Raw genomic sequence first — 125,110 nt, forward strand, 5'->3', positions numbered from 1 at the left:
AAATTAGTAAATAATGTATTCTGTGAATGCTGGACACCTTGTGACTCAGTAGTGTAGTTTTTATTGCACAAGTGCTGAACGTCTCTGGCCTGGGTCCTATCAAACAACTGTGGTGTTATACCGGAGGTCTTGTGTTACAGCAAGATTTTCAATAATTGAATGCTCTAATAGCAGTAGAGCAGTTGACTCCTTAAACCAGCAATCCTTGCCACCCACCACCCTTAGCACTAGATGGTATTGAAGTGCAGTAAGTTTTCCCTGTACAGTCATCTGGGATTATAAAGGTTAAGGAATTTAAGAAAAGCACGCAATACAATTGAGACTTAGTAGCTAGCTATGCAAGATAAGGTTCTTGACTAGACTAGTTTTTATGTGCCTACTCCAATATCACTCTTTAACTGCGAGTCCTGAATTGAATTACCTTTGGCACCAAGCCTACACTGGTGTGCCTATGATGTACACAAATCATATATCAGGTATAGGATAACATATGCATCACAGACTGCACTACAATCAGTGACTTTACATCATCATCATCACACAAGGTGGAGTTACTTACTATCTGGCCTCAGGAATCGTTATAAATAACTTGAGTCTGAATGGTATTATGAAGATTTATGACTATATCCAATGCATCCATTGCTGCTAATCAACACTTACAGAATTAATTGAGAACATCTACTATTCAGTTTCACTGCATGACATTAAGCACACCTCACATTAGAATAGCATTGAAACTTTGAGTATAATATACCACTGTGTTATAGCGATGGCACTTAAGTATAAGGAACACTCAGAACAGTTATCATTATAGACAAATACTATGAATATTAGAGTGTGTACTTTGTATAGTTCAGTCCTTGTATGTCCTTCATATACTGTTTAATTACATTAATGGTAAATTCAATGTATACATTCATAACATGCTGCAATATACATCCCATAATGTAATTACAAAATGATGTGTTATATAGTCATAAAGGTGCAGGTATACTACAATACAAAGTGTGTTATTCTAAGTAGCTCTGTAGTTTTGCATGAAATCCACAAGAACGAGATACACAAACTTGTACAATTCCTGTGCAAAAATTAAACCACATAATTACATACTAATACATTACAACGGCATACCTTTGAGTATAATATGTATGGTCGTTGTTCTCTTAGACTACGTACAGTCTGAAATACATCTACGTAGTTCTCATAGTTGAGTGAATCCAAACACATTGATAGGGCACAGTATGCGCCACTGCTTTCTACTGGCAAGCTAAAACAACAACACAACACAGTTGGTAATGATGCTGAAAATGAACATAGCTGACATAATCACCATAAAATTTAATTAGCTAATAAACAATTATTAATTCACTGCATGGCTAAATTTGGTAGCTTCTTGGTTTTGTGGTTTCCTCACCTTTTATGGTTATTCTTGTAAATGGTAGGCCGAGCACAGATGAGCTTATAGAGTTATTAGTGTATAATTATGCAGAATTTGGTTGTTATTTGAATGAGCACATATAATATTTTTACATTTCTTGTCGTTGATGATGGCAAGATAGATTCTGGGTGCATAAAACCTAAAGGATCTGGACAGACTACAAGCGGGAGAAAAATTTGCTAACAATTATATAGCTCTTCTATCTGTCTGTCACCATAAAGGGGTATCTGTTGTCCACGGAAAGAGAGTTGCTCATTTTCCAATGCAAAGAAGTATTCTCACAGGAGGTATGACAAAAGGAGTTCACGTGTTATGCATGTGGACTAATTCAATGAGGAGTACATAAACTCATAACTGATTTTTGTATGCTTACAAATGCATGCACTCAGCAATGATAACATACCGATATAGGACTGTTACTTATCTCATATCCTTACTGGTAAAGCAGCAACTTTCCCCTACTTAACTGGCCTCCCTTGTTTGGACCACTGAGTGTGGCACTTGGCAGATGTACGGGTGGCTTGTGGATCAGTCATGGGTTTTTTTCAAACCGGTATTTGTCCCGTTTCACTTTAGTCAACGATTTTTGCTTAGACTCTGTGGCTCATGATAAACACCACGTACAGGCCTTACCTCCAGTGCCGAACTGGTAAAGCAAATATAACAAAAAAAAAACATTCCCTTAACACCAGACTCCATGGTAGCTCATTTCAGTGGGCCAATGTGTGTAAGCAAAACACATTGGAAAACATGTAGAGTTTGTATTGTACTTAAAAAGTTTGTAGCAACATTATTTCGATCTACAAAAAAAACAATGGGTCAGAATTAAGATGAAATCTGAGACAGATGAGACATTGTGAGTTTCACCAGCTATTATGGCAATTCTGCTACATGTATGCATACACAATACAACTTACCTGCAAGACGTATGCACAATAATAGGACATCCTGGTTCATTGGCAGATTGAACGTCTTTCAAAAGTGATATAATAGATTTTCTGGTTGGTGTAATTCTTTCAGAGCTCCAAGCTTTAAACAGATAGTGAATCACAGTATGTTCCTACAGTAAAATGGTATAGCTGCTAACAACAGTGGTAGTAACGTTAGAATAGCAATGATGCATCATAGCAGTGGAGGTCAATTTGTTGAACTATTGTATAAGTATTTGTGAGGAAGTGCAAGTGGGATACCATACAGTGTAAAATTTTGATGGGGAGAATTCTGACAAATTCGGTCACTGTTAAATACTGACATATTCTTGACTTCTAAGTATACTTGGTCGCATAGCTATGACAAGGATATTTTTGACAAATGGTCACATTTCATCAAAAGTTTCAAATTCTATGTTGAACAATACTGGGTCCTTGCAAGGGAGTGATAATGGGGGAAATGTACATGGATTGTTATTGATAACAAACAACTTCTGTTAGAAGGACTACTCACCACAGGTTTCTCAACTTTTATATGTGTAACTGTGTAATGGTCCTTGTTCTCTTCCTTTATAATAGTGACCGGGTGTCTTTTTGTTTTCCAATATGAATCCTATAGGAAATTATATATAATGTAATATTCATAATGCACCACCTTCAGTTGCATACTTTCATGTTTTTCAATTCACCAAGCATTACAATGACTTTGGCATTTTGTTCGCAGACCATTGTCCAGAAATCCTTGATTGTATTAATCAATGGGTGCTGGGTAGCTATAAAATCTATTTCTTCACCATACCCCTATAAAGGTAAAGTGTATCAATACAGACATGTACATTACATGACCAACCTGTACAGCCACAGCATTGATATATTCTTCACTCTCACCCACAACTATTCTATTGAAATCAACTAAAAAAGTAAATAGATTTATAAACAATTCAGTGGTGAAAACGACATTGTAGCTTACAGGGTATATACGTCTTGTCTCTGTTTTTCCTGAGGTTTTGTTGAGACAATGCAGTAGTAAAGAGTTCCTCAGAGTACTCACAAGGTGGAAGGTGCTACACAGTGTGTTCATGAATCAATTGCAAACCTCTACATTTAATAAACATACATTAAATTCTTCTTCCATTCCAGTGATGCCAGTTTGCTGGTTTTCTTGTGTAAGAAGCCACACTTGACGTTTGAGACCTTTTCCTTGGACTGCTGTGTTTCCATACAGATAAGCCTCCAGTAAGGAATCGTACAGAAATATATATTGACGCTAAATGAATAACAATTAATACCACGAGTAAGTATATCCAATACCTGGTACAATGTCTAATAATATAGGTGTCAAATAGCCTTGGTGTGTCAATATATTGTAGTGTACTGGCTTTAAACTTTTGTAAGTTTGTGCAAGGTGCTTACGAAAACTAATGACACATGTACTAAACAATCTTAGCGAAGACAAATTTGAAGACAGTAAATAAAGTAACTATATACAATGCACATCCAATATTCTGTTTACATGGTGAACTTTAAGTTTCTAGTCATCATATTCATTTTAAAATGCACCCAATATGTTATGCATGTCATGTACAACTTACTGACCTCAGTCTGTACCATGTTTGTCCGCTGATATCTCATCCCCAACACAAATTCGTGAATATTAAGTGCTTGTTGGTTGGCTAACTTCTGAAGCATTACATCCATGGTAATGAATGTACCAGTTCTGCCCACACCAGCACTAGATCAGTAGACACAGCAGGGTAAAAACTGCACTGTATACTACGTACATATGGAGACAACTTTGTCTTTTTGGTGATTTTGGTTGATAGGTAACCAAAAAAGTTTTCTTTCAAAAATTTTGTACCCAATTTTAGTATTCGTAAATTTTGCATACCACATGTACGCAGTTCCTTTATGTCATCCTGTATTGTACACAGCTTTCATTTAGGTCGACAAAATTAATAAAGACTTTAATGCTAGTCTTGTAATAGTAAGACCCTCATGGAGCACAAAAAACACCATATGGTACTTTATAACTTGATAGACGGAACTTCTCTGTAGTGTGAGAAACTATATATATATATACATATATCAGATGAGTTGTAGTTTAGGCAAGAGTTCATAATATTTGTATGGGGGAGAGTGTCTAACTCTCAGTATGGCCTGTACAAACATCCTGCGTAAAGTTCACCAAAGTTCACCTTACAAATAAAGTGAGTTGCAATAATTATAACATCTTGGTAGCATATATTACCATTTACTTAAAATGTTTAACATCTTAAAATTTAATTATGTTGACTTCAATGGAAGGATGGACTGATGGATGGGTATGGAGTGGCCAAGTGAGTTTGTTGTGTTGTTGGTTTATATGTTCATCAAAGCTTAAATCCTAGGTTCACTATAGAACTAGAATATTCCTAATAATTCAGTTAACCGGATAACCAGCAGTTATAATCTACTCAGTAACCGATCATGATATTAATATTATGAACTCTTGGTTTAGGACCATAACCAAGTGTGTGAAAAGTTGTTCTCATTTCGAGTTTCCCCCAAAGTTCTCAAGCTAACAGGATCCATATTACGTATACTCAGTCTGACATACATGGCACAATTCTATTACCTGCAGTGAACAAGGACGGGAGCGGTGCTTGATGGTAACCTATCTCTCACCATACGTACAAATCTCAACATGGACTGTGGATTTGATGGAACTCCAAAGTCAGGCCACTGAGTAAAGGCATACTGCATTACTTGACGCTTTCTACTGCTCATAGTTGCATTGTCATTAGAAATTCTCTGTTAAACACAAATAATATAGCAATACTAACAATACTTAGATATCGTACTTGTGATATTTGGAATTTTCTTAGAACGTAGAATGGAAATCCTGTCTCTTCTATAAGTTGCACTTCGACATTTCCATAGGTCAGTTTTCCGTCTTGTGGTTCTGGCCAGTACTGTGTACACTTGCGCTACACAATCAACACTAACAGCGACAATACCACAGTATCACAAAATTACCTTTCCACCCTCAACTAGTGCTGTTAGCATTACTATGACTTCAATCTTCTGTTCCCATGCCATCTGCCAGAAGTGTGTCACTGTGTTAGGTAGTGGCCCTATGTGAAGAATAACAATTGGTATTAATTGTTATTATAGTTGTAGTATCATCATATACCTTGAGCAGCTATGTAAGTTCGTTTTCCAGAATATCCCTAAAGAAAAAGCAGTGGTAGTAGTATTAGTACAAACTGATCACAAAACTTACATCAATATAGTCAGCATTAATGTAGTTAAAAGTATTGTTCTTTCCACCAGATCTTAGTAACACCCTAGTGTCATTAACTGCACATAAAATAATGCATAAACATGGATTAAAACTTGCATCTGCAATGCAGTTGTGTTACAAACTCACATGGTAAAATATTTCTGTACCGATTCTTCTCCATATTTGACTCTAAGTATGCATGTGACTGAGACAATGCTGGACTGTCTCGTTGAATTGTCTGAAAGATAATAATGATAATGTGTTAAATACATTTCAATAAACATGACACTCACTGCATATTCTGCGGTGAAGCCAGCATTATTGTTTTCGTGCATGTCACTGACAACACCTGGAAGGCTTGCGAGAGCAATGCCTTCAACTTTTGGACGATTAAACACTGCATTGTACAATAACAAATAAAACAACTAACTAGCAGGGTGTGAGGTACTGACCAGTTTCTCTCACTATGTCTTCTTTAACAATATCCTCCTTTACTATATCTCCATTTGCCTCAGTGTTTTCTAATAATTCTTCACTGTGTCCTCTTTTTATACGTTTTCTGCAAATATATATATAACCAGTAAATTATGCAATGGATACCGATACATACACGTTCAGATGAGCCTTCAAAAACATTTTAATAATTCAAGAATGGAAATGAGTTCTTGAAATGTGGCTCATTTGTAGTACCGAATGACCCTCTAAAAATTTTCATCCAAATTCACCATACATTTCTTAAGCGGAAGCCATGAAAGTGTGTGATATGTAGCCTAGTGATATCAAGAGTATATATTGGGGAGGGATATGTTATACGTTTTTTAAACTTGTAATGGAGCCAAACTGCACATGTCTGCTCTTGACACCTTTACTGTTACCACTATCATCTGAACACTGTTTCTCTTACGAAAAATCCACTTTGCTTTTTCTGTTTTCTTAGGGCTTAGCTCAATATGTACATATAGCTATAAGCATTCAAACAATGTCACGATTAGTAAATGTGAATATTCACTGTGTGTTATTATCTATTATCAATACTAAACGTAATCAGCTAAGAGTTCCTCCCCATGCTATACCGCCAAGGAGATGTGACACGACATTGTTGCTTTTGTGGAAAACAGCTTGTCCTGCTATTGCTGCACTCAACTTCAGTGGGCAGCATCAAGAGGTCAAGGAGGAGGGGGGGGGGGGGGGGGTTGGTTTTAGTGGTTTTATAGGATTGTAAGAGAGGATCACTAAAATGCAAAGCATGTGTTATATAGGGGGGCATGCTCATCCCCAAGGAATAATTAGTTGAAGATAGTCGATTTTGGTGAAGATGCCACACCATTGATTACACAACTTTAGGAAAGATCATCATTTATTATAAACCTTTATGTACCTGGGGGAGGGGGGGCAACAGCTAACCCAGTGGAGGCCATTGCCACTCCCCTAAATAATCACTATATACATGCATGCATAGTGCACATTTAGCTAAATGGGGTCACAATTTTACCTTCCTGGTTTGGTTTTGTACAGTTTGTAGTACACAATGACAGCAATGACAATCAGAATTACTATCGGTATACCAAGACCAAAAACGACACCAACAGCCACACCAGCAGCACTGCTGCCTCCACCGCCACCACCACCACCGGGTGTTGGAGTAGTACTAGTAGCAGTAGTATTAGTAGTGGTGGTAGCAGCAGTAGTGATGGTAGCAGCAGTAGTAGTGGTAGCAGCAGTAGTGGTGGTAGCAGCAGTAGTGGTGGTAGCAGCAGTAGTGGTGGTAGCAGCAGTAGTAGTTGTAACAGTAGTAGTGGCAATAGTGGGAGTAATTACTGAGCTAGTGACAGCAGATGAGCTTGTCATTGCAATGATGGTCGTCGGATTTACAGTTATCATAATAACAGTAGCTGTTGTCATGTTAGTGATGGTTGCTGAAACAGTAGTAGTAGTATTGCTAGAAACAGTAGTAGTAGTAGTAGTAGTACTGCTAAAAAAAACTGAAATAATGTCCATATCTCCAGACCCAATACCGGAGCCAGATCCACTAGAACCAGAACCACTAGAACCAGAACCACTAGAACCAGAACCACTAGAACCAGAACCACTAGAACCAGAACCACTTCCAGCTGCAGCTGCAGTCCTAACTATCGTCAAAGTTGATAGCAGCAGCACTGCCAGTGTATAGGGCGTCATGAAGGTGAACATCACAAAATGGGTGTGGTGTATCTCAAGTCTGTTACCGGATTGGCTAAAGGGAATTCTTCTGCAGTTTATTGTAGTAATCGGCGAATCATTCAGCGCCCAGCACCGCTTACATCACTCAGATTAACTAAGGAAGGTTTTCAGGCAACGCCGCTTACACCCTTTGGAAAAGTATACGACATAAACGAACACGCCCATGTAAAATAAACCAATACGCATGCGTATAGTGGTATTGTGGTGAAAGGTGTGGCTTGATGTTTTTATATGGTTTATAAAATTCCACTGTAGCATGATCAAGTTGCCATGCAACTGTTGATCACTGCTTTTTCAAAAGTTCTCCCCTAAAAGCCAAACATACGTTTGCAGAAGGCGATGCCAACGTGAGCATAACCCCCTGTATTACAGGCTTCAAGCCTTCTCACAGGTCCCTAGTGGGATAGCATTCACAGAACACTGACATAGATATTCCCAACCCATAATCTATAACACTGAGCACTGTTCAATGAATTTCATAATAAGACTTTTCCCCTAGCAACCTGATAATTGTAGTGGTGAATGTCTAAAGTAACATTTCCAAGTTTTAAAATGATAGCACTAGCTATATAGACTATTATAGGCCACGAGATACGATATTTTAAAGTCTGTAAATATTTCATGCATATGCTGCATTGTCTATGTGATCACAGATGTGACGTGATGTAGCTATAGACAGTCTATGTATGCACAAAATTCATATCTCTATCAAGAAGTCACAGTGTTCATGAGGCAGTGTAGCTTAACTATGAAGCTATGAATAAGGATCTTAAAGGGCAGCTATTATTGCTGTGACCTTTTTTTTCCTGCTCTTCAACTTTTCAGCAAAGTGCACCCCCCTTTCCAAACCGCCTCTGGACATTTTATTGTTTGTAGTTTTCCATACATTGTCTAAGTAGCTAATTCTTTGTGATTTATATGCTGTAATATGCAGGTATATAGCTAGCTAGGCAACCAAACTGAAACTTCAACTTTGAGACATTACAGGCTACAGCCATTTCTCCACAAGCACATGCTAATATTATTGTGTGCTGAGAAATACAGACCAGTTCAGGTTATATCCATTTACTGCCTGTGCTTGGCTCTTGTTATCAAGGGCCACAGGTTAATTAACTGATCATGAGAGATTTATGTGACACACGTGATCCAGCAGTAATTTCTACTGTAGTTTCATCCAGGGATCACATCATCCTAGTTTCTCAATTCCTCCAATGTCTGTCTACTTATTATTGCATTGCATTGTGAGATATTGTAACTAGCTACACAGTTACAAATTGGAATCCTTGTCCTTATAGCTGTGAGATAACACTTATCTAGAGAGTAACTTTTGTTCATTGCTAGCTATTCTGTTTATTTGCTGTTTATATCATTCACTCAGTGCATAACTACAGATGTTAGGGACATTAGAGAATGATCATCAGTGTATGCACCTTCTTCACAAAATCCACTGCCCATGATGTCCATACTAACAGATATACACATATTCAATACTGTACAATACGTATACAACTAAAACAGTTACATCACTACATTATATAAAATAAGATTATTTGCATTGGGTTTGGTTGTGTATAAAGATGCTGAGGCTCATATATATATGCAAGTAAGAAAGAGAAAGAGAGAAATAAGCTGTATTTGTTATGCATCAAAGTTGCCATTAGTCTTAGGATGAGAGGCAGAATCATCTGTTAAACCAGTTGACTGTCCGTTAGAGAAAATCGCTGCCTTCTGTTGCTGCTCCTTAAGTCTCAATGTGCCTTTCTTCTCTTCAGACTTTGCTGGGAAGTAGCGACCTCTTTGACCCCTACACAGTGAGGCACAGTGATGCATACTCATACACACACGTGCGTGCATGTACGCACTCACACTCACTCAAACACACCTAAACACACACCACACCACACAGAACCACAGACACTAACCATGTGTTACACATGCACTTACCGCTGATAGACATAAAAGATAACACTGCCTGATATTGCTATTATCAATATCAACACAACCACCACCACCACCACTATGATGATAACAGTGAAGTCACTGTCTGAGTCATCGTTAACAACTACAGCAAATAAAACACACAATGCACAAGTTGGTCACTACACATGTTATCATACAAGGATAGCAATCAACCATAGTTGTAACAGCAACTGTAGTTTACGTAGTGACATGTGACACGTACTGGTATGTTGGGATACATGTCAAGGTCCCTACATGTCAAGGTAACTATCCCTTCCTATACTGCGGTATGATAGAGTGATGTACAACATAGCACAATTTAATGACTGCTGACTGCCCCTGTCAGTAATGTAGCTGTACAACAAGGCTTGTGGAAATGCAGCAGCTATCCACACTGGTAAGGGTTAAATAGCCATGCAAAATGGTGATTGCTGAACATACACAGATTATGGAGTGTTATTTATACTACCTAATACATTTTATACATTTCACAACAGTGCAGACTAGCTTTTGTAAGACACGTTCACATAGTCTTTCTCTTTCTGATTTTTTCTAGAATAGTGTTTGGATACTATGTAACAGAACAAAGATGTTGATTTCAGCTGAAACATTGGAAGACCAAGAGCACAGTCAGAAAAAAAGCATCTTCATTTTTTAGTATCCTAAGTGTGTAGTGTAGCTATATCATTAAAAACTGACTCAATTGACATCTTAAAAACTTTCACAAGTTTTCAATAACCATCACAATTTGAAATTGCTCAGATATGTATGAAGTGACTTTGCATGAATAGACAAAGCTGATTCATTTGTGTACAAACCTTAACTTTCAACTCTACACCACATTCCCATTACTCACTTAGCTCAGGTACAACATGGCATGGCTCGAAATAAACTGCAAAGTGAGTACAATGAGTTGTGCTGCAGCCATTGGCTAAAGTACAGCAACTATAATGTCATACAAATTACTCTACACTGCATTGCTACAATTTCATTAGCTTTATTAAATGTTTAACCAAATACATTGTGTGCCAGTGAAGTAACCCAGCATGGTGTGAATGAGGTTGGTACACATGTCTGTTGACAAATACTCTATTTAAACAGTCACCTTTTATTATTTAATGTTTGGAAAATAGGAGCTATATTACTAAGGTGACCGAAGAGTAAACCAGCCAAGTGGCTTATGTTACATGGCCATTATCAACTTTTAAAGTGTGTATTATCTCAAAGGAACACTCACTGATAGGTTGCAGGCATTGCTCTCCAGACCAAACACCATGGGCAAACTCCATTTCAGGTTCACTCTGAATCAATACAGTCACCCTCACTTGTATAGTATAGTTAGTATCAGGGTCTACATCGGGAATTTCCATGGATGTCACAGGTGGATGGCTACCCTCTAGTATTCTTCTACTATCCTCGTCTCCACACTTGAAGAAGCTAACGTCATAGCGGTACACTTCTCCTTCACCTTCACCACGTTCAGGAACAACTTCATCCCATGTTACATCAAAAGTTGTGTTGTCATTAGTCCGTCGTGTGGCAGTTACAGAGCCAGGGAGTTCCGCTGGGACTACAATTGGTGACATTGATATATTACATGGCTAAATTTGTGTCCGTTTACCTGAACCGTAGGTGCGATTACTTAAAGGACTGCTCTCTTCTCCTCTTCCAATGTAGGAGTAAGCTACAATGATGACTGACACTCTATACACTGTGTTGAGATCATTAATCAGGTAGCCATCATCAGTAAATGGTAGCAGCTCTGTCATTTCTGTTGCAGTGCTAATGTCCAGAGTAACACCAACTGGAATATCTGCCCAGTATAGCTGCAAGACATGTACATTATTAACCTTAAATGATATATGTAATCGGCTCTGCAAAAACTAGAGGTGCACCGATAATTGGATCGGCTATCAGCTATATTGGCCTTGTTTTTGCATATCGATCGGTATTAGATCTGTAACATGTGTAAACAATACAGATATACATAATGGGCACTCGTGTTCAGTTCTAGTAATATCCTAGCAATGCCCGTTAATGTACAGTTGGATGTTGATTACAGTCCCACTCTGTCATAACTAATTTAAGAGTGAAAATTGTTAGAGAAAACATCTATGCTACCATATCGGATTGGCTTTGTTTATTAGCTTGACAATTATTATCATTTATTGGTTATTGGAAAATTGGCTAAAAGTCATATCAGTGCACCTCTAGCAAAAACCAGTTACAGTATATAGCCTTTCCAAACATATATTAGGGCTGAAACAAATACTAACACTCGGTGGGTATTCGTTAAGGATTTTGGTTCTTGGATAGTAAAATTGTTACTAGAGTACTTGTTAAGATCACGTGGCCCAGCTCACATGATGTAATTGTCATCTGGAAGTGACACAATGAAGACTCAGGGACACTAAGATCAGTACTTAAATACGGTGTGTGTATCATTGTTATTACTTGAAAAGTTGTAAACTACTTTAAGGTTAGTACAAAACATGTCACATGGGTATGACAAGTAGCTAGTATTTGTGATTACTCGATTGTTAACTCTAAAGAGTACTCAAATACCAAAGATCATTTCAGCCCTAATTTTAATTTATTGTTGGCGAAAAGGTAACACTAGTGGACAAAATTTGACAAGTTTTAAAGTCAGTTGTGTGCTAATGGGTAAATCTGTCAATGCTTGACATAATGAAATATGCTATCAATAGTACAGAACAGGAATCTTTTCAAATTTCAAGTACGTACTAAATAGGAGAGTTGCAGCTAAAAAAATATGACTGGCAGTCTGAAAAAAAAAACAATATTTGAACTATTAGCACCTCAAATGTTTTGACATCTTACTTTTATTGTTACTACAATTGTGTGGGTCAAATAGTGTCAATAGTGATCACATAAACAAACCATTTTGGCCACTGTTGACCTCCATGAACAGAACTCTGAACAATAAACAAACAAACAGGGACACAATACAACAAGGAGTCTCACACAAGAAAAGTTAGCTGCTAGCTCACCCTGTACTGCAATAGGTTCGGATCAGAATTAGCAAAGGTTGGTGGACTCCATGTTACCCTAACTTGAGTCTGGGAGACAGGCAGAATTGATATTTCAGTCACAGGCCCTGGAGTACCATCTAAACAGACAAGAATGCATTCTTCAAGTCAATTGCTACAACTGTACTTGAGAGACACTGGAGAATACTGCAGTTTACAAAACGGTAGGCCGTTGAAGGCTATAAGAATGAGATTTCAACCCACCAAGCATCCAGGAAACAAAATAAATATTCATTTTCTATTGTGAGTACATGCATGCCTGGTTGATTTGCAAAGCAGTAGCACAGTATCAGTTTGTTTTACTATGCTTTCAGTGTTCCTAAGCCTCGGGAACTTCATATGATACTTTATAGTACAAGACGTAGACAGAAATAACATAAGTAGAAGTCATCAGGTTAAATGGTTCACTAGTGAAATAAACATACCCATTCCACACAATCTGAAATCACGTGCTGCTGATGCCAAGTAATTGGTTAGCACACACTGATAGGAGCCGGTGTCTTTAACTTGGAAGTTTCTAATAGTCAGAGAGGTGTTGCCTGGTATAGCTTTATTACTGGAAGTTGTTTGTATAGTGAACTCTTCACTGTTAGTGATTGGTCTGCCTTTAAAGTACCACTGGACATCTGGTGGTGGGGTACCTCTGAATGAACACCATAACTGAGCTTCATCACCAAATGTGAACATTGTGTTAGATGATATCAATGTTATACTGGCACGTTCTGTAACAAAAACACATGTCAATTAATCCCTGATAGTTGGTGTGGTATATGTTTGCATGCACATACAAACTCACCCACTACTGTTAAACTTGCACGTTCTTGGGGTATAAGACCCCCAAAGTTAAAGAACACATCAACAGCGACAAATGTACTCATGTCATCAGGATCAAAAAACTGAACATTGGTGTAGGTTGCAGAATTTATTTCACCCCTTGCAAAATTCATTGGGTTGGCTACTGGATTATCATTATTATCTACTGTGGTCCATTGATATCTATCACAGTCTATACAATCAACTATTCCAACACAATCATATGTCACGCTACTTCCCAACTCGGCAGTAACATCTGCAGGATGCAGTACAATCATTCCCGTCCTTTCATTTGCAGGAACTGTATAAACAAATTGATTGATACAAGTTTAAAGTTGTGCAGTACACACTGACATACGTACCATCAGAACCAGATTCAAAAGTCAGCTGACCACCTAGACTTGTCACATTACCAGCTGCATTAGCTACAAAACATCGATACGTGCTACCATCTGTAATTTCACTATCAGCTATCAACAATGTCTTCGTGTTAGGAGAGATAAAGAATTTGCCCTCAGCACTACCATTTATGATTTCTTCACTTTCAGAAAGTACTTCATCTTCACTTTTGTACCATCTCACAGTGGGAGGTGGGAAAGTTTTATTACTAACACCACACTCAAGGAAAGATACTGTCCCAATGAAAAATGTCCTGTCTTTAGGAGGATGTGGCAAAGTGGGAGCAACTAAAAACAAAGCATCATAATACAGCATTGTAAGTTTGTAACACATATTACTACTACACAATACATTTTATCTGAGCTAATGTAGAATGTTCGCTGAAAAGTACATAAGATCAAACATTGCCCCTTTTCCTGCACAATTTTTGTTAAAATATACTAATTGAATCACTCTAGACTAATAACTCACTTTCAACTAATTACAAATATGTATCTGAAGATAAAAAAATTATATGTAAACTACATTATTTTGCTTTCTTTTCTCCTTTAAATGAGTAAGGCCTTTAATCAAGACTAGGAGTGTATTGTGGATATAGGCCTGACAGACATCAGGTTACAGTGTGATAATATAAATAAGTGTAGTCTGAGCTAAGGCCTAGTGAATAGTTAGATGCATACAGTACGGCAATATTATACAGTACGGTAGTACTGTATATTAGGGATCATGCAGTTTTGGGCTTTCTTGTCCAAAAATATTACCCTAAAACTAGCCTTAAATTTCCTTCATAACAGCTTGGCAGTATTGGTTAGGCATAGCCAAGCCCCAAAATACCTTCAGAGTGACCCCAAACCCTTCCAATAAGTTCTACGGAATTTTAAAAGTTTTCTATTCAACAGAGTTCTACTCTGACTGACTGACTGACCAACTGATGCCTTCACCCAAGCATAACTCAACAATGGAAAAGGCTATGGGCTTGATTATTTCACTGTTTGACGTTGCTTCGTCCCAAGAAGAGCCTTTTCACCAACCGCAGTACGTACAATGCACGTATCATGGACTTACCTTTGTCCTCCTTTGTGTTCCAGTTCTTTTTGCTGACAATGCAAGGTGTCAATTTGTGAGCGCAATATGGCTTCCCTCTGGCTGTGTCATACTTTTCACCCAAATTTTCAGTAGTGACTGGATTTACTGCAGAGAGGTTTCTTGTACTGTTCTTTGTTTGTAACGCTGCGGAGCATAGCTACAAACAAAGTGTAATGGCCACCTCACTTTTCAGTGCATAATTGATTATTGGGGCGTGTGTGTAGACACAGATTTATTTTATAGAAAACCTGACGCCACTCTTCTTTTAATGTGGATTCAGTAGTCATAATTGTGTTATTAAATAAGCTGGATTAGGGATCAAAAAACAAAAAAGCAAGAAAACACAGCTGAAAGCCGTGAAACAAAGGAGGTTGCCTATACCTGCAGATATACTAGTGGAATCTAATCCCTACTCTTCAGTCTATATAGCTTTATCAACTGTTCCCTTGCTTTTTCGCTTTTGATCCTTAATCCAGCTTAAAATTCCTTCTACTTGTCATTATAACATTACCATGGTCTACTAGTACTGATAGGTAGTGAAGTACATACATTAGATATAGATAAGGCCATTTTCACATCAATATTGACTGCATAGTAACTGCATGCATACCGTAAATGATGAAAGTTTGGAGTGACTAAAGTTTGGCAAATTTGGTGAATCAAGGAAATCCACCTATCAGCTAATCAGTATAATACTAGACATATTAAAAATTTAAAATAAGAAATAGGGATCGCTGAAAAAAGCCACAAAACAAGAAGGGATCGCTGGGGTGGTAATGTAAACCACAAATCCCTGTTTTGACCTTTTATACTCAAATGGAGCATTTATAGAGAGTCAAAATAGGGATTTGTGGTTTACATTACCATCCTAGCAATCCCTTCTTGTTTAGTGGCTTTTTTCAGCGATCCCTATTTCTTATTTTTTAATATGTCTAGTTTGTGTACTTTTTTCCAAATCCATTTATGGATTATAAGTTAATTGGCACATTAGTGTAGTAAGCTAACAGAGATTCCTTGGTTTAAAAGGCTAACTCATTAGATATGTTAGTGCAATATTAATTTTGTAATCTATAATAAAGACTGTATTTTCATCCTGATTCATTTGTACACACACAAAATATAAGGCAGGATACATTAATTCCTAGTCTATACTAAGTGTTTGAGCCATTATCGTCACACTTTGTGCCATCGCTGAAAACACTGCTATATGAGCTACATGTACCTACCTGTCAGAAGAATTACTGATTGTGCACCTATCATACAGGAGACAGTGTTGATGGCAGCACAGGAGACTTGAAGAAGAACAAGATGTCTTAGGTGTTTATTCTAACAGAAGGACAAGAATGAAACTCTATGATACAAGTTATAAGAATGGTAACTGTTAGTGTTATAATTCCTGTAGAGTCCAATTTTTTTTTCATAAATTTTCACGTGATATAACGATGCATACATCAAGCACGTACATTATAGGTGTAGAGTTGTCTAGCATAATAGGTAGTGAAGAGATAGCTATACATTGTAGCTGTAGTGCTATTATTGTAGCGATGATGCTTTATAACACCTTTGTATAAATGCACGTATGAACAGGGCTGAAATACAGCAGCAACATTGTGAGTTGGTATTAATCAAGCTAAATAGGAGATGGCTAGGCTTGGCCGAAAAGTCTTCCTATGCCAGTGTCTGCATGTACAAATCACAATGTCACACTACCAGTGGCCAGTGGTGTAGCCAGTCTTACATGATTACCAGGGATTTGGCAGTCATACCCATGCAGGACTACTTTAAACTGGCATATTGAGTTCCAATTGCCAGGACTTAGACTGGGATCTAGCCCTGGAAAGCCTAGGTGTAGCCTGCTAGCAACAGTGTGTCACAAAGTGGAACACCATAGGTATAGTCAGCAAAGTCTGGTTAGCATGCATGTGGTCATGGCTAAATGTTTGCAACTGTCAATGTCACTAGCTGATCGGAGAGTGTGCTAGAATATGTACACAGTAGCTAGTTACAGTGACATAAGCACAGTAGCACACAATCCTCCCATATAAGACTGTCAGGCTTCACACTCTGTAAGTTGTTTATGACATGGATACCATATGGGAGGATTGTTGATGATATGTGGTTAGACCACAAAATATTTTTAAACAGTAGAGATGTAATAAACACCCCACCCAACCTTTTTTGCGTGTGAAAAGCAGCCATGATATCAGCGCTACCATTTATCTTCCATCTATAATGGACAAACAAAGCACTCACTGTGATGGCTAGGAAGAAGAATAAACTGGATGCCTTGCATGCGCGCTTGAACGACTTCTCGTAGCGAAGATGGGCAGCTCACTAGAGACCCTATTATGGCGATCCTGTAAGGTAAAAGAGTGCTGCACAACTTCAATCTGCCATATATTAACGTTATAAAGACTATAGTCGAACAATACGCATCCCTGAGTACACAAGATCCCGTAATTTTGTTCTTCTATGGCTTCTTCCGTATACGGTACAGCAGGCAATGGCGAAGAAGAACTTAGAAATTTATCAAGGTGGAGGCCGGTTAGCGATCTGTGGAGTACGGGTTAATTAATGGGTCATGGACACGCGGAAGGACTCAGTGAGTAAGGTTGTGTAGTTTTTATCGCGAAAAAATGGAAGCCTTGGGCTGTACGTACACGATTGAAACAAAATAATAATAACTAGTGGTACCCGCGCAAAATGCGCGTGATACTAAGACAGTTGTTATGTCCTATTGTGTGAATACACTTGAATTTGAACATTACTAATGATCAAGGAGTAATCACATCATTACATACCAACAAAGACATGATTACACATAGCTACTGATGTGCATACATAATTTCCTCAATTGTGTGTGGCACTAACATCTAGTTATAATGTTGGTGGCTTTGTGCACTGGAATTTCTGCACATCTGTATAGTACTCATGCAGAACACAGTTCTCATGAAGGTGGCGTATCAAGATGTGTCCCATTACAACCATGCACATACATGAAAAAGATTAGTTTTGAATGGCAGGGATGTACTCAACTTTGATGATGTTGCATGAACTAACAAAGTCTTTTGAGTGTGGTATGAGGATCAATTTACCAATAGTTGGTGCATCACCACAATGAGCTATGTTCTAATTCAACTTGCATTTGGCACATTCATTTTGTATATTTATGTAGTCAATTTGAGTAATTGTAGTTTTATTTCTACATCCTAGTCATGGTAGTGTAATGTTTACTTATCGCATGACCAAGTGTGTATGCAGTACAGTATTGAGTATGGGTATTCAAGTTTATCAGCTGTACTGAGCAAGGTCAACACAACCATGTGGATTTGGATAGAGAAGAGTTCTTGTTGCTTTCTGAATCAAGGTGCATTACCAAGATGAATACTTCATATGAAGAGTGGTTACTCTAGAGAGGTTGAGAGAGAGATTGACTGATTGATTGTTGGTAGAGAGGTTGTGTGTGTTCTATTAGGGTAGTTCAACGGAGATAAGTAATAGAGCTTCTAGAAGTTTCAGCTGTCCCTTTGGAGTTACCAAGGAATGAAAACGTATCTTATGTCTCCCTACACATTGAAGACTGCAACAGTCACTTCATGATGTTGTCCACAATTCGTAGCCTGGTAAGGTAGATGTATGTTTTATTAGAGTAGTTAAACGTAATCTTCCGTTCTTCATCTCTCATAATGGCGAATCTTCCTTGTGTAGTCTGTTAGGTAGCCTGATTGGAGTGATCATAGCTCGTTAAATTGCCACCCCTACTACGATTTGTTTCCTTCTCCCTTACAGTGGTGTTGCTGGTAATCCTCCGTTTTAGGTCTGTCTGTAGTCCCTGACCTGCTTATATTCGTGTCGCAGTAGCTGACACTTCTCTATCCTTGTAGTGGACAGCACAGCAGGGTGCAGAGTGTGTATTCCGGGCGAGTCTTCCCTTTGTAGACTGTCAAGTAGCCCGATCATAGTGCGTAGACTTGCCACACCCACTACAAAACTCTCCTTTTATACTGGTGGTTGATTAAAAAAAATTTTTTTAGTTGCCGGATGATAGCGTACACACCAGATCACATGATCAAATTCGCTGATGTGATTGGTTAAATCATGAAAAAGTGATTGATCCTATTTCATTGTAAGCTTTTAGACCAATACGTCAACTGATTTTCTATTGGCAACGCGTGTATACCGGAACGCCGTATACGCGTATCGTAAACTTATAATGGCCATTGACAGTGATAAGTATCTCGCAACCAAGGTTAGCACGTAATGACAGACATGAAAACCACCTTATGACACATTGTTTTGGACGGGTAGTTGGTCTAGCGAGTTTGAAGCTAATCGGGGGAAAAACCAAGGAGGAGTTTTTGTTTAAAAATTTTACTGCCTCGATTTTCCGTTTCTAGTTATGTCGGCCACAGGGGGAGAGAAACGTCTGGTGTAAGCTGGGATGGGGAAGACTGGTATCACGATAAAGGTCCCCAGAAAGTTTTGGACACATTCGTGTCTTCATCCGGTAGCTACGGTGGTTTAAAGGATATTTCGCGTAGTTTAACGAATCGCCACCAATTCCGGGTCAAAAGATTCGCTTCAAATTTTAGAATTGAATGGTACCGATCCTATCGGAATCCGACCAAGAACGACGGGGCAGTGCCGGAAAAGAGTTATAGAATTATTATATAGATAATATGAACAATTCGCATAAAATCTGTAATTTTTGAATGTTTCTAAATTTCGTCTAAACCATTTTTACTGCTATATCACCATTTGTCTGAGTTCAGTGTTTGATAATAAGCCTTCTGAGTGTTGTTTTGTGCTCGAGTCTGCTTTCTAAGGCTGGTTTTAGGTGACTGCTCTATTAGGATTTTCAAAAATTCCACTGCGATCCCTATTATGAACCCACTATCGTGGTTCATGATAATTCCACATTAGCTGCATGGTAAATTTACCAAACTGTTGTCCACCAACCTGCTTCGCATGCTGATTCACCAAACTTTCATATTTACAGTATGCTGGAATATTACTTAATTTGTAAACCCCTGTAGACATTTAACAAATTACCTGCTAGTTTGATAGTCTTCTCAGCACTAGTGATCCCTCCCAGCACATTATTGTCACCATCTAACACACTAATCAAACATCTGTAGTTCCCAGAGTGTTCATCTCGGAAGTCTGGAATGACAAGTTCTCCATAACCTATTCCAGGATCCATAGAAACTTCAGTTGTTGGCATGACAACACTGGTGTCACCATTAGCATTGGTGAAGGTCCACATGATATCAATGGAGAGTTGAGTTGGTTGAAAATTACAACGGAGTTTAACTTGTTCTCCAGCTATGCCATACCCATCTGGAGAACTAGTAACATTGTTGACTGTTAGTCCTACATGGGAGGACATGCATGGCGTGTAATAATAGTAAACACCAGTGTATAGATAAACACTACACAGATGCTCGCAAACTGTCCACAGCACAACGCACGTACGTACACGCACATGTGCGTGCGTGCGCACACACACACATACACACACTAACAATATCTCACTAACATTACTATTTGACATAAAGGTGTTGATATTTTATACCATGTAACCACATACAGTGCAATAATGTGGCAATTTCCTTCACTAACCTGCTAATGAATTGGAATCCCTTTCAGGTATAACCAAATATAAAAACTCAGTTAACACATGACTTCCAACAATGTAGCACATTACAATGTACTACCACAATGACCCAACAGGTTGATGAAGCAATAATAATCGATTACTCATACCATTATTTACTCTTCTTGCTCATATATACTGTGATACGTTTTGTAGTAATTTGACACTATTTCAAGTAACAGTAACAATACCCACACTTTACTATCCATGTAAATGCTCCTGATCGAGTTATAAATTCCACAAATCAAATTCCAGCCTTCATGGTGCCACGTCTTGATGACAAGTACATCATGAGAGCTGGCAAAAATGGGCCCCATCATTTTAATTAGTACAATCTTAGTAACCAAATACCAATCCTTAAGTATTTGTTTCAGCCCTAGTATGTATTCTGTGTAGGATACTCAAATTTTCCATCAGGTAGCATTGTATGGAACAAAGTGGAGTTGTTGATTGTTGCATGATATTGTTTAAACAGTAAAAAAACTTGCCTGAGTAAATTACCCTAACTGTTAGCTCTACATCAACATGGGAATTTTAGATACTTACTGATCGTCTAAAAGTTAAGCAGATTGAGATTTTGTGTCTATGAAATGAACGAAACACAACCAGAAATTCCTTATAATCACTGTGGTGTTTGAAAAAATGAATCACTCACAGCCAACAATTTGAGACAAACACAACACTAGCCTCACTGACTATAGTATGTTCATGTTGAGCTGAATCCTCAAAAACATTTAATAACTCATGGATACAATTACATACGATCTTGAAATTTGGCACATTTGTAGTACTGATTGACCCGCTAAAAATATTTCAAAATCTTTTTGTTCAAATGTTTGACATAATATTTATAGCCAATCAAAATTTTCACAATACATTTCCTATGTGGAAGCCATATAAGTACAGTTTTCAGGATTCAGCTCAACGTGAACATACTATAGTTACTGTACAAACTTGTAGCATTGTTTTAAAACATGGAGAATAAAAACCTTTCCTACTGTGCATAAAAAATAAAGTTAAATGTGACAATAACTACAGCTTCCAAAACTACTACTCTAGTGCACTACTGTATAACCAATGGCCCAAATACAGAGGTTTTCCTTTCAGAGGTGAACGCATGGAGTAAGGATGTCCTATTATGGAGGCTTTAAAAGTTTGTTAAAAGATCTCCACTGTATAACAAACAGTTCTTGATGTAACCATGCACCACGAGCGTGGTAACACAAAAACAACATTCCCTTACAACTACCCAATTAATCTAATATATAATGCCAAGGGAAGCAACTAAACCACCATGTGTGTACAACTTAATTAAATAAATAATACCAGACCACATGACATGCCCCAAACTGCCTGATTATAATAATTTTGACATGGTGTCAAAGGAATGCTTTGAGGTGGCCTACATTCACATTGATTTGTAGACACCAAACTCATTTGTGGTTAACATTGGAGCCAACAGCCAGACAATTAAGTGTGTGTGGGCATATACACTGCTACACTGTACACCAAATATTGTGTGTATAACTTTGGTAGTTGTAATAGCACACTGTTGAAATCAGAAGTGCACATCACATAGATGTTTCTGTCATGCTAAGAAGTCTCACATTTTTATGTCAATTTTTAAAATTGGATTCTTACAAAGTATGCATCACAAATGTCAACTCCAGGCATCTTATTTTACATTATTTATTGCTCAAGTATGTAAATATAGGAAGAAAATGACACTGCAAAATCTGGGCATTGTATTTATCACCAGATTCCCTAGTTGACATTGATTCTGACTTTGATCTATGGAGAACACACACACACACACACACACACACACACACACACACACACACACACACACACACACACACACACACACACACACACACACACACACACACACACACACACACACTGACCTATTGAACTTATGGTACAAATAAATCCTTGCACTTCAGAACACTGTTGACGATAGAACAACACTTCACTTCTATTACTGGACAACATAACAGACACACATAGTCCAGCAGTAGCTGCTACTCCTTCATCAAACTTGATCCCCAATGCACTAGCATTTACCGGTTTACCATCAAGATCAACCAACACAACATTGTCATCATATCTCATCCCAACCCATAATCTGCTCTTGATGTCATCCAACTTCAAATAAGTGTGTATTAAGTCCCTCTGTTGTCTACTATTAAATACTGACAAATTACGTGTTCCACTATCTCCCTGGGTCAGGCAAATGTCGCTAGCATCAGGAAAGTTCTTTACAAAGTTCATTTCAGAGAACACTCTGAAACAAGTTCTACAGCCATAGGGACTGTATGTGGGTGGACAATTATTCTGACCTACACAAACTGTACAACACATACGAATACATTCAAAGTTTCAAATTCCCTACAAATGTAATCAATACATAACAAAAATTCCAACAATAAATGGCTCAAAAAAGGGAAGCCAGTTCCCTCACTTCTCTGCTGCCAATGTACCCGACTAAATGCTACATCACTACAACTACAAACTGAAATAGCTTAGCAGCAAATTTGTAGCATGAGAGATACCATTACATCACAAATTAAAAAGATGTACATAGACCACACTGCATCATGTCTACTATAAACTCCCAATGTAGTGGTATCGTACCTGTAAGAAGGCTTAAGTCTGGAATGTAAATACATGGAGTTAAATAAATAAAAAAAATCCCAGACCCCAGGACTTATCTTCCAGAAACATGCAGTATGGAAAGACCTACCTACTAGCTAGTCCACTATAGCAGTTCTATTCATAAGATAGTACACTGTCTATACACTCACTGATAAACACGGCAGGCTATATGGTGTTGTAGTTCACAGTTCAAAAGGTGCAATATAACACGAACAGTCTACTCACCATGGAGACAGAGCGCTAAAACGCAAATTTGCCACCAACTAAATCTCAGCACTTCTTCTCGATGGCGCATCTTATCAATCCTGTAGAAGGGAAAGCGGCTGATTACTCGTGCTGTATAAACTCTTGACTTCGCTTCACACACACACGCAACCAATATTAGTTCTGATGAACGTAAAGAGCGATAAGTGGGGCGAGTGTGCGGATACGAATCAGTCTACGCGGTCAGTTCTCACCTAGTAACAGAAACTGGCTGTTAACGCAGTAGAATCGCTAGTACTACTAGCTCGGAACCTTGGAATTCGAAAAATACACCCCCACTAAAATATCTGATCTGCCTTGAACGATTAATTGCAATTTCATTCAATTAGCTTTCGTAATTAAAATAATTTGAAATATACCATCAATACATAAATAAACATACAAAAACTAGAGTGAAAACTCGCTAGCTCCGTAGATAAATTCTGCTGCTAAGCCAACACTTTCTTGCAAGTTTAATACAGCATGGCCCCACATGTCTGGTACAAAAACTAAGTCACCCGGATATTGTAAACACTCCAGAGCACCAATAGGTTTTTGCTGCTGTTGCCACCATTGCCACACATGCTGGCGAGAATAAAATGCTTCTGTGGGTGGATAAAGGAACCATCGCTTCTTTCCATATATCAAAACATTCCATGCATTTCTGTGGAAATGTCCTGGAGCCCCAGAAAGAGCTGGCCCAATGTAAAATTGTACATGTGACAAAGTGGCGTGAGTTAATTCTGGGTCTAAAATTGACGGGAGAACGAAATCATCTAAAAGTGGGGAATTTTCACTGATTGGTTCAAAAATATACGAAGGCTGTGAAGGATACTCTTTCTCACCCATCTGTGATAGCTGGTCCATTTTATTGACAAATTCCTGCAGAGTTACAAATTTTGTTTCATTATCACTGTAACCAAATGATTCACCATAAGGAACAACTACTTCTTTAAACTCGAGTGTCCCATACTCTTTAACAAACTGTTGTCGTTGCCACTTACGAAACAGGTTCTTTACATTCTTGGAGTTCACAACATTGCGGACAATAACAGGTCTCTGTAGACTAAGATATTCATATAAGAAATCTTCATTGCTTATATCAGAAACAACATCAAAATCACATTTGTCTTCAGTTAGGATATTGGGCAGAACAAACGGACTATCATTCCAGCCACCTTGTGAGTGTTTTATAGGTGGATGATAAGATATTTTCTTTAGACAGTTGGGAGCCAACTTTGCTCTACCAAGAGCAGTGGAAAACTTTTCAGCAGTCCAACGGTGAGAGCATGCAATGTCTAAAGCAGTTTTGTTAAAGAGGTCTTCTTCTTTGGGTGACAAACCAGCTTCAAGTAAAGGTTTTACAATGTCATAATTACCTTTCATGGCCGCTATGTGCAACGAAGTGTGCCATAGAGCAGTACGACTTTGAGGACCATCTTGTGAATGTGATAAAATATCATTCAGTACAGAAACACTGCCCAAAGATGCAGCATTCAGCAATGGTGTCCATCCAAACCGATTTTCAGCATATACCACAGCTCCTTCACCAACAAGATTGTCAATTATTCCCTGCCTTGTCAAACACAATGAGAATATATTCCTAACATCTTTCTGCATAACCACCATGTCATAACTGATCTGTTCATCCTCAGATAGCTGACAATTGTACTCATGTTCGTCCCATGCACTTTTTCCCATCATCAATAAGTGTCTTGCCATGTTTACAATGTTAGCATCAAAGCCAGCAGTAAGTAATCTCAGAGAATGTGCAGTCACAACTTCATAGGCATACTCTTCATTGCCAAATCCTTGATCAACATATTTGACTTCCATGTCATGTCGAAGGTACTTTATCCCAGTTGATATATCACCAAGTCCTAATGAAAGAAACGCAAATGGAGACATCAAGTCCCTAGAATTTGATACTCCTTTTAAACCAATAATAATTTTGTACAAGTAGCTTGCTTTTAGTACTAGTTTCTCGTGCAAGTAAGACTTGAGTAGTTTAAGAAACATGTCAATTATTTCATTGCCTTCAGTGGTAGTTAGTAAGAAACTCCACTCGTCTTCTCGTTGTACCACAATGTTAGCTAACAAATGAGGCCAACTTGGAACACCAAGTAGCAGCTCAAGGTATCTCTCCAGCGTCAAGACAACTTCATTGTGTCGATGGAGATCAAACAGTAGCAATGAAGCACTTCGGTAAAAATCTAAATTATCTGGATCCTTAGTCAATGCATCATCAATGAACATCAAAGCTTCCTCAATACGACCGATCTTAAGAAGGATGGATGCAAGATTCCACAAAGCAACTGTATTGTTTGGTTCTTGTACTATGCAGTTAGCAACGAGATCTAGTGCTGGCTCATAATTTTTTTCTTCATTGGTATCAACGTAGTTTTTAGCTGCCTCCAGTAGTGATTCGCATGTGGACACCTCTTTACTAGTCTCCTCACCTTCAGCTGGTGGTGAATGGTCTTGGTATTTTTGTGGTGTCCTTTTGTAATCACGCGGTGCAAAATATATACCAGCACACAATGTTACTAAGCATAGTATCAGAACAACCCATTTTCTTTTGGAGCCACTGGACTCAAGTGTCATGGAAGTATCGTCAGTAGATCGAACTGCATCCTTATCAGTCGTACCCTTGCGTTTCCTAGCTGACCGAGCTGACATTTTCCAATTGTTTAGTGCGTTTCTTATTAACGCGCACTTTAGAAGCGCGAAACTATAGAAACGGCAAGTAAACAAACACGACAAAAGTGACATTATCTTGCGTTTCAAGATGTCGTATAGAGACTTGAGAAACTTTACAGAAATGATGAGATCTTTGGGGTACCCAAGGCTCATTTCGATGGAGAACTTCAGACAGCCAAACTTCAGCCTTGTTTCTGAAATTTTGTCTTGGTTAGTGGACAGATATGACCCTCTAGCCAGCTTGCCTACCGACACGGACACTGAGCAAGACAGGGTCATCTATATTAAGTCCATTGCACAGTTCATGGCCAGTAAAGCTAATATCAAACTTAATGTGAAGAAGCTGTACACTGCAGATGGTTATGCTGTTAAAGAACTACTGAAAGTAGCTTCAATGCTTTACATTGCAATGAGAACCAACCAGGACTGTAAGACAGATAGTGCTGACAATGATGTGGCACCATCTTCTGTAGAAATTAACAAGAAAGTAGAAAACTTGAAAGTGTGCCGACAGTTGACATCTGAGATCACAAATCACGGTGCTAAATTGTACGATTTGCTGGGAAAAGAGCAAGAGCTGAGAGGCTTTAGAAGTGAAGCAATATTATATCCTCTGGATGTTAACAAGATGGAAGGCAACATACAGAATAGTATTAGTAGTGTTAATCAAGAGATACAACAGTTAGATCATAGACTAGAGAACTCTGCTAGTGATGAAGCTAGCCTTGAAGCAAAGATTGAAAAAAGAAAAGCTGATTTGGAGAGGAACCAAAAGAGGTTAAAACGTCTGGAACACGTCAAGCCAGCATACATGGACGAATATGAAAAGCTTGAAGGAGATTTACAGAAGCAGTACAAACTATACATGGAAAAGTTTTGCAACCTTACATTTCTGGAACAGCAGCTTGAAGAGCACAACAGGACAGAGCAAGACAAGGTTGAAGAAACAGAGAATACCCTCAAAAGAATGCAGCAGAAACTTCAAGAAGAGGAGAGACGAATGATGCAAGATGACGTGGTTAGCAGTGATCTCCTCAATGACGACGACAATGACTACAACTTACAGTCAAGATCTCATGAAGGTGGTAACAAGGTGTTTGGTAGTATGACAGGAGGGAGAGAAGAAAGTGATGAAGATTCTTTGAGCAGTTCTGGAAGTGCCTTGGAAGAAGAAGATAAAGAACTGGAAATGTTGAATGAATCAGAAGCAAGTGACGGTGTTGATGATCAAGATGCAAACTTTAACAATCATGAAGAAGAGTCTTCTGATGATGATTTTTAATGTAGTTGTAATGTTGTATAGTTGTGATGTATGTTGTGTATTGTATACATTTGTGTACATGTTAAGTATTTATTAAATTGATTTTTAAGACTGGGTGGTAATTATAATTCTTTCGTAAGACAATAGTACAATGCCAAAATACTTTGGTTGTGGGTTTGGGTTTACTACAACAGCATCTGCAGCATGGGACGGTGGCTGTCACTACAAGCGGTTGAACTGCTATTGATAGTTGTTCTCAGTGCAGTAGGCACAGATGACTTCTACTCCATCGCTGCTACAGACATCAATGGCAAAAACGTAGCCATGAGCAAGTACAAAGGAAAAGTGAGCACGGAAATTTTGGCACACAGTGCATGAATGTCGTGTACTGTACGCCCCGTGTAGTACATTCATCAATGCACTGAGCAAGCTATAATTGAAAGCTAGTGTGTAATGCTTTTGTACAGCTGTAGTTTTTGTTTTATGTACATAGTAAGCAGTAAAGGATGATGTTGCTTGACAGGTTTTGTTGATAGTGAACGTGGCAAGCTACTGTGGATACACGGATACTAACTATCGGAGACTGACTTGGCTACAGACTAACTACCAGTCACAAGGCTTGGAGGTGCTGGGGTTCCCCTGTAATCAATTTGGCAATCAGGAACCTGGAAGCCATGCAGACATCGTGAAGTTTGCTAAATCAAACTATGACCTCAATTTTCGTCTGTTCTCTAAGATCAATGTAATTGGAGAGGGACGCAGTTCAATATATGATTATTTGATGGGACAGACTGGAAGTGAGCCTTCATGGAACTTTGCAAAATACCTTGTTGATCGTAATGGGAAGGTAGTACAGTTTTTTGATACACAAGCTAAAGAAGAAGACATTCTATCATCAATACAATATTTGCTATCAAAGAAAGATGAACTTTAACAATAAGAGTTGTAAGGTAGCCAATATTGTTTAATAATTTACATGCATGGTTATAAAGTGTGCTTAAGGTTACGGGATAGTGAGCGACTGTCAAACAAAATTTTTATTACGTAATTAAGGCGGGCTTGGTGTTGTTGTGTTTTGTATCAGCTGGTAACAGGCTTAAATTGTTGGGAGAATAATAGCGTGCTGACTGGACAGTTACAAGGTACAAGAAAACACACGTAACAGTACAAGATAACATAGATACAACACACTTAGCAACTGGCGCACCTGTAAGCGCATGCGTAGTTTTGCTGACTAATGGCGATATTTTCCTGAACCAAAAATCAGGACTGTCAAACTAGTTGTTAACATTTTGTATAAACAGACTACTAGTCTGGCTTCTTGTCTAGGTCCTGACGGAGCCATTTGTTAAAAATAATGTTTCTAGTGCTTGTGATATCAATTTAAAAATTAATTTTGTGACCACAGTGTCTTGCTTTAGGCCACATTGTAGTCATATTTCAGCAACTATACACATTATTCACAAATCCTCTTGTCAGTCCCTCACAAGTGATGTTCTTCAAACCTTAGAATTGTTAGTAAGTTCTCATGGTTCTTCATTGGTCTGATTTTTGGTTCACAGTTTTCACTGTTTGGCATGGGGACAACTCATGTTTCCATAACAACATTTGAATTCCATGTCGATTTATGAGAAGTTAAGAATGCATAAATATTTGATAACAATGCATTAAGAAAAATCAAACCCCTTATCATGAAAAATGATCGATAGTGTACATGTGGGGTTTACAGTATCCCGTAACCTTAAAACATGATAGTTGTGTTGTATGAAAACGTAAAGTAGTGTGCATGCACTGCTTGAGGTAATGCTTCACTACATTTTTAGGCCACTTACAAATGTATTATCTAAATTAACAAAATTGGACTGTGGAATACTGTCAAGGTATTCACTGAAAATAAGTGACTAAAATTATTGAAAACGAGAACTTTTGGTATGATTACACTATTACCATGCTTATGAAACTACAGACATAATATTTACTAGTAAAACAATGACAACTACAGTAGCCCAAACAGTGGAATTTTAGATTGCTTGAGAATTGTACATGCATTAATCAGGTGAGACAACTCGTTTTTTCACTAATGTGACCTGTACAATAAACATTCTTCATTGTTGTAAGTAGTTTTAAAAATATGATTGAAAAATAAGAGTATTGTTCTCTGCATAACATACACTACACTATATCATCATTGTCATTATTTACAATGGAGGAAGGCAAGTGATCGGGTTGAGGCTTGTTAGGGGTTGAAGTGAACACTGTTGGATTACTAATCACCGTAGAGCCATCATCGATGGGCTCCTCTTCTATTGTCTGATGAACATTTGATTTGCTCTTTGAAGCAGTTTTCGCAGCAGAATTTCTACCAGATGAAAAAAATTGGCTGTTACTTGCTACTGGAGAATTTCCTATTGGGTTACGAACAAAAGAGTTTTCTGTCCACCCATCATCAGCTCCACTAGGCGTTGTTAGCCCGGAGATGGTACTGAGATTGTCAAGGCTCCCTCCAATGTAGCTATGGTCTTCAGCCGTTGCTTCTTGTTGCTGGCAGAGTTTAGTCAGTTCTCTTAGCCAGCCATTGTAAGCTCTAGCAGTATACGCTACTACATCTAATGGGCCTGTATTAGTTGTGATAATACAGAAGGCATATTTGTGGAGGTCTAACGGAGCATAGTCTAGTCTGTTTCTTATTGTTAAACTAGGAGATGGCTGTACAGATAACAGCTTGAGTTCTTCTATCTGTTTAGGGTTAGTATTGTCATCTCTTGAGTGAAGTAGAACTTTCTTCTTCTTGTCCAGTCTGAAGAAATGGTGTTCAACAGGTCCTATATGTAGAGTATGGACAATAATGTATGTGTTGATTGGTGTGTGATGTGTGTAATAAAAGTTGGATTCAATGTAGCAGGAGCTTGTATGCGCTTTAAGGTAAAAGTTTGCACTTCAGGTTTACTGTGAATACACAATTTATTTATTTTGATGTGACTTGTATATTTCAGCACAACCCTCTCAGTTTGTATGTAGTCTCAATTGTAGCATTGAAGGTCCATTAATATTAAGTGATACTGATATTGAGGGCCTGCCTTAGAGTTTGTTAATAATGTTCTTATTGAAAGGACTTAGTGTTGTGTACATGTGTGTGTAAACATGTCCTTGTTAGAGAAGTATCAGTCCAGAGTGTTTGTATGTATACAGTCTGCATTTCACATTATGATGATCTTTATTCTACACACATGTAGTAACACTGACCTTTCCCATACTTGGTGAAGAGTCCGAGGTAACATCCCTTCTCTACCAGTATCTTATCCCCTTCACTGGATTCCTCCGAGATTACAGAGGGGCCTGTAATTGCTGCACTGGCTGTGTCTTCCTCTCCATCAATATCATCTGAAAGGTGACTGGTGGAGCGTACTAGTGGTGAACGAGGCAACTCTCCAAAGCTTGGTACTCGACTACGCAAGGTTGATAAACTAGCAGACCTACGTAAAATAATTATACAAGTTTTGCTTGCTTGCATGATGTCAAAAGTGAATGAGGTTAGAACAAAGTGAACTTGTATGCACAATTACACAAACAGCAATTACACATGAACACAACATACCTCGACACTCTTGCAAAATCAGATTGTGACGTCTCGTGACTGGTTAACATAGCCACAACATAATCATGTCCCTTCACACGAGCATAATCCAAGGATGATTTACCACAGTTGTCTCTCTGACTGGCATCTGCTCCTCTGTCTAACAACAGGGCACAAGTGTCCACCTTGTTGTATACTGCAGCCCAGTGAAGTGGGGTACGACCCTATAATAACAGGAATTGGATGTGCATATGTGCTCTAGTATGCCCACTTATCCAACAATCTCTGAAACTCCCCATCTTGTATATGTACTAGATACACAATGGGCCAGACAAATCAGTGCACTGGACCCAATAAAGTGCAATGCCACATGTAACAGGAATGTACACTAAAGTAATGATATTCATATGATGTGCACATTGTGTGCTTCTGTGTATTATTCTCACATTCACAGGCACTAGCACACACTTATCTACCATACAACATTACACATAAGCCATGTGTGTTTGTGTGTTGTGTAACATGTTAATGTGTCACTACTGACACACAGCACCAGAGAAATGTGTGTTTTGTTCACTTAACTGCAGCTCTCAGTAGGTGACATTTACACTGCTTAGTCCTGATACCTCAGTTAGCAACCACCTCTTTAATTAATAGTGGACATGTACCAACATCATGTGTGTATGTACGTTCCCAAACACAGCTAAGGTGTGCTTTATTACTGCATTAATAAGATCACTCTATTTATAGTGACCATTTTTAATTTGGTCACAGAGATGGCAATATATGAATCACAACAATGTAAAGTTTTTCATATTCCACATTGCATCATGTGGGAGTGGATGGAAAAATAATCTTTGTTCTCACCAGGACTATGTTGAAGCCATAATGATAACCATAGCATGGCTTTGTTTTGTAGGCAGTGGACACTAAACCATATAATCCACTAACATGAACACCCTTGTAGGTTGTGTAATGTTTCTTCCAATTATGAATGTATTCTTTATGTAATAGCAACAGAGCAATCAAGCTAGTGCAAGAGTTGAATGTTTTCCAGGGAATTTTCACATAGTAGGTAAAGTAAAAAAAGTGTTTTAAAAGTTTTGGTTATACAAATGTGAAACATGGTGAACTGATCTGTGTGTCACAGAAATATACACACAAGATCAACAAAATCATACTGTACCATATGACAGGAAATTTTGACAGAACGTCAGTTGTCAACTTTTATTCGCCAAAACTCTAAAGTGGTATTTAGATTTTGTCAACATTTAATTATGGATTCATTAACTCTTCCTTCCGTCAAAATTTTCTGCTGTATGGAACATATTGCTAAATGAGACGGATCCTTCCATGTAGTTGAATAATGGTACCTTTTTATCCGTATCATAAACTGCATCCAAGCGAAGGTTGAGGATCACCTCACAGGCCTTGCATGAGCCCTTCTCAGCAGCAGTATGCATCACTGTACGACCCTGTGTGTGTATGTAATAGCAATCATACAGTATATGAAGAGTAGTGCTGTTGCCACAGAATGTACTTATAACCACTACACATTGGACAATCGTTGAGTCTTCGTACACAGCAGTCAGTCCCATTGATTGTGAAATGGCCCACTCTAAACTTCACACAAAAGTGTTCATTAACATAATATTTTAGTCAGCAGATGAATCCGAGCCATGGACAGGCATAGGGAGTCTTTATGGATGGACTCCCTTTACAGTATACATTACTCATCAACATGTATGGGATACATATCAGTATATGGGGATATGTTGGGTTGAAGTGTTTCCATACAAATGTAACTTATAGTGCTTCTATAAGTGTTTGTGTGCACACATCTTGAAACTGAGAGAAGGGAAGGATATCAAATGTGTGTGTAATGTAAGGAACCTTGAAACCTTATAGATATAATGTCTGTGCGTAGGGTGTATGTCTGTGTGTGTTGTGTGTTGTGTGCAGCATGTAACATAGCAGACATATGTCCATACCAGTTTGTCCTTAAAGTACGTCATATTGGGAGACAGTAACAATTTGAGACACTTCACATCGTCAACATGCACAGCCCTGAGGGTGTAAACAACAAACAACAGTCAATCAATCTATTGTCCTTAGTCTACCTGCACACAGAATGATCACAACTGTGCTTTGCAGTTAGTAAACCAATGTAAAGTATTAGTGTACATGTATCAAAATGTTATTGACTGTCAAAACCAACAGTTTACATTTCACTGTTGCACTCTATAATATTGTTTTTAAAACATTAAACTCTATACTGAAACCAAGAAGTCTTGTTATTTTAACTGGCAGAATGCAGAGGAAGTTCCAAATCCTGTTTGGATCTTTTAGCACTTGAATGTTGCTGGAAGATCAAGTCACCACCACTGGGGTTGTATTACAGGCTTTAGCCTATGAATGGTTTAGCCTATGAGTGGTGCAGCAATTTCACATGAGGTAAGCCAGATCTGTTGGGATCAATAAGATGCTTGTTCTTATCATGAAGGTTTTTCCTTTAATTCCTTGAGTTAAGGGTTCACTATATTACTACCATAATATATGGCCTTAGCTTCACTATAGGTTTCCTCTGATCTACTAAACAAAACTGTTTTGACTCACCAGTGCATGGCAGTCATACCATCAATGTCTTTTTCTTCCTTGTCTGCATGTTTGTCCAATAGGAACGCAGCAATGTTGACATTGTTATGGAAACATGCCCACATGAGACATGTCATGTTAGCCTTGTCCACATCATCCACACCATATAGGGATGTCTATTGGACAGAAATGCTATTTGATAAAGGTGTACTAAGTTGTGCAAGTGTACAGCATGTACATGCATATATAGCTCCTCCAGGTTTATGCTGTTTGTATACCTTCAAAATTATGTTGATACATTTAGTGGAGGAAGGGTGCGTTGCCCAGTGTATCGGGAGGCGGCCATCTTTGTCGCGAAGGTCCACCTGTGCTCCGTTCAGTAGCAGTAGTTCCACCAACGACACAGCTCCTTGATAGGCAGCCAGGTGTAGTACAGTGGATCCATCATTACTCTATTATAGTGAAGAACACAGGATGGGTAATACATACTATGGTATAACTTCTAAATCTGTAATGAGGACAATTGACACACTTAGTTAAGGTCTGACTCTCAAAGTATCCGTTATTATTTGTACATAACCTGACCTGGGAAGTCAGGACATCTTAACAGGACAACGTGGTTACATATAAGTTCCACTGCAGTAAGTAATCAGTGCTTGTATACTTTAATTAATTTCGGTCCACCTAAAGGTGTCATGACACTAGTGTACCAATTTTCCAGGCTTGCTTACAGCTCTATGTACATTATATGAAACTTTGTTATTGCCACTACATATACTGCACCATTTCCTTTTCGGACAGGACATGTATTCATGTACTTGCTTCGACAATACCACAAACGTAAATAGGAAGACAGCTACATACATACAAGAAGAATAAGTAGAAACAGCTAAAGATGAATAGAGCAAGTTAGTATTGATTTATACCTTTACCATAAACTTAACAAACAACAATCCAGGACATGTACAACTTCCATTTTTCATTGGCATAGTATTACCAGGAGCCCATAATGATTATGGACTTCTGGCATTACTCAAAATGGTCAATGACTCATACCAAGAGTAAACTTCTCCATTATTCACTCTTGCTCGTACTACGTATAGAAGACCTGTATGATGGGATAATGTAATGAAGTGTATCACAATAATAATAACACAGGGCTCTTCCCACAATGATCAACACTCGCACAGAAACAATCAGAATTCTTGCAAAATAAATTTGATCAACAGCCTACTGAAAGAGTAGTCATTGCCCCTAATTTTGAGTGCATGTTTGAATACAGAGGGAAATGTGGTTCGATCCTTAGACACTTGCCTAGACTACAAATACAAGTCACCATCTGGTTTAGTAACAGATTTGGGACAACGTAGGGGCAGAATTTCGCATTTATGTGTTATTTATAAGTCCAATTACTCACTACACTACACAGTCCATTGGCTATGAAATGTATAAATGATGGCACCTAAGAGGGAACAACAACTCCATTATACATGTGTATATGATGCAATCATTTTATAAAAGACCACTTGCCCCAAAATCCCGCAAGTAGATTAACTAATGGCTGGTAATCTAGTTGTATCTGTTAACTTTATTATTAACCCATCTGTGTGTACACATGCTGGGATGTGCCTGCTGCAGCCATTGATGTGCTTGCGTAATACCATACTTGGTTATACTTAGTAATGGCTTGTTTGAATGAACCATATGACCCATGGACTATTTGGACGGAAGCTACAACACACACACACACACACACACACGCACCACACATATGTACTGACACAGTATACACACATATACTTACCTGATGATCCAAGTTGGTTCCTTCCTTCATCAACAAATCTGCACTAGCCAGATGAATTCCCTTAGGATGGATACTATAGAAAGTATGAACCACATCACAGTACATCAAAGGTGAAAGAACTACAAGAGGACCACAATGTCAAGAGACAGAGACAAAGCATTGAATTACTGTACCATTTGAGTATGTATCAATCTCATAGGCAATTCCTTACTGTATACATATAATAGTATCTCTACTTACAGTACATTATTGTGTATACCTGCATCTGTCTATGGGATTTCTGTGTTTGATAAGTGTCTGTGAAATGTACAGCCACTAGAACAAACAAATAGAAACGTTTTGGGTAGTTGAACCTAATGTACACTTGATTAACAATGTTTATTTCCCCTGCCAGTACACCTGCAACCTGCAGCTTTGGACACCTGCAACTTTACCAGGAAATTGCCACCACCTGCTTGTAAATGTGCTTGTATATACAACGCACACTAGTATATAATAGAAACCAAGAGTGTCGAACGGTGTATTAGCCCGTGATTAATAATTGCGTAAAGTAACATGGACATTTCAGTAATTGTTCGTTTATGTGAAATGGTAATTTGAAATACATATGCAGCAACGGGTCTTTGTTCGCCAGTTTTCCGTGTTATCAACCAAGTATTCAACAGTTATTGTAGGAAAGTGTAGTAAGGACCCAAGATAACTCCAGCTCGCTAAAACAATGGTTGCACAAACGAGTGTGTTGCCACACCTTCAGGGATCCGCTTGGCAGTGCCAGAACTTTAACATTAGCCAATTCCCTTTAACACTATCGTGTTTTCGCTTGGTTAAGTGGCCGAATTGGGCTAAATACAGCAACCCTTAATGGCAATAACAATGAACAATTACTGAAATATCCATGTTACTTTACGCAATCATTAATCACAGGGTTATACACCCGTTCGATACTCTTGGTTACTATTATATACTCTTGCATAAACACAAAAAGAAAGCAAACTAAAACCTTCAGCTATGGTATACATTGTCATGCTTACCAGTACAATACTTGGCCACCTATACTCAGGTGATATAATGAAAATCCTCCTGGGGCAGGACTAGTAATCCACACATCACCACATGCAGGTGAAGGTATTTACTTCCCAATATGTACCCATGGACCATATATAGCTGATGCAAACAGCAATTAGTGTAGGTAATTCCACTACTATACACTCACCAGTACATTAGAGCCATCTTCCCATCAGCATCAGTCTGGTTCACATCAGCACCATGATTCAACAAGTGTTGGATGGTGTGGATCTTACCAAGACTATTGATACAATGAGATCATGTAAGTGTGTTATGATCAGGAAATTTAGTACAAGTATTGTAGTGCTTAGTCACAAACTTTAAGTTCATGTTAAACCTTCTAATAATACACACACCCCAAGATAACATGTAGCCTGTCTGTATTTCATGCACAAATTGAACCAATATTTGTGCTAGGAAAAGCAGATATGTATGTGCACTAATGCCAGTGTCATTCTATACCAAAAACAGCCTAGCTGTGTAAAAAAAGAGGCAGCCTCAAAAAAACCTGGGTGAAAATGTTGTGAACTTGCAATGTAGCTCTAGAGGGAGACTTGTTATGCAGCCAAACTCTCTACACGGAGACTTTGGTAATGTACATGAACTCTCTCTCTCTTCTGGGCAACATATAGTTGAACTCTCCTATAGGGTAAACCAGCTTGCCTATGGCTGATTTTGGGATCTACAATTACAAAAAGGAGTGGCAAATATCATTGGCATTTACAAGTCTTCCTGTAGAGAGTTCGGCCACATTACAAGTCACCCTGTAGAGGGTTCAGCTACAAGAAGTCAAAGCTAAGTTACAAGCTACCCAGTATAGAGTTCATTATGAGCTATACAAATATGTCATTTCTGTAGAGAGTTCTGCAGGAGTTATAATTATTACAAGTTGCACTTTTGGTACATGATAATAATAATTAACAACTAGCTAAATAGTTCAAATCAATAAAATTTGTCTTCTCTTCTTCCTACAGTAAAGAAAAAACAATGTAAAAATGACTTGTAATGTAGCTGAGAGCTTTAATAGAATGTATAACTGATAGGGTGACTATACTATTAGAGGTGTTTCGATTGCTCACTTGCTATGTACAAGTAGATGGTTTTTGCATAACTCACAGGTTTTGAACCCCAATTATTCTTTTCAACTGAAAGGCCTTTCTAAGATGATTACTGCAGAGCCTGGTTGTTAAGTGCACATATATATTAAGTGCATATTACCTGTTAAGCGCATACTCATTTCTCGTACTTAATCGTGGATGATAAGTGCATGTGGACGAACACGAAGCTCCAACATGAGATGACTTACCAAGCAAGACGGTCTTCTGTAGTATGCTCCACATGAAAGATTCAGTGTACTAAAACTGGACTCAAAATATTGGTACATGTAATGACTGCAATTCACACTACCCCAAGAGAGGAAATCCATAATAATCATGATGAGGTTTATTTATTAGGCACATGCGCTTAACAACTATAATATTATGTTAATCACAATATTTTTTCGCAAACTTATATTAGGCATATGCACCTAAGAACCAGATTCTACGGTAATCTACTTTCATGGCTACAGGGTAAACCACTTCCAAGGTACGGATTGAAAATAGGTTTGTAGATAGATTAACCATTGTAGAGGTACTAGTACAAATAAAGACCATTGAGTTACAAAATAAAACAAAAAAAACTCCAACCATGTGTATCAGGCACACAATCTAGCTTGGTGAAAACACATCTACCAGACAAACCACTGAAGGGGACATACTGAAAATTGAAATGTTTTACTTTTTAAAAAAATCATACATAACTCTTTTAATCCGATCTGTACAAAATTTGAACTGTAAATGTGCTGTATGACACTGCTACATACTGCCCTCCAAATTTACGAAGAAATAAGACAAACTTTGAAGGTGCATATCTCAGTGATGGCTAGGTGGGTTTAACTCAAATTTGGAAAAGGAAGTGCCCCACCCTGAAAGAGTTTCCGCAACAAAATTGGATAATTTCTGTTTAGGAACTATCAAGCTATGAATGTGAAAAAACAACATTTTTGGTTCCACTTGTTTGCTATGCACCCGAAGCAGCTGTACTTGGCCACATGATACACCATTTGCTTAATAACCACATTATATATGAAACAATATAGTCTTTGTCTACAGACAAATCGTTCTACTGATGGCAACCTTCTAATAGTATGAAAATAACTCATTAACGACTAAACTTCAAAGCATACTATGTGTGCTATAGTCTAATGTGTTATTTCATAACAAGCTACTTGCTGTCTAACTTTCACAATCCAATAGATACCTGTGGGTAGGTATTTAAAATCGTTAGATACCTGTGACAAAACTATTTGTCACATGGGTAATGTGCTTTGCTGGATTCTAGTCACAACAGCCATCAGAAATCACCACTAGAGTGTGAAGAAAACATTGCTGGATCATAAAGATGATCGTATTCATCTAGGAAGCCAACCAGTGAGTTATTTTAGCATCAATTCGATCAGGAAGCCGCCATTACTGGCAGTGACCAGAGCTGCTTGAGCCATAATCTAAATCAGTTCTTGCACAAATCCACAGTATCTTCACTATTTAAAGACCTTCAGAATGACACAATAATCAGCTCGGGCGAAATTGTGCCATATTCCTCAGGTCCCTAAAATAGTGAAGATACCTGGATTTGTGCAATATACTTAGTTACAGTCAGGTATGAAGACTGCTCTGTATTAACAGCCAAACACACTGGGATACTCAAATTATATTCTGACTAAAAGTCTCTAATAATACAATCGCTATGAATGGCAGTTTACTATATACAAAAAGGCTGCACAATAGACTTGTTTTGTCCAGGCAGCCAAATGTATCCTAATGTTGAGGCTATGAAAGTGAAGCAACGGCAGTTATTTAGTAAGCAGATTTCAACCTCCCTATTACCACTCCCCAGATTTCCAATAACAAAGCAAGAATAAGATGACTGCCAAATTACATACATTTACAGGACTACCTGACTGTTCTATGAGATTTCTCCTTGTATTGCCCAATGGAACAACAATATCACGATATCAATATATTATTTGGATTAACACAGTGTCTGTTAATTTCCTTAGTCTTGAAATACTAGGCTTGCTATTTCATTGATTATCACATGATGCTAGGGGACAAAATGACACTGCAAATCAATATTGAGATACAGTGGAACCTCGGCTATCTGAGCCCCTTGGGACCAGGGGTGGTCCATAAGCTAAGTCTGAAAAGAAAAAGTCTGTATATTTCTGAAACTGGTATAAATAACCTATAAAGAACATTGATAAAAAAATGTCAGTATTATTTAACTACCCTAACAGAACAGTAACTACTCTAATAGAGCAGTCATTTCTGTAGTTCGGTTAACTGAGAATCTGGATAAGCACAACTGAGGTTCCACTGTACTCTAATAGAGCAGTCAAACAGACAGTTATTGTTCAAAAAACACATTGTCAAAATTCTGTGATATTTAGTCATATCATGCCTGATTTTTTAGCCATGATATAATTTTTAATACAGATAGTGTAAACAGTGCTGTATATAACACACCTTGCTGCTTTGTGCAGAGCAGGTAGTTCCTGTTTCCTCTGGTTACCAGAGGTGGACACAAAGTATTGAGAAGCATCTGGAGGTAGTGGCTGTGATGAGAGGTCTGGTTCATCATCTGCTGTGACCACATGACTGTCATCATTAGGTGACATCACTTGAGGTGTTGATGATGTATCAGATGGCGATGTCACTGATGTTTCTTCCTCATTAGCTGGTGTAATTGGCTTCACTGACAGTATTGTAGCAGGTTCCTTCACCCTTACTGGAGCTGGGGAATCTCCTGAGTGTCTTTTTATACTAACTAAAGTGTTAACAATTGATCACAAGAGGTAAAAACTTGTACAATATTGGTTTACACTTAACAACCTATATGGGATATAGGATAGCCAGCTATGCAAATAATACAGTTATATTCCATTGCATAATGTGAAACAGGACCCATACCAGGTCAAGTTGCTTTGTGGTAAGTTTTAAACATTGAGAAAGTATGGTCTAAAATGTGAATACTACAAACACACACACCAGGGGTCATCGGTAGAACAGCTGGCTGTTTTGTCCCATATCGAGGACACGGAGGAGGTGGGACAACATGTTTCTTATGCACCAGGTAGGGTGGAGGACTGTGAGAGCGTCTATCATCAACTATGGATACTGAAACAATCAGAACAAACTAAATGTTGTATGTACACAAGTGATGAGATAATAGTACACAACAGAAATAATACACATATACATAACATACCAGTAGAACTGCTTCTGTCCATAATGTTAGGTAGCTGTCTAACCATCTCATTGGGATCTGAAACAACATGTACACAAGAAGTAGTGTATTACATCTACAGTGTGTACACACACACACACACACACACACACACACACACACACACACACACACACACACACACACACACACACACACACACAATGTACAAATACACACAATGTACAAATGCATAGCTACCTGTCAATTTAGGAAAGTTCAACGCTTTAGCTGGTGACACTATAGCACTATCCTCAGTAACGCCATCTTCCACTACTACACTACTGCTATCAGTATCGTTAGCTTCTTCAACACTTTCTTGTATGATCTCCACACCATCAGAATCCACCTTGGAGACAACACTATCAATTGTAACAGACTTGTTGTGATGATAGGTAACTGCTGCTTGACCTTGGTGTTCATTTTGTTGTTGAGGCATAACAACATGCATGATTGAATCAGTAACTATTTTTGTTTTTCTGTTGGTGTCAGCACTGTGCATAGGAAACTCCATCACACTAGAGTGTTCATGACGAGAACTTGCTGATACTGCAGTGTTGTTCTCCAGCCGATGTGCCTCTGTCTCGGACATGCGTAACTTAGACTGTGAACTTGATGAAAGTGAGATCTGTTGAGGTATTGGAGCTGGCGATACTGCCACTACGTGACTGTCAAAATCAGCTTCCATCTGTTCCCCTTCCGAGTGAGTATCAGCCTCAGGCTTTATGGAGTCATTTAAAATTGGTATATTGTCTGTAGAAATGTTTTCACCATCTTTAGAGCATACAAGTTGGCTAGCAACAATATCTCCTGATGGTGAACTTATTCCATGAAGTACCTCTGAATTGGTAGCACTAGCTTGCTCTACCTTAAGGTTAGTGGCACTTTGTATGTCAACATTTTCAGCAGCGCTACTTTTTGTAGTATTAGATTGTACACCTGGTGGAGGCTTTTTCTTCCTTTTCTTCTTCTTTCTGTCATTTCCCACTCCTAAGCTCAGCTTTTCTTCTACAATAGGAGACTTATCCTCTTCAATATCCACTAGTGTTTCTTCACTTGTAATGTCAGGCCCACTCCAAGCATTGATGGCTGCTTTAGGAGGCTGTAATGGCGCATTCTTCTCCATGTTAGCCCGCCCTGATGGTGACACGACGCCTGAATGTATTCTACTGTTGGTCAGGCTAGAAGTAAACAAACCAGCAGATTTTCGTTTCACAGGCGGGAAATTCAAGTGGGCATGCTTTGAAGTGGGAGAGGTGTCTGTGGTATCCACAGGTGCTTCATCTTGTGCTCGCCACGCGTCTCTTTTAGGGAATCTTGTCTCCGTTTCTTCAGGCATTACAGACGCGGGACTTTTACGATTTGAAATCCATTGTTGGTGAATTTTCAGCGTCTCCAAAGCCTTCTGCAAGGTATCGTTTAGCGGGTGAGACGTTCCAGGAGCAGGAAAGGTCAAAACACTGCCAGTTTCCATGTTGACAATGACGTGTTGTTTATCAGTATTTTGGTAACCAAGTTAAACCTTGGGGGTGTGTCCATATCATTATTCTATTTAAAGCTTACTGCGGTTGGTAGCTAAGATTTTATCACTTTTTAAAGCTAGTTCATCTTACGGTCAGATAGGCTCGATATATGGCGGAAGTTGTGTCAAAGAAAAGTAGAAAGCGGCAACATAATTCGCAGTTAGACGACAGTAAGGACAATAATATAATATAGATGGGAAAAGTTGAAGTGTGTGCTAATTAGAAACTTGCACGTGTATCTATGTAGACGATGATCTACCTGCTAAACTACAGAAGGTGTCAGCAGGAAAGAAGGCCCCTTCAATGGAAGCAGAAGAAGCGAGTCCACCTTCAGGTTGCTTTCAACTTATTTCCGTATTTCTCTTTCATATAAACCTTTTAGACAACGGTATTAAAGGGAACACTAGGGGAGGAAAAAGATTTAAATTTCCTAAACGTCCAGTGAATAAATGTGAGTACAAATATTATTAATATATGCACACATGAATTTAATCAAAAAATTGTGTGTATTAAATGTGGTATTTATTGTTGCCGTATATTGCAAGTACATATACCAACTAGTGTGTTTTAGTTGTGTGTCTTATGTTGTACAGCTAAAATATGTATATAATTTGTTTAGTTACAACCATTTATATGGTGGGCCTAATCTGTTTTATAATCACAATGGTTTCTGTTTGGGACAATCTTGGCTGCTTTGTTGACTATCATGGTAATTACCACGTTATATATTATTTTAGGACTGCCATTATAGTAGAACACTTAGCCAGCATAAAACCTTGTCGAATTGTCCTTTAATTTAACAAACTTTTTTGCCACAATAATTATATATTATTATTCGTATGCATTAATTGTGTTATGTGATGAACCAGACAATTTGCTGAAGTTTTTTTTTTTGTCAATCAGACTTTGCCAAAGTGTTTTTGTGTTGCCAACTATATGTATCCTCACTTGTAGATAATAGTATATAGCACTGTTACCTTATGCATCATTTCCTATTCATAATTCCTGTGCTATAAATATGCAGTTATCAATGTAATATGATGTGCTTCCTGTACTGTTCCTTGTAATCTGATGCTTCAAGGTATTATTATTATTTCCTGTGAGTATAATTGCTAGCAGGACCACCGAGAGAATTTAGGGGGCCCAGGGCAAATTAAGAAGTCGAGGCCCCCTACTAGTATGTAACTTGCAATTGGTAACATCTTGGTGTGCACGAAGCATGCCATATTAGGGGCATGTCCCCCCAGGAATTTTTTGAAAATTAGACCCTCTGAGAGTGATTTGGGCAACAGTTTTATCACCTATATAGTAACAGCTTTATTAGGGGATTTAGAGCTTGAATTTAAGTAAGTCTCAGTTCTGTCAAATACCACCTAGGATATTTCTAAACACTATATCCTCTGAAATTGAGCGCGATACTGATTTCAACAGTTTGTTGGAGCAGCTTTGATAACTAAACATTTGTCATTGTTCAGTGACACTATAATATGGCTAACAGACCATTGTCTTCATCTCCTATTTTGCTACTGGATCCTCTCAATAGAAGGTTACGCTCAACTAAAAAACATTTTAACATCCAAAATGCACTTTAGTATTGTTTCTCTCCATTTGGCTGTTTCAGCGTCTTATTTGTTTTTGCATGGCTGCATCTACTCCTTTCTTTTCCTTTATCGCGGTTTCTAAAGATTTCCAAGCTCAATAACGGGAGACATGCACAGAATTCTGCTCATGACTTTTAACTTGGTCATAAATCTGCCGCCAATTATCCTTAATGTCACCATCCGTTGAAGCAAGCAATGACGACGCTTGTTTTCCATCAGTATCATGAAAGAGGCAACATGAAAAGCAGAACAATTTGTTTGTTGAACAACTCCACACCAGCCAATCCACATATACTTTTCCCCCATTACTCAGAGTTTTGCTGAACACGTTTTCAGGAAAGCATCTTCCATGGGAATCATGTGAAAATCTTGTTGGAGTTTCAGTGAACCTCTAAACCAATGCTTTCTCTTTGTGTTTTGGAAAGATTTTTCCATTTTGCAGGATCATTGCACACAATGGCGTTTGAAGTAGAAGGTAGTGTATCCTCTTTGTGAAGTGGCATAGGTGCTACTGGTACAGGTAAGAAAAATTCATAGCAGCTACCTAAATGATAATGGGAAATTAGGAATACTGTCGATTTTAAAGGTATAAGAAGACAACGATCAACATGCACCAGCCTGCATTTATTGCAGTATTTACTATTCTAATTGATATACAGAATGATATACCAAAAATATACAGTTATATAAAATTGTAGAGGAGCGCTAACCAAAATTTACTTTTTTTGGTGTTATCATTGTTTGAACATTGATAAGGAACAACTTGCTCTGATTGACTGACATTGTTCAGTGGTTCACTATGTCATCTGCAATAGCCAATTCTGGACCTGTTTACATTTCTGATAGCTGCATTTCTGATTCTGATTGTTGTTCATCCAGCTGTCCTGAACTAGGTTCTGCAAGCATTTCATTGTTTGTAGTTCCTGCAGTTACTATTGGTGGTGGTTCCGCATTAACGGGTGCAAGATCCACCCGCAGTCTTTTAAGGTCTGCCTTCCCTTAACCTCAATTTCTATTCGCTGCTGTTTCATTCTTCGCTTGGAAGCCCTAGACTGGTACTGTCACTTCATAGTCTACTAGTTGCCCTGTTACCAGAGTTTGTGGCATAGCACCAATTAACACGTTACCTCGTACGTTGTTGCACGTGAATAGTGACGAGATTAAAAGTTACAGTGCTCAACATAAGTGCCTTATAAGATGTATTTAATACGAGCAATGGACTAGTGGTTTGCTGCCTGTGGGGGATGCTCATTTCTATGGATCTTGCTGGCTAATGCTGCATGGGTAATTGACTTCTAAGGTTTCCTGTGTCTTTGAGTCTACCGGAAAGAATTAGACTGTTGTACGTTTTTATTGTATGTGTGGATATAGCTACGTATGTCGGCGGCCCTGATTGCTAGTATAATAGTGTGTACGTGTGTATACTGTTTGCCAGTGCTTGGGACTGTCAAATTTTACCCTCTGAAGCTTCTTGTAATCAAACTTCTGAGGCTTTGTTGATTGTGTCCTGTCAGTTATTAATGACCAGTTGATCAGTGTACATCTGCTGCACATCACCCTTTGTTATAATACAGCTACATAAGACTACATTTATCTTGGTAGCCTCAAGGAAGCACATGACTTTACAGCTGGTAAGACCTACCAGTGTCCATGGCTACTTAAGCCCTGGAAGGGTAAAACAACTTTCAGCTTCAAACCGTCCTAGTGTGTGTGTGTGTGAATGTATGCATATGTGTGTGGGTATTTGATATGGGCGGAGTGTGTATGCATAAGACATGTATTTATGTATTTTCCAGTATCTGTGTGTTGTGTGTGTGCATACACATGTATGTGTCTCCTACAGGTAACATGCCTTATGTTGATCTTCCCTTGTAGCATGGTTGTCCCACATAGCAGCTAACATAGCAACCAAGCTGGTGTCTAGTGCTATAGCAAAGAACATTGACCCTCGACGAAATCCCGAAGAGGACACTGAAGATAGCTTTGTATTGTCACGTCAAGATCTAGCAAAATCCTGGTTTTTTCTTGCCAGAGAGGTATGTACTGATGTGCTGGTTGCGTGCTTGCGTATGTGTGTGTGTGTGTGTGTGTGTGTGTGTGTGTGTGCATGCGTGCGTATTTGTGTGTAATGCATGGTGTAACATGGAATTTTGTGTGATTACACATATTGTATACTGCACTCTCTATGGTTGCAAAACAACACAACCCAGAGGTAGTGGAGCAGGTCAAAGAGGTGTGAGGGAGGGGAGGCAACTTTAGCAGTGAAATTTACACAGTGAAGTTTGAAGCATGCAACTGATATATGATTGGGGTTCTAGGAGCTTGATCATGAAATGTGAAGCTCTGAGAGGGAATGTTGCTACAGTACATACAGTATAAATGAACCCCTTTTCCCATTCCCCAATTGCAACGTTATCCCGTAAGCAAAAGCTATTTAACTATACATTGTCAAGAGCTATAGTATGTTCACGTTGAGCTGAATCCTGAAAAACAGCTAAAAATTAACAGTGGATTTTTTCTCAAAAGATTTAACATTTCAGCCAACCAGATGATTATTGGTAACAGCAAAGGTGTCAACAACAGACATGTACGGTTTGGCTCCATTACAAGTTTGGGAAAGGGCTGTAATGGACACTGTACTTATATGGCTTCCACATAGGAAATATATTGTGAAAATTTTGATTAACCGTAAATATTATGTCAAACATTTGAACAAAAAGATTTTGAAATATTTTTAGCGGGTCAAGCAGTACTACAAATGAGCCAAATTTCAAGATCGTGTATAATTGCATCCATGAGTTATTAAATGTTTTTGAGGATTCAGCTCAACGTGAACATACTATAGAGTGGTCTCCCTGATCCCCTGCTGCCACCACCATATGGCACAACCTTGTACATATACATGCATGCAAATCAATAGCTATACACATCAGCAGCTATCATATTAGATGTGGGTGGTTTAACATTAATACACCAACATTTTGCAAGCTGCACACATATATGCATTCATTCTGTTGCTAAACTAATCACAAGATGCACACAGATGCAATAACACCAAGAGCTATGTAAATGCATGCATGCAACTGGGCCCGATATATACTACCAGTACACTGAATGCATGCAAAATACAAAATAACAGCACTAGCATGTGTGGTGGTGGTGCATAACAAATTTTCGTAAGGGGTAGGCTCTGCTGTCATATGGAGTCTAGGTCTTCCTATGAGTAGATGCAGGGTATATAGTGCAAACCCCCCCCCCCCCCCCCCCACACACACACACACACACACACACACACACACAGTACAGTTCCATTGCTAGTATTACAGTGTTACTATACATCTTTTATCACCTGTAGTATCCACTATCATGTCCACTTAATGATATACTGACTGACCTGTCACCACTGGCCAAAGTGTCTACCGCAGAAATCATGAAACAAGAGACAAAATTAAAGGTGTGTTAAATAGTGCTAGTTGTCACAAGAGTTAGTAAGTGTTGTTTCACTGTACACGTGTTGACTGCAGTCCTGGTTACCGTATAGAGGGAAACTTTGGTGGGAGAAAACTTTGGCGAATTTGGCGATTTGCTACAAATTCGCCAAAGTTTAACCCGCCAATTACTCGTAGCACTTGAGATTAGCATTTTCATAGCTATAGATTGAGCTTGAATTCGCCAAAGTTTATTTCGCCAAATGCGATTTAGCTTGCTATTCGCCAAAGTGTACCCCCGCCAAAGTTTCCCTCTATACGGTATATATCTCTGCTTTATGAGAAATGCAGCATAATATTTGCGTTTCTCTGTATATTCAGTACAAGGATCAGTTACCCAAACAGCCTGCTACAGCTTATGTTCAGTTTGTCAACAGCAAGAGATCAAAGATGATGGAGAAGCATCCTGAAATGGGACAAGTTGATGTGACTAAAATGTTGGCACAGAAATGGAGAGAAATTGGACCAGACAGAAAGGTGCGTTGATATAATTATGTATTTGTTTTAGTCTATGTAGTGATGTATAATTATGTGCGAATGTTATCATATAGGAGAAATATATTCAGAGATATGAGACCATGAAAAAGCAATACAAAGAGGAGATTGAGGAATTCTATTCAGAACATCCTGATGCTAGACCATCACCTAAGCCGAAGGTAAACACCCACAAGGGGGCGACCACACCAAAGAAAAAGAGTACAGAGAAGACCACAGAAGTTGGTGAAGATGATAGTGATAGCACAGAACAAAGGATTAATGAGGTGTGTAAACCTTCCTTGCATTTGCTTGACAGCAACATTACGTTGTATTAAAGTAGACTTGAAACTGCTAAACGTTTTTGAGTACAGTACATGTTTAGTAATGTTGTATTTAGTATGTCCTCATTGTGGTTCAACTATTGGTTTTCTTTTTCATTTTGTAGCTCAAGAAATTAGCCCCTAAGCCACCTGTGACTGCTTACTTTCTTTTTGTGAATGCTAAAAGACGTCGTTACAAGGATAAGCATCCAAATATGAAGGCATCTGAGATAACCAAGAATTTAGCAGACAAATGGAATGCTATGAGCTCAGAGAAACAAGTAATGTAGCGTGTGTGTGTGTGTGTGTAGTAGTAGTAGTAGTAGTAGTAGTGTTATTTTAGTTAACTAAAACTATAACTAAAAGTGGTTTTAGTTGGAGCTTTTACTTTTAGTTATCTAAAACTAAAACTGAAGGATTTTTGATTTTTAAAAAGACTAAAACTAAAAGTGCCTCAATTTTTACATAGAAGCTTATACTAAAACTAAAATTATTACTTACAGGTTTTTGCAAATGAATTCATCACCTTTGCAATTGACTTCGTCCTGTTTGCAGTAGAGTTCGTCGCCTTTGCAGTTGAATTTGTCAGCATTTGATTTAGTCGTTTTTGCATTAAAATTTGTCGCGTTTGCACAAGAATTTGTCATAACTACAGTGACTGCAAGAAACCAGCCGCTCATCACAAGGTGAATTATTTTTGCCATGGAGAATACCACTCGAGACACTAGAGAGTAATTGATGCTGGTTATACGCAGCAAAGCCATTAGCTGTCTGTCAAGTTAATTAGCTGAGTGACCACATCCATTGCCAATAGCGAAGTACAATTGCGAATGTTACTGAAGAAGTTGTAGCAGAAGAATTATCACCTTTACAACAGTTGTACTTTGACAAGATCATGAAGCAGCTGCGTGTTTACTGCAGCTGCCAATCTTGTTACGGATGAATTCTTGTGCAAACGTGATGAATTCTAATGCAAAAGGGACGAAATCAATTGCAAAATCGACAAATTCAATTACAAACACGATGAATTCTACTGCAAAGGCGACGAATTCTACTGTAAATGGGACGAAGTCAATTGCAAAGGTGATGAATTCAATTGCAAAACCTGTAATATTTACAAGCAACTGAAACTAAGAAGTACTTACTACCTACAATTATAAAACTTAAAAACTAAAACTAAAAGTTCTGATATTGTAGCAACACTTGAACACATGTAGCTCATTCACTATACACATACATACCATCTTCTGATGAATATAAAAGTAAGTATTTAAATATTTAATAATCATCACAGATTCACAATGGTTTAATGGTAAAAAGTAATGTTTTCAAGCAGGTTGTAGCTATCTAAAACTATTAAATAATAAGAGCTCTTTAAATTATATAATGAAATTACGTGCACTATATTATACTTGTTCGTATGTAATTATTGTATAAACCAAACACGGTGATTTGAAAGTGTGCAACTGTGCATCAAATTATCGAAGGGTAGCATGCACTGACTGGTATTGCTTTGGAAATTGTTTTCAGCTATGTTAAATGCATTACACAGCATTACAAGATCAATACAAGAAGCGTCTCCACAATCAATCCAGAAATACAGGCAATTCCCATTAAAGATGTAGGAAGCCATCACACTCACTAGTGCAAATTGAGCTGCCTGCTGAAAGAAATGGGACGCAAAAAAGGGCAAAGATAAAGTCCATGATGTGTGCATTGTACGTACTACAGTATGCCAAAAGGTACCAGTAAGGCTGAAGCAATATCTAACAGTGAAAAATTAAGCGCCGGTAGCCTTTCCCGTTACTGAGCTATGTGCTTGTCTGAATGCATCGGTCAGTCAGATCAGCCAGCCAGCCAGCCAGTCAGTCAGTCAGTCAGTCAGCCAGTCAGTCAGTCATGATCAATCCATCAGCAGAAAATTTCCACTTAAACTTTGTGACAATTTAATGGATGCATTTTGGGTCACACTGCATAACACTTTTGGGTTTGATTATACCTACAATACTGCCACAGCTATTGTGGGGCTGGTTTTAGGGATTTTTGACAAAATTCTCATGATCCATGTTATATAGTACTGTTTGATAACTGACATCTAATGCTATAACTAAAATATATTAATGATGGTAACCATATAACTAAAACCTTTTCTACTTACAGCTATACCTAAAACTAAAAGTTAAATGCGATACTAAAACAACACTAGTGTGTAGTGTGTGTGTGGTGTGTGCACAGTGTGTGTATGTAGTGTGCTTGCATGCATGCAGTGTGCATGTGCTCACATGTGTGTCATATAGTTACACCAGAAACTCTGTTAGGAAGCTACAGTTAGTCTACAAGAAACCAGCAAACTAGTTATCATTGTATTCATTGTTGTTGTAGGCCAAATACAAGAAGGTTTATGAGGATAACTACAAGGAATATAAAGTGAAGTTGGAGGAGTTCCAAGAGAGATATCCTGATGCTAAGGAGTTACTTAAAAGGTGGGTCTATTTACTGTACAGTAGGGAACTTTGGCAGCATAAAGCTTTGGTGAATCTGCAAATAATCCGATTGACAATAAAACTTTGGCAAATCATTGTGTTTTGTAATGTGCCACTAGACAGCGGAATTAGCTAGTGACAGCTGGAAGTGGAAAAGGCTTGGACAAGTTGAAGGACAATTTGCCAAATTCACTGATGTTTTATGCTGCCAAAGTTTGATACTATAAGTTTGCATCATGTAGCTACAAGACTCCACTAGTTTGTTTGTTTTGGCTCATGGATTACCTCACTCAGATACTTGATAAAGATTTTGGTGTTTGAATATAAAATTGGTACTCATACTCTTAAGATCACATGATCCAATGTTTTGTAATGAATTTATCATTGCAAAAGTGGGTGTGATGTTCCTCACACACCAGTTCTGTTGGGATCCGTGTGTATCCTTTTTATAACAAAATATTTGGCACTAAGGCTGAACTGTTGCAACATACTGTAGTAATAATATCTGTTTGTTTACTTTTTACAGGGGTGCAAAAGCAAAGAGGTACGTACCTACGAATCAAAATGTGTACTCAAGTTTGTAGTCATTTCTTGTTGGACATGTCAAACTAGCTCTAATCTAGGCACTTGTAAAATGGGGTAAACCAGCCAACTTTTAAATTTTCCACGTGAAATACAGCCACCAACCTATTTTAGAACTTGGCCTGTAGGTGACTGGATTAGAGCATGCTTCATCTTCCTGTTAAACTCTCTTGTTCTCTTCACAATACAGAAAACCGAAGGCAGCTACTGTGACATCATCTACCACCGCAACTGTAGCTGTTGCAACATCATCTGCCACGAGCACAAAATCAGGTTTAACTAGTCCAACAAGCAAACCAAAATCCAGTTTAACCAGTCCAACAAAGTCAAGTGTAACCAGTCCAACAAAGTCAGGTATAACCAGTCCAACAAACACCACCACAAATTCTCTCCAAAATCACAAGGCAAAACAACAACAAACACAAGATGAAGAAGAAGACAGTGACAATGAAGACAGTGACAGTGGTAGCAGTAGTGATGAAAGCAGTTCTGAAGAGGAGGAAGAAGAGGCTCCAACTACCATACCTCCAGCAGCAATAATAACCAGTAAAGCAATTTCTTCTAAAGGTCCAGTGGCAAGAAAAGAAATAAGGATCACTAAACAAGAAAGTAGCGACAGTGATGGTAGCAGTAGTAGTAGCAGTGGTGAGGAAGACAGTTCTTCAGATTCTGATGGTGAATGAAATGACAGAAATGAATGTTTATTTTTCGTGTACTTGTATCATGTACATGTATGTTACTGTGAATAATCTGTTTAATAAAATTTGGTTTTGTAAAATACTTATCCTAACGGAATACTTACATCTGTACACTGTACATATATTAAAATGCCAAACACTTGTACTTTTAACTGACTACTCTGAAATAGCGGGACAGTAACATTTAACAAAGGGGGATATGCTAAAATTCTCCCAATTTCTGAGAAACTGCAGTTTAGCTCCTAAAGGGGTCCACAACAAAGCCAAATCTTGGGTATACGTAGGGAAGATAACTTGAGATCTGAACATATTTGAGAACAGTTATCAAAAATCATCTTCATTCTTGCCAGTACAAATTTTAGTTATCAGTACTGCCAATAAAACAAAATTTGTACAATGAAACTTAATAGATTAAGTACCCTGAGATAGCACAGCACATAATATTAAAAAGTTGAATATTCTGATAAATATGTACATACCATTTACATGTTGTCATAGAATTGAGTATGTTTTAAAAACCACATGTGTGAGGCTAAAATTGAATGTTAGAATACAATTTGCTGCTATGATTTCACTTTGACATCAATGACAGCTTGATAGTTCTCAACGGCTAGTAAGATTAATCCAATTAAAGTCAAACAGAATGCTGCCATATCTTTGGGTGTTCTCCACCACCTGCGAGAGTGTCCATGAAGATGTCGATAATGTTGATAGCGTATCTTGAGAAAAGCAATTGGCGGTAGAACGTACAAGATGAGACAACCACCGATGGAACCCACAAAGTCCCACACTTTACTAACCTAAAAGAATATAGAGAAACTTTACAAAAACAATACACAATGCCATAACCCCTTTTAAAAAGCAGTCTGTAAAATTCCTGGATAAACTGTTTGTTCCAATGGGATACAGTTATAGCACCGTGCTTCAATTCAAACACATGATGAAATATAGGCACATGCTATACAATACTACACTAATACAAACGGCAGATTAGCCTCACATCTGTTATGTTGCTAGCAGACACGAATGTAACAGCAAACAATATCCATGTCTCCATAAACCACATTGTTTTGCTCATCTGTAAGGGAGTAACCATGGTAACTATGAGATCACATGAGCTTAAAATTACACTTCTAAAGAGAAACAGGGAGTATGTAATTGTGGAATGTACCAAAATACACTTTGATGTCTACAACAATATCGACTGTTCAATTAGAGTTGTTTTACCAACAACTGTTTGTGTGTTCTATTAGTAGTTGAATGGAGCCAAGATGATTACAACATTTTTACTCACAGAAATTCAAAAATAACGTACCAGTAGTACATTGGATGTCAATGGCTCCACTAGCTGGTCTTCTTCCTTGAACGCAAACCATCGTGATCTTGTACAGTTCCTCAGGAACAACAGTATGATACCATTGACAGCATCACGACATGGGTTCATCAGGACAGGATAACTGAAGAGTAATGTGAAGAAGAGTGCTATCCTCGCAGCTACAATCAACCCATCATTAGATGGGTAACCCTTTATGACGTCAGAGTCTGTGCAGTTACGAAACTAGAAGAAATTCACTGATAACAAGCATGGATACCAGTAGCCAAATAAGGTCACACAATATGTAGACAAATATAACAACATATTCCAAAGATGGACATATACTATACCTGCAAGTAGCCAAATATGGATACAAGTAGGTAGACAATGAAAGCAAATGTCATGGATACCACAATGATGGCTTGCATCTTCCTGAATGAGACGTGTCGCAGTTCTCTCTCGATGGCAAACAAGTTGAAATGACACAAAAAGGTCAAGCTACAGTATGACACACACGTCAGACCAGACACCATATCGGTCGGCCAGTTTTTGATTAGTCCTCTATCAGTGGCTTCTCCATTACGTAAAGATGACACTGATCTTATCACAATCACCAAAGTCAACAAAACGATGGCTATAATACTGTAAGAAAAAGAAGTGAATTAAATATAGGACTACGCAGGAAGTAGTGACAGTTGGCTATTTTAGACTAACTTTAAAACTACAAAGAAACAGTGAGACCAGCTAATTTTTTGCTGCATAAAGAAATTTCTTTTTCAGAAAACTCTATGGAAATTATATCGATGAAGGTATTTTTCAACTTAAATTGGCAAAAGAAGCTTCACTGTGATTGGCTAATCACTGGGGTCATAAAATTATTTGCTATTACATTAAGATGAAAAACATTACAGTAGTATTGTGGTCTGTAAAAAAATCAAGAATTACAAAACCTATACGAGCATACAAATTTTCTACCTGTACTATTTGTACACTGCTCACCTTAATGTATTAGTGTACTTCAGTGGAGTGAACTGTCTCAGTAATAGTAGAGGGAACAATGGTAGAAATGATATACACAGTAGGACAGCATAGTTGCCTAGCAACGCTATCCACTGAGCCACACAGTCACTATCATGTCCACAAGATTTGTTCACGATGAAGTCAAGAATACCTTCAAGCTGTGATAAAACATGTATCTTATGCACAGAGACAAAACAATGATTAATGCTTAACATATGCAAGTGTACTTTGAACTAGAAAACCTTAGCACTTGTGTAATTGCCTCTATCAGGTCACAAAGTGTTTCTCTATAACAGACTAAATATATACTTTCAGTTTTTCTAAAACATAAAATCTTCAAGAGCTGTGTTGACTTTTAAATAGCAAACAGTACACACTTTTAGCAAGAGTTAATAATAGAAGAGAGAGCTCTTCTATTATTAACTCTTGCTTTTAGTGTAACCATGTTACCAAATACTATGTGAGTAACACATATAGGGCTTTGTGATTGTCTTTGATGCAGTAGGCTTCCATTTCACCTTTGGTGAGAGAAACCAGCTGGCAGAGTTGTGGTGTTATGCACCAAAATTAATTTTAAAATATTTTTGTCCAATTTCTATCCAGTGCATATATAGGCATTTTTGATGGCTACAACTTAGTTACCTCAAAACAACAATTTTGATATGCACAAGAATCTAAAATAACTACCAAGTTGCCCATGCAACACTATGTATGTATTGAGTATGTTTGTATCCATGTACCAGATTCCCTTGATAAAAGCCCAGGCTTTTATTTCCTTCCAAGCATTTTTGACCAGGCCAGTGAGACTGGGCTTTTATTTTGGATTGGTCTGACCGATGCCTGGAGTTTAATTGAACTCTGGTGGTGATATAATGGGATTACTGTAATGGTAAGCATAGAAAACAGTGATACAGCGTGTTGACAAGGCTTAGAAAAGTGTAATCAAGGCTTAGAAAATAGTTGTATCATACGTATCTGCATGCATCCTGACTCTCCTGGACTAACTCACAGTACCTTCATCCTCAGAAGGGTCTAAACAAAGTATGAAGAAGCAGCAGCAACAAGGGAACCAATTAAAACCAGACGCGGCCTCTATTCGATACCAGGCGTCTATTTTCCAAAGGCATGGGGAGCCTCCCCCACTTATAACTGGGATGGGTATTTAATCAAATACAGCTTTTATAAGAGGAAATACGGTAGTTGTGTGTGTGCTCATATGGCATGCTATATGATATCCACAAAAAGACTTTGCAAATGAATATTTGGCCAGTGAATTATTTACCCAAACAAATATATTATTAACTAAATATTCAAACAAACACATATATGCATCCATGGCTGTGTCAACCAATAGCAAGATCAGGACTCAGAAAGTGATGGAGGGATGTGACATTGGAAGATAAATAAAATGGTGTGGGGAAACAACAACAAGAAGGGTAAAATGTGCTGATAGGTCAAGATTATTCAGTACCACCATAATGAGCTTTCTACTTCAAAGAGAGTTGTGCATGATTGTTTCTCCAGTAGCAAACAGATCTAGCAGGTATGCACGTGTGATGTGCAATGCAAGTGCACACATACGTGTGTGTGTGTGTGTGTGTGTGCGCGCACGTGCGTTGCATGTCTACTTGGCCAGGCTGATGCTCTAGAGTATCGGCCTAGTAATTTAACCCAATCAAAAGGCTCCAGGTTTGATTCTTGGTTATATATGGTGTTGTTGTTTCCTTGAGCAAGAAACTTTACTCACATTGCTCCATTCTACCCAGCCAATAAATTGGGGACCTGGTACCAACTGGGGAAGCAGCCAACCCAGCTATAATATCAATGGGTACCCAGTGTAAACTGAGGAAGCAAATGCCAACTGTCCATATCTCATATAGCAGGTGAAGGTCCAGGTGGGACTTCGGGTGCCCACAAATTCACCTGTGAGACATGGTACAACCTCCTGCAAGTTACTAGTCCTGCCTCAGGAGGATTTGCCTGTGCTGACTCCTAACACCTGAGTAGCGCACGGGTGTGGTTCACTGGGTAGGTGTGACCATGCCAGTGGCAGCCAAAGGCTTTGCTTGTGTGTGTGTGTGTGTGTGTGTGTGTGCACATTCCTTATGATACAATACAGGTCAGTGTGAGATCACATGACATAACAATACATGATGCCCTTGTCACAATGACATTTTAAAAGATAAAACCAGTGTGAGATTGATCCTTTACTATACATAACAAAGTGTCTATTATGGCAACTTGCATTATCAAGAGTACAATAACATTTTCATCATGTTGGCAAGCAACAGCACACTTTACTATACCATTCATCACGTTCAGTAATGAATACACATAAGGCCAAGTTTCTCAGACCTAGGTTTAGGGTTGGTAAGTTGATAAAAAAAATCACTAAAATATTCATTTCTGCTGGCTGTAGATCAATCTACATATCAAATGGTAGCTGAGCTACATTATGATGTCTGTGGAACTTGTCAGTAGCCAGCTATGTTTGGTGTTCCTCATGAGCTTTTAAGATAAAACTTGCTCTACTTGCAAGGTGATCATGTGATTAACATAAACAAACAAACAAAAAAGTCGGTAGGGCCGAGAAACAAAAGATTCAGTTGAAGTGGTACACGATATTATTTTTGTGCACGTACCTAGGCACAAAAATAATATTTTATTGGAATATCTAAAGCACAACACATGCATACATCTATATACATGTACAACGCCACACTTCATGCAGAAAACCTGTATGACCATATTGTCACAAGGGGGTGTCACGTAGGTACGTGCTGTAGGGAGATCTGCGACCACAGTCAAACTTTTGACTGGCCGAATTTCAATTTCACCTGTGACCAAGAGCCCTTTACAATCTTTGACCAGTGACTTATAATTAGCGACAATATTTCAGTACTTCTTGATTGTAGGTTGGAAATTTTTACCCTCGACTGTTGACTTGGCACGAATTTGGTGACCTTGACCTTTGACTTAGACCACGGTCGCAGATCTACCTACAGAAAGTGCCTGTACATTGTGTCACCACCTTGTTGTTAGCACACGAGCTTGTTTATGGGTCCTGTGCTAAAAACAGGGTATATATATATATACGGACATACCTGATCTCTGGCAAATATCATATAGGCGATGAGACACAACACCAGAAACACAGTCACCACCATCAACATCACAAACTAGAGCAAACAACAGAAACGTGAAGAGCGGGAATAACGAGCCAGCACTTTGCTGAAGTGTGCACTCTATACAAGTCATACCTTTCCTATTATGCCAAACGAATACTCTCCCAGATCAGCATAGCTGTTAATGATCGATTTCCCGCTCATTGACTCCACGAGATGTTTGGACTCCAGTAACATGTAACCTATTACGATCGCTGTTACCATCACTAATACGAATATGACTAGAGAAAACAGCAGCCCGCCTTTCATGAAGGCGTACGGTAGTGAAAGAGTCCCTGCTCCCATACACGTGGTCAGTAGAGCGAATACTGAAGAAAAGAACGTTCCTTTTCGTTTCTTTACTGAGTCCCCGGCCACCATTGTAATGATTTGTTGAAGCGGTAGTGATTCCAGGCTCGTGCTTACACTCATCTCATTAACAAGACCTCTAAATAGATCAAAATAACTTCAATGTTCGCCACTTTACGTACATTAACACTTTTCTTACCCATCACGTGTCACTGCGTGCTGAAATTAAAACCACTACCGGGTATTAAAATAACTTGGAATTTAAAATATCATTTCAAATTTCGTGAATTAGTAAAATATGGTGCAGAATTTACAGGTTGACAGAGTGCAATATTTTATGACTAGTCCGTTCTCTCTTCCACAAATACAGTTTCTTGAGGAAACAATTTTGCCTCTTTGAAAGTCATTGATCCATTCAGAGTGGTGATCTACCGAAGAAATGGAAACAATATAATTAAAAATCAATTCAAGCCTTGAATCAATTTTGTAAACTACTCTAATTAAACAGTGGACAGCTGTGTAATGGAATTTGTTCTGATATTTACTGTTGTAAACAACACACGCATGTCAACTCACATCTCTCCTAGGAAAAGATGATAGTAGTTTGTATTCAGCACCACTGTAGCCTTTAGAGCCAGTGTACATGAACAACACCTGAAAAATAACCAGACAAGAATCAATGCAGCAAATCACTAAAAACTATGTCCCTTTATCTGTGTAACCATGCTTACTCGTAGTTTATCATCACCATGGAATCTTCTAACTAAGGAGCTGCCATCTGGACACCTCAGCCTGATGGTTGTAACATCTTCCACTCCTGCCTCTGGCTCTGCAGGCAGTTGCTCCTCACATTGTTTCTTCTTCTCCTATAACAAGTATATCACATGGGCTAACAACATATGGCTGCTGTGTGACAGCACTTCTACAAACTACATTACAGATCTAGTTGCACAATGCAACAACGCACACACCTCTTCCTGAATCATATGTTGTATCTTGGCTTGTGCCTCACGTTCCTTAGCTAGCTCAATCATTCTCTGCTCCTCCTCGGCACGTTGAGCCTGTTAAACACAAAGTCAAGTGACCCTTAACATCTTCTAACAGCACACACAATTGGTATACTAATCACCATAGTTAGCTTATATGTTCCAGGAAAGAACACACACCTTTTCCTTGTCCTGTGCTAAGGATTCCTGGTAGGCCATGTCTTGTTCCATAATCATTCTCCCTCTAGCAATACGTTGTTGCTCCTCTGCAGTATCATGTTCCACTGCTAACTGGTGCTCCTCCACTGCCAGGATCAGTGCTCCCATTAGTAGGTCCATCTCTGTGAAACCTGAAAGATAAGGAGGAGTACAGCTACAGAAAAATTAGGGGAATTTAGAAATACCAATGCCACACCCACTACATAAGATGTGACATATGCGTATTTTAATTGGCAAAGCTAATATTTGGCGATTTGCTAAAATTTACATTTAACGACATTTTAATTAGGCAAAATGCTCACTGTGTTATAACGCCAAATAGTTAAAATTAATACATCATCAAATAAAACACATTTGATAATTTTTGTTATAGATCGCACGTAAAGCTTGACTGGATACTTACCAATCATTGCATGCTGCTCTTTTGAGTACCAATTGTACTCTCTGGGGTGCTGAGACTTTTCTGCTGCCATGCTGACAGCATTATTAACCGACTTCTGAACAGCTTCGATGTCTCCTTGGGACAAAATTGATGGGCTGCAGCTTGGGCGCCTTGTTCTATTTTGACATATTTTAACATCGACATTTTGAGCACAAGCAGCACAAGTGATTTCAAAACGGGGGGTTCAGATGAAGAATCGACCAAGTTACAAACAATCAAAGTAAAATAAGGCCTGCAGTTACAAAAATAATATCAGCGAATTTTAAATTTGGCAGTTGGTGAGCATTCGCCAATACAGCCAAATCTAATACGTCACCATATAAAATACGCAGACGGTACATAGTACACACGCCACATACAAGGACGCGCATATGCACACACACACACACACACACACACACACACACACACACTCACTCACACCTTGTATCACATTGCGAACTTCCACTTGTCCCTTACTCTTGAACACAATTAACATGATGGGAAGGTTATTAGGATCCACAGCCATCACGCTCCTCGCAGCATCATTACCAAAACTCTCCCTCACCATATCCAACAACCTATACAACACAGTTACATACATGACACACAGCCATTTTACGTCAGTAGGATCTAAGGTATACCCATCACCTAGGAGTCGAAGGCAATTTCTTGGGAAGAACCTGTGACTCTAGTACACGTGGAAAGCCTAGAAATTTAGGATATACACAGCTTTGAAGCTCACATGATGCATGATCTGAACATCTACCACATCCCACTGAGCCCCATGGTTTGCTAATTTTGCATTTTGATAATTGATACTTGTGTGAAATACCAAATAGAAATATGTAAGTGGTGTGCAACACATCCCAACTCTTCATTGATATACCCTCATTACAAAGAAAACACAAATGGCATTGCATGTAAATACTAAGAAACATATACACACACCTCCTGTCAGTGGACAAATAAATAATTGGCGTCCACATTTCAAAAGAGAATACAATTCAACAACTACACAACCTAGCATTAACTGTTAACACTTACTGGTCTCTCAGTTGTATTGTAGTGAGGTCCCAAGCCCAAGAAACAAAGTTCAGGGAAAGGTAATTAACGATGGACTCAGCACACAGTAGCTGACTACAGAACACATTACTGAGGATGCTGCGATCATGGTGCAGGTAGATGAGCAGTGGTTTACGTTGGGCAGCTGGAACAGCTGTTGACTCCTTGACAGCATCTGCCAGTGAGCCGATGAAGAAGATGGGATGAACAGAGCCATACCTGCAACGGTACAAATAGTAGGGGATGACCCACAACTAAAGACAAATCAGTAGTAGTAGTAGTAGTCTACATAAACTTTGCTGATGGCAAAACATCATTACAAGCACTACACAATATTTCTAGAAGTGGGTCTGGAATCATCACAGGAAACACACACAAATTAGTTCATACAGTTGTTATGATAATTGCCATATTTTACGTCACTGCTAAATCACCTATTGGAGAACTGGTGAGTGAATGAGTTGAGGGCCTCTATAGGATTGGTACAGTCAGGAGGGATCAGTGGTGCCAGGGCAGGTGGAGCTACTGGGGTCGGGTCAGTGCTCAGGGAGTCCATATCCATCTCAAAATCATCACCATCATCCTCGCTGGATTGTGCGCTAGCATATTCTTGACTGCTAGTTGAAGAGGTGGAGCCAGCTGGAGTACAGGCCCTGTTGTTATCCCTACCAGTTGTGTTGACTGTATTAGTAGTGAACTATAAGAGAAAGAAGTATTGGGTGTAACACAACACTGGCATAACACTATGCACTACATATAAGTATACACGCATGCAAGCACACACACAGACACACTACACATACTGCATTAGAAGTGTTTTCAGCAGAATCAAGTTGTACAGACTCTAGTGTTAAAACATGTTCACCATAGTTTAGACCTGCGTCCTTTAGTAATGTCTACACCAATAAGGTGGATCATATGATCATTACATTATCATCACCAAAAGCTCACATGATCTGATAATCCAGGAGGGAGCCCCACCCACCTCTGGAAGTCAGCAGATAATCCACACTTGTGACTAGCCTGTCTCTTTAGTTCTTTAATAGTAGTTGTGGGTGATAATTGCAACTCTACTAGATGATTATTATACTTCACTTTGATATGACACATCCTACAAGTTGATTGAGATGTACAGCAGGTTATTGCAGAAAACAAAACTACCACATATTAACTGAAGTCCCTTTATTTTTGTACCAGTGCTGGTGTTCTGATGTCAGAGGTATTATACATTAATACAACGGTATCTGCATTCTGAACTTTCAGTTCACCAGGTATCAAAAAATAAATTTTAAAAAATGATTGCTCTATTAGAGTATATAATAAATTTTGCAAATGCATTAAATACACATTTTTAACCCTTCAAAACCTGAATTAAATTTGAAATATACATACAAATTTTCGAGGTACGTAATTTTCACAGATCGACAAATTTCAGGATTTTCGCGGTTTTATTTTCGAGGATCACTCATTTTTCACTGAGATTACCTATTAGAAAGCATAGAGCTAAAACCTGATAATTGTTAATTTTAGAGGATGAAGAAAGCCACGCAATTGCTACATCTGCAAAAATTATGTCTCGAAAATTTGTATACGATAATACGTAAGTGTGAACCATAGGCAGAGCATCAGGTGTATAACAGGATATTCTTATACACCAAATGAATTTCATGCGCTACAATAACATGTAAACAGTTTTATACTACACTAAAGAGGCAGGCATCGTCTTTGCTGGAACTTGATGGCATTTTCAATGTTACAAGCATCCATTATAAGATTACATGATCTATTGTATACCACTGGATTCTGTAGCGCACGAGGATTCTAATGGCGCTTAGTTTAAGGCCAAAGCACCAGGTAGAGCGAAAATTTGCCTTGTTTAATGAAGCAGTGTACAGCCATGGCGGACATTTGATGAAGAAGGCTGTTTTCTAAGTGGTGTGATGAAAGGCGTTAACGCGTACCCGACTACATCAATGCTTGGTGCCATTTTATCATGGAGTTCATGGTGAGTATGTAGTGGCTGTAGGATCTTTCTATTGTTAATACTTGCGAAGTTATAGTAGTTTTGAATAGAGACATGCGTCAGACCCTAAATATAGGCTTACCGGGTTCGAAGGGTTAAGCGCAACGTCAGAGTTACAGACTTCAGTTAACTGAATACCAGGTGGTGCCCAGACAACTATTGAAGTTCAACTGTAGGACCTAATTGTATTAGTGTACCCCCCTGAATCTGATAAGGACACCTTGATAATCAGGACACTTATAATGGTCTAGGGAAAGTGTCTTGATTGAAATACTTGCATGATTCCACTTAAAGGGATAGTGCAGCACTTGAAAAGCCATATAACTTCAATGATTTCACCGGCCAGTGAAATAATGCAAGTTCATGGAAATACATGAAACTCACATTGTATGTGTGGTTATTAATGGACGAGCATGGCAGCTAATGGTTACTAATGGATGACAGTAGCTGTATTAATAGGTACAATGGTACTACAGAAATGCTAAAGTGTTATTGACTCTCACCTCGTGACAAACGGTTCACTTATAATTTGTCCTCAATACTTCTCCTTTTATATCAGTTATGTTAGGTATATGTTTATGTTAGTACTCCACCATACAAACATACTGAAATCAACCTCCACCGCACTTCCGTTTACATATGCAACATTCATTATGTTAAGTTATTGGGCTTTGTTAGTGCTACACTGCCCCTATAATATTCCGTTTTGTTAACAGAGCTTGTTATGGGTGTTACTAATAGCCATAAGCCTGTTGAATACTTTTAACTAATAAGAAGGGACAGATTATACAATATTCATTGGATGGCAGGAAGTGTGATGTAGATTATTGGCTGTGAATTTGCTGTACATGTTAGACAGGTGGTCACTTAATAAAAGTCTTCAGAAAAATCCCAGAACACGGACACCATTACATCAAGTACAGCCATGATATTTTACAGAACACTAGGGAATTTTGGACATATAAAACATGGGAGCATCTCGAAAATCACCAGTGTGAATTAGCTAATGAATGAATATATTGTTAAGCACTATAAATCCATACTGTCTGTGGAGTACCATGGCTAAAGCTGTTTAACTATAGAGCAAATATCACATTTGGCCTAAAACTAAAGCACACTTACTATGCTTTTGATGGTCTTCGTTTACAAAAATATCCATCCTTCAACCAGTACAGAGGTCATGTTAAACAGCATCCCATAAATGTACATGTTCTCACATTCTTCTGAAGTAAACCTCTGCACAGACCACGATGCATACATCTGAATGAGATTATATTTGGGACCTCATGATAGTGGCCATTATACTTAATTCAGGTGACTGCCAACAGAGGTTCCACTACTACAATGAGGAACACAAAGTTCTGGAATAACAGAACAAGGAGTCATTCAGCATTATAAGCAGACCCTTGCCAAAAATTTCTCAAAGATGAGATGGAGAAGTAGTGAAACGTGAGGATCTGTGTCAATGGTGATATCCCATTGTATCCATTTTATACATGAGCTAATAATTATTGATTGTGGGTTTTAGTTTCATGTTGTCTTGTCCGTTCACACAAAAGTTTCAAATGTTAGTATTACTACCTGATAGGAGAGTTATGTACCATATAAAATTTTAGCTAGTACACATGTGCACACAAGTGTGCTTGTGACTAGGATTGACCACACTACAAATGGAACACACATACACTTACCTGTTATTTACAGAACTGTTCTGGTTGCTGGATAGTCTGATATCATTACCATGTGTAGTAGTCACATACAGGAACTTCCCGTCAGGATCACTAGCCAGTGACAACTGGTCAATTCTCAGCTATAAGGGGAATGAGGCAGTAAACAAACAAGTAGAAGGAAAAAATTTGTTGGATTAGGGATCAAAGAAAAAAAAGCAGTGAAACAAGGGAATAGCTAAAATGTGGTAAAACAAGGAAGGTTGCATACACCTGCAGATATAACTAGTAGACATTATATCCCTAAACTTCAGACTATACCCAAGGGATAATATGTCCACTAGTATAATCTGCAGGTATAGGCAACCTTCCACGTTTCACCACTTTTTAGCTATTCACAACTTTTTTTGATCCCTAGCTAAAATTTCTATTTTCTATATATTTGTTTGGTTTATTTAATAACATGATTATGACAAATGAACTGCATTAAAAGAAAGAAAGGCACCAGGAATGCCATAATGGCAATTTTGTGTCAGAACGTGTGCCCAACAATCAATCATGTAGCGGAAAGGGAGGTGCGCATGGCCCTTTTTTTTTCAGTTATGCTCTACAGCATTGCAAACAAAGAACAGTACAAGAAACACCTCTGCAATCAATCCAGTCACTACAGAAAATAGATAAGCATAATAGCCAAGCCTAGGGAAGCTATATTGTGCTATCGCAAATTGACATCTCGCATTGTCAGCGAAAAGAATTAGAACACAAAGGAGAACAAAACAATGATGCATGTATTGTACATACTTCGGTTGGCAAAAGGCACATCTTGGGACGAAGCAATGTTGAACAGTGAAGAAATCAAGCTCATAGCCTTATCCATTGTCAAGTGGTTGGAGGCATCAGTTAGTTAGTCAGGCAGCATATAATTCTGTCAAATCTTTAGAAACGGGTTTGGGGTTGGTCTGAAGACATATTTAGGTTTGTCAAGCTGTCATGAAGGGAAATTGAAGTTGGTTTTACGGTGATATTTTTGGCTGGAAAAGTCCAGTTCTTCATGATCCCTAATATGCAGTACTACTGTACTCTTAGCACAATTTGAGAGCTAATACTATTAAAACACAAAATACATTGCTTCTGGGCTTTCCCCCCCTCACAATTAAAGGGACTTTAACCTTGACCATACAAGGTTTCAGGTAAACTAACGATTGTCCACAGATGTATTCCATTACAAATACAAATGACCACACAGAAACTCCGCTATAGTAGAGGGATTTTTATTCATCTGTTAATTCTTTAGGAGACCCTTGTAGTGCATTGCTGATGATCTGCTCTGGCTCATGTACCTCACATTTACAAGTATAGTACTAGGAATGGACCCTTATCCGCATTGACGTCATAATTGACAAAATGGTCATGTTTGTGTGGGGACTTCGCCAGGTTTTATTCGTAGTAACTAAAATAAGCCTTGCTTGCGGCTTTCACAACATGGGAATATTGGATAATGAAGGTAAGAGGCTTGAGTTAGCGTGATGTGGTGATGCAAAATAATCCCACCAGGTGAAACCAGACCTAAGTTTTGATACAGATATAAAACTGTACATATTTGTTGTAAGTAAGTATGTATGCCTCACCTTGCCCCTTGTTGCTATATATTAACATTACCATAGTGAAACACCACCTCTCACAATACAATCCTGTACAAAGTCCCCACACTGTCGCCACCATTTTTATGTTGTGATGTCATTGCGGATAAGGTCTATTTTCAAGTTTGATTAGGGATCACAGAAATAAAAAAGAGAGGTCACCACAATATATAAATATATATATATATATATCAACTCTTGATAATATTAATCCACAAGTAGATTATACTCATTCTATTTACAAAATACTACAACCTAAAAGGAAACTGGCACTTACGATCATATTAAGCACATACTTATTTTTTTACCTGACTAATGCTACCAAAATTGATACAAGAGTTTTAACCTTGGTTTTGGCTGAAACCATTGTATACTCATACAACATGATATTACCTCATCCTGTAAAGCCGGTGTTTCTTTCTCCATTCTTATCAGTACTTCATCGGGACCTAACCAGGATAGAAACCGCTTCAAATCCTGTCTTATTTGACCTAGAACATGATAACCATATTTAACATCAAGTACTTTGGCTGTGAGTAATGTGTGCTTGTATTAGTAAAGTGGAGGCAGAATTATGAGGGTTTAAGTTGTGGGATTTAGTGCAGAAACTATTTGAGATTCTCATCAGCATCAACTATATCCCTGTAGCATGTACAACACTAGGTTGTCTGGGAGCATGCATCAAGAAAAGCTTAGTGATCAGATCTGGTAATATTTTCTATGCCTTTTCATTGTAAAATTATAATTACAGCAGCTCATAAAAAAATAAACTAAAAACCTATCTATCTACCGTATAACCTAAGGGGCAAATTTTTAGAGGATGAGCAATGTTACTAAAACTTTCGTGGATTTGCAAACACTCCCAAAATGTATTAGACTATATGGAGGTCAAAATATTTCAAAATTCTCTGGTAACCACAAAACCATGAAAAATCTGCAAAAAAAATTCCTCCTCAAAATGCTTAGATTATACAGTATGGCCTCCCTCATTCTATGATCTACAGCTTGTCCTATTCAACACCACTGAACAGGAGAAATTCATAACTGTAAATGAGGTTTCAATCACTTGATATTTGAACGCAAACTTCAAAGAGTCTGGTCATTGACTACCGACTGAAATTCATAACAGCTATACTTATAAAAATGACATTAACTAATTTCATGGAATTGTGAAATTATACCTGAATAACATTCACATCAACATTGTGAATGCATTTATACCCTTCATCAACCAACAGTGGCAACTTTATGTACCATATCTCAACATTACAAAGGTGATTACACAACTCTCTGTAACCCAATTTCAGGTGATTTAGTTGTAGCTGGGTGGTTGGAAGATCAAGCATTATCAAGGTGTCCACACACCAGCAACTATGACAACATACTACACACCTATCCTTTGGGTAACTGGTATTGATAGTGGTAGGGAACCATCCTCCCATAAAAATGTTATGATTATCTCATCAGTAACTGCTGGAGGGTTGATAGGAGACGTAGAGTGGCTCCTACTGCCACCAAACACCGGCTCTCTTGTTGCCCCTTCAGACCCCTGTGATGACTCCTCTACTGCGTATGCCTGCGGCATAATGGAGTTGATGGCTTCCTGTAAGAAAAAACATACAGTAACGGATAAATGTTAAACAACACTATTAGCTATTGGGAAATTTATTTGCAAAAGAAATTCCGTGCGCTTTGCAAGTATCCCATAATTTAAAATACTTATCCCACGTGCGTGTCATGAATTCTAGAGCCTTAATACACACTTCTACTCACCACAAGGTTCCAGCCATGTTGTTCAAGGACTGATATACTCGTTTCTATATCCTCTAGGCCCGTAGCAGCCTGTTTGAAAAATAAGCGTGTCGAACAAAACGTGACCACGACGAAAATTTACCTGGAAAGTCGCCAGCTGATTGTCTCTATCATTGCCTATACTAGCCATAAATATGTGATGAAAAAAATTGATAAATTATAGCGAAGAAAGAAGTGGCTAAGTTTTTTTTAACGGTGACTTGGCAAACCGACAACGCGCTTGAAAATAATTTTTCGTTTCTAATTAATGCAGCTCACGCGCTTCAAAATTTCAAAGGATTTGTGCGCTGTTAGCAAAACGTGTTCGGCTGAAGTAACTATTTTGCTCTAATGAACAGTCTCATTTGTTTACAGCAACTAGTTGTTTCTAGCAATGCTTATGTGGAGCAGGAGACGTCACGTTTTATCACGTGCCCTGCAGCGCTTGGTGGGAGGAGCTGACTTTTACAGTTTCCAGGAGAAAAGTGAAAATAGCTATCAACTGAAAAGATTTTATTGTAAGGCAAGCATAACAGCTAAGAAAATACCTGCCAAACAAAAACAATCGCTTTACAAGCAATTTCAACGAATCAAGGATCAGTACAAAGACTTCATCCTTTTATTTCAAGTTGGTGATTTTTACGAGATCTACGATGGTGATGCTAGCGCTGTGGCGGACAAGACATCGCTGCGCATCGCCAAACACGGTGGTGGTAAGCTGATGGCGGGATTTCCCAAGAGATCGCTAGCTGAATGGAGCAGGGTGTTGGTGAAGGCAGGATTTCAGTTAGCTGTATGTAACCAGGCTCCAGGAAGGTAATGATTTTCACCTAGGTTCCTTCCATCAGGATGTTTTTAAGATTTGGTGTGGGCAGGAGGCTTATTATCATTATTTTATGTGACTGCTCTATTAGAGTATCTCAATCCTTCAAGGCCAGGAAACTATAAGCTTCTTTGTGAGCAACTGTTGTTTGTGTGCAGGGCTCCACTGAAAATCAGTGTTATTACAGAGTGGACCCCTGTTAAAATATTACAATTGCAACCGTTCTTTCTATAGCTTGATTTTATTGTGTTTTTAGCAATACAAAATAGGAGGCTTCATAGTATATAGCAGCACAGGAAGAGATTTTGGAGAAATAACAACATTTGAATGTGGGTGTCCAGAGGTGATTTGGGTGCAGGGTGGGAAATTACACTCTCATTGGGTAGTTTCTACAGTTAGCTATGAGTAGTGATCCTAGTGGAATAATATCTAATGATATCAGACTAGACACTGTACAATGCCGGATCATTTTTCACTACTGTTGTGTAAAATTGAATGTTTTTCTGTGTATTTCTCATTACAGTTTTGAGAGTGGTAGTCGTCTGATGAAGCGTCAAGTAGTGAAACTGATCACACCAGGTACACTGCTGGAACCACTAGACCAACATGCCAACTACCTACTCTCTGTCTACCCTGGACCCAGTCATCTACTGGGGCTTGCGTGGATAGACCTCTCCACAGCTGCTTTTCAGGTATGCCATATATGTAGTACTCCAGGATTTGAGAGGCTGTTAGAGATGAGCCCTTGCACTCCCTAGTGACACATTACCTTGATTTATTGTTCAAGCAAGTATACCTATTAAGTTTGAAGTAAAATGGCTGAGTATTGATTTGCAGTGTTGGGCAAGTTACTTTTTAAAGTAACTAGTTACATATTACATATTACTTGCAGCTGAACTAATTAGTTACAGTTACATATTACTCATAAAATAAAGTAACTATAATAATATTACATATTATATTACTTTGTGTCCACGGCCTTAAGCTGTCACGTGTGAAACTACCACCTTATCACGTGACATAATTGCGTTGTTGGACAATGTGCAAATCTTGGTTATAAGTAAGAAGCTGGTGAATAAGCTTCATTCAGTAGGCTTCATTACTTCGTTGTGGTTAGGCGTTACTCAGTGGATCACTAACGAGATTAGTAACTTCGTTACTTGTAGTAATAATATTATGTAATATTAGATTCTTTACAGTAACTATATTACTTAGGTAACGGGTTACATTTGTAAGTAAAATAACTGAGTTATATTACCTGTTTTTATAGCATATTTTGTTATATTACTTAGTTACCACAAAAGTAATAATATTACGTAACGCGTTACTCCCAACACTGTTGATTTGTGTTAGAAGATTTCATGTTGATCTGAACAGTTGCCATGGCATTTTTAACTGAGCATGCATTTTCTATTATCATCTCTTTGGTATGAAAATTTTCATTATAGCATTTTTGGTATGTACATTTTTATAACTTTTAAAAAAAAAGTAGTCTCTAGCTAGTTATCATTATCTTTGGTGTGGGACATTTTACAAAAATTCTTACTGTGTATTTTCAACTGAAAAAAAAATCTTTTAGAAGTGTTGATTCACCTTTCAGGTACAAATCCTGATCCTATGTTGCAAGCTCAATTTATAATACACAATTTCACTGTTCCGGTTGTCTAATAGACTGAAATAGTTTATTAGTTTGTATGCTTGATAATTGTTCATGTCTTATTAGATCAGCTCTACTGCAGCTGAAAATGTTGATGAAGAAGTTGAGAGGATTTCCCCAGCTGAAGTACGTACAGACATTTTTCTGTATTATATACCACACTCTATAAATTTTATGTGTTGTAAATAAATGAGTCACACACACTATATATTATCGTCAGGTGGTATTACCTGAGCACACATTTGATCAGTTACAGTCTAGTAGTGGTCAGTCAGTATTGGAGTCATGTTCAGTACTACAAGAATGTCACCTCACTGCTGTACCTGATCAGTGGTATAGTGATCATGTGACTACAACAGACAAACAGTGAGCCACACCCACTTTACCTGCAACTTGTACTGTACTCATCTCTCCTTTAGGGGTAGGAATTTGTCTTCACTATTTGATGGTAGCCAGTTTTCACATATTGAAGTAAGTAGACATACACGAGACAACACTGATATACAGAACTTGGTGTAAAGAATTTCTTTTCAATATTGCCATTCATCATGTTTGCATGTGTGATGTAATATCAACCCTTAAAGATGTTAAGTATTATTGAGCCAGCTGCCTTGGATAACAGCTTGGCTGAATGAAGAGAATTTAATTACTGCTAAAATCAAATAACTGTCATACATACATAGTATTGGTAAGTTGGTACATGACAATCTAGCTTGTTAATACAGTGGAACCTGTTTTAGTGGCCACCTTTAAAGAAAGGCCCCTAGCCTACTAAGCATGCATGTCCACCAATAATGCAGGCTATTGCAAATATTACAGTAATGCAAGTTTGCACGTGAAAGTACCTTGGCAAGAGTTATAAAAGTTTTCACAGTTGGGCAAACACTCTTACTTGGTCAACATGATTTATCAACTGCAAGTATCTCTGTCAAAAAGTTTAGAAGTATTAAAATATCTTTACCAGCCTAGTGAGCCTCTTCTGTTCCACACTGAACCATTGAGAATGGCTGTAACCTTCACACCTGACAAGCAATGGTTGCTAAACATTTTAAATGATTTTATGTCATACTGCGTTTTGTGTGCGATCCCTCTATTGTACAGACACTTACCTATTATATCAAGACCAAAAATTGGTCAGTAGGTGACCTTTTGACTATCACACTCATTACAGCATGTGTAGCACAATTGTCCACTGTAGAAGACAGCTGGTGCTGGACTGTTGAACTTCATCCTACACACTCAGAAGGACATTGTCCCTCATCTGTCTAGTCCTGTGAGATACCATAGAGACCTTCACATGTCTATTGATGCTAACACAAGAAGAGCATTAGAGATTATCAAGTAATGTGTTGTATAGTGATGTGTGTATTTTGTGCATGTGTGCATCCAATACCTACATATATAATATATATATATGTATGTATGTTGTGTATGCAGTTATGTCATAGTAGGTTAGGTACTTACAGTTCCATTATCCACATATAGTCCAGCACAAGGCAACACCAGGAAGTCTACTCTGCTGGGTAGTATTGATAAGACAGTCACAGCTGGAGGTACTCGTCTACTGAAGAACAAAATCACGTATGATAACCTGTTAGCTCCTGTGCTCTCAGAAGCTGACATCACCACTTTCATAATTTATAACACAGTTTCTGTTGGCCAGCCTTGCAGATCAGATGCTGTGTACTAGATGATAATGTTTCTTTTTTATTATCAGAGTCTTTAATACTTTTTTTCGAAGGTTGCATGATTGCACAGGTGGCAAACAGTAGCAGTGTAAGCATTGCATTTGTGTAGAGGCTGTGTGTGTGTGTGTGCATGCGTGCGTGCGTGGGTGTGTTTGTGTGATATTTTATCTTTTTGTTTATACTTCTACCAGAGCTCCTTCTACTGATCTGGATGAGATCCACCAGTAAGGTCACATCCTACAGATGTGACTACCTCATTACTGTACTGCTACTTGTAGCCACCTCAACTGTGTGGAGGTGTTCTACCATAAACCAATGGAGTCTAAGAACCTCCAGTTAACTCTGAAGTCCTGTGCTGACCTGGAACGTATAATTCAAAAGGTAATACCGATGATGTGTGGGCGAATAATACCAACAGTTGTGGCAAGAGTTCATTTCGTACTCTCTGAAACTGTCGTATATGTATACTACAATGGAACTTCACCCCTAGTGTGTTTCTGACATTGTGTGCAATGTTACCTTTTAACTTCTCTAATAGAGAAGTCATGCTTTGTGTACAAGTTAAGGGGATTTCTTTATAACATGTTTCTACAGATTGCAACAGACACAGTTACACCATATGACCTACAGATGATGGTAGTTACATTTAAGGCAATTGGTAAGCTATCCCTTATTGATGGTATTGTGTAATAGTGTGTCTGTGTTGTAGACAGTATTAAGGATATGGTGAAGAGTGAATTTTCTGATCTCTCTGTGGAGTACAGTGATTTGAAGTCGTTCCCTGACCTGATTACTGAACTGAATAATGCAATAGGAAGTTACAGCAGTAGTGTGAGAAATATTAAAGTTGGTATGTGTAGTTGGCTGTTAGACTATTACTGTATTTGTAGTGTACACATGTGAGTGTGGTGCACATATGTAAGACTGCATTGTGCGTGCTTGTGTATAGCCCTCATTTGTATACTTGTTTACCACATATTTGTATGTTGTTAGGTTATTCACGTAAGGTTGATAAACTCCGTGAAGGTTTGGAGGAGAACCGCAAACAAGCTGAAGATCTCTGTGAAGAACTAAGGTATCACAACAATTCATGGAATTAAAGTGACATTTATTTTAGGGGTCAGTGTGGCCTGACTAAGATGGCAGTGGTGGAAAACAGATATTGTCTCCGCCTGTTTGAGGTATCCAAATCACAAGCCCCTAAAGCTGAGAACTGTTCAGAACTAGTGAAGTACACAGTACACATCGAATAACTTATTGTACCATTATCTTAACTGTACACTAGGATAGAGCAGACAGCTGGCAAGACAAGATACAGGTGAATATGCTCCATTAATAATTAAACTCTTTCTCATTGTCATTTTAAATGATGAAAGTTCATCTTTTATCTGCTTTACCAGTGAGAGTGAACACTGGAGGCAAAGCCTGTACATGCAAGTAGCAGCTTTATTCTATCATGATCAGATTTACAAAATGATATCTTCCACACATGAAAGAAATAACCACAAGTTAAGAATATGGGACATAACTCTACACATAGAAACATGTAAAATTTTAACCATTTCCCGTGTTGTATTACTTCTAAACAAATTTCATGGAAAACTGGTTGTGTGTGGAACACACCTGGTTGCAAATCCAGTCACACAAACTATTGAAGTACTATTTATATGGTTATCCAACCAACTGTTTTATTATTCACAGCCCTAAGCACAATGTGAATCATAGCCATGTTTTTTTGTTTTGTTTTTTTTTAATTTCGTACATATTTTAGTCACGTAAAGCTGCAGCAATTGAACTCAGAATATCAGACACTTCAGGAAAAACATGAAGCCGCTCAGGACAGTGCCTTCAAAGATCTCTGTGCTAAGGTTTGTCTGCCACTTCACTGCTGTAATTGTGTGAGGTACTTGCTGTAGGTTTTAGAAAATGCTGATGAAATTAGTAAATCTACACTGGCCATTTCTAGAATGGATGTGGCTGTTTCATTAGGTCTTGTGGCTTCTGGCAGGGTGAGTGTATGTATGTGTATTTGTATGTATGTATTCTGTCTACAGGGCTATTGTAAACCAGTGATGGTGAAAGAACCGGTGTTTCACATTAAGGCTGGCAGGCATGCAGTAGTGGAGGCTATGCAAAAAGGTATAATTGTTTTGCTAACAAAACACTCCAATATAACAGTCACACTGTTGAGCGTTCTATTAGAGTGTTTTCGTGATATGGAGTTACTTGGCTGATGATGCTGTTTCCCTGTATAAATAAATTGTATATATATGTGAGTTGTTTGCTTCTGAATCTACCACAATATTCAATCTACCACAATATTTAATACTTTCCCACAATAGTTTTTAAATGCTTTTCCTGTGATTGCAGCATAATAGAAAATGCAAATACTCTAATAAAGCAGTCAGGTGTGTATAGTTCAGGGATACCATACAGTACTTATAGCTCTGTTTGAATGAAATGTTACACAGCTATATTCCCATAGACCACTTTGTGAGCAATGACTGTGACTTGGCTGAAGATAAACTATGGTTGATAACAGGACCCAACATGGGAGGTATAGATCAGATCTATGACATTATCATGTAACATACCTTGTTTATAGGAAAGAGTACCTTTCTCAGACAGAATGCTCTGATGACCATTCTAGCACAGGTGTGTAGTTTGTGTGACTACAGTAACTCTATGTACTATCACTAACTGCAATGTTAATATTATAAAAAAAGCTATATCACCTAGTCACTTCTGGGGAGTTGACAGGATAAGAAACTTTTTCCCGAGTTCTAATTTTTATATGAATGGTGCCTCCTGCCAAGAGTCTTTATTTATTATGTATTAGTAAGAATTAGCATATGTATTAAAGTATTTCTGTAGATGGGTAGTTTTATACCAGCTGAAGAAGCCACCATTGGTGAGTATCTTCAACTGTAGTTACTGTGTGATGTTGTGTGATGTTGTGTAGGAGTTGTGGACCGGCTGTTTGCTAGAGTTGGAGCCAGTGATAATGTTGTAAAGCACATCTCCACCTTCCATATGGAAATGTCAGAGACTGCCCATATCATCTCTCATGCTACGCCTCATTCCGTTGTGATCCTGGATGAAATTGGTGTGCACATTACACTACACATAACACACACACACACACACACACACACACACACACACACACACACACACACGCGCGCACGCACACACACACACACATACACACGCACACGCATACACACACCATAGAAACACCATTTGGATGACTCATATAGAAGCAGAAGCTTCCTAACTCTCTTGCCACATGACATTGAGTAAGCTTAGAATTTAGGTCATACCCAAAGAGGGTAGAAAGGTGAACACTACACATACACAATGCATATACTCACTAGTAATACCACCCATACCTCTCTCTCTTAACAGGTCGAGGGACATCAGCCATGGAGGGCTTATCCATAGCCTGGGCAGTAATGGAACACCTACACAATGTTATTGGTATGTTGCTAACACTATTATGGTATCACTACCACTGACTGTACACCTATTTCCTGTTGGCTAGGTTGTCGTACTCTACTGGCCACTCACTATCATGAGTTGGAGTCACTGGCCCAATCCCTGTCCAGAGCAGGCTGCTATAAACTGGTAGCAGAAAGATCTGAAGATGACCTGATATTCACTTATAGGATAGAGGTGATGTTACTTATTTTGCTTTAGTTTACCATTGTAAATAAACCATCTTAACTTTGATAAAATGATGGCTTGTCTCAAGGTTTTTGCAACTTGACTATCGTGGTCAGGTTTTATGAGCAGGTTTTTCGAGGAAAAAATATTTTGTGGATTTGCCACCATTAGGGCACAATTTTTTACGAAATAGCTGCCAATCCGTCCTCTCAGAAAAAAAACCCTGTAATTGGGTTGTTTGCCTTGTATTTGTGCAATCTTAGAGAAGTTCCTTACCCTTCATGTATTGTTCCACTTAGCCAGGAGTCTCTGAGAGCATGTTTGCTATCGATGTGGCACAGTTGTGTGGAGTACACGGTGACATTATCAGTAGAGCTCAGGTGACCAGTGTATTGTGTACTTGTGTATCCCTTACCTGGGAGAAATCTGACTGCTCTATTAGAGTAATTGTGTATGTACCAGTGTACTGTCTTGCCTGTTGCTTTAAACCCCACTAATACTGCTGAATAACATACTGCCATTTATTACAGACCATCCTTGCTTCACATGACACTGATTCGGTGCTCTCCACTCCATCTGCTGTAACAGTTACAAACCAAGTTACTTCAAAAGCTGAAGAAGAATGTCTTAATGGTAATATTTTACCAATTTATATGCTTATGATTTCTGTCTTTAGCTCTCAGAGCACTGCGCCCTGATAAAATGACTCCTAAGGAAGCACTGGATCTCTTCTACAACCTGAAATCCACTCTCAGCAGACAGAAATGATGTAACATATTTACAATTCATGCATTCTTTGATTCAAATCACTCAGATTATTTTTAATGACCAGATCCAAGCTGTACACATAATTTTTGTGTTATAATTATAATTCACGTGATCAATATAATTGGATTTTTACAAAGCGTCACGAAATTCAAAATACCAATTTTAAATGGCAGCCCGCGCTGTGAGTACGCGACTGGTGTTGACAACTTTCTACGATATCTTGTCGAGGTTGAAACTCAAAGCTACTTCCAGTGACGTGAGAGAAGCAGAACGACAAATTGACGTGCTATTGACTGCCACCGGCTCCGTACATAATTTGGAATACGAACCAGCAGAACTGAAGAAATGTATCAATTCCATGATAGTATTAGTAGACCAGGACCACAGTACTGTAGTGTTACTAGAGAAGATATTAAAACTGTTAGAAAATTTCGCCTCGGATGAATCGTTGAAGAATTACATGATATTTCAATGCCAGCTATTGGCAAAATTGTGTAATAACTTTAGAAGGTGGAAGAACAGGTCCCACACAGACACAACACTAATACAAGCACTAAACCTGCTCTGTAAACTAACTGGTGAAGTAGTGCTGAAATGTCCTGATGGAATCCTTGAGGAAATAGTCCAGTATACACTATCAGTTGTAAGGGCTGGATCGTGTGATGAGGTAACTGTGTTGTGTATGGAGTCACTAGCTAATATGTGTAGATACAGTGTGTCAGTGAGGGCTTATATCAAAGGCCAACCATCCATTAAAGCAGTTCAGAAAAGTTTGATCAGTTACTTGTCACAGGGACAACTTGCTATCATTGTTACATCAATACATGTCTTAGCTAGCCTCTGTCTGTATGATGACCTAGGTGAGTCTCTATTTAACAGTAAGAATGTTGATCAAACTTTTCAAGTGGCTTTCAATGTGTTGCTCAAAAGTCCCACATACCGGCCGAAGGCAAGAGCCGTAGATGTGTTGGTGGATATTGTACAATGTGAACGTATTCAGAAATGTCTATATCAGTACCACAGCCTATCACAATTTATTGAGATAATTGTGTCTTCGCTGCCATCAGTGGATGGTGATACATACTCGAAATTGATGGAACTGTTTGTGGCATTCATGCAGGTAAAAGGAATTCGTGGTTCACTGTGCAAGTTGTTTCTTAAACTGAACGATGCAACTGGTCTGCCAGCCCAGCCCAACCAACCATTCAATAGTACCATAGAATGGATGAACAGTAAAAATCAACAGTACTCTAAAACAATTATCACTGTATTAGATTTCCTTACTGAGTTATTCACTGAAGTGATTGATGCTGGGTTTAGCAATGCCTGTGCTCCCTTCGTTGAAACATTAGTGCAACATTTGGTAAAGCACAGGCTTCATCCTCCGAACTACAAGAGGAAAGACAGACACGTAAGGTTCTCCACTTTAAGAGCACTCAAGACTCTTCATATCTGCCTTGTACTGAGTAACAATACATCATACATTGGACTGTTAGGGAACAATCTGAAGGGTCAGTTTTTGTCAACATTAATTCAGGGACAACTAGTACACAACCCAATTGTTGTGGCTTGTGACACAGAGGAGCAGTGTGACTGGGCAATGACTGGTTTAGAGGTGTTCCTACAAGCTACTGTGTTAGCTATCAAGCTTAGAACACTGTCCAGTTACATTAATGAAGTTGTGCAGAACACTGTTACAGATAGCAGAATGATGAAGCTACTTGCACAAGCACTAAATGTCCAGGATAAGGGCTATATTCAAGCTGCATTGGTGGTCATTAAAGCAGGCTGTACTCATGCAGAATTTCAGTTACAATCTCTTGCAGACAGCATTGCAGCCATGAACCATGAGCAAGCACAAGTCCACCTTGTTCCCAAAGAGGACTCAGTGATAAGCCACACAAGCAGTACAAGTACTGGACAATCTCCTTCACAAATGTCTTCACAACCTAGTGCAGTACATCCTAGTGGAGTAGATGTTTCACTATCTCATAAACCAATTCCTGTGGACACTAGTGAAGTGGATGCACTGATTGATAGATTCAAGAGTGGAGTGGAACTACGAGATGCCAAGTCATCTGAAATAATGCAAGTTTATGAGTACAAGTTACAAGCCATGTACACAAAGGAGAGTCACTTACAAGACCTTTTGGAGGCTAAAGCTCTTGCTTTATCACAAGCAGATCGACTGATTGCTCAATATCGAGGAAGAAGGGCACAGGCAGATGCAGAGTGCTTAAAGTTGAGAAACATGTTACAAGAATCAGAAAAGAAATGCGAAGAACAGAAAGAGAGACTGGCGGAAGTCACTGCCAGCTCTGACAGCAATGTTGAAAAGTTGAAAGCACTTGATGGACAGAACAAGGTGTTGAAAAGAATCGTGGAAGAGAAGGAAAGACTTGATGTTGTGATGGAAGAACAGACAGCTGAGTTGGAACAATGTCGTGGATCACTGGCAGCACAGACAGAAGAAAACAAGAAACTACTTGACGTCAACCAAAAACTCAGAAAGCAAACATCAACCATCAAACTACAGCACGACCATGCCATCTCAGAACTGGAAAATCTGGAAAAGGAGAGGCAACAGCTAATACAGATTGTGGCAGACAAAGAGAAGCAAATTTTAGAACTACAATCAAACATCAACAAGTACAGCCAACAGTGTAACCAGCATGCACAGCGTAACACTAAACTAGAAGAAGAAATGGAAACACTAAATACCCAACTGTCCTCTGCCCAAGCTACCAACAGTATACTTACAGAAGAGGTAGCACGACTGGAACAATCATGTCAATCACTGGAGCAGCAGTTGTTACGCAGTAATCAGATAATACAACACCAGAAGAATGCCCTTGAACAGCATACAATGATGGTTACTAGGATTCATGAACTGACATCTAACCCATCTCGGACTAGTCTTGAAGATGCTGACACATAGCCAATATGGTATTGTCTACAATGTGCTCTAATGTGTATATTGTGTAATTTGTGAATGTGCATTGAAGATTTTGTATCATTTGGTTGTTATGCCATTCTTGAAGGTATACATAAAACAGAACCTGAATTTTGTGACTTGCATACTTGTTCTCCTTTTCAGCCACCTTACTATACAAGTATGTCCCAAAATTAACTAAGACATACTGTGCATGCGGTACGTACTTATCCAGGACCACCTAAAAGTCCATAACTCTTAAACTCTAATACAAAACAAAATTCCACTATTCTAATAGAACACTGAGGACATATACATGTTTAGGTCTATTAGGTGGTCCTAAAATGGTTTCATTGTAACTTATGTTGGATTTAGAATGCCATAGATAGTTTAATGAATCTTTACAAGTTCTCACTGTACAAGTGCAGTAGGACACACATTTATGTAATAAATTATTGACAAAACATGTAAAAATGAAGACATTTTATGCTTCAGTTGTGTCAAGAGAGTTGACGGAGTTGTGAGGTACATGTTAAGTGATGATAGGTGAGCTAGATGTTTTATGGCCGTTATGATTTTGCAGCCATCTTGAAGGAATATGCTGGTACCAAATGGTGAAGTTTATAGTAGTCCAGAAAAGTCTTGGCTACATTCCTGCCCAACCTCAAGTCTTGTATTCTGTTAAGGAATATTCTGAATGAGTTACTACTTACTCTAGTTAACTGTATTGTGAAATCCTAATGCAAAAATTTCTTACACATTTTTTTAAAGATCAAGATTCTCTAATAGAGCAGTCATTCTCAAAAATATTTTTGCACGAAAATAAAAACTATGGTAGCTACTCTCATATTCAAATTGTCACAATTAAATCCTCAAAATATCTACTAAAGAGACCAAAAACACGGAGAGATCTGAGGGAAGACCCGTGAACCAATGCAACTTATTCTGACAAATCTAGCCAACATTGGAGAATATATAGCTACTTATCATCCCGCAGCTGGACATTTCTCTGTACCTTTCAGATTTTTCGTACGTGGGGCAGCTGCAAGGCATTCTCCTACCAAGTGACTCTCCTACTGATGCATCCCAGATAGCTACTGTAGTTACATTTGTAACTTACTTGTGGTCTTGGCCTTGAGCTGCCATGATTCCTTTCGTGATGCCGTCTGAAATTCTTGAATGCGGTCTGAAATTCTTGAATGCGGTCTATGCATGATTAGCGTCAGTCCCTGCAAGCAAAAGGAACCGTCAAATTAAATTTGTCAAAGAGACAAGTTGTTCAATTCATCAAATATTTTACCATCAAAATTTCTGTTTTTACGGTACTAGCAAGCATGTTAAAAAGATCGATATACTCTAATAGAGTAGTCATATTATATTCAGGTAACTCCTCTATTAGAGTATCTTGATCTTTTTTATGCTAGCAAAAACAGTTATAATCCTTATTCTTGGGCCCTAAGGCTAACAGTAATTATGGCAGGTCTCAGGTACATAGTCCCCACAACAGATACAGTAAGGATACAGGCTTGCTCTGTGTAAGGTTCCTGTACTTGGTTGCTACCAGTGGCATAACTAAAGAATGACACCTCCAGAGTGTAGCAGTTGGTACAAGCATTTAAACAGTTGCCTAGAAACCTGAGTAGAGTGATATAACCATGTGACAATAGTAGATATGGTGTATACCTTCTCCCTGTTCCAGCCTTCACAGCATCTCGATTGAATGAAGTCTTTGACTACACACACACATAATTACCACAATAACATAACATCCATATACAAAAGAATATTATAAGAGAGACAATTGGGACCCATTTATTATTACTAGAGGTAGTAGAGCCTCAGGGGCTGGAATCATAACCTGATTCTTATTGAAATTACTAGCTATCCCACTTGGGAGCATGAAAAAAGTCTACACTTCTTGACACAAAACCCCTAGCCTGTGAGATCGAACATAAATCTTGCAACTATGCAATACAGTAGGTGTCTGTATAACATGGATGCCTTGGTGTATGTGTCCTATTTACTTCAATGTTAGCTCAGGGATTTGCATAACTAAGATACACTGGTGTCCTCATTTCTCATAATATAGTCCACATCCATTAAAAGGATACGGTATACAGCATACCATAGGTTGGGCTATCAAACTATGGTAAAAGTTTTAACTGCTCAGACAACTACAGTGTATTCATTACATGTGCACAAAACAATGTTCAAATACTCTAATAGAACACACATCTATTCTTGAAATGCTTTGTTGCTTTTAATTTTGGACAAACGAGGGTCTACTGTATCCACTCACCCAAGAGAAATCCTCAGCATTATTACAGAGAAGTTTGGGGAAGACAGAATGTCGCTCAAACCGATCCTCCTCAGCATAAATATTACCATACATGAATCCTGTGATCATGTGATGTATTTACATATCCTAATATGGTGGTGGCTTACCATTGGTTAGAGTGGTGTGAGCATGTATGTCAATATAGAAGTCCAAATCAATGTTCTAAGATAGATAAAGCTATATATAGTAGTACACACGCACAGTTGTTCCATTTTATACACAGCATGTTAGGATGGAATTTCAAAAAAAGACCAGTAATAACACTAAGATGTCACCGATACTGGGGGACTTTAATATTTTTTAAGTACAGCTACCCATATATGGAGCAATTGTTTTGATTGGACATCGTATTTCAGCTGAGAAAAGAAAAGTGGAACTAGATATGGTTATAAAACATTAACTCAACTCCTTATGTGTAAGTTCTTTTTCTGTAATATCTGTTAGCATAATATATATACTGAGGAGAGTATCCTACTCTTATATACCCCTGTAGAAGGGCGTATCGTGAAGTTATGATGTAACGACAAGATGTTGTGGTTTGTGACGTACCAGCAGCCGTAAAAGTGCAAGAATCGTTAGAACCATTTCACACTCGTGACGCCGTATTTGCAAATGGCCTAGCAAGAAACGCCTACAAAGAGGTCTTAACCCATGAAGAAACGATTGTAGTTCGGTGAGAAACGCTTAGAGCTGGAGTTAATTTGGTTGCTAGCGACGTTGTTAGGCACACGTTCAATCAATACCATGTTCAACTAATGACATCATTAATTATACAAAGAAAAACGGGCGAACTCAGAAGTGTTACGTCATAACTTCACGATACGCCCTTCTACAGGGGTATATGAGAGTAGGATACTCTCCTCATTATGAACTCTTGCTGTTAGTTATCCCCAGAGCTTTTGAGTGGTCCAGCTATCCATGAGCTGCAATGGTGGTCATAGTCATGCACACTATTTTTTACTGATCTAATTATGATCTTTAAATCAGAGATTGTCTGCTTTTTTCAACTGCATGTGCTAAGCACATGCTGCCAAGCTAGGGGGTCTGGGGGCATTCGCCTCCAGGAAAATAGATGCTGTGAAATGGCATCTAGAGGCTATTTTACATGCAAAGCCTCTTTCTCCATTCAAGGATATATTCTGGTAATTTTGTACTACAATACCAATGAGTAGCTAATTTTACTTTCGTGATACAGTAAAAACTTAGTTCTTTGATATATGGAAGCCATTGGGACTGTAATGTATAACATATACGTGATCACTTAGTCCAATGCAGTGCCATGCAGATTGCTCACTGGAACTTTTGAGTAATTTGAAGACAATTAACAGAGAATCAAGCAGTGTAATTAGAACATTGGCTATATTCTATTAGAGTATTGCGATGACTGTTCTATTAGAGTATATTCCAATGACTGCTCTATTAGAGTATTTTGATCCTAATTCAAGTAGCTGAAGGCATTGTGGGCTCCGGCTCTGCTAGTCGTTAGAATTCCAGCTCTCCTTTCTTGGCTGATGAATAATTTTTTAACATAGCCACGTGTACTCAAAATTCTCCCACTACAGGGGCACATTGAATCCTGTGAATCTATCTATCCTATTGAATCCTAGTCCATAGGATTCGATGCACTCTAGCCATTTTATGGTTTGTCACTTCAAATAGAGGTCTCATATTAACCGTATACATAACCCGATAGTCTCCACACAGCTGTGTAACACCACAGATAATATACGTAACCATAGATTGGAAACGCGCATTAATTTTTTCATCTGTCCTTGTTACAGTCACGTGATATTCACCGTTGCTAAAGAGGGAGTGGCTAGAGTAATGCGAATGTCTAGAATATAACTACTCTTGAAACAGTTACGTAGCCAGTATTACATAGTCGAGAGTAGATTGTGCACATGTATATATAGGTTTATAATATTTTAAGTGGTTTATTGCGAATGGCTACTTCTCTGCTTCCCAAAGTTATTTTCCTTGAAGCATTGGTAGGGCTACCTAGCAGGAAAGAACTACTGATAGAATCTCCTAGAGCCCGTTGCATAAAGAAATTTGCTGATGAACTTTTGGCTACATCACAAAAAGAAGACACTGAGATACAAGCAAAATTTGCAACTGAATTATGTACAGTATTGGAGTCAGCGATAGAATTTTCTGCACCATCAACCATGACTAAACTAAGAGAGCAGTTATGGATACATTATGCTGGACTAATAAACAATACACTACCACCATTGTGGAATCAATTTTCAGAAAGTATCAATTGTAGTGTACACACTGGTCAGCCATTATTAATGGAACTGATAAATGAGAGCATTGTAGATTATTTGATTAAGAAAGCATTCCCTGTGTTGGAAGTGCCAAGAGTCACACAGTCTGTCGAGCTGAGCAAAGATGAAGAGAATATCTTACGATATGCATGTGGTTATATTAAGGCAAAGGTTTTCAAAGATTAGTGGTGACAAAGCAGCTCTGTTTGTCAAGTGTCTAGACAGAATGAGGCATGACAACGATGAGGGTCCCACAACCTCATTTTTAGATTACACTAGAGAATGGGTGCACAAAATCAATAGAGGAGGGTTACTATGGTGTGTGATAATACCTTTGTTTCTTTAGAACTAACTACTAGGAATGAACTTCCTGATCACTTATTAAGAACAGCAGTGTCCAGTGTATCACAACCAGAAGAGGGAGTATCAGCTCTTGTGCAATCTATTTGCAGCAATGAAGATGTTCTTTTTCAGTGGACTTTGGTGGGTGTTGAAGATGAAGACATGAATCGAGAGTTGTTAGAACACATTGTAAAGTTATGGATAACTATGCGAGGCTTTTCATTGTCAAGGACATGGATGGAAGACTACAAAGGAGTTATAGCAACAACAACACAGAAAAAGAAAAGTCTGGAAGCAACTGAAACAGACTAAATAGTTATATTGTATTCAGTAGTAGTATATAAGCAATATTGATATGTTATATATAGTAAAATCATTTCCTCTTCCTCTTTGGAAATGGTGTCTCATCTACAATGAAATCAGTACTCTTTCCGGTTCTCTTGCAGTTTCCTCGTATTGGGTCAAGAGCTGCCGACCCTTGTACTCTCAGTGATATAGCAGAATCGTTAATTTGTTGTAGTGTGGGATTGTTATTGCGTCCACCTTTCATCCTTATCTGACCAAACAATGCCTCCACAGTATCCTGATTGAATACAGAAATTTTACTCCTGGCTGCTTCAAAAGAAAAGGTGCCATTTCCACAAAGTACTTCACTGTAAATTTTATAAACTGCATGTATGACCTGTAAACATTCAACTCTCCATTAACCTGTTATGTGTAATCCCTCATCGGTTTCTTGGCTTAAGATCATATGTTTCTTTTCATCTTTTGTGAAGCCTTGCCGCTTTGCAACACTTTCTTTCAATTCTTGAAGACATCCAAAGAAGTCACATTCCAGCCACTATAATATTATAACAGTCTATGATAACATATACACAATAGAGTGTATAGCCTTTTTTTGCATACCCACAAAGCTCTTGTGTAGCTGTGTCCAAAGGAATTAGACCAACAATTCCTCGCAGTTTTTGTAAGGTGAGGAACATCCACAAAAAAGTACAAATATCGATTTTCCATACTATAGGGTTTCTCACTTTGTGTGTGATAGTCATGGGTTCTGCAGTGTCAGGATTTAATTCACAGCTACAAGCTAACTTGTGCATCCTGAAAATTTTTCGATTTTGTGATGCTCCATCCCCAGTGACAGATATAACCTTAAACCCTGCACATTCCAGACAATGGGGAACAATAAATCTGCAGTAACTCCATCTGTGGGGTAGTATGCATACGGAAATCGAAGGTGGATAATGAGTCCTTACACCATGAATGTCAACATATTGCTTGCCACAGGCATTGGTTGGATGGAGTCATCAGAAAGTGAGCTTTCAAATTTCAAAAGATAGTTATTAACGGGTCCCAAATCAATAAAGCCTACAAATTTGCAGTCATGCTTGTTGTACACAATTCCTTTATCTTAACCTCATCAATAATGTCACATGTTATTGCCAGTCTTCTAACTCATCAATGTTAGTTTCTGATCTCGATTGTTTTGCTTGGAATCCTATTCCCCATTGACAAAATGTGTGTAGTCTTGCGGGTGCGATTAGTAGGAAGAAGCAATACATGGCTAAGAGCATCATATGATGATCCTGAGAGCATAAGCAAATGCAGACACCACCTAATAATTATGGAGTGCCAACATCACTGTGTGGGGTGTTTTGAAAGATTAAGAGACTTGCTGGTTCCAAAATAATTGATGGAAGCTATTCTGCTGGTATTTCTTGTCAATATCTTCAGAGTGGCTTTTCATAATCTCTGATATCCCTCCATGAATTCCATCATCTACAGTAACAGCTTACTTGTTATGTGATCCTTTATCTTTTTTCAAGTAAGCAATCTTCTGACAAGAATGTTTGAGCCTTCTGCTGTTTCCTGTTCTCTTTTGTGAAGTCATCTTTCATTGACATGATTCGTGCTGGTGCATTGAGATGGTGATTGGTTTTGTTGCTTGAACCAGTGATGGTAAGTTGCCCTTAAAGTGTCTCTGTATTTTGAACACTCCAAACACTTGATTCCATTAATGAGACAATAGCATTTACTTGATTTAACTGTTTCACAGAACACCTGTCCATTTAAGAGATATGTACCACTCTTGTCTAAATAAGCAGACAATTCTCCAGATACAGCATGAAAATTACCACCCCTACTGGCAGCCATTGTAACAAACTGCTCAGGATGCCCTGGACAGGTGTTTAGTAAGTCAATTTTCCATACCAGCTGATACAATGTTGTACAATTAACTACATCAGGTGACCCAGCTAATGCTTCACAGTCCCCACTGGAAACTACTTGTCCATAGATAGAAAGGGACCATGTCATGTCAGAGCAAACAGTAAGGGAATGTGAAATAACTAATGGTCATGTATATGAGGCTTATGAGCACTGCTTTTGGACCTTGTATACAATGTGATGCTCACTAGAATGAGATGCATTCCATGAAGGTAATTCAATGTTGTTGAGGTCTTCAAATGGCTCAGAGTCCTCTGAATTGTTAGAAGTCATAGGTGGAATATTCTTAGGTATAGCTTGGGTGGACATCCAACTGAATAATTATACTCTTGCGGCCTGACACTTTATTTCATGGTATTTGTCTAATTCTCCTTTTCCTACTCATAATTCCTGTTGAATTAGTTTGAAGACAATTAAACTATTTGCATACAGCTATTGCACTCGTACCTAATGCTATGTGTAGAACTCTGTAGTTCACTGTCATTGTATTAAAATTACAAAACTATACATAGCATATTCATTAATACTAGTTGTACCCACGCAAAATGCACTTTTACTAGGACCATTGTTAATTGTGTCAATACTGTATGCATTTGAAATTTATCATATCGACAAAGACATTATTCGGCATATAATTTGACATGCATGCATGATTCTACAATGGTGTGTTGCATTTTTGAGTGACAAACACAAATGTCACAATTGTGATGGTGTTGAACAGAGCAGTGTTAAGTGTATGTATTCCACAGATGATGAAGTTGCACAAACTAACATAATAAAATATCTGAGCGTGATCGTGCCTGGGAAACTGATTTGCGACTTACCATCATAGGCATGATCAGTTACCATCACCAATGGTAGGTGAATCACCACAAAGAGCTATTCTAATTAACATGCATTTTCACAAACAGTATAGATCAGAGGTCATATACGTCATCGGAATATTATCCATTTATTAGTTGTCAGGGTATGTTCTATTAGAGTAATGATACTCTGTACACGGGACTGCTGTATTGTTATACTGTTGTGCATGTTGTATTCATTACTTTGTTCTGTGGTGATGTGTATAATAGGATCAAGATCAAGCCACCACCGATGCAATTTGCAAGATTCTGCCATTGGCTTGTACCCACAGTTCAGCAGTGGAACTGGAATTGTAATTCTTAATTATGTCTACTATTTTCTCATTATTCTTTGTGCGTGGTGGACTGATGTGTTGTATATTTATTGCATTGCAAAGTGTGTATATTAATGTAATGTGTTGTATTCAACTTATAATTGGCTGTATAAGCAAGAAGATAAACATCAGTACTGATAGGGTGTTCAAGCAACACAATGCTATATATATTCAAGTAAGTGAAACATGTGTCTGGCTTTGAGCTGCTTTCAGTAAAAAGGATATCAGTATATATCAGCATAGTCCAAGAGTTTCCTTCATACATAGAATGGTTTTTCAATTAGAGCACATTATTATTATTATTATTAGACTTTACAGCATATACAAGGGCGAAGTGACGTAAGGAAGGAGATACCAAAATAAGGTGTATGCTGATGGTCTAGCAGCAACCTGTGCTGCCAGCCATAACATTAATAAAATTACTTAACTATAGTACTTACAAAACAGAAAACAAAAGCAACTTAATTATACTTACAGTATTTTGGTTGCTCGTGCGTTCTACTAGAGTAGATGTGCGTTCTATTAAGGTAGATAAAGTTGCATAACCTCTAGTCAGCTATGCATGCACAGCATGTCCTATTAAATACTTTCTATTATTTATCTCTCAGCAAAGTATAGAGACGTGTTAATAGGGCGTTCTCACAGTGGTGTGTAGGGGCTGGATCATATGATCCGCTTATAGAGTCTCTCCGCTCAGTGTCGTAAACGGAAAGTGCTCAGGCAAATACATGTAATCTGGACTGTTTTCATCTCCCTTACAGTGGTACAGACAGACTGGTAATCTTCTGTTTTTGGTCTGTCAATAATTTGTGGCCCGCTTGTCGTCTTCTTGTCATAGAACGGTGTAGGTGGTGAGTATCTATCCTTGTAGTGGACAGTGCAGCAGGATGCAGAGTGTGTATTGCCGGCAAGCCTTTTTTGCGTTGTCAAGCTGCCTGTTAGGAGTGATCATCGCTCATAGACTTGCCACACCCACTACGGAACTCTGCTTTTATAACTGGTGGGTGTGTTTGCCAGATAATCGCAACCACACCAGATCACATGGTCAAATTCACTGATGTGATTGGTTAAATCACGAAAGTGATTGATCCTATCTAAACTTTTAGATAGTTAAACCATGATGTCATATGATTTCTATTGGAAATGCGCGTATACCAGAATGCTGTATACATGTATCGTAAACTTATAATGGCCATTGACAGTGGTAAGTATTTTGCAACCAAGGTTAGCACATAATGATAGACACGAAAACCACCTTATGACACATTGGTTTGGACGGATAGTTGGTCTAGCGAGTTTGAAGCTAATCAGGGGAGAAACCTGGGAGGAGTTTGTGTTTGAAATTTTTATGGCCTCAATTTTTCCGTTTTCTCATTTGTTGTCCACAGGGGAGAGAAACATCTAGTGTAGGCTGAGAAGGGGAAGGCTGGTAACATGATAAGGGTCTCCAGAAAGTTTTGGACAAATTTGTGTCTTCCTCAGGTAATTACGGTGGTTTAAAGGGTATTCCCTTAGTTTAACAAATCGCCTCCAATTCTGGATCAAAAGATTTGTCTCAAATTTTAAATTTGAATGGTACCAATCCGATTAGAATCTGACCAAGAACAAATTGGGGCAGTGCCACAAAACAGTTAGAGAATTATTATATAGATGTACAAATTAAAACATTATTCAGTAATTTAATGTAGCCATTTGCATGACAAAATGAGTACACATGCTAGAATACCTAAATGAGAGTTATTTCTTAAAACCAGTTTCTTTTTAAAATTACAAAACTGTAAAAAGTGTTAGCTTACAAGTAATACTTACCGGATATGTCAGTAGTACTGCAGCGCTCCACACAACCGCATTCTCTAACAAGCGTGGGCAATACCCTTTCTGTGTACTACAATAATTAGTAATTAGTTGCCAATTAAGTGACTAAACCACAACTGTTTCTACCATTGCTTTGTTAGCAATGAATTCACACACCATAATGAGAATAGGGCATGGTGAGTGAATACATTTTAACACACGTTTCCAATCCACGTTTACGTATATTATCTATGGTAACACTCACTGGGTCCCTGTCATAGCCTATGACAAGTTCTTTAGTAGCACACAGTGTAGGGTGTACCCAGGGTGATGGATCATGCCAGTGTCGATTGAGGTCAAACCCCATCAGTGAGCACCTATAATTACACATGCCCACCAGTACATGTAAAACACACACACACACAAGGCCAACAGTATCGTGCATGTCTGTAGTAAGTGTGTGGCTCACAATTAAACATCTTAAAATGGAATCAAAAAGGACACCAAACTAACATGGGATCCTTGTACAAAGACATGGAGACCAGGACACAATAAAGATGACTATAAGCAATGTACACTCAATAACTACATTCTGTGATGTGATTATACACAACTACAAGTGTAAAAATTTATAATACGCTAAAATGTGCAACAATTTACATTAAGGTTTACATGTTTAACTCACCGGTAATTTCCCAAGTACACTCCATCAGGGTTCAGCATGGGAACTAATATGGCTAAGTAATGTGGTGAATGAGAGATGTGTTATTTGCCTACCAATCTTAAAGATGATATGGTCCCTTAGCACCTTAGCTCCAGGATCACTGCTCATTAAATAATCTGTTAGTCCTGCAATAAGATACAAGAGTACTGTTACAAAGATGTTGCACACGAAAATTTACTGCTGTATCTCAAATTGTAAGCCCATCGTTTACTCAATTAATTTCTTATAGTTAGGTGGCTTAGCAAAAAAATGTGGACACAACTGACAAAAGCACCAATTTTTTTCTGTGAGTTTCTTACCACATTAGATTAAAATTGTTGATAGGATCCACCTCAGGCATGCATGCTGGGAAGCCATCCAAGGCTCGGAAATATGCCTTTTTGCAATTTTGGCATTTTAAATAGTAATTTGAAACTTTAGAATAACCTAGAGTATTTCAAGTGACACTAAATTATAAAGGATGTCATTAAGTTATAAATTATGTCATTAAATTTAAATATTTATGAACACATGTCTATGTTTTGTGTTTTATTCACAATTACTCTATTAGAGCAGTCGGGCAGTCCTGTAACACAAAGATAAGTACATCTCCACTCAGTGTTTTACATTCCCTTGAACCACAATCACTTAAAGCATGCAATGATCCACCAGACCACCACCACAAGTATCCCTAGGCTGTGTTGTGCAGTGCATATGCACTCTCTTCAAGCATGTACGTATTTTGACAGATGGAATCTTTAGATTAGCTCACTCTGAAGTGTACAATTTCTGGCGTAGGGGCCCAGATCTAGGAGTGTTTACCCTCTCAGAAATTTAACCATGTACTTGCTTATAGGAGAAGCTAGTATAGTACATTTCATCAATTGTTTACTTATGATACAACAAGCGTACCATAACAAAAATAAAAACAGCAAGGAAAAGAACTAAGCTTTCTGAAAACTAATCAGTGCTGCATGATCAAAATTATATTTGCAGGACTGATTTATTGAATGTGGGAATTTGAAAGACTATTACTGCTAGAACAGTCATCTATAATATAAAGTTCTGCTACACAGTAATAAAATTACCATGACCACTGTGCTAGTTGAACTCTTCTTTGCATGTGATTTCAGCACAGCTATCTTACCCAATATTGTATGCATACAATTGTGCCAAACATGTCATAGTTGAAATTCTACACTTTTGATTAACTGATCGACGACATATTGCAATTCTGTGTTCTTTACATCCTAACCTAGCATGTCACAGCTAACTATGTGTAATCTTTGGTTGCTAAGTTTCACGGTAATGGTGACTGTAAACATGCAATATTAAAAGTTATTTTTCGCTGCTACAATTTGATCTTAAAATTGCAATACTTCATCAGATTGCATCATATGTCTGAAACATCTTTAAAACTATAGCATTTGATATATACATACCTGCATGTCCAGTCAAGCTCTGGTAGCAAGGCAATTATATTTACATGTACGTAGTTAGTCATTTATACTCTACCATTGCATAATGAAAGCTGTTTGGAAATTCATGAAAAAAATCCATGGTGACTGCATCCCTGGGTTATACTGTACTTAAACCACACTTTGCTCTCACAAACCCTGGTGAAATCCTATACATTATATCCACTACTACAAATATGCATTTTAGCATTAATTCAGCTTGAGACTTGAGTAAAGGAATTTTATCTTACATGGTATACAGCTGTACTGCTGGGTTATGGTATGAAGAACCTTATTGTTGTGGTCATGCATGTGATTTCAGCATAAACACAAAATCATGCTTGTAACACTAACACATATTTTCATACTAAATAACAAGAGCTGGTGTAGTATAAGCTGGTAAGTTATCAAGCTATAGCTACTTCACAAACAAGCACAAAATGAATTCTGTATAAGATGTGACATCTGCATGACTGCAGTATTTATTTATTTATTTATTAAGGCTTTACAGCACAAGTGCTGAAGGTCTGTAGGACACCTGGTCCTATAGCCTGCTTAAAGTTGTTACAGAAAGTGTGTTTGAAAAGGTGGAGAAGTATCCATGACTGGACCTGGGCAACCTCGAACCTGCAGCCATCCGATTAACGTTTGAACAGGCTGTAGGACCAGGTGTCCTACAGACCTTCAGCACTTGTGCTGTAAAGCCTTAATAAATAAATAAGTGCTGTAAAGCCTTAATAAATAAATAAAATAAAACATATTATGTAAGAGATATTCATTTATTATATACCACAAACTAATTACTGCAAATATTACAGTGTATATTCATGAGCAACTATAGAGAAATTTCTCTATACAGTTTGTGGATCATACAAGCTGTATATGCTGTAAACTATAGGTGACCGGATTTGCAAAAAGTACACACATTTTAAATACCAGCAAACAAAATGATGTAACACTTGACTCCTTATACTGAACTTGCTCTTAGTACCAGAATGCAGCCAGATACTGTAGTTACACCCATGGAAAATTTCAGGCTATTATATGCCATGATCAAAAAGTTATGAAGCTTCTAAATTCAAAAATAGGTCAAATTCTGTGTGTCACGGAAAAGGTACAGATCCAGTAACAGTCAGTATATATGAATGAAACAATTACTTGTCAGGATTGAATAAAGCTTGTGAGAGTAATATTACTGTTTATCAGCTCTTGGTTTAATCTTTAACCCTGCATAATGTTCTCTTACATGAAATAGAGCAAAACTAGCACTTATATGGCTTGCCGATTTTGAAAATTCTTCAGCTACATAAATATAAATGCTTTTATGGAAAGGCCCTTTTTAGAATGAGATGGATCGAATATCCTATCAAAAAATTAAAGTTAAGGTTGTACTACATATGTGGAGAAAGTTTGGTGCTTTTGTCACTTGTGTCCACATTAGTTTTAAATTTGGCTTTAAGCAACCTAACTGTTATATAGGACACCTTTGAAAGATTACTGATGCTCAAAACTTGGTCCCTTGAAACTTGCAGCATACACAGGGAACACTAAACTATTCTGTAAGCCCCAAATTTTGTCACTAAAAACACCTGGACAAAATTGCAAGCTTGGTGCAATTTCCATACCAGTAATTCATAATGTTCTAACATTGGCAGTGTTGGAGGACAAGTTGCTAATCAGAACAACTGATTATTGAAACTGCTACACTCATTATCAAGGTATCTCACTGATGGGGTGTCTCATTAGCACATTTGTCCCCTCACCTTGACACACTAGTGAAGCTGGAGACTCCCCAGGATGCACCCGTGCTGTTATGAACACCATATGACGCTTCTTCCCGGCTTCATCAGCCATGTTGCCTGACAAATGACAAAGTGCAGTGAAGTGTGTTTAATTACAATAGCTTGATGAGAGATATGTTCAGCTTTACTGACTCACTTGGAGAAGTTATGGTTAATAGGTCTAGCCTTCTCTGTTGCTGTAGGTATGAAGAAAAATATTAACACACATACTACACTACACTACACTACACTACACACAACACCCACCACACTATAGCAGAGAAGTTCTCGTTGAAAATGGCTTGTCTGTCTCTTCTCAAGAGCATTCAAATACACTTGAAGTCTTGCGTAAGTATATGGGTAACAATAGGCAAACTAGAATAATAGAAAACTATGATGAATGCTCCACAGTCAATACTAACATATGTACCTGATACACTTCCTCCCTATCAAAAGCAAAGGCAAATGACATCACATAGTTCTTTTTGTGGTCCGGACATCGATAGTAGAAGACATTTTTAGCAGGAGTTCGTTGCCATACTGGCCGTGAGGTAGACTTAACCATTGGACTCATTCCATCTCGGTATAGACTCTTTACCTTACTGAAGTTGACCAGATTGAATATCACCCTCTATGGAACATAACACACGTAAGTATCTTTCTTTAGTATGAAAGCTGGGATCACATGTGTCCTCATAGTTTTCAAGAGGTCATTTCTTTAGTATGGATGGGAGACCATGCAAAAATATCCTGGTTGCAATTTTGAGTATGCTAGTGACTCAGTGTACGTATGCTGGTGTGCGTGTGTGTGCACGCGCATGTATACATTTGTGTGTGATATTGTCTTTGGAAAATGCAAAATATATTCCAATTTGAAGAGCATTCATATACAAAACAGGAGAAGCATATGTAACACATGACCATTAAGGATTCTGCATCTAAATGTGTTAATTTAGGAGTATTAATTCAATGCCTATTTAATACTATACCACACAAATACCTGATCTGCCTTCATGTTCCGTACACTAAAGTTAAACCAGACCCGAAACCTGCAAGCAAAATAACATTAAAAGTTCACCAAGCACATGAAAATACTTACTTTGGGTTACATGTATCTGGTCTAATAAACAGGTCATATTCAAACTCACTGATGTAGTCAACTCTGCCTAGATTGCCTACATGGGTTTGCAAATAACATGGGTTTCCATGGCAACACCAAAATACAATGATGTATCAGTACCATTTTCAAAGCAAGCATCAAATGTTAGCTGCCCCTTGACTAAGGGATGCGCTGTTAACTCAGGTGGCAATGGCGTGTACCAGCTTACATTGCCCACAAATGGCTCCTTTAAGGTCGGATTAATAACCTGCGGGTTGTCCCTAAATTTTTCCACAATGTCACTCGTAGCATATGATACTGAAGTATCGCCATTTACAGTTTCATCGTCTGCGCATGAAGTTGCCATTTGCACATAGAAAGAGCCATTTACTTTAATAAACGCGCACCATACAGATAACGGATGCGCTTTAATTAGAACAAATTCTAGTACTTTCTGTAGAAACCGGGCTAAGTTTGTAATTGTTATTTTTGTACTGAAGTAAAAGGTCTGGATCGAAATGGAAATGGATGATATATACGATGCAGATGTATGATTGTGTATTGCAATAGCGTAGATATAATCAGCTTTTTGTAAATGATATATTTGTATTTAGTTTGTACTATCATTCACGTGTAGATGAACTCCCCTAACAGAAGAGACAGACGGAAGAAAAGAGGCTGGGATTCCAGTGAGTTAATTAGTACTTTTGTTTGATGGTGTGTATTATATAGAATTAGACACCCGATAATTATTTACATCTTTCTCGCTTCCCCGCTCTTTTTATTACTGTAAACAGGAGTGACGTCTGCTGATAGGCTGAAATACCAGTAAGAATGTACAACGCATTAACACGTACTTGCCTGGAGAAAGATTAATTAATGTTGCCGGTTTGAAGTGTGTCATGTTGTTTTATTGAGACATGGTGCCTTTATTCTTGGTGAATGCATGCATATGTGTCTGCATATTGCGTGTGTAGTGTGTTTTACACAATACCTTGTTAACCCGATGTGGTCTTCGTACATGCATCTGCTACTGAGTGAGATAAGTGGTTGATATGTGTAGTGTGTTGTGTAATGCTGTGATGGAGCTTTATTTCTGTAAATATAGGTCTCAAGTAGAATGCCACAATGTCTTCTATTTGAGCTGATAGTGGACTTGAATATAAGCCCACTGTCCTCTGTTTGACTGTGTGTATTGTTTGCTCTTTTTTAGGGAAAATGAATGTTTGTGAATATGGCGCTCCGGGTGCATTTGGAGACTTGTTTGTGTGTAAACGTATATGTTTTTATTGTGAATTGTTTATCTGTAGCACTACCCGTTGATAACCCCCCTCCTAATACTAATACTCTGCCTAAATTGACTGATGAACAGACTGTTCAGTTAAAGGCTGCCAAGAAGTACTGTCTGGAGGCTACAGTGAGACATGTAAGAATCATGGCTGTATGATGGGGTAGGGTATAGGACAGGGGTATTACACATTGGTTGAAAAGCATTATGTAAGATCTATAGGCATGCTAAAGTTTTTTATCAACCTGTTTTGTTTATGTTTTCCTTACAGAATCAGACACAGAGATCACAAGATCAGTCAGTGCAGGTGTGTGTGTGTGCGTGCGTGTGTGTGTGTGCACACATGAACAACACACATTTGATAGTTTTAGCACCTACTAGTTCATATTCTCCACTCTTGTAGATGATGTCAATGCAGGAAGTTGCTCAACAACAAAGAGCTTTGATCTTGATGAGCAGGTAAGCACATAGCTTTCTTATTGTTACATATAATGTTTTGGTTTTTCTCTGTAGGATTTATGTTGGCAGCATAAACTTTGAGCTAGGCGAAGACACAGTACGTAATGGCTTCCATCATTTTGGCACCATCAAGGCTATCAATATGTCTTGGGATGGGGCAGCTAACAAGCACAAGGTCTGTTCCAATTATCAGTGGGAAAATAATTAGTGATTCTCTTATTGATATAGGGTTATTGTTTTGTTGAGTATGAAACAGCTGAAGGTGCTCAACTTGCTCTTGAGCAAATGAATGGTGTTGTCATAGGAGGGAGAAACATCAAGGTGTGCATTAATTAAAGTTGTTTGTTTTAGGTGATTGTCTAAATTAATACTTAGGTTGGTCGTCCTAACAATGTACCCCAGGCAGCACCAATCATTGCTAGGATACAGGAGGAGGCTCTAAAATATCCTCGCATTTATGTGGCATCTATTCACAAAGACTTAACAGAGACTGACGTGAGAAGGTACAATTAATTCTCGTTGTTGTGTCAAATAATTTTCTCCATACTTAATTCAGCCTATTGTTTCAAGATGTATAATCAAAATGTAGTTGTTGTTGTTTTTTTTTAATAACAATCATAAGGAGAGTTTTCCTACTGCATAACTATAATGCTTAAAATCTATCATTTATACACTTCGTATTTCTTCTCTCTAGTGTATTTGAAGCATTTGGTAAGATTGTTTCAGTTGAACTAGCACCAGACACTAAGCCTGGCAAGCACCGTGGCTGGGGGTTCATCAACTATGAGTCACATCAGGCTTCTGCTGATGCTATAGCATCCATGAACCTGTTTGATCTTGGTGGACAGTTCCTGAGAGTGGGAAGGGTAAGAATTGTTTAGTACAATAGAGAACTAATTGTCTTTTTTGGTTTAACACGTGTTAATGCAGTAAAATAAAGTCATTCTGTAGTAAGATAATACTGGCCATTGCAGTAGTCCACTTGCTTAATTAGATCAAGAAATTTTATCTAAGTGTTACGAGTTTCACAGTATTTTTAAATGAATGAAAGTTATAGTGAATTGTTCAATTACAAATTATGATATATCCACAGGCATTGACCCCTCCACTTCCACTGTATCCACCGAATGCTGCTCCAATTGTACCTGGTCTGGCTCCCATCCTTCCTGACCCCAATGCAATTGCTGCAGCTAACAAGGCTGCTGCTAGAATACAAGAACAAGGTATGAGTTGTATTAGTGTTGTGTCTACAGGGAATAAATGACTTGACTAACTTGTGGATTTGATACATTATAGAATACTATGTGTTGATTGTTGTTACAGTTGAGGCAATGTCTGCTGCTCAGTCTTCTCCACCTCCTCCTCCTCCTGAACCTGAACCAAAACGTGAGTATTTGTATTTTCAAGTGGTACTATGTTACTACAACACCACACATGTTTTGGTAAGCTGCTGAAGATGGTCATGAGTGACAGCAAAAAAACATAAAATTCCTGTTGATGAGTTGCACCTGTGAACAGCCAATTCTCACATGCTCTTAAACCATCTCAGGCACTCCTGACACTGCATGGCTCTTCTTTGTTCACTCACAGGCTTCCATCTAAACAGTTGTGCCTCTTGTTACCTTCTACCACACAGAGTACATTATTTGCTGATGGTTGATCTGATTCTCCTCCTGATGTGCTACTGCTCCACCATGACACGATACCCTTTTCTATGTGCATTAATAGCCAACCGCTTTGGTGGCTGATCATCCCCATCTGGTCATTGGGAAAAGGGTATATGCATGTGTATAAGGGTGCATGGTGTGTGGTCAGGGTATGATGTGGGAGTGTTCTTGTCCACACCAAGGCCCTTAACATCACTCTGCTATTTCCTTGTACCACACCTAGGTCTGGGCACTAAATAAAGCATTCTTTGGTTGTTTACCACTCTAGTGTTTTCATTCTATTGCTGTCTACAAATTTCTCCTTGTCTTTCCACCTTACACACACAACACACACACACACACTTGACAATAACTTCCACTGTGTACAATTGTTCTATTCCTTTTTACCACAGCTACACCATCTGCCAGTTCAGCTGAGAAGTCCTCATCATCATCAGACAAGAAGTCATCATTGTCAGAGGTGAAGGCTAAATTGAAGGCAGCAAATGAAGAGAAGCCACCTGAGATGGTTAGCCTGCAACAGGAGGAAAGTGTCTCCATATCAGGCAGTAATGCTCGACTAATGGTCATGCAACGACTGACAAGGAAGAATGAGGTGAGCACTTGACAACTGTTGAATGTGTCGAAATGAATTTCATTAATAATTAATGAATTAATACATATATTCTGAACCACGCATAAAAGTTTCGTGATGACTAAATGTGTCCAAGTTGTTCTTGAAACTTAGTTCAGCGTTGTAGTCTCCTTAATGCTTCTCCTTAATGCTTCTCTCAGTATGTTTCACAGATTCAAGCTTAAAGGGACAGTACTCCAAGCCATGCAAGTGCTAATTTCACATCCCATCCCGTAATAGTATGTTCATGACGTGATAATTTGTTGCGTTTATTACATCATGCCCTTGTAGTGATCGTCTAATGGGATAATTGTAAACAAAGCAATGGTAATTGTATAAATTTGTACTGTTTTTACTCGTAAGGTATATCCCCTGCAGTTCACATCATTGTTTGGTAGTGAATAGAACTGCTCCAGATTGCAAACAGGATTGCAAACAGCTGCTTTAGCCAGGCTCTAGTAGCTGGTACAAGCTTGTAATGTTGTCATGATTGTTGCACATACAAGAACTTGTAAACAAGCCTGTTGAGCTAATTAACGATCTACAATGGGCTGGCACTGCTGTTCTGGTGGCTAGGATAAGGTTAGAAACAAACATTAAATACTACCACTAAGTGTAATATCAAATTTTCATCGATTAGTTGTGAACATTATCACTTTGTACAATTTTGACGACGGTTATCCTAGTTTATACAAGTGACTAACCTGGCGAACATGTTCCATTCTACACTGAACCATTGAGAATGGCTGTAGCCTTCACTCGCACACCTCACAATGTCTGTCAAGCAGTGGTTGTTAAGCATTTTACGAAAATACGTCATAACGCATCAACTTGAACTGCATGTCATATTTATATGATTTCAGTATTTGTATGGCTTGGTGTACTGCCCCTTTATAATAATTGGAAGTCTGATATGGTCTTCACTTTATTCTTCATGGCACTGCATGGAATTGTTATTATAAATTCACTGAGTGTTCGTTTGAGACCCGTTGTATATTTGAAACCCAGCGTTTATTTCTGTCATGATGCTCTATACTCCCAGCAACTAAACGGGACCAGACATTTATACAAGACCAGTGATAATTCGAGGCAGTACAGTATGTATTCATGTTGCTTTATTTGTTGAATTGACAGATTAAATTTTAGACTTGTACTTGTAAATTTACTGTATTTTTGTTTTGATTTCACAGTCTTCAGTAGTGGTACTTCGTAACATGATTTCTGTTGATGAAGTGGATGAAGAACTCGAAGACGAAGTGACGTCAGAGTGTAGCAAGTTTGGTGTTGTGGAGAGAGTTGTCATCTACCAAGAGAGACAAGGAATTGATGAGGATGCTGAAGTCATTGTTAAAATCTTTGTGGTCTTTCAAACACATGCTGGTATGTTGGAAGACACATTGAGCATCACTCTTAGCATCCAATTAATTATAGTGACCACCCATGGTGTACTTCATGAACACATGACCATTTCTTGTAGCTATGTATAATAGGCCCCAGGCATAGCTAAAAAATGTACTGCATGAGGTGACTGTGTTAATTGCAGAGAAGTTTGTCACACGTCATTGTTCATACTTTCTTGATACCAAAGAAATGTTGAACTAATTTAACAATGACACTTCTTAAATGACAGATGCCAGGGCATCTTACAACTCTTTCTCAGGTTGCTTTCCTATGACATGTGACCAACTTCTTCTGGTGACATGTCAAGTAGGTCCCTTAAGGTTTTTCTGTGTACTTCATGGCCTCATTAATAAGACCACGTCCTTGTAGTGGCCATGTCAACTATTGTCAAGATTAACTCTTGTTCCAAATAATAACAAAGGCACACAGCACAGCAGTTGAGCCCATACCTCTTTGGTTTCATTGACCACCAATGAAGCCAGCTTCAACTACTATTCCCATATATTAGTCAAGTTTGCACTAATCAAATATATAATATATTGTTTTGCTCACACAGAGGCTGAGGAAGCAGTGAAGGCTCTTAATGGTCGCTGGTTTGGTGGACGAGTCATCAAATGTGAAGTCTACGATGATGATAAATTTCAGAACAATAACCTCTCACATTAACACACACTCACACTATATTAGTATTTATTACTTCTTCTATCTAATGCATATGTCCTCAGAATGGATGGTAGCAGAATTTTGGAGGCGAGGCAGAGAGCAGCATTTACTGTGTCCATTTTTGGAGATTGTAAATTACTAATTCACAACATTTTACGTTCCACTACTTACATTGGGAGTACCTTGCACTGACCACACCAACACTATACATTGTAGCCCAAACTTTTCGTAAGTAAAATTTAACAAAGGCTTTTATTTTAAAAGTTCTCGAATTCCTTTAAAGCAAATCCAATTTGCATAGTTGGCCCAAAGGTCAGAAAGGTGGTTACAAAGTGTCACATTGGCCAATGCATTTTTTATTACTCCCATAATGTGTATATCTAATTTTAGTGGTGATCATAAAATAGAAATACTGTCTTAATGATTACACACAATTGACCTGTATAGTATATTTATGTAATAAGTGATATAATTTATTTACAAATGCATACAAAAATGCAGTGAACTACTCATTCAAAAACTTGTCTTCTATGTGTTGGGATGATATCACTTTACCACTTGCATTGTGATAGTCCCCAGAACAGATGGATACAATACACCTATTGGTTGGATGTATGGACATGTACACTGTCGCTGCTGAATTCACGAACTGAGAATTAGGACCAAGTAATATAATACAGTGAGCATTTGTGGCTATCACTTTTTCCAGCTGTGCCATAAACCCTGTGTCTCTTATTCCACCCGAGGCTTGTATCAACATTTCTTCCCTTTGTGACATATTTAATTCACCTTTATAAACATCTAACAATATCTGATCTCGTAAAGAATATAGCCGTTCATCACCAGTTGAATTATAGTATCCCTTACTTCCAAATGTACCCATATCGTAAGCCAAAAATATTTTCCATTTGTTTCTAATTTTGTCCAGTTCATCACTAAGCTTTCTACTGCACTGAAGTAGATGTCTACCACGTTCAGCAAAATTATGATACATCGGACTAAACTCCAAAACAGTGTGTGTTCTAAATACAATCCCAACATATTTATGATCACCAAAAAAATTTCTGACATATGCTTCATAAGCTTTTATAATCCTCTGACTTGGTGGTAGTTCCAGTTGTAAACGAGAATCATCGGCTACATAATTAAACTTTGCATCAACTGTATATTGAAACAATGGTGGCACTGGTTGTATCTCCACCCTTGTTTTTCGAATACCAAGCCAATCTACAATTATCAATGCTGTTTGGTTACGGTCAACCTCACCAAAAATGTTGTTAGCTAAGTTTGAAATTGTCATGTAATGCGGTGCCAGGGAAGTAAGGTAGTATACAATCTTAGTGATAGTAAAAGTACTCTTTATCCATTGTAAGTCATTTTTATCAATCTTCTCATCTCTTGTGAAGTCATATTTCTTAATACGATCATCTTCAGCGTCATCGGTAAATATCAGAGGTACCTTCCGATCTAGCCTAATTGCTGTATACAAAATGATTGCTTTACGAGGAGTTTTACTGAGAAATTCTTCCCAAGAAACTAATGGCTTTATATGATTTTCAACAGCCATCCTGTCCCACTTATCTTTATCAAAGTAATCGCGAAATCGTAATGCTCGATTAAAGTTGGGAGCTATCCCATTCATATGGAACATAGAGTCTGCAGCAAATGGCTCTACAACATTCATTCCTAACTCATTTGCTAGTACTTGTAGCTGCCACACATTTCTGGCTCCACATGTCTGTTCTTCATAAACACTATAAGGAAATATGTACCCCTGTGATGCCTTAAAATCTTCAGTGTCTACTTCACCTATGGGAGCCATGGTTGACTGCACTAGCTTTGTAGATATGGTGGGCTTGATCTCTTCATTGCCATCTTCATTGTGGTGAGTGACTACAAGCGATGGCTCGTTTCTCGGACTGGAAGGTCCTCTATGTCCCAGTACGTAGATGACAAACAAAATCACACAGATAACGGCTACACACTCTATGGTACGTATCGTACGCATACTCAGACGTCTAAAGGAACATCTATGCAACTGACATCTAATATTTTCACTCGCAATGGAGGCAGAGCTATAGTCTCGTGAACGCAGAGGGTGTGATAGTCCGGTACTATCATATGATAGTCCCGTACTATCATATGATAGTCGTATGATACATCGTACGATAATACCATAGATAGTATATTCTACGTAGAGTATACTATCCACAGTGTCTCTACTCACAGACCCTTTTCAGGTAAGCTGCTGCCATAGCAACATCCGCCATTTTGGAGTACAACCCGTTTTGAAACCCTGGTAACATGGGGGAAAGCGTACAGGTCAACCTTTTCTGTGGAATGCAGAAGAAGAAGCTCTACTTCCTGGGTATTGTTTTACTCTTATAGAAAGCTAGTCTGGCGCCGCCCGCCCCTTTGCAAAAAATTTTGCGAAGGGGCGGGCGGCGCCAGACAAATAGAAAGCAACGCTACCAGGCGGGTTGTACTCCAAGATGGCGGATGTTGCTATGGCAGCAGCTCACCTGAAAAGGTCTATAGTCTCGTACACTATGGTTACAGCCAATAATATCACAGCACGTGACCTAGTTTGGTGCCGCCCAGCCTTTTCCAGACTATAGTGGGTGGAGTTGGGCACAAGACAAAGGCAGAGTTAGAAATGAGGGTATACGGAAGTATGCTATGAGTTTTATTTCACAGTGTGAGCGAAGCAAAGACTTAGTATTTGACCCACTTGTACTGATCATGATGGTGTACAATGTCAGAACCGTACTACATTTAGGAGTACTGTAAGTGTGCAGAGATATGCCTTATAGAGTCTCCCCAAAATTTTGTGCTGGACCATAGTATGTTCACATTGAGCTGAATCCTGAAAAACAGCTAAAAATTAAAAGTGGATTTTTCTCAACAGAGTTAACATTTCAGCCAACCAGATGATTAGTGGTAACAGCAAAAGTGTCAACAACAGACACATACAGTTTGGCTCCATTACAAGTTTGGGAAAGGGCTGTAATGGACTCTGTACTTATATGGCTTCCCCATAGGAAATGTATTGTGAAAATTTTGATTGGCCATAAATATTATGGCAAACATTTGAACAAAAGGATTTCAAAATATTTTTAGCGGGTCAAGCAGTACTACAAATGAGCCAAATTTCAAGATCGTGTGTAATTGCATCCATGAGTTATTAAATGTTTTTGAGGATTCAGCTCAACGTGAACATACTATAAGATCCGAATTTTTTGACCGGACAGTACAGTTTCAGAGTATCACATCATGCTATCTTGCTGCAGAAGAGAAAGTAACTGTAAATTTGCTGCACCAGTTAGATATCAGAGGCTATTTTATAGCAAAGAAATGAATGATGTAGCAGGATAAAACCTTCAATACAATTAATAGCAGTTTACAAGTTCACCACATGCACGTAGCTAGGGTTCTATCTAGCCTATACATATCCATAGTTGATGAATAGCTGATGCAGAAATTCATCAGAGCCTGGACCAAGTACACCTTTAGTAGCCAAGCCAGGACCAGCAAGTGATTCGAGGCAGCTGATCTCACAGTGTGTACACCAGGATGGTGTCTTGTTCACAAATTAGATAATGATAAGCTGGCTCAAGGTGCATGTGCATGGCCCTCAAGATATAATGAGATATCAATGTGCCTTTTGCCTAAGCCTGATACCGATCACTTCTGGGGGGATTACTTCTGCTGTTCATCAGAACTACCAGAGAAGAAAATAGAAAAGAGGAAGCAATTTTGACGAGCTTATCTCAGAAAATGGTAACTGTAAAAAAAAGATATTGAACAGCTTCCAGGGTGTGTCTGTTAAGGTGACCAGTGATGTGTGTTGGATAAAAGGAATTAACGAAAGTTTCTGTTGATTCTGAGCATGTAATCTTGTGTAACAATACTAGGCTGAGAGGCAAAGCTAGCTGTACATCAGAAGATTTTTATCACTCCAGAAATGACCATCAAAGAAAGTGAAAGACTTTAAGAACAGTAGCTGATCACAGCTGGATTGAGCGATGGCAAAATAAAAAAAAAACGGCAAGATAGCGCAGAGAAGCAATTAGATTGCTCATCCGAGACCCTCCTTGGTGGACAAAAGCATAATTGAAGCAATCAAAGCTAAACACGCTGCTTTCTCTATAGATAGCCTATGCAAACTATAAAGCTAAATAAGGTTAAATCCAAACTTAGAGCCATCCAAATGTCATATGAACAATATCTTTTAAAATAAACTTCAATCCAACCCTTAAGCTACATCAAGTCTTAAGTAAAAATGTGACCGAATTTTGGAAAATCACCCATGCCATATGGGCACATTTGACATGTAAAATATTTAATGATTAAGTAATAAGCTTCTTGGTATAAATCCATTTATTAGTGATTCCTTGAATTGGAAAAAAACTTTTGATGTTATTAAAACTGGATTCTGCATTAAAAGCATCACCCTAAACATTATTATTTCATACATGACAATATGGGCAAAACTCAGTCACAATTTAAGCCTACCTTTAGAGAAGTGTGATGGCTCTTTTACAACCAGTGACACTGATGGTCTGAAACGATGATATTTTGTTACTTATTATAAGCTAGAAGATTTATCGTATGTTCCGGTGCCTCCTTTTAGATATGAAGAATGTGTTGTTAAAACATGATTATTATTGCAGAAATTGTGTGCACTGAAAGATAACAAAGCCCTCTGGTCCATACAATAGTCATTCTTACATTCTCGAGGCTTGCACCCACACACTATACCATCAGTCCTTGATTAGTGGGGATAGTAATTGGAAAAAGGCTCATGTAATCCCAGTTTTTAAGACTTGGCTCTAGAATCAATTTGCCCGACTTCTACAGTAGTTAAAATTGTAGAATTGTCTATCTATCTCGTTTAAAAAACCATCAGCAACATGACTTTGACTCATTGTAAAAAAATATTACAATTACAATGATTAGTGTAATGTTGTAAGGTCCAAATTTTTTGTGAAGCTGTTAAAATAATAAATTTCTACAATTGTAAAATCTGTGACACAAACGATTTTTCTGTAATTCTTTGAACATCAGATCTCAAACAACAATTTTCTGCATCTCTTTGGATACTATGAACAGATGGTTTAGGCAAAATCCGCTAACTAGAAAATATAAGAAATTCACTCTGCCAGCAGATTCAAGTTAATGTACATTTCCCAAAAAAAAAAATTGGCTCAACCCACTGTAAGGTTGATTGTACAATTAACAATTACAATTAATAATCAGGTCATATTAGACACAAGAAAAGTTATAGAACTGTATTATATAGCTTAAAATATGTGTAGTTACTCTCTAAGTATTTCCCTTCACAAATGATCCTTTCCACCCATTCGATCATCCATCCCTCACTTCTTCATATTCTCCTTCTCTTTGGCTTCTTTGCTTCTGTACTTGGTGATTGTGTGGGAGTCTCCTTGGTAACCACACCCTCTGTGGGGTCTGCTGAACTTGTCCAAACCTGAAATAATTATAAAAGTATCATACAATATGGTAGTACTGGGGATCATGAAGGTTTAGACCTTTTTTTCACAAAAAGAAACAATACCTCGGCAGTATTGGTTAGGTATAATGAAGCCCAAAAGTGCTTTCAGTATGACCTGAAACGCTTCTAGTAGATTTTATTTTACATTTACTAGTGGAATTTCCTATTGAATGACTAACTTACTGTTAGCCTTCCAACAAACATAACTCAATAAAGGCTATGCATTTGATTTTTGCATCACTTCAGCCCGACAGGTGCCTTTGGCATATTGCAGTATATACAATGAATGTATCATGGGCTTGTTTACCTTTGTACATGTCCAATGACCACTTTACCTGATGGTTGGGGTGGGCATTACGACACAAAATCAATTTTATGATAATCATTTCATATGGTATGTGTGGGTTCAACAGTCATAATTGTGTTAAACAAACAAATAAATTAGGAACTAAGTTTGACATAAAAAGTAAAGAAACGAGGGAGGCCACCTATACCTGCACAAATTTCTATACCAGTCTACCAATCTTGAAAACTGAAAACCCTAATTTTTATCATCAGGTACTTCTTTAACTTAAAATCTTCAGGAATAAAATTTTCAGCTAACAACAAATTTTTTAAAATTATCAGTGAAACATTGACATTCTAAATTATGTTCATTCATATGCAACATGGAAAAATTCATAAAAAATTATCACAGAAACTTGAAACATACTATAGAGTACTAGACAATGGTGGAGACAAACCTATAAACAACCAATAGATAACAACATGGCACAAGTCAGTACACGCAGTGGTAGGTAGTCCACCATCACACAGCCACTACAGATGCTGCCAGTACTCACCTTGTCCATTTGAGACCTGATGTTCTTTATGGAGACATCAACTGACTTGTGTCCAGTCTAAATTACATTATAAGGAAATGTGTTAATGTTCTGCAATGCATTATATTGTTATTAATTAAATATACAACAAACACACACTGATAGAAGTCATAGACGACCTTCCCAACCTCCAATCCTATACAAGCTGTCATGCGAGGGAAATTCAGTTACCAATGAATCAGGTGGAACACTTTACAGAAGAGTAGATAGGCACTGGACAATAGCAGAGGCTTGGATCCAACTGGGTTTAAACGCATGTATTGGTCTTGTGCTATAAGCCTGAAGTGTGCTTAAGGTATTCCCCACTTGCTGACTTACAAGACCAACACAAGGGATCACTGGCCCTAGCTCTAGGGGAGTTTTGCTGGTTTACGGAAACCAGCCAGCTTATTAAAATCAAATTAAAATTATGTATCATATACTCTAATAGAACAGTCAACAGAGTAAATATTATAAAGCAATCAAATCCTATTCCTTTTGAACTGTCACAAAACTAGGGATGCAACAATATGGGTAAATACCATATTGCGTATTGCCTTAAAAATATTGCAATATATTGCTATATTGCAATATTTGGATTAGGGCCTTTGGTGATGTTAAGGTGCTATACTTGTGTAAATAACTCATGGATTATAGTACAAGTACAACCAGCACTGTTTGTTTAGGATATGTGGCTTCTAAAACATCAACAATTACATTCTAGTGGCTTTGATTCCTGCCCTCCAGGAGGGTGGCAGCTGAATAAGCTAATTATCCACAAGCCACAGCCCATTACAACCCAGCAATATTATGCAATATATTGTAAATTGCAATAAGCAATATATCAATATGTTTCATCACACATATTGTATTGTATTGTGATAGAAAATATTATCGTTGCACCTCTACACAAAACCATCCAAACTTGTTTCTCTAGCACCTCAAAGTACACTGTACAAATATTTATACATTTACAGCAACAATTTTATTTCCTTAAGGGAACTATTCTTTTGAAGCTTCAAATCCTAGAATGTTAAAATTGAGCTGTGAATGTTGTAGGATGACTTTTACTGGTAGGTAGCTTGCTAGATTTACAAAGGCTGTAATTCCCATGTCTCAGAGTGGAGCCTGCACCCCCACACCCTTTTCAAATGTCTGAGTATGCTACCACCATCTCAGGAAGGGTTGACCATGACTATGATCTTACATAGGTAAAGCTGCTGCTCTTCTACTGTGGAGTTGAAAATCAGTAAGCAAATTTTCTAGAACCACCCCTATTTCCACGTGGTTACAGACAGAGGTGCACAGACTATACACACACAAAACAAAAACAATGCCTGTATTTACAGTCAAGTGAAGTACTTGTTTACCATTCAGGTATCACTGATGGCAAATTGGGTACAAGGCTAGTGCCCCACAAGGGAGGTTGAACTATGTGTCAAAGGTGAAGGCATGTGAACCAGACATCCCACCCACCTAGTCTCCAGGCAAACACAAAGTAAAACAAAGCCTTTGCCAGCCATGTGAAACACAGCTACAGTATTGTCACCAGCACTGGTGCACTTGAGTTTGTGCAGACAAATCCCCCTGGGACAGGTCCAAGTCTCACAAATAGAATCTGCGGAACCCAAAGCCCATACACTGCTAGGACAGTTGTGCACAAGCACGCTCACACATGACACAAACACACACGAACAAGTAAAAACACACACGAAACAAAAATTAAAACTCAGTTCTAAAGCATCACCTATTCATGCCACTTCTACACCCACACGCACACATGCACGCATGTGTATACTAGGGCTCAAACGAATATTAGAATATTCAAATACCATTTCTAGTATTCGAATATTCGTTTCAAATGAAATATATAACATCAGTGTGTAGAGTACATGGAAATTCTTGATCCTACATAAGCATATCTATGACATAAGTGATCAAATCATGTTGATTCTGAATTGTATTAAAGAGACATCTTGTACAACAGGATTATTGATATCTCGTCCATATCAATGCTGAAAAAGAATATTCCAATATTTGGTAGTTGTGAATAAAGAATATTCAAATAGTAAAAACCACTATTCATTTGAGCCCTAGTATACACACACATACACACGCATGCATATGCACACATGCATGCATGTGCATACACACAAATGACACATATTACATGCACACACACGCACGCACGCACACACACAAGAAGGATCCACTCACCATTAAAACAGTTGGTAACTTCACTGGAGGGTTAACAGCCTCATCTATGGATGGATCAACCTTCTCATGAAATGAATAAAATTGTCCAGCATCTTCAGAACTTTCTTCTATCTTACTACTATCCCCAGCTACTGATGGAGCTTTAGTGACTGATTGTTCCACTGGTTCACTACCTTTATTAAACCACTTCAGTTTGTTACAAGCTGCCTTGAATTTTGTATCCCTTTTAATGATCACCTTTGGTGTTGTCATGGCAGCAGCTGATTTGCCCTGACCAGAGTGTTCAAGAAACAACGACATTCTCTCCCGAGTGGATAACGGCTTAGCAAAAGTAGCCATTTTACCAGCACTGCTCTTTTTAAAGATCATCTTACCACCTCTACCTGTAGCTGAACCAGAAGTGGTTGTGATGTGATGTGATGAAGAGTGTTGATAAGTTGAGGATGGTATAACATGATGACCTGTTGTTAATGGTTGTATGGTATTGTTGTTAGTAGGTAGGAGAGTGGCTACTGATGTTGAACTGTTCCCCATAACTCTACCATCATCCTTACCATCACGTTGACCTAGTGATGGAGAAAGACAGAATATGTGTATATACATTATGATAATTTGCAAAGCATACTAGTAAATGAAAATCTGAAACATAATTGTAAATTCAGATGAACTTCTAAAGCAAATAGAAATCTTAATGACTAGCTACTTAGTTAGACATCATTAGAGATATATTAAAACTATTACAAATGCATTGACTTTGAATCTGCTAAGAGATTAGATATATAAATCCCCCAAACTTGCAATTATGTTAGGTATAATCTAGAAAAAGAGAAAGAACAAAAAGCTTTTCTTCAAAAATAACATATGGAGCAGTCGTCACTTACCTCTTGTTTTCTTTGCGATGACTTTTCTTCTCTCTTGTAACTTCTCTCTTGTCTCTTCAACAGTCTCAAACTCAGGAGCATAACAAATGTGGAGCTGTTTACCAAAGAATGGTTGGTCATCCATCTTGATCTTGGCCATTCTGTAATGATGGAAATAACACAGAGTGACATTCTTGTCAATACCAAATGCTACGGCTGCTATGTCACATGGTCAACACACTACAATAATACCCTTAGTCTATGAACACTGAAATGAGTGACACTTCAAATATCAACAAAACTATCGGATTTTCAAGGAATTGAAAGTGTGGCACCAGTGTTACTGTTAATATGCCACACATCTTACGGTGTAACATAAACCCACTGTACATGAAGCCACTAAACTCAAATATGAAATTCTAATGGGTAACCAAACCACAAAACTGAAACTACTGTAGTGTACATGAAATGTGCTGAGACTGCCAAGATTTGGGGCAGTTTAATGCATTGCACAATTCCACACATGTACACGTCAACAGCTCTATATTTGTAACACAGCCACAGTTCCGGGGATCACAATGGGACAAAACACTATTGGAGGGAGAAAAGTAGTCAATAATTGATACAAGTGCACTGTGTGCAAACAGCACGCTCTATCTCCACACAGTATTTTATTCAAAAGAAGTTTGATCTTTCAAAAGCGTTAAAGGTATAATTAGCATATGATTTCAACTTAAGCAATTGGTATGGCAGGATGTTTGGCACAATTATGTGATAGCAAAACACACAAAAATAACAGGTTCAGTGTCAGTTCACACAAAGGTCTTTTCCTTATATTTTAGAGGATTATTGAGTGTTAGTATTTTAGTTTTTAGCCTTCCTCCTAAAATATAATTTTGACCACCTCTCAGTGATTCTTAGAAGAGATTATTCCTCTTGCTCTTTCCACCTTTTCATTGTATACATAAAGTGCATTTGCATCACAGTACTAGCTTCTTAGCTAGTACATGGTAAAAATTTGAAGGGGCCCCCGGAGGGAGGATACTTCAGCACCCCAAGCACCCCCACCTAAACTCTGTTACACACACTACAACAGTTACCTTGCATCATTAATATCAACATATTTGATCCAGTAGACATCAGTGTGTTCCTCACAAGGGTAGTCATCCAGTATGTGATATCTGGTGAGTGAAGGAATAAAACTTGTATAAATGTCTGGATATCAAGCTACTTTTCTTTGCATATCTATATACAATAAACATGGCACAACTACGAAGGCTGCACCTTTCCCAGCCCATCTGTTTATATTTAGAAACCTTATATGGGTATATAGCCAAAAACCACTGAACATGAATTTGTTGCAAATACCAAACATAGTACAGACCATCCATGAAAAGCAAATATTTCAAATGGATTTATTGAGGCACAACATGTACATTTGAAAACTACATACAAGATTTATAAGATTTATTGTTGAAAGATTGATGCTGTCAACAAGAATGGAGCCCTTAGTTGTGAATTTTCAAAGTGTGTATTGAGCCCTGAGAAAACAGCTAAAACAGAAGTGGTTGTTAATTTTTTTTTTTACAAGAACAACTGCATTTCAACCAACCAGATGACTAGTGGCGACTATAAAGGTGTCAAAAGCAGACGAATCCAGTTTGGCTTCATTACAAGTCCAGAGTTTTACTGTACAGTGGGTTGTGTCCAAATTGTTGACAAAATTTTCTGGTGGCAGATGCATTTTTTTATATTTTACAGAGTTTCTTCTGTATTCTTATAGCATCGTAACTTTTCCATAGTATCTAGAGAAGAATTACAGAAAAATTGTTTGTCTATTGTAGATTTCACAATCTAAGAACTTTATTCCGGAGGTTATTATAACAACTTACAACAGACAATACACTTTAATGGTACTTTAGTAGGTCAATCAGTACAAATTATGTAATTGTATTATTGATGGCATAGCTCAATGTGTACATACTATAGTATACATGGAAATTTCAGCCAATTTGGGAAATTTAGACTTACAAAGATTTCATAAATGGCCTCTGCCTTTGTTGCTGACCCCTCAAGAGTTTCATATAGAGTAACTGCTCATTCGAAGGACACCATCACATGGACATCGTTATATCAGCAGGACCAGGCTACTAGCTGGAATTGAAACTGCACTAATTTGAAGTTCTTGCATTGCTTGTTCTTGCATAAAAGTTATAGGAACATAGTGCAGCCACTGTGGATTAGAGAGCCACACTCTTCGAGGCCTTCCAGACCATCGATTAACGGAGCAGTGATGCATATGTTGGACAACAAAGGAATTACTTCCATATTGTAAAGAAACTTTATCCTTTTAGCTAACTACATGTCAGCCCCTCCCTCCCTCCCTCCCTCTTAATACAGCCATAAAGGCACCAAGTAGCTAACTCTCAATGCACGGACTATAGCCAGCTACAAAATGCACAAATTCTAGTGCATAGCTTTGGTAAATGGTTTGTTATGGCATTTGAAGTCATCAATAACGCATTTTAATAAGAAAGATTTCATAAAACATACGTATTAGTACAATAGCTGCATTAGCTAGCTAATCACGTGCAGGGTTCAAAGTAATTCTGTAAAAAATTCTGTAGGCTCTTGCTCTTAAATGTCACAGCTATTGTTTTCTTTGCTTCAATTGGCTAAATCAGTCTTTTTAGGTCTGCCAGCTCACTCCAATCTGTACGACGACCATTCCTTAGCTTATTTAATAAACAATTTTTACAGTAAGTTAAGGTCCTAATGAATTACACTTGTCGACATTGTAGCGCTGCATCATGCATGATTATTAGCTAGATAATTAGGTGTCACCTCCCACCCACACTGTGAATGGATACCCAACGTAGCCATGGTGCGTAGCTAGTAGTGTCCGGAATTAGATGCAGTCCATTATTATGTGGTGTCCAAAACATACTATAGCTGTACTTCAGGACAATGGTGAGTACTCCGTCATTAGTTGGTAAATGTGAGGGTTGAATGAAAACAACTTTACTGGCTTAAAGAACTAAGAGAACCAACCAGCACACACACAGTTTAGACTCACTCCTCGATGTTCCCATACAATGACAGTTGGTCCAACAAATCCTTGGTCACTCCCAGGGCTGCCACGTTCTGTACTAGCAGATAACGGCTCTCATCATTCACTGTATAAACCTGCACAGGGGAGTCTTGGAACCATTTTATACACAACTAACAACTACCTTAACGGATCTCTCGAGTCTTCCTTCTCTGTAACGTGGTCTGGTGTAGCAGTACTCTAACTTGACGTGATGGTCTCTTACAGCACTTGGATCCACCATCAGTTTGTGAGTCACATACCACAATCGAAAGTTATAATGAGTCAAATTAGCATGCAAGAGCACGAGCCGCAGGAGCATGAAGTCATGTTCGTATCTATGGTTCGCCGGTGGTAGCATGGTGCCAACTGGTAGTAGAAAGTGTTGGTTTTGATTACTGCAAGGCAACCTTGTGTGGCCAGAACACTCTTTCTCTACGTCAGCGCGTATTCGAAATTATACTTCTTTCCGCTCGGGCCCGCCAAGGCTAGTCTCGCGTGGCCAGACCACTTTTTTCCGTATATTAGGTGGGAAAAAGGGTCTGGTGCAACTCCAATAGCTGTTTACTTCTGAGCTGTCCCCACATTCCGGGGACGCTAATTGAATAACATTGGTCACAAAGGAGGTGCCATGACGTCAGTAAGTTAACTAGAGATCTGTTTATCCTTTAAACGAATCTTAATTTGCTCCGATGTCTCTTTTATAGCGTCTTGAAAGTTAATCCTCATCGTGTAACAAGACTCACAACCGGAGCAGGAGTGTAGGAATACTTCATAGTTTTACTGACGTCATGGCACCTCCTTTGTGACCAATGTTATTCAATTAGCGTCCCCGGAATGTGGGGACGGCTCAGAAGTAAGCAGCTATTGGAGTTGCACCAGACCCTTTTTCCCTACCCAATATACGGAAAAAAGCGGTCTGGCCACGCGAGACTACGCCAAGGCTAACTATATACCGTACGCAATGTTTAATTCGTCAAATTTAAATTCGTCAAATGTTTATAAGCGCCCATAAGTACTTAGTTTGGTACCCAGGGGCGGATCCAGGAGCTGGCAAGGGGAGGGGCACAAACAGGCTAAGTTGTAGGTGGTTGGAGAGAGCCAGATTCTCTTGTTAGTTGCTGAAATTTTAAAGTAGCAAATAAGCACCTCTTAGTAGTGTCTCACTGTTGATTTTTGCCATTTGGCCGCTTGCAGATGATTGCGAAGTCTTAAAAGTTGATTTAAGGCCCTGAATCTCTGCAACACGATAATTATTTTTAGAGGCGCTTACTACGCACGAAGGTGCTGGGTGACTGTTTCACAGTTAGTTTGACTTCGGTTTGCTTTGTTTTCAATCGAATTTGTAATAAATGTTAGTAAAATGTGCATATTTTCATGAGTTGTATATAATGATCTTGTCCTGACATAAAGTTTAGTATTTTAATTAGAACTAGCTAGCTAGCTATAGTTGGCTCCTCGCTCCTCCATAAGTTGGGGGGGGGGCATTTGCCCTAAATGCTCCATCCTGGATCCGCCATTGGTACCGTACGCAAGGAAATTTTGACGTAAGAAAAATTTGACGAATTCAGACTTTAGCAGATTTGACGAATAAAATGTTGACGAAAATCAAGAAATTGTAGGCAAAACCTGTACTTTTAAGGGCGCTTATAAACATTTGACGAATTTAAATTTGCAAATTCGTCAAATTTTTTGACGTCAAAATTTCCTTGCGTACGGTAGTACATTTTGTATAGCGTATTTATGTTTTTTTTATTAAGTATTAAATTAAATCACTACCTTTATAAGCGCCCTTAAAAGTACAGGTTTGCCTACAATTTCTTGATTTTCGTCAACATTTTATTCGTCAAATCTGCTGAAGTCTGAATTCGTCAAATTTTTCAAATTTCCTTGCGTACCGGTACCTGCATGCATGATGTTATTCTGGCTGTTAGGCGCAATCTGTGAATTTGCGCAGTTTATAAATTACGCTGCGCATTTTGTGAATTCATAAAATGCGCAACAATTTATAAATTGTTCCGCAGTTTGTGAACTACCGTAAGAGCTGCGCATTTTATGAACTGGGTACCGCCGTTACGTTCTTGGCCGATTCAAGTACGTTTCACAGGGAGGAATGACAGGCTTCTTTTACCCCTTTTACTAGCTGAAGGGACGTGGATAAAGACGCATTATACCCGACTATCTCTCCCTCCAAGGTTCCTTTGCGTACTCTGCAGCTGGCCTCATAAGCGGATCTGAGGGGGGGCCAAGGGGTGCTCTGGCCCCCCTTGGACTCAGTACTATATTGATACCAGAAACTGGAATCATTCACACTGTATTCAGAAGTATAGAAAGCCAATGGGCAAATAGAAGACAACAGTTTTAAATGTACTTTACAGTTATACTGTACACTGTAAAGAAAGTAAGTTTAAGTTTTTGTGCCATGATCGAGATACTCTAATAGAGCAGTCACTACTCTAATAGAACAGTCACAATTCTAATGTCATAACAATACTAGCTACACCTATTTAGTACACTTTACCATCAAACAGGTTTTATCTCAGATAGGCTAATTAATCTTTATATTGCAAGCATACTTTTTAGCTAAATGTTACCGAAAATGCTCCCAAATTCAAACCTAGGTCTAATTTTTAAAAATTTTCTCTAACTACAATCATAAAATTGTATGTCTATCATTCATTCAGCTATACTGAATGTAGTTATGCAACTGAGTATAACCTGTGTACTAGAATTCCTCTTAGTGGAATAGACACTGTTGTACACTAAAACTTCTTGCCCCCCTTTGACAGTGCCTCCTAGATCCGCCTATGGCTGGCCTGGATAAGGTGCACTGTCTTTCTCTCTCAGTGTTGCGCTGCGTATACTACAGCATTTGTGGTAGGCTAAGCCATTTGTTTTGATCAGCTGATATTGATGGGCACAGTCCAGTCTGCATGTTTTACTTCTCCTAGCAGTTGTCCAGCACATGCAAACACTGCACATGCTGCACCAGTAATGAAATGCATATCAGCACATACGGTTTGGTACATCGTAACTCAAGTCCAACATCATATCTTTAATGTCCAGCCTTAAATGATACACGCAGTTAGTTTCACTCTCACATTATCCCATGCATCCATGCAGATGTAACACAACACGTGGTTAGCTACATAATGTCACCTCTGTGTGATACAGTTATTAGTGCAAACATATAGTGTTTGGAATCAGGTATGCTGTGTTACACATATAGCTAAGTATGCTGCTCCAGTACATGAGTTACAAAGGTACAGCTCCATTTGATGAACAGCAAGACCCAGAAAAGTTGTATCCATTTTCATCTTGTCTGGTTATAACCACATGTCTTCCTAAACACCGTTCATGGTACCCCCCCCGTGAGCAATTATTGCACCTGACCTATGGAATCCATACATTAATTTGTATGCATATGACTAGACCTCACCATGTCAGTTGTATTATCATCCAAACTAATCATTCCACAAGATTGACAATAGTCATCCAATGATTCTAAATAAACAAACATTATAATTCATGTGACACATCATAACTCATCAGTACAATACAACAGATGATGAAAAGAAATTTGCTGGTTCACCAAGAAATCCAACTATTCATCAAGAAGGTTATTTAAGCTAATATAGATACATTTTACCACAACATGAACAAACACGTACATGTTTACTTAATGGTATACAAATGACACAATGTGATGATGTATACCGAACTGATTGCTGAAGCAATTATTAGGTGCATAATTATAATAATTTTTAAGGGAAGCCATTACATGGTGCTAGCTACCACAAATCAACACCTTCCACTGTCAGCAAAGATGCATAAAGGAGGACTCAAGTAGGTCCATGGAGTTCTCATTATACGTACTGCAGTATATATGCCAAATTAAGGTACCAAGCAACGTTGAACAGTGAAGAAATCAAGCCCGTAGCAGGAGATCTGTTCCAGGTAGTTGTAAAGCTGAGTACCATGTGCAAAATACACACATGGTCTTACTAGGGGGTCTGGAGGGATGCCCCTACAGATTCCTTCTGAGATCACTTACTGACTGCTCTATTAGAACAAATGACTGAGTGTTGTAATCTATTTGCAAACTAATATGTCAGAAAATTGGTAGGTGGGCTCCATAAATTGATAGGTCGATGGGGACCACAAAGGTTTGGTCTCTTGTAAAAAATATCAGCTAAAATCCAGCCTGACTTGTCCTTCACAACTTGGCATTATTACAAACTTGGGAACCTGACTACTTGTTCAGTACAGAATATTGGTATCACCCATCTCCACAACGTATGACTAGTGACTATAAATTTTTGTGATGCTTGAGAATATGATAGCATACATAATTCACTATATCTTATACTTCCATATCTCTGCAAGTATTTTCTTGTAGTCTACATGTCCATTTTCAGTTGAATACACACGCTCTACTATGTCATAAAATTTCACAACTATTGCAACTAAATGATGGTCATTCTCATTCTGTAATTACAAAATTTTGTGAAGGGCAAGCACAAAGTTTCTTACCCTTTGTTTGTTCCAACTTCAGCTCTGGGTAACTTAATAAAACAAACTTCTTTGTTGTAGTAATGAAAGGCAGGGCTAATTAGAGCATCACTTCTTTCCACTTCATTCAAAACGGTCTGATATCAAACATGATCTTCTGCACCTTCTCCTCCGTTACTGTTTTGTTTTGCTTTTTGGAGGTGTGATTGGGACCAAGATATTTTCCTCTACAGAACCTTTCGAATAGCCGGCTCTCTGTGACCCTCTTTTGACATATCTCACAAACTCATAGTGAAATTCACACCTCGCATACACTGCCATGAGGAAATCTCGTGATCCAACACTTGGAACGACAGTAGGTCGGCAACCGATACAACAGGCTGTACGTATCGCATCTCACCTTGCCATATGGCAGCATGACACCTGCGCAATTTATACATTGTTGCGCATTTTATGAATTCACAAAATGCGCAGCGCAATTTATAAACTGCGCAAATTCACAGATTGCGCCTAACATGGCCACGCGAGACTAACCTGATGTAAGTTACCGTTTGTTAGTTGCAGATTTAAGTACACAATTGGTACAAAACAATTTCACCATGCAGGTTTTTGTATTTGTATTTATGTGTATGCTGAACAGCTATGCTGAATATTTAAGCTAAAATGAAACTCAATGACAACCAATCAATCAATCAAACAGAAAACTGCAGAAAAACTGTGAGAGAGATTCTGATGCTTGATAAATAGAGCCTCTTGCTTGAGAGCATGCTGTTGCTGCAAAACAAAACAATCTAAGGAAGAAAGCTGATATAAGGCTCAGTATATAGGGGAGCTAGAAACTGAACAACAATTATCATGATAATTGTCTTGAAATATTTACATGGATTAATACAGTTATTACATTAAAAGGTCAGTAGTCAAGGTCCTTTTATGTTTCAGATCAGAAATAACCAATCCGGGTGAGTGGCTCATTATTGCCGGATTGCTATGTATATGCATGCACCGTCAGCTAAACAATACCAGAAATTTGAGGTCATGGGCCTACTAATTAAAAATTAAATTGACATACAGTGTTGTATTGGCAATACATCTCAAATAGCAGTGTACAATGTCCGCTCTGTAGTGAAGGTAATGAAATATGTATAAATAGAGGCTAAATGACCCATTTGGTAGGATTGAAGTCCGTATACATGTGGCAATACAGACTATGGTTCAGTAGGCCCAAATGTATGGGTTTAACATACAATAAACTCACTCACCCTACGAAGTAGGTTGAATCTGTATGTAACCAATCATTTTCACCTTATTATTAACGCGTAGGCTAAAACCTTCGCTAAATACAGCCATCTACTTGTGGTTCCAGGCCGTCCATAAATGTCCAGCGATGCTCCAACAAATTAGAAACTGGTTCAGTCTTTGACGTATTGCCTACGTCATTCGTCATTAATAGGCAAATCCAGCACTGACCTTACTTCAGTAGAAAGCTCAATCCAACTAATTTTTTTTCCCCCGGGCTGGATGGACTGCCCTTGCCTACCACCCCCAGCACAAAGAAAGCACGTGCTGGACAACTGAATAAAAAGGACCAGATTGCTGAAAGTTTAAAAGTCCCTGTGCTCATCAATGCGGTCCATCTCAGGAGGCATCAGAGGAGCGATGCGAGATGGACCTACTTCCACGTATGCACATTGTAGCTGACCGAAGTAGAGAAGACAATGTGCATCGGATAAAAGCCAGAGTCTGACTGTAACTAGTAGAGCCGCGGCGAGATAGATGGTCAGCCAAACGACGGTAGAAAACTATTGCCTCCCTTAATACCTCCAGTGGTCGCAAACACAAGGGGAGTGAAGGAGGCCTGCTCAACCTCTCTGAAACGGTCACCATACTCACGTTTCTTCTGTGCCTCGTGACGTCGATACAAAGAGGGGACACTGGTGTTGCAGTAGCTCGGTGCATTAGGATGAAACACCCTTACGTCAAAAAAGGCACTTTGCCGCTGTCCCCAGAATCCCCTAGCATGTATGTCTGCCCTAGCCTCATCCTGACGGTTGGCAGTCTTAGGTGCAATGATCTCCCCAGTAAGTGGCCGTGGCTGTAAAGGTGGCTCAAGGGTCACACCATGACATGTCTTGGAAAGCCACTCTGCAGTGATGTTTCGCAAAGCATTGTGGCAAACAAATGTGAGGCCTCCATGTCTGCAAATCATAGCATGATCCGCAGAAAATGGGACCCCACAAACAAAGTGACTGGGTATGTTCAGGAGCTTCCAGCCGTATCTAAGATGCAAGGCATCCCAAAATTCTTGCTTCATCAGATGGAATCCCTGCTCTGCTAAAGGCAATGCTGTCAGCCGGGCAGAAGCACCCGGTTCACTGTTCAGGTCTAAAACTCTTTGGGATTGTGACGAAAGATTAGATTTGATCGTAGAAGCCCTCCCCCTCAAAGTAGAGTGACGATCCTGATGAATCTGACCCTTGATAGAACTAACGTCGGGTAGAGGGGCTAGTAGATTCTGAGCAACAATCAAAGATCTCAGAGAGTGTGTGATTTTGATAGATGCAGTAAACTGAGAATCAGCAATGTCTACAGGATTGACAATACCCAAGCCACCTAGGCGGCAGGGTAGAGAGAGCACATCACGCTCTAAGGCAGAACAAGCACCATGGCCAGTGAGGGCAGGGATCAGCTTCAAACGGATGGCATCCTCTAGAGGCTGAAACAGGGGCCCGACATTGGGGATGGTCCTCATGATGTATACTCACCGGCCTATCATCCCATGAGTGAAAGCACAAAAAGCCGCATGAGGACGATTTGTAGCAATCTCAGCCAAAAGCAAGCACTTCACTGGACCAAGAACAAACCTTCTTGGCCACAAACCCCTCTGCAAATTCTTGAGAGCCCAATGCAGCCCCAAGATGGCGCTGGCCCTGATCAGTAATCTGCATACCAGTGTCAGCAAAGATAGATTTTGCAATAGTTAACAAATGAGGCTTTACTATCAACACTGTCTTAGATGCATTAGAAAAATACCCGAAATTAGGTCCCAAAGAGGATAGTATCTGCCACCATTTATGCAAAAGTTTCAGTTTCCCCACCGCAGTGGCATCATCTGCAAACCATACCTGCCCAACACTGGGGACTGCCACACGGAGTCTTTTAATTAAGGGAACCACAGCCAGGGCATACATTGCCATTGCGAGAGGATCTCCTTGAGTTGTTCCTTCACAAGATGGGATTTCACCCTCTCCAACTACAAACAATCGGATTGGCTGACCATAAGTGTTGTTCAGGATAGTAGAAAATGCAGGACAAAGGATGGATATATTATGTTACGTAGGGCAGCTTGGCGATTCACACAATTGAATGCATTAGTAGCATCCACTAAGAGTGCAGCTTCACAATCACTGTCATCAAACATATTCTTCATAGCATGTACGGCAGCCTCAGAGCCAGCTGATTGTCCCGCACAGGTCTGTAATGGGCCAGCAGCCAATCCGACTAATTATAGGTGTTCTGTTTTCTCCAGCAAGTAAACTACGAAAGTAGTAGCTAGCTGAAACCGGCGCCAAATGAGATAGTCTACTTTTCAGGGTATATTAAAATCACGTACATCGAACTAGAAAATGCTTGTAATAAAATCAGCAGATTATGATGGGTGTTCTTTTTTAAACTAAGGAGTTTTGAACATATATGCACATACACAGTGCAAAACCTAGAGCATGCTTTAGTATGCTCTCGTCTAGGGGGGTCTGGGGGCATGCCCCCACAGAAGATTTTTTGAGAATTTACTCATCTAAGGTTAAATCTGGTGTAAATTTGGACCAAAAATTGCTCGACTAGTTATGCTAGCGATAATAACAAAGCAAAACGACTGAAATATGATGTGATAGACCAGCTTCCTACAGGACAAGACACTTATGGCATACGCGTTGTGATACAGACTACATTATAGTCAATCAACTCAATTAATTTAAAAATGCAATAACACGCACACATGCATGCACATTATAAACAATCATCAGTTTAGTCGGTGACTTGTGGCTTCCGGATGAATGGTTTTGTATAGACGAGCTGCAGGCTATAAAGGAACATGTACTTGTAAATTACAACAGAAATTGAAAAAAAAAAAAAGAAACAAACAGTTTATATCTCACACCATGTTCCTTAACTGAGAAAGTTTAAGCACACAAACAGTTATTTTGAGTATCCCTTTGATGTGGTTAACACTCTAATTTATGAGGTATAAATGTGCCATGATTAAACCATGCACACACAGACACACACTACATACACAGTATGGCTTTGAAAGTGTACTAAGTGGAAGCAAATTTTGAGGTTAGTGCAAGATAATATTGTGGTTAGGGACTAAATGGCTTCAAACCCTTTGGAATGTGTTGGTTTCAATCATTAGACATTTATTCCAACATATGCATAGCTTTAAAAACATCGCATTCAAAAGTGATTGTATTATATGAATATTTTACACAGGTTGTCTACACTAATGCACATGACCAAAAAATGTACTAAATTTCTGGTAATGATGCTATTCCAATTTGTTATATCATTATAACACATGTTCCTGCTAATTGATACCTTCAGCCAAACATAACTGAACCATACAGGTAAAATGCTATGGACTGGGAGTTTCTTCACTGTTTACAGGCCCAAGATGCATGTCTCAAATGTATGAGGTACTTCCCTCAGTTCATTAGTTGTCAGCATTAGGATCAAATCACCTGATCAGTGCTGCATGTATTAAACATGCATGTGGTTTTAATTCTGACTCTACTACAAAAGTTTGTGGCTCTTACAGAGTGGATCATCTATGATATTACAGGACATACCTTCCACTAAGCTCAACCTCACCTACCAGTATTGCTGCCTGCATACGTAGTTTGGGTTTTGTTCAATCCATGCAGGTCTTACCTTTCCAGCTCTTTTATTGCAATGCATGATCATCCCTACTATATGATAATACTTTCACTGGATTTCAGTATTATACTTGGTGTGTGTTAAATTTGTTAGTTATGCTCCTTGTCAGCTCTTAAAGTTGCTTCATGGGCCCAACTGATCTATCTTCTTGTAGATTAAAATTTATCATTGATTCATTGCTATAAACACTGAGCACAATTAAGCCTTGTATTCTTTGCAATGTATTGAACTATTGTTCTCTGACAATTTTTTTTCAAAGCATACTATGGCCACAAACAAGCTATATAATTTCATCCAGAATTGTTTCAATAAGTAGGTAGCAAGTAAATTAAATACATAGCTTACATCACCATCAATAGACAACTATATCCTACATAACTCAAAATGTAAAGTACAGTAGTTCAAATAATCAACCTATACTTCCCACATAGCTGTTAAATGTTTAATAAAAGCCTGATTTACCGAACTGGCCCAAACCATAAATGTGTCATTATGTAATAGTTATACCACATGCACGAGTGCTTTGCCTAATATATACGCACAAGCACAGGGGCCACAGGCCCGAGTGCGTATATACAGGCAAAGCACGAGTGCCCATGGTATAACTAATATATTCTACTTTAGCATGTAGACCCACCTAATTGGCAAATCTTTAATTGCTATACCCTTCTCTTATATAGGGAACCAAGTAAGCTGTGATTGTGGGATTGAATTTTACCAAACAAACTGTGATTGTGGGATTCAATTTTAATACATCAAACAGTAGTTTGATTTTATTATTGCTAGTATAGCAATTTTAAGAGACTAGTGTTAATTATGTTACTTTAATTGCTACATTTACAAAAGTAAAAAAAAAAACTACTGTTAATGTATTAAAATTGAATCCCACAATCACAGGTTGTTTGGCAGAATTCAATCTCACAATCACAGCTTGCTTGATTCCCTATATACGAGAAGAGGATAACAGTATAACATCAAAGAAATCTGATGATTTCTGGATATAGTGTGCACACCTATTAGGTATACAATGTCTCAAGTTAATGAGATATACGCACTAGTGGCAGTGCGTATATCTCGTTAAGGCAGTGTGTAATGAGATATATGCACTGCCTTAATGAGATATATGCACTGGTAGCAGTGCGTATATCTCATTAACATTTTGAGTCAGTGCGATATGTCATATATGCACTGGTTTTCCTTTGATCTGAGGTGTGAAAGTGGTACATATGTACAGTGTTGGGCTAGTTACTTTGTAAAAGTAACTAGTTACATATTACTTGCAACAGAACTATTTAGTTACAGTTACATATATTACCCAAAAAATAAAGTAACTATAATAATATTACATATTATATTACTTTGTGTCCACAGCTTTAAGCTGTCACGTGTGAAACTACCACCTTATCATGTGCCATGATGGCGTTGTTGGGCAATGTGTAAATCTTGGTTATAAGAAGCTGGTGAATAAGCTTCATTCTGTAGGCTTCTTTACTTCGTTGTGGCTAGGCGTTACTCAGTGGATTACTAACGAGATTAGTAACTTCGTTACTTTTTAGTAATAATATTACGTAATATTAGACTCGTTACAGTAACTATATTACTTAGGTAACGCGTTACATTTGTTAGTAAGGTAACCTGAGTTATATTACCTGTTTTTATAGCGTATTTCGTTATATTACTTAGTTACCACAAAAGTAATAATATTACATAACACGTTACATAAGTAACGCGTTACTCCCAACATTGCATATGTATATATATATATATATATATATATATACACACAAAAAGTGACTTGCTTGATTAAGCCATCTCCAAGAATAAGCTTGAAAGACTGAATGAGCTTTAATCATCCACAACATGAATTTAAGGAGCAATATTATGTACTATGAGAGAATATAACACAAAGCTACGTAGGTATAGCAAATTAGCAGTTCTATCATGTTGTTTGCTCCAATCTGAACCATTGCTATACAATGTACTGCTCTTCCACAATAACTGGCTATATACTTGAGATTTTTCTTGGGGCACACCTGTGTGTATATATAAAGACACATGCAGTTTGAAGTGAGTAACCTATAGAGTTTGGGAGAGTACGTGTATACTTGGAGGTTTATGCAGTGCAGTAGCTACGTACCTTAGAACTCTTTGTTTAGGACTCTGTGAAGACCAGATAAGTGGACTATAGAAAGGTCTCAGCAAAATCATTATTACAGACTCCTCAATAATATGCTATATGATTGTTTGTGTATGCATGGTAGTGACCTGGAATATAATAATGTGACTTACGAAAAGGGTCTTCCATGCACATACAGTACATCTGATATACACTCGCATGTGTCAGAATAGGAATAAATAACAAATTATATGATGCTAGTCTAATAGCAAACAAAAGCCACATATATGGAAGTATAGTCACTAGTGTTGTTTTAGTTAATTAACTATAACTAAAACTAAAAGTACTTTTAATAAGGCAAATAT

General features: G+C 38.3%; 14 protein-coding genes and 1 long non-coding RNA gene across 22 annotated transcripts; 6 read left to right on the forward strand and 9 right to left on the reverse strand.

The window, feature by feature from the left end:
• Positions 1 to 876: 876 nt before the first annotated feature.
• Positions 877 to 8,023, reverse strand: LOC136255808 (receptor-type tyrosine-protein phosphatase epsilon-like). 3 transcript variants are annotated; one of them, XM_066048704.1, is made up of 19 exons: positions 7,367 to 8,023; positions 7,122 to 7,294; positions 6,082 to 6,188; positions 5,923 to 6,026; positions 5,777 to 5,867; positions 5,630 to 5,706; positions 5,540 to 5,576; positions 5,383 to 5,480; positions 5,208 to 5,333; positions 4,982 to 5,157; positions 3,964 to 4,099; positions 3,485 to 3,634; positions 3,338 to 3,431; positions 3,218 to 3,279; positions 3,037 to 3,168; positions 2,882 to 2,980; positions 2,356 to 2,498; positions 1,132 to 1,267; positions 877 to 1,078 (listed from the first exon to the last, which is right to left on the reverse strand). In XM_066048704.1, the coding sequence occupies exons 1-19, from the start codon at positions 7,817 to 7,819 to the stop codon at positions 1,016 to 1,018; spliced, it is 2,457 nt and encodes an 818-aa protein (XP_065904776.1). In that variant the 5' UTR covers positions 7,820 to 8,023; the 3' UTR covers positions 877 to 1,015. The 3 variants fall into 3 exon arrangements, with proteins under 3 accessions (XP_065904776.1, XP_065904775.1, XP_065904774.1); XM_066048703.1 differs by having other exon boundaries at positions 7,349 to 8,023; XM_066048702.1 differs by having other exon boundaries at positions 7,122 to 8,023.
• A 1,292-nt stretch (positions 8,024 to 9,315) lies between these two features.
• Positions 9,316 to 24,063, reverse strand: LOC136256848 (contactin-3-like). Its single transcript, XM_066049907.1, has 12 exons — positions 23,932 to 24,063; positions 23,699 to 23,778; positions 22,723 to 23,166; positions 20,209 to 20,529; positions 14,034 to 14,357; positions 13,655 to 13,972; positions 13,284 to 13,580; positions 12,820 to 12,938; positions 11,430 to 11,634; positions 11,046 to 11,378; positions 9,794 to 9,911; positions 9,316 to 9,653 (listed from the first exon to the last, which is right to left on the reverse strand). Exons 2-12 carry the CDS (start codon positions 23,766 to 23,768, stop codon positions 9,488 to 9,490), a joined length of 2,715 nt encoding a protein of 904 aa, XP_065905979.1. The 5' UTR covers positions 23,769 to 23,778; positions 23,932 to 24,063; the 3' UTR covers positions 9,316 to 9,487.
• Positions 24,046 to 26,437, reverse strand: LOC136256849 (uncharacterized). The gene has a single exon (XM_066049908.1). It carries the CDS (start codon positions 26,393 to 26,395, stop codon positions 24,125 to 24,127), a length of 2,271 nt encoding a protein of 756 aa, XP_065905980.1. The 5' UTR covers positions 26,396 to 26,437; the 3' UTR covers positions 24,046 to 24,124.
• LOC136256851 (clusterin-associated protein 1-like) lies at positions 26,421 to 27,791 on the forward strand. The gene has a single exon (XM_066049911.1). The coding sequence runs from the start codon at positions 26,505 to 26,507 to the stop codon at positions 27,696 to 27,698; it is 1,194 nt and encodes a 397-aa protein (XP_065905983.1). The 5' UTR covers positions 26,421 to 26,504; the 3' UTR covers positions 27,699 to 27,791.
• Positions 27,792 to 27,824: 33 nt separating this feature from the next.
• Positions 27,825 to 29,652, forward strand: LOC136256852 (uncharacterized). 2 transcript variants are annotated; one of them, XR_010701676.1, is made up of 3 exons: positions 27,825 to 28,022; positions 28,201 to 28,673; positions 29,418 to 29,652. XR_010701676.1 is itself a non-coding variant. In XM_066049912.1 (2 exons), exons 1-2 carry the CDS (start codon positions 27,882 to 27,884, stop codon positions 28,609 to 28,611), a joined length of 552 nt encoding a protein of 183 aa, XP_065905984.1. In that variant the 5' UTR covers positions 27,825 to 27,881; the 3' UTR covers positions 28,612 to 28,678. The 2 variants fall into 2 exon arrangements, 1 of the variants encoding a protein (XP_065905984.1); XM_066049912.1 differs by lacking the exon at positions 29,418 to 29,652 and having other exon boundaries at positions 28,201 to 28,678.
• Positions 29,653 to 29,760: 108 nt separating this feature from the next.
• Positions 29,761 to 42,590, reverse strand: LOC136256847 (uncharacterized). The gene is made up of 13 exons (XM_066049906.1): positions 41,243 to 42,590; positions 41,024 to 41,080; positions 40,804 to 40,932; positions 40,282 to 40,582; positions 36,864 to 36,956; positions 35,651 to 35,723; positions 34,125 to 34,298; positions 33,868 to 34,022; positions 33,243 to 33,318; positions 32,625 to 32,726; positions 31,273 to 31,475; positions 30,921 to 31,150; positions 29,761 to 30,499 (listed from the first exon to the last, which is right to left on the reverse strand). The coding sequence occupies exons 1-13, from the start codon at positions 42,513 to 42,515 to the stop codon at positions 29,850 to 29,852; spliced, it is 3,516 nt and encodes a 1,171-aa protein (XP_065905978.1). The 5' UTR covers positions 42,516 to 42,590; the 3' UTR covers positions 29,761 to 29,849.
• Positions 42,257 to 52,369, forward strand: LOC136256850 (upstream-binding factor 1-like protein 1). Its single transcript, XM_066049909.1, has 11 exons — positions 42,257 to 42,734; positions 42,812 to 42,898; positions 42,947 to 43,015; positions 46,041 to 46,201; positions 47,521 to 47,619; positions 47,975 to 48,130; positions 48,205 to 48,414; positions 48,576 to 48,731; positions 50,833 to 50,933; positions 51,460 to 51,477; positions 51,706 to 52,369. Exons 1-11 carry the CDS (start codon positions 42,674 to 42,676, stop codon positions 52,196 to 52,198), a joined length of 1,611 nt encoding a protein of 536 aa, XP_065905981.1. The 5' UTR covers positions 42,257 to 42,673; the 3' UTR covers positions 52,199 to 52,369.
• A 282-nt stretch (positions 52,370 to 52,651) lies between these two features.
• Positions 52,652 to 58,282, reverse strand: LOC136255418 (probable sodium-coupled neutral amino acid transporter 6). The gene is made up of 8 exons (XM_066048173.1): positions 58,221 to 58,282; positions 57,809 to 58,160; positions 57,653 to 57,727; positions 54,528 to 54,706; positions 53,879 to 54,170; positions 53,529 to 53,771; positions 53,214 to 53,291; positions 52,652 to 53,013 (listed from the first exon to the last, which is right to left on the reverse strand). Exons 2-8 carry the CDS (start codon positions 58,142 to 58,144, stop codon positions 52,777 to 52,779), a joined length of 1,440 nt encoding a protein of 479 aa, XP_065904245.1. The 5' UTR covers positions 58,145 to 58,160; positions 58,221 to 58,282; the 3' UTR covers positions 52,652 to 52,776.
• On the reverse strand, positions 58,276 to 68,104 carry LOC136255417 (FAS-associated factor 1-like). The gene is made up of 15 exons (XM_066048172.1): positions 67,937 to 68,104; positions 67,816 to 67,884; positions 67,435 to 67,645; positions 66,436 to 66,533; positions 64,427 to 64,545; positions 61,664 to 61,823; positions 61,516 to 61,608; positions 61,147 to 61,409; positions 60,695 to 60,931; positions 60,092 to 60,228; positions 59,188 to 59,357; positions 58,993 to 59,082; positions 58,753 to 58,887; positions 58,598 to 58,675; positions 58,276 to 58,449 (listed from the first exon to the last, which is right to left on the reverse strand). The coding sequence occupies exons 1-15, from the start codon at positions 67,982 to 67,984 to the stop codon at positions 58,363 to 58,365; spliced, it is 1,995 nt and encodes a 664-aa protein (XP_065904244.1). The 5' UTR covers positions 67,985 to 68,104; the 3' UTR covers positions 58,276 to 58,362.
• Positions 67,941 to 76,575, forward strand: LOC136255416 (DNA mismatch repair protein MutS-like). The gene is made up of 26 exons (XM_066048171.1): positions 67,941 to 68,649; positions 69,180 to 69,348; positions 70,380 to 70,439; positions 70,534 to 70,679; positions 70,733 to 70,784; positions 71,512 to 71,654; positions 71,799 to 71,894; positions 72,193 to 72,225; positions 72,280 to 72,382; positions 72,596 to 72,659; positions 72,711 to 72,851; positions 72,995 to 73,076; positions 73,119 to 73,232; positions 73,287 to 73,319; positions 73,773 to 73,869; positions 73,918 to 74,010; positions 74,056 to 74,140; positions 74,487 to 74,558; positions 74,607 to 74,656; positions 74,876 to 74,912; positions 74,964 to 75,107; positions 75,410 to 75,481; positions 75,546 to 75,676; positions 75,967 to 76,047; positions 76,198 to 76,300; positions 76,344 to 76,575. Exons 1-26 carry the CDS (start codon positions 68,228 to 68,230, stop codon positions 76,433 to 76,435), a joined length of 2,715 nt encoding a protein of 904 aa, XP_065904243.1. The 5' UTR covers positions 67,941 to 68,227; the 3' UTR covers positions 76,436 to 76,575.
• An 8-nt stretch (positions 76,576 to 76,583) lies between these two features.
• Positions 76,584 to 79,499, forward strand: LOC136255415 (protein CIP2A homolog L-like). Its single transcript, XM_066048170.1, has one exon. It carries the CDS (start codon positions 76,602 to 76,604, stop codon positions 79,371 to 79,373), a length of 2,772 nt encoding a protein of 923 aa, XP_065904242.1. The 5' UTR covers positions 76,584 to 76,601; the 3' UTR covers positions 79,374 to 79,499.
• Positions 79,500 to 79,737: 238 nt separating this feature from the next.
• On the reverse strand, positions 79,738 to 94,976 carry LOC136255473 (cytosolic carboxypeptidase 6-like). The gene is made up of 15 exons (XM_066048256.1): positions 94,696 to 94,976; positions 94,555 to 94,630; positions 94,456 to 94,504; positions 93,886 to 94,086; positions 93,723 to 93,830; positions 93,613 to 93,652; positions 93,438 to 93,533; positions 90,292 to 90,363; positions 90,200 to 90,242; positions 89,780 to 89,891; positions 81,813 to 81,867; positions 81,667 to 81,764; positions 81,051 to 81,100; positions 80,890 to 81,002; positions 79,738 to 80,037 (listed from the first exon to the last, which is right to left on the reverse strand). The coding sequence occupies exons 1-15, from the start codon at positions 94,919 to 94,921 to the stop codon at positions 79,937 to 79,939; spliced, it is 1,440 nt and encodes a 479-aa protein (XP_065904328.1). The 5' UTR covers positions 94,922 to 94,976; the 3' UTR covers positions 79,738 to 79,936.
• LOC136255472 (poly(U)-binding-splicing factor PUF60-like) lies at positions 94,944 to 100,709 on the forward strand. 5 transcript variants are annotated; one of them, XR_010700907.1, is made up of 15 exons: positions 94,996 to 95,102; positions 95,192 to 95,243; positions 95,352 to 95,980; positions 96,114 to 96,149; positions 96,246 to 96,301; positions 96,356 to 96,476; positions 96,530 to 96,622; positions 96,677 to 96,804; positions 96,996 to 97,167; positions 97,395 to 97,524; positions 97,625 to 97,687; positions 98,361 to 98,563; positions 98,743 to 98,820; positions 98,873 to 98,908; positions 98,960 to 99,139. XR_010700907.1 is itself a non-coding variant. In XM_066048254.1 (14 exons), the coding sequence occupies exons 1-14, from the start codon at positions 95,073 to 95,075 to the stop codon at positions 100,646 to 100,648; spliced, it is 1,500 nt and encodes a 499-aa protein (XP_065904326.1). In that variant the 5' UTR covers positions 94,944 to 95,072; the 3' UTR covers positions 100,649 to 100,709. The 5 variants fall into 5 exon arrangements, 4 of the variants coding, with proteins under 4 accessions (XP_065904326.1, XP_065904324.1, XP_065904323.1 ...); XM_066048254.1 differs by lacking the exons at positions 98,743 to 98,820; positions 98,873 to 98,908; positions 98,960 to 99,139 and adding exons at positions 99,772 to 99,961; positions 100,539 to 100,709 and having other exon boundaries at positions 94,944 to 95,102; positions 95,865 to 95,980; XM_066048251.1 differs by lacking the exons at positions 98,743 to 98,820; positions 98,873 to 98,908; positions 98,960 to 99,139 and adding exons at positions 99,772 to 99,961; positions 100,539 to 100,709 and having other exon boundaries at positions 94,997 to 95,102.
• A 5,178-nt stretch (positions 100,710 to 105,887) lies between these two features.
• On the reverse strand, positions 105,888 to 114,029 carry LOC136256578 (uncharacterized). Its single transcript, XM_066049556.1, has 7 exons — positions 113,331 to 114,029; positions 113,174 to 113,283; positions 111,198 to 111,278; positions 110,119 to 110,258; positions 109,238 to 109,803; positions 107,003 to 107,059; positions 105,888 to 106,136 (listed from the first exon to the last, which is right to left on the reverse strand). Exons 1-7 carry the CDS (start codon positions 113,544 to 113,546, stop codon positions 106,032 to 106,034), a joined length of 1,275 nt encoding a protein of 424 aa, XP_065905628.1. The 5' UTR covers positions 113,547 to 114,029; the 3' UTR covers positions 105,888 to 106,031.
• A 2,395-nt stretch (positions 114,030 to 116,424) lies between these two features.
• Positions 116,425 to 119,211, reverse strand: LOC136255494 (uncharacterized). Its single transcript, XR_010700918.1, has 3 exons — positions 118,957 to 119,211; positions 116,625 to 116,689; positions 116,425 to 116,578 (listed from the first exon to the last, which is right to left on the reverse strand). It is a non-coding gene; the product is annotated as an uncharacterized lncRNA (long non-coding RNA).
• Between the last annotated feature and the right edge of the window lie 5,899 nt (positions 119,212 to 125,110).

Source organism: Dysidea avara, chromosome 5 (assembly GCF_963678975.1).
Source record: "Dysidea avara chromosome 5, odDysAvar1.4, whole genome shotgun sequence".
In the NCBI taxonomy this organism is placed as follows: Eukaryota; Metazoa; Porifera; class Demospongiae; order Dictyoceratida; family Dysideidae; genus Dysidea; species Dysidea avara.

What these genes read in the sequence shown, in the direction of transcription:
- LOC136255808 (XM_066048702.1), bottom strand. Translation starts at nt 7,819, where the DNA reads ATGTTCACCTTCATGACGCCCTATACACTGGCAGTGCTGCTGCTATCA. An exon ending in CAAACATGGTACAGACTGAG is followed by an intron (nt 3,635 to 3,963) that starts GTCAGTAAGTTG and finishes TTATTCATTTAG; the next exon opens with CGTCAATATATATTTCTGTA. An exon ending in TCAATGCTGTGGCTGTACAG is followed by an intron (nt 3,169 to 3,217) that starts GTTGGTCATGTA and finishes TTACCTTTATAG; the next exon opens with GGGTATGGTGAAGAAATAGA.
- LOC136256848 (XM_066049907.1), bottom strand. Translation starts at nt 23,768, where the DNA reads ATGCGCCATCGAGAAGAAGTGCTGAGATTTAGTTGGTGGCAAATTTGC. An exon ending in TTTCAGATTGTGTGGAATGG is followed by an intron (nt 12,939 to 13,283) that starts GTATGTTTATTT and finishes TTGTCTGTTTAG; the next exon opens with ATGGTACTCCAGGGCCTGTG. An exon ending in GCAATGCCTGCAACCTATCA is followed by an intron (nt 9,912 to 11,045) that starts GTGAGTGTTCCT and finishes TATTTGCTGTAG; the next exon opens with TTGTTAACGATGACTCAGAC.
- LOC136256849 (XM_066049908.1), bottom strand. Translation starts at nt 26,395, where the DNA reads ATGTCAGCTCGGTCAGCTAGGAAACGCAAGGGTACGACTGATAAGGAT.
- LOC136256851 (XM_066049911.1), top strand. Translation starts at nt 26,505, where the DNA reads ATGTCGTATAGAGACTTGAGAAACTTTACAGAAATGATGAGATCTTTG.
- LOC136256852 (XM_066049912.1), top strand. Translation starts at nt 27,882, where the DNA reads ATGGGACGGTGGCTGTCACTACAAGCGGTTGAACTGCTATTGATAGTT. An exon ending in TGAGCAAGTACAAAGGAAAA is followed by an intron (nt 28,023 to 28,200) that starts GTGAGCACGGAA and finishes GTTGCTTGACAG; the next exon opens with GTTTTGTTGATAGTGAACGT.
- LOC136256847 (XM_066049906.1), bottom strand. Translation starts at nt 42,515, where the DNA reads ATGGAAACTGGCAGTGTTTTGACCTTTCCTGCTCCTGGAACGTCTCAC. An exon ending in TGTTCTACCGATGACCCCTG is followed by an intron (nt 40,583 to 40,803) that starts GTGTGTGTGTTT and finishes TTAACACTTTAG; the next exon opens with TTAGTATAAAAAGACACTCA. An exon ending in TTTATGATACGGATAAAAAG is followed by an intron (nt 31,476 to 32,624) that starts GTACCATTATTC and finishes CTGTTATTATAG; the next exon opens with GGTCGTACCCCACTTCACTG.
- LOC136256850 (XM_066049909.1), top strand. Translation starts at nt 42,674, where the DNA reads ATGGCGGAAGTTGTGTCAAAGAAAAGTAGAAAGCGGCAACATAATTCG. An exon ending in GGTTTTTTCTTGCCAGAGAG is followed by an intron (nt 46,202 to 47,520) that starts GTATGTACTGAT and finishes TATCACCTGTAG; the next exon opens with TATCCACTATCATGTCCACT. An exon ending in AAATTGGACCAGACAGAAAG is followed by an intron (nt 48,131 to 48,204) that starts GTGCGTTGATAT and finishes GTTATCATATAG; the next exon opens with GAGAAATATATTCAGAGATA.
- LOC136255418 (XM_066048173.1), bottom strand. Translation starts at nt 58,144, where the DNA reads ATGAGTGTAAGCACGAGCCTGGAATCACTACCGCTTCAACAAATCATT. An exon ending in TGATATTTGCCAGAGATCAG is followed by an intron (nt 54,707 to 57,652) that starts GTATGTCCGTAT and finishes GTTTTATCACAG; the next exon opens with CTTGAAGGTATTCTTGACTT. An exon ending in CCATATTTGGCTACTTGCAG is followed by an intron (nt 53,772 to 53,878) that starts GTATAGTATATG and finishes AATTTCTTCTAG; the next exon opens with TTTCGTAACTGCACAGACTC.
- LOC136255417 (XM_066048172.1), bottom strand. Translation starts at nt 67,984, where the DNA reads ATGGCTAGTATAGGCAATGATAGAGACAATCAGCTGGCGACTTTCCAG. An exon ending in AGTTCGCAATGTGATACAAG is followed by an intron (nt 59,358 to 60,091) that starts GTGTGAGTGAGT and finishes CTTATCTTTCAG; the next exon opens with GTTTCACAGAGATGGACCTA. An exon ending in CATCTTTTCCTAGGAGAGAT is followed by an intron (nt 58,450 to 58,597) that starts GTGAGTTGACAT and finishes TTTCTTCGGTAG; the next exon opens with ATCACCACTCTGAATGGATC.
- LOC136255416 (XM_066048171.1), top strand. Translation starts at nt 68,228, where the DNA reads ATGCTTATGTGGAGCAGGAGACGTCACGTTTTATCACGTGCCCTGCAG. An exon ending in GCTGGCAAGACAAGATACAG is followed by an intron (nt 73,320 to 73,772) that starts GTGAATATGCTC and finishes TACATATTTTAG; the next exon opens with TCACGTAAAGCTGCAGCAAT. An exon ending in TCAAAGATCTCTGTGCTAAG is followed by an intron (nt 73,870 to 73,917) that starts GTTTGTCTGCCA and finishes TACTTGCTGTAG; the next exon opens with GTTTTAGAAAATGCTGATGA.
- LOC136255415 (XM_066048170.1), top strand. Translation starts at nt 76,602, where the DNA reads ATGGCAGCCCGCGCTGTGAGTACGCGACTGGTGTTGACAACTTTCTAC.
- LOC136255473 (XM_066048256.1), bottom strand. Translation starts at nt 94,921, where the DNA reads ATGGCAACTTCATGCGCAGACGATGAAACTGTAAATGGCGATACTTCA. An exon ending in AACTTCTCTGCTATAGTGTG is followed by an intron (nt 93,653 to 93,722) that starts GTGGGTGTTGTG and finishes TCATACCTACAG; the next exon opens with CAACAGAGAAGGCTAGACCT. An exon ending in GTGTACTTGGGAAATTACCG is followed by an intron (nt 89,892 to 90,199) that starts GTGAGTTAAACA and finishes GTGTAATTATAG; the next exon opens with GTGCTCACTGATGGGGTTTG.
- LOC136255472 (XM_066048252.1), top strand. Translation starts at nt 95,777, where the DNA reads ATGTTTGTGAATATGGCGCTCCGGGTGCATTTGGAGACTTGTTTGTGT. An exon ending in AGTTCCTGAGAGTGGGAAGG is followed by an intron (nt 97,168 to 97,394) that starts GTAAGAATTGTT and finishes ATATATCCACAG; the next exon opens with GCATTGACCCCTCCACTTCC. An exon ending in GACTGACAAGGAAGAATGAG is followed by an intron (nt 98,564 to 99,771) that starts GTGAGCACTTGA and finishes TTGATTTCACAG; the next exon opens with TCTTCAGTAGTGGTACTTCG.
- LOC136256578 (XM_066049556.1), bottom strand. Translation starts at nt 113,546, where the DNA reads ATGCTACCACCGGCGAACCATAGATACGAACATGACTTCATGCTCCTG. An exon ending in TTGTATGGGAACATCGAGGA is followed by an intron (nt 111,279 to 113,173) that starts GTGAGTCTAAAC and finishes TTCACTCACCAG; the next exon opens with ATATCACATACTGGATGACT. An exon ending in AGTTACCAACTGTTTTAATG is followed by an intron (nt 107,060 to 109,237) that starts GTGAGTGGATCC and finishes AATGTAATTTAG; the next exon opens with ACTGGACACAAGTCAGTTGA.